Below are 113320 nucleotides of genomic sequence, written 5' to 3'. Positions count from 1 at the left end.
ATCTCTCCTTCCTCCCAAAGTTTGCACTTGTTAACTTCCCCTTCACTGATTTGAAGGAAAACACTGGTAAAATACATTTGGTGTAAATTCACTCTAGCCTACATGCCTCCACCAATCCAATGCTTTTAGATTTGTGGGAAGTAGCCTAGTGAACAAGAGTAGACCTACACTTCAGGAGAAAGGAGGTGTTATTGGGAAGGGTATTAGGAGCGGCCAGGGGTAGCCTGCCTAATTGGATCCTAGTCAGCAGCAGTTTAAGGGAAGTTCCACAGGTTTTCGGTTGGACCTTTTTAGCTTCAGCCTATCCACACCTTATGTAGCCTATCATTGTTTGGACTTTTAAATATATGATATTTCTGTTTTGCACAAATCGGAAAATTAAGTATGTATATTATATTCTACTCTCTTGTTCTATTCTAAAGCCGATTGCCTCTTTAAAATCCAATACACTGTAAAACTCCATCATAACCTCAGAGGCTGCTCATCCACTGGACCACTGCTTTAGAATAGAACACAGTAAAATATAATAGATATTTCTTCTACCTATCTCAATCCCCTTTATCTACCTATCTCAATCCCCTTTCTTAACATATCTCAAGGCCATGATCAGTTATGCAGATCCTTATTGGAAATGTGTTAGCGCTGGGATAGAACAAAAGCCTGCTCACCCAGTAGTTCCCCATCACCGGACTTGGAGAGCCCTGCCCTAGGAGGAACAGAAGCCAAAGACAAACACAGAACAGTAAATCACCTGTTCAAAAGTATACTTTATTTGGTATATACAGTACAATCCTCTCATTTGACAACAACACATACATACTTGAGGTAAGACATCTTTCAAAACAACTCATATATATATATATATATTCTGACAGACAGACAGACACACAGAAACACACGCTCAGTTTTACACTGACATTGATTCAGTCAGAGGCATACATACATACATAATCACAGTTCCTAGGGAGCTAACAAGGCCAAGGTGGTGTCCATGCAAACCCATCCTCAACATGGATCAAGCTAAGCTGAAATTGCAGCATAATAGCACAAGCTTCTTCACAATATACAGTAAAACACTGCATGCAAACCTCTTTGGCGTTGGTAAGATTGTGCTGTAATAAACTCACACACAAAAACAAACACAAAGCTGCCTTGATTGTCTGGGGTGTGGAGTCTATGCCAATGGGGCCTCTCACTGTCTCAACAGGGTAGTGTTTACTATGCAGCAAACAGAAGGAAACTGACTGAAACAGGGACGGATACCAGAACAATAACAAACAATTGTTTTTAGTTACAAAACGTTTTGCTACGCTGTGCCCTAATGACTACAACCCAGTCTTCCTGCAGTTCAACTATCTCAGGGTGTGTCCTTGACCCTCAGGCCTTAGTGAACCCTGGACTGTGTATCTGTCTTTCAGTCTCCCTCACTTTTTATCATCCATTCCCATAGAGCAGGGATGGGCAACTCCATTCCCCTGGAGCAGGGATGGGCAACTCCATTCCCCTGGAGCAGGGATGGGCAACTCCATTCCCCTGGAGCAGGGATGGGCAACTCCATTCCCCTGGAGCAGGGATGGGCAACTCCATTCCCCTGGAGCAGGGATGGGCAACTCCATTCCCCTGGAGCAGGGATGGGCAACTCCATTCCCCTGGAGCAGGGATGGGCAACTCCATTCCCCTGGAGCAGGGATGGGCAACTCTATCCCCTGGAGCAGGGATGGGCAACTCCATTCCCCTGGAGCAGGGATGGGTAACTCCATTCCCCTGGAGCATGAATGGGCAACTCCATTCCCCTGGAGCAGGGATGGGCAACTCTATTCCCCTGGAGCAGGGATGGGCAACTCTATTCCCCTGGAGCAGGGATGGGCAACTCCATTCACCTGGAGCAGTTATGGGCAACTCTATTCCCCTGGAGCAGGGATGGGCAACTCCATTCCCCTGGAGTAGGGATGGGAAACTCCAATCAATCAGGCCCTCGAGGACTGGAGTTGCCCATCCCTGACCTGGAGTGTGTTTGACTGCGGGACTGCAAGTGTACCAATCCTTCTAGTACAGTAATGTTTCCGGCCACACTTGACACCATAGGCGTCGCCTTGTTATACCATATTAACTACCAATGAAATAAGCTTTGTAATTACCATGTAATAACAGGATCGTAAACAAGTTTTGGAATTGTCACTACTTTTGGATGCCCTTTTTCAAATGAATTAGAATTTGTATTTTTTTCAAATACTAATTTCAAACACTATTTAAATGGAAAAGCAGTGGAAGAGGACTGTAATTGGGTACATGTCTGGTATTAAATCATTACATTTGTTAATTCATTACAGTTACCAATAAGGCCTAAGTCACGTTCTGTTGCCATGATGATGTTTGTACAATCATTGAGAAGTCTACGTCCCAGTTGTAACTGTGGAGGGTTCTGTTCTCTCTGCAGTCTCCATTGCAGCTACTAGCTTTGCTTTGATGGGCATAGCTGTGCAGAGCACTCAGAAATCCCAGTTTATATCTAATGACATGAATGGGCAGAGCTGGGTGGTAAACTCACCAGGCAGGATCAATGAGTTAGCCAGTTGACCTGGGTAAACTCAACACTGAGAAATACAGTAACAGTTGACCTGGGTAAACTCAACACTGAGAAATACAGTAACAGTTGACCTGGGTAAACTCAACACTGAGAAATACAGTAACAGTTGATTGTCTTGATCAAGGGTGCATAAATTCAGGCCCTCGACATCCACAGTCCTGCTAGGTTAGTGTTTCTCCCTGGTACTTATGATCAACTAATGATTGGCTGACGTGTGCACACACCTAGTTTCCCAGCGACAAATCAATCTCTGGTTACAAGGCAAGGATGAAAAAAGAGTCATTTTCACACTACGGAGTCGATCCGAGCAGAGCTGAATTGGCCTGGAAAGGACAACGTGATAAGAAAAGTCCAGAACAGTATGGTTAGGATCAGAACGACAGCGTGACTAGGTTAAAGGAGTAGAACCAGAACAGTATGGTTAGGATCAGAACGACAGCGTGACTAGGTTAAAGGAGTAGAACCAGAACAGTATGGTTAGGATCAGAACGACGGTGTGACTAGGTTAAAGGAGTAGAACCAGAACAGTATGGTTTGGATCAGAACGACAGTGTGACTAGGTTAAAGGAGTAGAACCAGAACAGTATGGTTAGGATCAGAACGACAGCGTGACTAGGTTAAAGGAGTAGAACCAGAACAGTATGGTTAGGATCAGAACGACGGCGTGACTAGGTTAAAGGAGTAGAACCAGAACAGTATGGTTAGGATCAGAACGACAGCGTGACTAGGTTAAAGGAGTAGAACCAGAACAGTATGGTTAGGATCAGAACGGCGGTGTGACTAGGTTAAAGGAGTAGAACCAGAACAGTATGGTTAGGATCAGAACGACGGCGTGACTAGGTTAAAGGAGTAGAACCAGAACAGTATGGTTAGGATCAGAACGACGGCGTGACTAGGTTAAAGGAGTAGAACCAGAACAGTATGGTTAGGATCAGAACGACAGCGTGACTAGGTTAAAGGAGTAGAACCAGAACAGTATGGTTAGGATCAGAACGACAGCGTGACTAGGTTAAAGGAGTAGAACCAGAACAGTATGGTTAGGATCAGAACGACGGCGTGACTAGGTTAAAGGAGTAGAACCAGAACAGTATGGTTAGGATCAGAACGACGGCGTGACTAGGTTAAAGGAGTAGAACCAGAACAGTATGGTTAGGATCAGAACGACGGCGTGACTAGGTTAAAGGAGTAGAACCAGAACAGTATGGTTAGGATCAGAACGACAGTGTGACTAGGTTAAAGGAGTAGAACCAGAACAGTATGGTTAGGATCAGAACGACGGCGTGACTAGGTTAAAGGAGTAGAACCAGAACAGTATGGTTAGGATCAGAACGACAGCGTGACTAGGTTAAAGGAGTAGAACCAGAACAGTATGGTTAGGATCAGAACGACAGTGTGACTAGGTTAAAGGAGTAGAACCAGAACAGTATGGTTAGGATCAGAACGACAGCGTGACTAGGTTAAAGGAGTAGAACCAGAACAGTATGGTTAGGATCAGAACGACGGTGTGACTAGGTTAAAGGAGTAGTCTGCTTTGAGGACTGAGACTTTGCACCATGATCTCTAGAGCATAAGGGAGGTAGTTGCAGCTCATTGAAAGTAAGAGTCAAAAATGCAATTCCTGTTTCAAGTAAGTGTTTCTTATGAACTGGATATACACTATGTCCAAAATATATTATTAGACACTTAGCTCACTGGTTCTGCCCGGTGACCTGCCCCCTGATGGAGCCTCCCTAGCTCACTGGTTCTGCCTGGTGACCTGCCCCCTGATGGAGCCTCCCTAGCTCACTGGTTCTGCCTGGTGACCTGCCCCCTGATGGAGCCTCCCTAGCTCACTGGTTCTGCCTGGTGACCTGCCCCCTGATGGAGCCTCCCTAGCTCACTGGTTCTGCCTGGTGACCTGCCCCCTGATGGAGCCTCCCTAGCTCACTGGTTCTGCCTGGTGACCTGCCCCCTGATGGAGCCTCCCTAGCTCACTGGTTCTGCCCGGTGACCTGCCCCCTGATGGAGCCTCCCTAGCTCACTGGTTCTGCCTGGTGACCTGCCCCCTGATGGAGCCTCCCTAGCTCACTGGTTCTGCCCGGTGACCTGCCCCCTGATGGGGCCTCTCTAGCTCACTGGTTCTGCCTGGTGACCTGCCCCCTGATGGAGCCTCCCTAGCTCACTGGTTCTGCCCGGTGACCTGCCCCCTGATGGGGCCTCTCTAGCTCACTGGTTCTGCCTGGTGACCTGCTCACTGATGGGGCCTCTGACAGACAGACAGACACGTTGGGTCAGAGGCAACAATCAGCATCAGGAGATGATGTGAATGTTAAGTTCCCTTTCAGCCAGTTCACTACTATTAACACTACTAACACACAGCTATGGGGATTGTGCTGTTTCTCACTACCATCACATACTACTTAGTAAAACCTCAGACACAAGGCATGTTATTTTCTAAACATCCTTTAGAAGTTACTTTGGCAGGATCTTTGTTTATGGGCGGTCACTGGTCATACCGAGTACCACTGCACAACTTCCCCAATCTTTGCCCCAAATTCAGCTCCTTACTTTCCTGAACTAAGTTTAGCACCCTAATAAAAAAACTGCATATCAGAATATATCAAATATATATTTTGTGGCTCTCTGGATCAGAGCCTCTACTTGTCTTACAAGAGTATTACTATGCAATATACAAGCTGGACTTTAAAGTCCTTCGCTTCCCTCAATACTCCTCACCTTCATAAGTGTCTTTGGAGCAGAATCAAGTCAAACTACAAGAAACCCAAGAATACAAGTCATACATATCATTTACCTGTGAGCAGCTAGTTGAAACTCTCATCACAGTTCAAGGAATAGGATCCTGGGTGTGTTAATACAGCACTTGAACCATAAGGCACTTCTTACAGTACTTAGCAGTACAATGATAGGTTACTTATAATTGGCCACTTACGATAGATTTTTTAAATAGTCAATTTAACTAGGCAAGTCAGTTAAGAACACATTCTTATTTACAATGACGGCCTAGGAACAGTGGGTTAACTGCCTTGTTCAGGGGCAGAACGACAGATTTTTACCTTGTCAGCTCGGGGATTCAATCCAGCAACCTTTCAGTTACTGGCCCAACACTCTAACCACTATGATAGGTCAATTATGATGTCACTTATGATAGGTGACTTACGATAGGTGACTTATGATAGGTCCCTTATGATAGGTCAATTATGATAAGTCACTTATGATAGGTCACTTATGATAGGTCAATTTTGATAAGTCACTTACGACAGGTCACTTATGATAGGTGACTTATGATAGGTGACTGATAGGTGTGCGTTGGCACTAAGGATACAGGTTATTCCATTGTGCTAAGGGTAGGTTTCTTTGGTAATATGGATGAACGGTCATATACATAGTAATACATTATTAATATTCATTATCAATTAAAAGTCTGGGGACTTTTTCAGTCAAGAGATGCTCTCTCTCTCACTCTCTCCAATGTGAGGCACTTTCCCACTGCCACTCTCCTCTCTTCGTCCCTCGATTCTCAAACCCCTCTCTCACATCGTATCCTCTTCCTCCTCCTCCACGTCTTCCTGTTGTGGGAGGAGTCTGTAGTGGTCGAGGCCCAGTGGTAGGAAGCTAGCCCTGGGTCGGCCATCATCCTCCACCGAAGGGGTATGCTGGGAGTTGGAGTCCAGGGCGTCGCTGGAGTTGCACTTGGTGTACCTCTCTCGGTCTATCTCCTGGCCCGCAAGCTCCCCCTCGGGGCCCATGCCACGGTTCTTCAGCCAGGAGTGGAAGTAGCCAACAGGGACAGGCAGGGTGGCAGCCAGGATCAGCATGGCCAACATAGCAAGGGCCCAGCCTGGGTACTCCAGAGTTGTCTCCGATGCCTGGAGAGGAAGACATACATTCTAAGGGTTCCAAAAGGGTTCTTCGGCTGTCCCCATAGGAGAACCCTTTCTGGTTCCAGATAGAACCCTTTTTGGTTCTAGGTAGAACTCTTTAAGGTTCCATGTAGAACCCTCTGTGTTAAGGGTTCTACATGGAACTCAAAAGGGTTCTTCTAGAGGCAAAAGAAACGCACACCTATTTTGGTGCTGGCCAAACAATTTATTTGAACAATTTTTAATAATATAAATTTGAACAATTTATAATAATTAATAACCTAATAACCAACATTTCGACAGACAAGCTGTCTTCATCAGGGTATAATGACAAACACTGCAGGGTGACATGATCTTTTTCAAGGACAGTCTCGCAAAAAGAAGCATTCTTGTGTTCTAACTACCCGCTATTCAAAGTGCTCTGAACAAATGAAGGGAATCGTTCACAAACATTGGCACATTCTAAGATCCGATGACAGTATCGGTAATGTGTTTTCGGACCTTCCCTTGGTCATATTCTCGCGGGGCAGAAACCTCAGAGATCAATTGGTAAACTCTGATTTACCACCCCAAGATATCCCTGCACAACGTCTATTTGCGCCCCTACTGGATGGAAAGTACAAATGTAATGGCACTTATAAATGTAGATCAAACAGGGAAACAGATCCCAACTTAAGGTGTTATCACGCGCTCCACTAAGGCAGTTATTTATCTTAGAACTTGTCCTTGTGGTAAAAATGTGGGTAAAACAAAGCGTGAATTAAAAGTATGAATCTCGGAGCATCGCAGCACCATTAGGTTCAAAAACTCGACTTACCCAGTTACAGACCATTTTTTGGAAGCAAGCCACTCGATTTCGTCCCTACGTTATATTGGCATCGAAAATGTCACCCTCCCTAGGAGAGGGGGTGACCTCGACAATTTATTGTTAAAACGATAGGCTTTAATTTAAAGACCCTTGCTCCTTTCGGTCTCAATGTAGACTTTGATCTGAAGCCATTCTTGTGATTATTGTGATTTTGCTGTTGTAAATGTTTGTATGCTTATGTAGCCAGATTGCATCTATGATCATATGCTATCCATTCATGTTTTTGGTATGTTATTTTTATATCTGAGAATTAACCAATGATATCAGGCCACACCCGGCTATGATTACAGACACCTGTGTGTGTCCTTTAACACTATATAAACTAGTCACCCTGCAGTGCTTGTCATTATACCCTGATGAAGACAGCTTGTCTGTCAAAACGTTGGTTATTAGGTTATTCAATTATTGCTTCTGAGCTCCTACAGTGTGCGGCACTCAAAAGGGTTCTACCTGGAACCAAAAAGGGTTTTTCAAAGGGTTCTCCAATGGGACAGTCAAATAACCCTTTTAGGCTCTAGATAGCACCTTGTATAGGGGGATGAGAGCAAAAGAGAGAGAGAAAAGAAAGAGAGAATAGAAAGAAAGAAAGAAAGAAAGAAAGAAAGAAAGAAAGAAAGAAAGAAAGAAAGAAAGAAAGAAAGAAAGAAAGAAAGAAAGAAAGAAAGAAAGAAAGAAAGAAAGAAAGAAAGAAAGAAAGAAAGAAAGGAGGTATAAGAAGAGAGTGAAAAAAGAAGAGTGTAATCAAGCAATTGAGAGAATAATGTACTTCAAGGAAGTTAGGAAGGTCAAAAGGAAGGAAGGAAAGGAAGCCCTTTCCCTTTAGCCAGCCAGGAACAGGGACCAGGGCCATTGTATGGGGTATCTCACCGTGGTGTGGTTCCAGGCTGTGTAGGTCGGTCGTTTGAAGACCATTCGCAGTAGACTTGCCGCCAGCAGGCCCACCATAGCAAACAGACACACGTACTTCCACAGGTACTTATACAGCACCGGGGGGCGCCATTTCAGCATGATCTCAATGTCATCCAAGAAGCTAGGGAGGAGAGGAGATGCTAGATGTGTCCTCATCACAGATGCTGAATCTCAAACCAACCCCTATAGCCTCTAGCCCGCTAGACTCTTGTGGAGATGTTAGAGGATTAGATAGCTGTCCACAATATGGCAACAATTCCACCCAGCCTATCAGAGGCTTGATTGTATTTCAGATATCTCTGAACCTGATTTAGCTTTGAGACATTTTGCAGATGTCTTCAATACTATTGTGGATATTCATGTTCCCTTCGGAAAATGAAGGGTTAAAGGTAAATCGAATGCCTGGTACACTCCGGAAGTTGCAGAAGTCATTCATAAAACAGTTGATGCTTGGGTCGAGGCCAGGAACACATGATTAGGCCTGGACTGGGAAGTTTTTAAGCAACTGAGGAATCATTGTCTAAGACAAATCAAAAAGGCTAAATCTGATCACTATGTAAGTTGTCCTCGATAGGGCTGAGCTCTGATGCCTGTTCATGGTTTCGTGATTATCTTAGTGACAGAACTCAGGCCATCATAATTGCTGGGGTTAAGTCTGAATATCTTGAAGTACTTAAAGGTGTACCACAGGGGTTGATTTTGGGACATGTTCTCTTCACTAGTTATATAAACACCATTGGTCAATCTGTAAAAATAAAATGTAAACTTCATCTATATGTGGATGATAAGAATTTGTTCTTAACGGACTTGCCTAGTTAAATAAAGGTTAACAAAAATGTTTTATTCTTTTTAATTATGTATGCTAATGCCCCAACTGTTAATCTATCAGTGTTAAAACTACAGTCAGATTTTATAGCTATGCAGGAATACCTTGCTAATTTAAAACTTGTGCTTAATATGGGCAAAACTAAATACATCTTGTTTCCAAACTCTCGTATGAATGTTTCAGATGAACTACATGTTCACTCATTAGATCGAACGTGCTGCCCAATATGAAGGAAAAGCAGCCAACAAGTGCTCAGCATATGTGGGAACTCCTTTCAGACTGTTGGAAAAGCATTCCTCATGAAGCTGGTTGAGAGAATGCCAAGAGTGTGCAAAGCTGTCATCAAGGCAAAGGGTGGCTACTTTGAAGAATCTCAAATATGAAATATATTTTGATTTGTTTAACCTGTTAGGGCTAGGGGGCAGTATTTGCACGGCTGGATAAAAAAATGTACCCGATTTAATCTGGTTACTAATCCTACCCAGTAACTAGAATATGCATATACTTATTATATATGGATAGAAAACACCCTAAAGTTTCTAAAACTGTTTGAATGGTGTCTGTGAGTATAACAGAACTCATTTGGCAGGCAAAACCCTGAGACAGATTCTGACAGGAAGTGGATACCTGATGTGTTGTATTACCTTTAAACCTATGCCATTGAAAAACACAGGGGCTGAGGAATATTTTGGCACTTCCTATTGCTTCCACTAGATGTCACCAGCCTTTACAAAGTGTTTTGAGTCTTCTGGAGGGAGATCTGACCGAACAAGAGCCATGGAACGATGATGGCCCATTAGACACCTGGCGCGCGAGTTCATGTTGGGTACCCTCGTTCCAATACGTTATAAAAGAGAATGCACTCGTCCACCTTGAATATTATTCATGTTCTGGTTAAAAAAGGCCCTAATGATTTATGCTATACAACGTTTGACATGTTTGAACGAACGTAAATATATTTTTTCCCCTCGTTCATGAAGTGAAGTCCGGCGGGCTTAGATCATGTGCTAACAAGACGGAGATTTTTGGACATAAATGATGAGCTTTTTTGAACAAAACTACATTCGTTATGGACCTGTGATACCTGGAAGTGACATCTGATGAAGAGAATCAAAGGTAATGGATTATTTACATAGTATTTTCGATTTTAGATCTCCCCAACATGGCGGCTAGTCTGTATCGCAACGCGTATTTTTCTGGGCGCAGTGCTCAGATTATTGCAAAGTGTGATTTCCCAGTAAGGTTATTTTTAAATCTGGCAAGTTGATTGCGTTCAAGAGATGTAAATCTATAATTCTTTAAATGACAATATAATATTTTACGAATGTTTTCTAATTTTAATTATTTAATTTGTGGTGCTGACTTGAATGCCGGTTATTGGAGGGAAACGATTTCCTGAACATCAACGCCACAGTAAAACGCTGTTTTTGGATATAAATATGAACTTGATAGAACTAAAAATGCATGCATTGTCTAACATAATGTCCTAGGAGTGTCATCTGTTGGAGATTGTAAAAGGTTAGTGCATCATTTTAGCTGATTTTATGGTTTTGGTGACGCCTGTCTTTGAATTGGCACAACATTACACACAACTCTTGTAAATGTACTGTCCTAACATACTCTAAATTTATGCTTTCGCCGTAAAACCTTTTTGAAATCGTAAAACGTGGTTAGATTAAGGAGATGTTTATCTTTCAAAGGGTGTAAAATAGTTGTATGTTTGAAAAATTTGAATTTTGACATTTATTTGGATTCAAATTTGCCGCTCTTGAAATGCACCTGCTGTTGATGGAGTGCACCACGGGTGGGACGCTTGCGTCCCACCTAGCCCATAGAGGTTAACTCTTTTTTGGTTACTACATGATTCCATATGTGTTATTTCATAATTTTGATGTCGTCACTATTATTCTACAATGTAGAAAATAGTAAAATAAAGAAAAAACCTTGAATGAGTAGGTATGTCCCAACTTTGACTGGTACTGTATATATATATATATATACACTGCTCAAAAAAATAAAGGGAACACTTAAACAACACAATGTAACTCCAAGTCAATCACACTTCTGTGAAATCAAACTGTCCACTTAGGAAGCAACACTGATTGACAATACATTTCACATGCTGTTGTGCAAATGGAATAGACAACAGGTGGAAATTATAGGCAATTAGCAAGACACCCCCAATAAAGGAGTGGTTCTGCAGGTGGGGAACACAGACCACTTCTCAGTTCCTATGCTTCCTGGCTGATGTTTTGGTCACTTTTGAATGCTGGCGGTGCTTTCACTCTAGTGGTAGCATGAGACGGAGTCTACAACCCACACAAGTGGCATAGGTAGTGCAGCTCATCCAGGATGGCACATCAATGCGAGCTGTGGCAAGAAGGTTTGCTGTGTCTGTCAGCGTAGTGTCTAGAGCATGGAGGCGCTACCAGGAGACAGGCCAGTACATCAGGAGACGTGGAGGAGGCCGTAGGAGGGCAACAACCCAGCAGCAGGACCGCTACCTCCGCCTTTGTGCAAGGAGGAGCAGGAGAAGCACTGCCAGAGCCCTGCAAAATGACCTCCAGCAGGCCACAAATGTGCATGTGTCTGCTCAATTGGTCAGAAACAGACTCCATGAAGGTGGTATGAGGGCCCAACGTCCACAGGTGGGGGTTGTGCTTACAGCCCAACACCGTGCAGGACGTTTGGCATTTGCCAGAGAACACCAAGATTGGCAAATTCGCCACTGGTGCCCTGTGCTCTTCACAGATGAAAACAGGTTCACACTGAGCACATGTGACAGACGTGACAGAGTCTGGAGACGCCGTGGAGAACGTTCTGCTGCCTGCAACATCCTCCAGCATGACCGGTTTGGCGGTGGGTCAGTCATGGTGTGGGGTGGCATTTCTTTGGGGGGCCGCACAGCCCTCCATGTGCTCGCCAGAGGTAGCCTGACTGCCATTAGGTACCGAGATGAGATCCTCAGACCCCTTGTGAGACCATATGCTGGTGCGGTTGGCCCTGGGTTACTCCTAATGCAAGACAATGCTAGACCTCATGTGGCTGGAGTGTGTCAGCAGTACTTGCAAGAGGAAGGCATTGATGCTATGGACTGGCCCGCCCGTTCCCCAGACCTGAATCCAATTGAGCACATCTGGGACATCATGTCTCGCTCCATCCACCAACGCCACGTTGCACCACAGACTGTCCAGGAGTTGGCGGATGCTTTAGTCCAGGTCTGGGAGGAGATCCCTCAGGAGACCATCCGCCACCTCATCAGGAGCATGCCCAGGCATTGTAGGGAGGTCATACAGGCACGTGGAGGCCATACACACTACTGAGCCTCATTTTGACTTGTTTTAAGGACATTACATCAAAGTTGGATCAGCCTGTAGTGTGGTTTTCCACTTTAATTTTGAGTGTTATTCCCAATCCAGACCTCCATGGGTTGATAAATTGGATTTACATTGATTATTTTTGTGTGATTTTGTTGTCAGCACATTCAACTATGTAAAGAAAAATGTATTTAATAAGATTATTTCTTTCATTCAGATCTAGGATGTGTTGTTTAAGTGTTCCCTTTATTATTTTGAGCAGTATATATTACGATGTTGTATTATGTTGGGCACATTTGTAAAAGAGACATAGGTCTCAATATGTCTTCCCTACTAAAAGAAAGTTTCAATAGAAAAATAAATACAAAAGGTTGAAAATCTACAGGTTAGGACAAGAGAATTCTAACATCCCATAAGTCGTTGCATAAAAGCAGAAATATCTAAACAATGGGACTAGCAATGCGAGAGAAAATGAAAGGAAGTGGATGTTAGCATTGCAGAAAGTTTCAGCTAACTACTCAGCAAGTACATAACCGTTTTTCTCTCATTCTATTCATTTAAATGTGTTTAAAATGGCAGCCACTACAGCCACTTTATTACTTAATGTCTTGACCGCTGGTCACATTTACAATACTAATCCTGTAGAATCAGCAATGGAATTATTACATTGTCCTAACCTGTGTATTTTTGACCTACATCAGAGGTCAGGCTAAAGCTACCACCTATCCAATCCTCTCAGATCTACACAAGTGCCTAGGGCCCAGGGCTATGGGGTTGATATGGGATTGGAAAGGTAGAGTGGAAGTAAAGTTAAGACAGTCCCCCTTTCGACAACAAAGTCGTTATAACATAGTGTGTTAAACTTTATACCATAATCACATTGGAAAACATGACAATTCAATGTGTAATTGCACAAACTACCACTAGGGGTCAGAGTTGTAAGTACTATGTAACAATCTGTTCCTACACTGTACAACACCATACATACACAGAAATCATTTCCATCTTATGGTATGAAAGTCCCGCCTACTTTCTGGATCATGTCCCAATCCGTTTTTGAATGGCCTTCAAGATTATATTATCAAATTCATCAAAACGCAGTCATTTAAAATGTATGTAATCTAATATTTGTATGATGGGTTAATTTACATCTACCCAGTGCCATCCATGAAGGTTTTCAATTACAAAAAAGAAAACGCAATCAAAAACCTTCATGAAAGGCAACAGTTAGAAGTAAATTAAACCATGAATAGAAATATCATTTTACATACACTAAGTATACCAAACATTAGGAACACTTTCCTATTGAGTTTACACCCCCTTTTGCCCTCAGAACAGCCTCATTTCATTGGGGCATGGAGTCTACAAGGTGTCAAAAACATTCCACAGGAATGCTGGCCAATGTTGACTCCAATGCTTCCTACAGTTGTGTCAAGTTGGCTGGATGTCCTTTGGGTGGTAGACCATTCTTTATACATCTGGGAAACTGTTGAGCTTGAAAAAACCCAGCAGCGTTTCAGTTCTTGACACACTCAAACCGGTGTCTATTACATCTATTGCCATACCCCGTTCAAAGGCACTTACAGTAAATATTTTATCTTGCCCAGTCACCCTCTGAATGGAACACATACACAATTCAGGTCTCAATTGTATCAAGGCTTAAACAGCCTTTTGTAACCTGTCTCCTCCTCTACACTGATTGAAGTGGATTTAACAACATTTTAGTCATTTAGCAGACACTCTTATCCAGAGCGCCTTACAGTAGTGAATGCATACATTTCCTACATTTTTTTATTTTTCCCCCCCGTACTGGTCCCCCATGGGAATCAAACCCACAACCCTGGCGTTGCAAACACCATGCTCTACCAACTGACATGTAGTCAGAGACGTGTAGTCGAGACGTGTAGTCCACTTGTCATTCCAATCTCCTTTGCATTAGCGTAGCCTCTTCTGTAGCCTGTCAACTATGTGTCTGTCTATCCCTGTTCTCTCCCCTCTGCACAGGCCATATAAACGCTTCACACCGCGTGGCCGCTGCCACTCTAACCTGGTGGTCCCAGCGCGCACGACCCACGTGGAGTTCCAGGTCTCCGGCAGCCTCTGGAACTGCCGGTCTGCGGCCAACAAGGCAGAGTTCATCTCAGCCTATGCTACCCTCCAGTCGCTCGACTTCTTGGCGCTGACGGAAACATGGATTACCACAGATAACACTGCTACTCCTACTGCTCTCTCCTCGTCTGCCCACGTTTCTCGCACACCCCGAGAGCTTTTGGTCAGCGGGGTGGTGGCACTGGGATCCTCATCTCTCCCAAGTGGACATTCTCTCTTTCTCCCCTGACCCATCTGTCTATCGCCTCCTTTGAATTCCATGCTGTCACAGTTACCAGCCCTTTCAAGCTTAACATCCTTATCATTTATCGCCCTCCAGGTTCCCTTGGAGAGTTCATCAATGAGCTTGACGCCTTGATAAGTTCCTTTCCTGAGAATGGCTCACCTCTCACAGTTCTGGGTGACTTTAACCTCCCCACGTCTACCTTTGACTCATTCCTCTCTGCCTCCTTCTTTCCACTCCTCTCCTCTTTTGACCTCACCCTCTCACCTTCCCCCCCTACTCACAAGGCAGGCAATACGCTTGACCTCATCTTTACTAGATGCTGTTCTTCCACTAATCTCATTGCAACTCCCCTCCAAGTCTCCGACCACTACCTTGTATCCTTTTCCCTCTCGCTCTCATCCAACACTTCTCACTCTGCCCCTACTCGGATGGTATTGCGCCGTCCCAACCTTCGCTCTCTCTTTCCCGCTACTCTCTCCTCTTCCATCCTATCATCTCTTCCCTCTGCTCAAACCTTCTCCAACCTATCTCCTGATTCTGCCTCCTCAACCCTCCTCTCCTCCCTTTCTGCATCCTTTGACTCTCTATGTCCCCTATCCTCCAGGCCGGCTCGGTCCTCCCCTCCTGCTCCGTGGCTCGACGACTCATTGCGAGCTCACAGAACAGGGCTCCGGGCAGCCGAGCGGAAATGGAGGAAAACTCGCCTCCCTGCGGACCTGGCATCCTTTCACTCCCTCCTCTCTACATTTTCCTCTTCTGTCTCTGCTGCTAAAGCCACTTTCTACCACTCTAAATTCCAAGCATCTGCCTCTTACCCTAGGAAGCTCTTTGCCACCTTCTCCTCCCTCCTGAATCCTCCTCCCCCCCCCCTCTCTGCGGATGACTTCGTCAACCATTTTGAAAAGAAGGTTGACGACATCCGATCCTCGTTGGCTAAGTCAAACGACACCGCTGGTCCTGCTCACACTGCCCTACCCTGTGCTTTGACCTCTTTCTCCCCTCTCTCTCCAGATGAAATCTCGCGTCTTGTGACGGCCGGCCGCCCAACAACCTGCCCGCTTGACCCTATCCCCTCCTCTCTTCTCCAGACCATTTCCGGAGACCTTCTCCCTTACCTCACTTCGCTCATCAACTCATCCTTGACCGCTGGCTACGTCCCTTCCGTCTTCAAGAGAGCAAGAGTTGCACCCCTTCTGAAAAAACCTACACTCGATCCCTCCGATGTCAACAACTACAGACTAGTATCCCTTCTTTCTTTTCTCTCCAAAACTCTTGAACGTGCCGTCCTTGGCCAGCTCTCCTGCTATCTCTCTCAGAATGACCTTCTTGATCCAAATCAGTCAGGTTTCAAGACTGGTCATTCAACTGAGACTGCTCTTCTCTGTATCACGGAGGCTCTCCGCACTGCTAAAGCTAACTCTCGCTCCTCTGCTCTCATCCTTCTAGACCTATCTGCTGCCTTTGATACTGTGAACCATCAGATCCTCCTCTCCACCCTCTCCGAGTTGGGCATCTCCGGCGTGGCCCACGCTTGGATTGCGTCCTACCTGACAGGTCGCTCCTACCAGGTGGCGTGGCGAGAATCTGTCTCCGCACCACGTGCTCTCACCACTGGTGTCCCCCAGGGCTCTGTTCTAGGCCCTCTCCTATTCTCGCTATACACCAAGTCACTTGGCTCTGTCATATCCTCACATGGTCTCTCCTATCATTGCTATGCAGACGACACACAATTAATCTTCTCCTTTCCCCCTTCTGATAACCAGGTGGCGAATCGCATCTCTGCATGTCTGGCAGACATATCAGTGTGGATAACGGATCACCACCTCAAGCTGAACTTCGGCAAGACGGAGCTGCTCTTCCTCCCGGGGAAGGACTGCCCGTTCCATGATCTCGACATCACGGTTGACAACTCCCTTGTGTCCTCCTCCCAGAGTGCTAAGAACCTTGGCGTGACCCTGGACAACACCCTGTCGTTCTCCACTAACATCAAGGCGGTGACCCGATCCTGTAGGTTCATGCTCTACAACATTCGCAGAGTACGACCCTGCCTCACACAGGAAGCGCCGCAGGTCCTAATCCAGGCACTTGTCATCTCCCGTCTGGATTACTGCAACTCGCTGTTGGCTGGGCTCCCTGCCTGTGCCATTAAACCCCTACAACTCATCCAGAATGCCGCAGCCCGTCTGGTGTTCAACCTTCCCAAGTTCTCTCACGTCACCCCGCTCCTCCGCTCTCTCCACTGGCTTCCAGTTGAAGCTCGCATCCGCTACAAGACCATGGTGCTTGCCTACGGAGCTGTGAGGGGAACGGCACCTCCGTACCTTCAGGCTCTGATCAGGCCCTACACCCAAACAAGGGCACTGCGTTCATCCACCTCTGGCCTGCTCGCCTCCCTACCTCTGAGGAAGCACAGTTCCCGCTCAGCCCAGTCAAAACTGTTCGCTGCTCTGGCACCCCAATGGTGGAACAAGCTCCCTCACGACGCCAGGACAGCGGAGTCAATCACCACCTTCCGGAGACACCTGAAACCCCACCTCTTTAAGGAATACCTAGGATAGGATAAAGTAATCCTTCTAACCCCCCCCTAAAAGATTTAGATGCACTATTGTAAAGTGGTTGTTCCACTGGATATCATAAGGTGAATGCACCAATTTGTAAGTCGCTCTGGATAAGAGCGTCTGCTAAATAACTTAAATGTAATTGTAACTGAGCCACACGGGAACAAGTGACATCAATAAGGGATTATAGCTTTCACCTGGATTCACCTGGTCAGTCTGTCATGTAAAGAGCAGGTATTGTTGTTTTGCACACTCAGTGTATATCTTAAATGGCTGCATTTTGATGAATTTGATTTTATAATCTTGAAGCCCAATTCAAAAACAGTGTGGGACATGATCCAGGAAGTAGGCAGGATCATACAGTATTACGGAGGGACATCGCAAATATTTGTTGTAATTATTGTTGTTGTTGTAATTAATTCAATGTGACATAGAAAAGAAAACATGAATAAATTATTCATAGAAAGGAGTACTGTACATCACTGGTATTATACTAATACATTGGTATTATACGAATACATTGGTATTATACGAATACATTGGTATTATACATTGGTATTATACTAATACACTGGTATTATACTAATACATTGGTATTATACGAATACATTGGTATTATACTAATACATTGGTATTATAGGAATACATTGGTATTGTACTAATACATTGGTATTATACTAATACATTGGTATTATACTAATACACTGGTATTATACTAATACATTGGTATTGGTAAACACATTTGGAGGTCTTACCGGTCAGCTCCGTACACCCAGGCCACAGCGAATGTCTCAAAGACCACCACGATGATCAGGGGCAAGGTGGCAGAGTAGTCATCGAACATCGTCACAAAGTAGTTCCCCGAGCGCTGGGTAAACAAAAGTCCGATCACAAAGCCCAGAGCACAGCTGCACACTGAACCATAATGACAAAGAACACAGCTATTTAGTGACTCACTGAACCATAATGACAAAGAACACAGCTATTTAGTGACACACTGAATCATAATGACAAAGAACACGGCTATTTAGTGACACACTGAATCATAATGACAAAGAACACAGCTATTTAGTGACTCACTGAACCATAATGACAAAGAACACAGCTATTTAGTGACTCACTGAACCATAATGACAAAGAACACAGCTATTTAGTGACTCACTGAACCATAATGACAAAGAATACAGCTATTTAGTGACTCACTGAATCATAATGACAAAGAACACAGCTATTTAGTGACACAATGAACCATAATGACAAAGAACACAGCTATTTAGTGACACACTGAACCATAATGACAAAGAACACAGCTATTTAGTGACACACTGAATCATAATGACAAAGAACACAGCTATTTAGTGACACACTGAACCATAATGACAAAGAACACAGCTATTTAGTGACTCACTGAACCATAATGACAAAGAACACAGCTATTTAGTGACTCACTGAATCATAATGACAAAGAACACAGCTATTTAGTGACTCACTGAACCATAATGACAAAGAACACAGCTATTTAGTGACGCACTGAACCATAATGACAGAAAACACAGCTATTTAGTGTCGCACAGACTAAATGTTTCAAAGACAGACAAAGAGCACAACTACAAACTAAAACACCAAAAATTCTAACAAGTACATTGAGTGTGTGTGCGCACGTGTGTGTACGCGGGTGCATTTGTGTATTGGTGCATTGGTGTGTGAGAATATGTGTGTATTACCAGTGAGCATGGTCCGGTGGCGTCCCAGCAGGCTGAAGTTGTCCATGAGGGGGGTGAGGATCCCCTGCATGGTGCCGAACATGGTGCTCATGCCCAGGTTGAGCAGCATGAGGAAGAAGAGCGTGGACCAGAAGGGGCTGGCAGGGAACTGGGCCATGGCCTCTGTGAAGGCAATGAACGCCAGGCCCGTCCCTTCCACACCCTGGGGGTTAGAGAGAGAGGGACAAGAGGGACAAACACTTTATTTTATGTGGAGTATGTTGATATTTGTAACCTGTATTCTATGTGGAGTATGTTGATATTTGTAACCTGTATTCTATGTGGAGCATGTTGATATTTGTAACCTGTATTCTATGTGGAATATGATGATATTTGTAACCTGTATTCTATGTGGAATATGTTGATATTTGTAACCTGTATTCTATGAGGAATATGTTGATATTTGTAACCTGTATTCTATGTGGAATATGATGATATTTGTAACCTGTATTCTATGTGGAATATGTTGATATTTGTAACCTGTATTCCATGTGGAATATGTTGATATTTGTAAACTGTATTCTATGTGGAATATGTTGATATTTGTAACCTGTATTCTATGTGGAATATGATGATATTTGTAACCTGTATTCTATGTGGAATATGATGATATTTGTAACCTGTATTCCATGTGGAATATGTTGATATTTGTAACCTGTATTCCATGTGGAATATGTTGATATTTGTAAACTGTATTCTATGTGGAATATGTTGATATTTGTAACCTGTATTCTATGTGGAATATGTTGATATTTGTAACCTGTATTCTATGTGGAATATGTTGATATTTGTAAACTGTATTCTATATGGAGTATGTTGATATTTGCAACCTGCCTTTCTCAATAAAGTATTGAAATTAAGAGGGTTTGAGCGAGATATGGGTTAGAGAGGGGTTAGATATGGGTTAGAGAATTTGCTAGAGATGGGTTAGAGAGGGGTTAGAGATGGGTTAGATATGGGTTAGAGAATTTGTTAGAGATGGGTTTGAAAATGGGTTATAGAGGGGTTAGATATGGGTTAGAGAGGGGTTTGATATGGGTTAGAGAGGGGTTAGAGACGGGTTAGAGAGGGGTTAGAGAGGGGGTTAAAAATGGAATAGAGAAAGGGAGGGAGGGACGGAGGGAGGGAGGGGAGAACATGGGAGGGAGGGAGAATGGGGGAACGAGGGAACAAACAAAGGAGAGAACGAGGGAGGGAGAGAACGTGGGAGAGAGAACGCGGGAGGGAGGGAGGGAGAGAACGAGGGAGGGAACACGGGATGGGGGATAGCGAACAAGGGAGGGGGGGACGAGGGAGGGAGGGAGAGAAATTGGGAGAGCTGGAGGGAGGGGGGATGAGGGAGAGAACGAGGGAGGGAGAGAACAAGGGAGGGAGGGAGGGAGGGAGAGAATGAGGGAAGGGGCAAGGTGTTAACAGGAGGTTGTAAGGGGTGAAGAAAGAGAGGGAATACAAGGCAGGGGAAACAGTTAGAGGGAGGTAAAGACAGCTCCTTATAAATAACTTTGTGCCTACATTACAAAGGACTCCTTTCTCCATTATTTATGAAGATAGGATTTGAACCACAAACCCCCTAAAACCTAATCTAACCCTCACCTTGCTCATCTCCTCATCCAGGTCACAGTCTGTGACCACAAACCCCCTAAAACCTAATCTAACCCTCACCTTGCTCATCTCCTCATCCAGGTCACAGTCGGTGATGTTTGTTCCCACCTGGGAGCCGTAGTGATGGTACCACTCTCTGTAGTCAGGTATGGTGACGGAGGCAGGATCAGACATGTTGAACCACGGCCACCAGTGATGGTTGCTTCCATGTGTGGCCATGTCGTTTAACAGGCCCACATTTCTGAAGGGTGGGAGGTGACGTAGCCTGAGCTTAGAATTATAAGGTTCCTTCTGTAAAAAGTTGATTCTGAGATAATTGGCTTTAAAGTTACCAACCCTTATTGTTTTGAATTGTGTGAGCAATTTCTATCTCATATCCTTATTTACTTAACAACATGAATTGGGGTATTTAGAGTACTATATAGGTAGAGAACATTGAACAGAACAAGAAAATGTCCAGAACTCAATTTGGGCAAAATTGCAGATAGAACATGATAATTCCAAGCTCTCCATATCGCAATTCCCTTCAGGTACACCGCTAATACTTTATTTGAAGGTATGCTTACACTCTTAGAAAAAAAAGGTTCCAAAAAGGTTATTCAGATGGACCCATAGGAGAACCTTTTTGGTTCCAGGTAGAACCCCTTTTTTGGTCCCAGGTAGAACCCTTTTTGGTTCCATGTAGAACCTTCTGTAAAAACTGGAACCAAAAGGGTTCTACCTGCAACCAAAAATACTTCTTCAAAGGGTTCTCCTATGTGGACAGTTGAAGAAGAACCCTTTAAGGTTCTAAATAGCACCTTTCTTTCTAAGAGTGTACATATAGACATGTCTTGGATATGTTTCCATAATATTGACATGCTTTATAAAGGGATAGTTCATCCGAAATAACAAAATTACATTTTGCTTTCATTAACCTGTAAGCAGTCTATGGACAACGCAAGACAGCAATCCATGCTTTGGTTTAGTTTAACTGGCCAATGGTCTCCAAATGGCATTTTTATTAGCATTTTTCACACTTTATATCCAAATCCTGTTAAAGTAACTTCATTGAGCTACACCAGCGTTTCCCAACATCGTTCCTCCAACAGTACACATTTTTTGAAGTTTAATTATATATTTTTTTTGTCCGGGGCTAAAACAAAAATGTGTGTTGTTTGGGGTACTGGAGGACTGGAGTTGGGAAACACAATCAATTGTCGACAGTTTAGATGATCTGGACACGAAGCGTGAAAAATGTTAATACAGGAGACATAGACTTGCATTGGTTTTGTGGCACAAATGCTAAAAAGTTAGCATTTGGAGACAGTGACCAGGCAAACAAAACCAAAGCATGAATAGCTGTCTTACCCCATCCATAGACTGCTTACAGATGAACCTTCTACTGCAGTGGGCTAAATCAGGGTCATACAAAATGTTTGTATGTAGTCTTAAACAAATTTACTTTGAAACCAAAGTATACACGTCACACACATGGTTATGGGCTTTAACAAGAAGACACCTGTACCATGTCAGATATAGAGTTGAAATGTATTCAGTTTTGAGTTTGCGTCCCAATATTACACTTTATATACATTACAGAAGACAGAAATATAACAAAACCGTTGACATAGAAACACCAGATTTTCTGCAGGTTTAAAAAAATCATGTTTATAAATTATGAAATTATGAAAAATATAAATAACAGTCCACCCATGAGGCCACTTGGTCATTTGACTGCAGGAAAGTCTATGGAAAGCGATGGGATTTTGTAAATTGGGTGAACTATCCCTTTAAAGGAAAGGAGATTCAACACTATTGAGACACAAGCAAACACATTTTAAAAAAGAGGGCCTTATTTCACTGAAGGGAGTTATCCCTTTAAACTGGGCTGAAACCTTCCCCAGCACGAGTCAAGGAGTGTAACATCAACAGAACCATGAGATGTGCAGCAGACATTACACATACCTTCTCAGTTCCATGGTCTACAAACAGTCTCTCTCTCTCTCTTTCTTTCACTGTCTCTATCTCTCAATTCAATTCAATTCAATTTGCTTTATTGGCATGACGTAACAATATACATATTGCCAAAGCTTATTTTGGATATTTACAATATAAAAAATAAAAATGAGAATCAAAATTGTCAACGGACAACAGTAACAACAATCTCTCTAACGCTTTCTCTCTCTCTCTCTCTTTCACTGTCTCTCTCTCTCTCTCTCTCACTCACTCACAAACACACACCCACAATCCCCCCTTGACTCCATACTTACTGGGTGATGCAGTTCAGGACAATGTTCTTGGCCCTGAAGCCCAGCACTACGAACACCACCAGTGATGCGAGCACTGAGGTCATGAAGTTGATGCAGGAGACCATGAGAGCATCACGGTGACAGTTGTTGTGGATGGGGTTGTAGGAAGAGTAGGCAATCACAGAGCCGTAGCCCAGGCCCAGGGCAAAGAACACCTGTGTGGCTGCCTGCCGCCACACCTGCACCTCAGCCCAAATGTCTATCTGAGACAGAGAGAGAGAGACAGAGAGACACAGAGAGAGAGAGAGAGAGAGAGAGAGAGAGACAAAAGAGAGAGAGAGAGAGATAGAGCGTGACAGCATAAGACTAAATTCTATTCTATTTATATTCTGTCAATTCAGGAAGTGAATAGAAATTCCGGTCCTCTCTGGTCCTCTTCTCCAGAGTGCTTAATTCTTGTTTTTAAGCATCTTTGTACATCTTTGAGATTCTACTTGTAATTAAAAGCGCAAAATCAATTAAATATATTATTATTATTGTTATTATTGTACTTACTTTAGGGTAGAACATGTAGGCGATTCCCTCCATGGCTCCATCCAGCATCAAGCCTCTGATGAGGAAAATGAACAGCACAGCATAGGGGAAGACTGAGGAGAAATACATCACCTATGGAGAAGAGAATTACAATTCGAATTAGGAATCATCAGTCCTTTTAATGTAGATTGTAAAATATGTCTATGGATTTGGGAGAGGTTGTATTTCTCCAGCCCCATTCCTAAGCTGTATACCAGGACAGGTGGTGGGGTTGCCGTTTTGTTGTTTTTCCCAATTCCAGAATGTATCTTTAACTTTACCTATAGGTAGATATAGGGCTGGGTTCATGGACACTGTCACGGCTGTTGTCGGTGAATGAGGACCAAAACGCAGCAGGTACGTGAATGCTCATCTTGATTTTTAATTAATCTCAAAAATGAACATACAAAATAACAAAACACGAAAAACGAACACTCGACAAATAAACAGTCTGGTAAGGCACAAGGCTATACACAGAATAATCACCCACAAATAACACATACAAACACACCCTAATATATGGGACTCTCAATCAAAGGCAGATAGACAACACCTGCCTTCAACTGAGAGTCCCAACCCCAATCAACCAAACATAGAAACACACACACTAGACTAACCATAGAATTAACTAAACATAAACCAAAACCCGGAAATACTAAATCAAACACCCTTTACACAAACACAACACCCCGAACCACATAAAACAAATACCCTCTGCCACGTCCTGACCAAACTACAAAAACAATTAACCTTATACTGGCCAGGACGTGACAGTACCCCCCCCTTAAAGGTGCTACCCCAGAAGCACCTTAAAAAATAACCCCAAGCAACACCAAAAAAAAAAATCCCCTTTTCTAAAGGGAGGGAAGGGAGGGTGGCTGCCGTCAACGACGGCACTGTGCTACACCCCCCCCCCTCCCCAACCCACCTATTTCTGGAGGTGGCTCTGGTTCCGGCCGTTCCAGGCTGTCGGGCCACTCTGGCATCGCCGAGGGGCAGTCGGGCCAGTCTGGCATCGCCGGGGGGCAGTCGGGGCAGTCTGGCATCGCCGGGGGGCAGTCGGGGCAGTCTGGCAATTCGGGACAGTCTGGGCAGTCTGGCAATTCGGGACAGTCTGGGCAGTCTGGCAATTCGGGACAGTCTGGGCAGTCTGGCAATTCGGGACAGTCTGGGCAGTCTGGCAATTCGGGACAGTCTGGGCAGTCTGGCAATTCGGGACAGTCTGGGCAGTCTGGCAATTCGGGACAGTCTGGGCAGTCTGGCCACTCCGGCAGTTCAGGGCAGTCTGGCCACTCCGGCAGTTCAGGGCAGTCTGGCCACTCCGGCAGTTCAGGGCAGTCTGGCCACTCCGGCAGTTCAGGGCAGTCTGGCCACTCCGGCCACTCCGGCAGTTCAGGGCAGTCTGGCCACTCCGGCAGTTCAGGGCAGTCTGGCCACTCCGGCAGTTCAGGGCAGTCTGGCCACTCCGGCAGTTCAGGGCAGTCTGGCCACTCCGGCAGTTCAGGGCAGTCTGGCCACTCCGGCAGTTCAGGGCAGTCTGGCCACTCCGGCAGTTCAGCGCAGTCTGGCCACTCCGGCAGTTCAGCGCAGTCTGGCCACTCCGGCAGTTCAGCGCAGTCTGGCCACTCCGGCAGTTCAGCGCAGTCTGGCCACTCCGGCAGTTCAGCGCAGTCTGGCCACTCCGGCAGTTCAGCGCAGTCTGACCTCTGACGACTGTTGACTGGCGGGCAGCTCTGACGATGACTGTTGACTGGCGGGCAGCTCTGACGATGACTGTTGACTGGCGGGCAGCTCTGACGATGACTGTTGACTGGCGGGCAGCTCTGACGATGACTGTTGACTGGCGGGCAGCTCTGACGATGACTGTTGACTGGCGGGCAGCTCTGACGATGACTGTTGACTGGCGGGCAGCTCTGACGATGACTGTTGACTGGCGGGCAGCTCTGATGATGACTGTTGACTGGCGGGCAGCTCTGACGATGACTGTTGACTGGCGGGCAGCTCTGATGATGACTGTTGACTGGCGGGCAGCTCTGATGAAGACTGTTGACTGGCGAGGCTGGGTTGACGCACTTGTAGCCTGGTGCGTGGTGCTGGTACTGGGCTTACCAGATTATGTACACACACCTCCAGGCTAGTGCGGGGAACGGGAACAGGACGAGTCGGAAAGGGTTGACGCACTTCCGGGTCCGCACGAGAGACAGGAGCTGGAAACCCAGGGCTATGGAGGCGCACAGTCGGTCTCGATCTTACCTCCTGCACAACCCGTCTTGGCTGGATGGAACTAGTAGCCCTGTACGAGCGGGGTGCCCGTACAGGGCAGACTGGGCTGTGCAGGGGCCTGATGGTAGCCGTGCGTAGAGCGGGAGTTGGGTAGCCTGGTCCTCGGAGGCGTACCGGCGACCAGATGCGCTGCGCAGGCATCCTCCTACCAGGCTGGATGCCCGCTCTAGCACGGCACCTGCGAGGGGCTGGAATAACGCGCACCGGACTGTGCGTGCGTATGGGTGAGATAGTGCGCTCCTCAGCGAAACATAGCGCTCTCCACCCCATACGCTCCTCCATATAACCACGGGTAGCTGGCTTCCGGCTCTTCTTACGCCTAGCCAAACTACCCGTGTGCCCCCCCAAAAAATTCTCTTGGGGGTGCCTCTCGTGCTTCTCCTTCAGCGCGTACTTGGCCTCGTACCACCGCCTCTCCGCCTTGGCTGCCTCAATTTCCCACTGCGGGCGTCGATAATCCCCAGCCTGGTGCCAAGGTCCGGCCCCGTCCAGAACTTCCTCCCAGGTCCATTTCTCCCTCCAGTCCAACTCGAATTCCCTCTGCTCCTTCTTCTGCTGCTTGGTCCTTGAGTGGTGGGTGATTCTGTCACGGCTGTTGTCGGTGAATGAGGACCAAAACGCAGCAGGTACGTGAATGCTCATCTTGATTTTTAATTAATCTCAAAAATGAACATACAAAATAACAAAACACGAAAAACGAACACTCGACAAATAAACAGTCTGGTAAGGCACAAGGCTATACACAGAATAATCACCCACAAATAACACATACAAACACACCCTAATATATGGGACTCTCAATCAAAGGCAGATAGACAACACCTGCCTTCAACTGAGAGTCCCAATCCCAATCAACCAAACATAGAAACACACACACTAGACTAACCATAGAATTAACTAAACATAAACCAAAACCCGGAAATACTAAATCAAACACCCTTTACACAAACACAACACCCCGAACCACATAAAACAAATACCCTCTGCCACGTCCTGACCAAACTACAAAAACAATTAACCTTATACTGGCCAGGACGTGACAGACACAGACTAAGTACCATAATATATTGGATTAAATCAATATTTATCAAAAGACATTCTACATTCTCTTTTAAAAACTATACATGAAAAAAAACATTTAACAAGACAAGGTCAACGAAGGAGGACATTAACATTGAACAATTTAAAAGTAACATTTGCCAAAAACAGAATTCAGACGCTTTCTTTCACAGCTAGCGTGTTAACTACTAGCCTACCATAATCATGGTTAGTGGTTGCCGGGGGCGACACTACTGAGGGTCAAGGCAGGTGGTGACCAGTTATACTGTTTGTAACATGCTATATGTTGTAAAAAAGATGAACTGAGAGTGTCCTTACCTTGGCAGAGGACTTGATGCCATTGATCATGGCTAGACAGACGATGGCCCAGGCAGCCAGCAGACAGCCCGTCATGATGGGGTTAAACTCACCAGACTCATCGATGGAGTCTGTGATGTCTAGAGCCTTCCGGAACCAGAAGTATGAGGTTGGGGAGCTACCTGAGCATTCCTTTACTGACAGACAGAGAGAGAGAGAAAGACAGAGAGGAGGGAGGAAGTGAGAGATAGAGAGAGAGGGGGAGTGAAAGAGAGTGAGTGAGAGGGAGAGCGATTTATAGTTTACATACACAAACCCTGCTCTTGTAGAATACATGTTTAGATGTGTAATGTGTCCATTACACATCTAAACACAAATAAGGAGAAGCATGATATTAACCGCACACGCACACACGACACACCACACACACAGTCTTGTACAACTAACCTTGTGGGGACAAAATACTATACTACACACTAGAGGTCGACCGATTATGATTTTTTTCACCGCCGATACCGATACCGATTATTGGAGGGCCCGAAAGGCCGATACCGATTAATCGGCCGATTTTTTGATTTATTTATTTGTAATAATGACAATTACAACAATACTGAATGAACACTTATTTTAACTTAATAGAATACATCAATAAAATCAATTTAGCCTCAAATAAATAATGAAACATGTTCAATTTGGTTTAAATAATGCAAAAACAAAGTGTTGGAGAAGAAAGTAAAAGTGCAATATGTGCCACGTAAGAAAGCTAACGTTTAAGTGCCTTGCTCAGAACATGAGAACATATGAAAGCTGGTGGTTCCTTTTAACATGAGTCTTCAATATTCCCAGGTAAGAAGTTTTAGGTTGTTGTTATTATAGGAATTATAGGACTATTTCTCTCTATATGATTTGTATTTCATATACCTTTGACTATTGGATGTTCTTATTGGCACTTTGGTATTGCCAGTGTAACAGTATAACTTCCGTCCCTCTCCTCGCTCCTACCTGGGCTCGAACCAGGAACACATTGACAACAGCCACCCTCGAAGCAGCGTTACCTATGCAGACCAAGTCTCAGAGCGAGTGACGTTTGAAACGCTATTAGCGCGCACCCCGCTAACTAGCTAGCCATTTCACATCAGTTACACCAGCCTAATCTTGGGAGTTGATAGGCTTGAAGTCATAAACAGCGCAATGTTTGAATCATTGCGAAGAGCTGCTGGCAAAACGCACAAAAGTGCTGTTTGAATGAATGCTTACGAGCCTGCTGGTGCCTACCACCGCTCATTCAGACTGCTCTATCAAATCATAGACTTAATTATAATATAATAAACACACAGAAATACGAGTCTTAGGTCATTAATATGGTCGAATCTGGAAACTATCATCTCAAAAACAAAAGTTTTTTCTTTCAGTGAAATACGGAACCGTTCCGTATTTTATCTAACGGGCGGCATCCCGAAGTCTAAATATTCCTGTTACATTGCACAACCTTCAATGTTATGTCATAATTACGTAAAATTCTGGCAAATTAGTTCACAACGAGCCAGGCGGTCCAAACTGTTGCATATACCCTGACTCTGCGTGCAATGAACGCAAAATGACACAATTTCACCTAGTTAATATTGCCTGCTAACCTGGATTTCTTTTAGCTAAATATGCAGGTTGAAAAATATATACTTCTGTGTAATGATTTTAAGAAAGGCATTGATGTTTATGGTTAGGTACAGTCGTGCAACGATTGTGCTTTTTTCGCAAATGTGCTTTTGTTAAATCATCCCCCATTTGGCGAAGTTGGCAGTCTTTGTTAGGAATAAATAGTCTTCACACTGCATATACCGTGACTCTGTTGCAAGAGGTGACACATTTTCCCTAGTTAAAAGAAATTCATGTTAGCAGGCAATATTAACTAAATATGCAGGTTTAAAAATATATACTTGTGTATTGATTTTAAGAAAGACATTGATGTTTATGGTTAGGTACACGTTGGAGCAACGACTGTCCTTTTTTCGCGAATGCGCACCGCATCAATTATATGCAACGCAGGACAGGCTAGATAAACTAGTAATATCATCAACCATGTGTAGTTAACTAGTGATTATGATTGATTGATTGATTGTTTTTTATAAGATAAGTTTAATGCTAGATAGCAACCTACCATGGCTTCTTACTGCATTCGCGTAACAGGCAGGCTCCTCGTGCAGTGCAATGTAAAGCAGGTGGTTAGAGCGTTGGACTAGTTAACCGTAAGGTTGCAAGATTGAATCCCCGAGCTGACAAGGTAAAAATCTGTCGTTCTGCCCCTGAACAAGGCAGTTAACCCACCGTTCCTAGGCCGTCATTGAAAATAAGAATGTGTTCTTAACTGACTTGCCTAGTTAAATAAAGGTGTAAAAATAAAAAAATGATTTTTTTTTTTTCTCGTCAAATCGGTGTCCAAAAATACCGATTACCGATTGTTATGAAAACGTGAAATTGGCCCTAATTAATCGGCCATTCCGATTAATCGGTTGACCTCTACTACTACTACACACACACAGCTAGTGAATACCAGTGTTATTGGTGGTCATGTTGATGGGACACTGCTCCCAGGGTAGAGGATACTGGAAGGAGTTTCCCATGTAGAAGAGACTCCATGCGATGATGACATTATAGTAGAGAGCCACAAAGAAACACACCTGAGGAAGGAAGACAAGGGTTAATGCAGTATTTAACATGCTAGCTGCACCTGTAGACTTCCAGTCATTGCAAATCAAATCAAACTTTATTTGTCACATGCGCCAAACACAACAAGTACCGTGAAATGCTTACTTACAAGCCCTTAACCAACAGCGCAGTTCAAGAAGAGTTAAGAAAATATTTACCAAATAAACTAAAGTAAAAAATAATAAAAAGTAACACAATAAAATAACAATAATGAGGCTATATACAGGGGGTACCGGTACCGAGTCAGTGTGCGGGGGTACAGGTTAGTTGAGGTAATTTATACATGTAGGTAGGTGTGAAGTGACTATGCATATAATAAAACTGCAAGTAGTAGCATTTAGCAGCGCTAACACTAGTTAACAATGGCTCGCAAAACTAAATTAAACTTCCTTCAAACTGCATGCAGGGATATCAAATCACAAAGTTCTCTGACTCTGGGTAAGTAATTGCTAAAATATCACACTATCCCTTTAAATATTGTTATAGCAGCTCCCTGACACCAGCACTGACAGAATGAGTATGAATAGGGTGTCAGTGTTAAGCAATAGGGTGACCCTGGGCCAATTGTGCACCGCCCCATGGGTATCCCGGTCGCGGCCGGCTGTGACAGAGCCTGTACTCGAACCCAGAATCTCTAGTGGCACAGCTAGCACTGTGATGCTGTGCCTTAGAGCACTGCGCCACTCAGGAGGCCCTAGGGTGTCAGTGTTAACCAATAGGGTGTCAGTGCATAAGTCATACCAACACAGAGGAGAGAGGAGTGTGCAACTACTTCTCACACATTACAAAGAGATCGTTCCCCTAACCACACACACACACAGACAGACACACACACACACACACACAAACCTCTAGCCTTCTCGAGCCACACAGGTGTACGAGTCAGTTTGTTTTGTACCTCTGTTTACCAGACATGAGGTGACTAAAAAGTTAATTCAGACATACGTTGATAATGGAGTGATCTCTCACTCTAACTATGCTGTTTATATGACCTCCTGCATGGTTAAACCAAGTTGACTGATTCTGACTGCTAGACTACACCAGTCTACTTCTGCAAGCTGTTCTGCTGTTCTTCTTTGCCTCAGGGCTTAAGGTCAGGTTCCAAAGACGTCCATAGTCATTGGTGCAGGACCTGTTAACAACACTAGGAGCCATATTCACACTGTTGACTGATATTATGCATATTTATGCATATTCAAATATGCATTCTACATGCATGGAGCTGTTTTTAAATTACCTGGAACTCTAGTCACCAGGTTTATTGTGTCAGGTCCTGGTCTATTTTTTTTCCTTCACCACAGATCTATAGCCTCAACATTAGGCCTGAACCGTCACCCTAGTGACAATGTTTGGCTCCCAAAACATTTTTGTCAGGCCAGAGTACAGCCTATGCTCCAGTGTTTCTAATTCCTGAGAACGTTCCTTTTGAAAACATTCTAGGAAGAGTCTAGCAACATTGTGACAAATCAAGGGGCATGGAAGGAGGTTCCTTGTATGTTGAATAATGACACGAAGTCAAAATGTTCCTTCAGCCATCGTCCGAATGTTTCTCATGACAAGCAGAAGAAATAAATAACATTTTCTTGCACCGCAACCAAACACCAGAATGGTAACCTGATGAAAGCAGTCCCAACCAAACACCAGAATGGTAACCAGATGAAAGTAGTCCCAACCAAACACCAGAATGGTAACCAGATGAAAGTAGTCCCAACCAAACACCAGAATGGTAACCAGATGAAAGCAGTCCCAACCAAACACCAGAATGGTAACCAGATGAAAGTAGTCCCAACCAAACACCAGAATGGTAACCAGATGAAAGTAGTCCCAACCAAACACCAGAATGGTAACCAGATGAAAGTAGTCCCAACCAAACACAAGGATGGTAACCAGATGAAAGTAGTCCCAACCAAACACCAGAATGGTAACCAGATGAAAGCAGTCCCAACCAAACACCAGAATGGTAACCAGATGAAAGCTGTCCCAACCAAACACCAGAATGGTAACCAGATGAAAGTAGTCCCAACCAAACACCAGAATGGTAACCAGATGAAAGTAGTCCCAACCAAACACCAGAATGGTAACCAGATGAAAGCTGTCCCAACCAAACACCAGAATGTTAACCAGATGAAAGCAGTCCCAACCAAACACCAGAATGGTAACCAGATGAAAGTAGTCCCAACCAAACACCAGAATGGTAACCAGATGAAAGTAGTCCCAACCAAACACCAGAATGGTAACCAGATGAAAGCAGTCCCAACCAAACACCAGAATGGTAACCAGATGAAAGTAGTCCCAACCAAACACCAGAATGGTAACCAGATGAAAGTAGTCCCAACCAAACACCAGAATGGTAACCAGATGAAAGTAGTCCCCACCAAACACCAGAATGGTAACCAGATGAAAGTAGTCCCAACCAAACACCAGAATGGTAACCAGATGAAAGTAGTCCCAACCAAACACCAGAATGGTAACCAGATGAAAGTAGTCCCAACCAAACACCAGAATGGTAACCAGATGAAAGTAGTCCCAACCAAACACCAGAATGGTAACCAGATGAAAGTAGTCCCAACCAAACACCAGAATGGTAACCAGATGAAAGCAGTCCCAACCAAACACAAGGATGGTAACCAGATGAAAGTAGTCCCAACCAAACACCAGAATGGTAACCAGATGAAAGTAGTCCCAACCAAACACCAGAATGGTAACCAGATGAAAGTAGTCCCAACCAAACACCAGAATGGTAATCAGATGAAAGAAGTCTCTGTGTGTGGTGGGAATGTGTATTGTTAGTTAGTTGACAAACTGTGCATCCCAAATGGCACCCTATTTACCTATAAAGTGCAGCACTACTTTTGACCAGGACCTATTGGGGCTCTGCTTCTCTGCTCAAAAGTAGCGCACTATAGATCTGCTATCTTAATTTAATCACTCTGTTGTTGCAGATAATTTTCCTGCACAGCAGGAAATGCTCCTTTTTGTGAATTCAATGTTTAAAAAAGCTTCTAATGTTTGTAATTTCCACTTGAACATTTCAGACCTGATTTTCCCTACATAAATGTCCATGAATTAAAATCCACATAATAATTGACATTTCCTGTTGCAGCAGGATTATTTTCCTGCTGTGAGAAGCAGGCTCAAATTAAGGTACGGCATCTGTACATACAGTATGAAATAGGGTGCCATTTGGGACCAACCCCTGCTGTGCTCACCATGCAGCTGGAGTAGCCGATACCGGCCAGCTTGGGGGAGATGTGCTTCCACACACCGATGCTGCCCTGACGGATACACTGGCCCGCAGCCAGCTCCATGAAGAACAGGGGAACCCCCACCACCACCAACAGCATGACATAGAGCACCATGAACGCACCTGCCAGGAGAGGAGGCAGAGAGTTAAACTGTTAAATCTGCAGTTCACTGTTTCAGTAAACAGCTGAGGGATGGGGTTGGAGAAATGTAACCACTCTCAGATTCAAAGACAGAGCTATGATGCAAGGACTGACAATCCATAAGATAAAAAAGATATAGTTTTAACCATGTGTTAAGGCCATACAGTGTTTGTTTACAATTGCATTTTTTACAAACAAATGAGCAAAACAGGCTTATTTCTTGGGTTTTGGAATTAGACAGTTGAACTAAGCTCATGAGGCATTTATAAGTTATATTATTCAAGATTCAATGGCTATATATCATGAATTGAAAAGTCCCAAAATGTATGTAGCAATCACAGATTGACCCTTTAAGATACAAAGTTATGCCTCACATGGAGAGATTTTGTAAATTGAATGCAGATGGAGCTAGAAAGAGAATAAATGGGTTTAGAGAGAGAGAGATTTTGAAAAGATATTTAATGTTTTTAATTTAACCTTTATTTAACTAGGCAAGTCAGTTACCCCGGTCAAACCCTCCCCTAACCCCTGACGACACTGGGACAATTGTGCGCCGCCCTACGGGACTCTTGATCACTGCCGTTTGTGATACAGCCAGGATCGAACCCGGTCTGTAGTAACGCCTCTAGCACTGTGATGCAGTGCCTTAGCCCGTTGCGCCACTCAAGAGAAAGAGAGTGAATGGGGTTAGAGAGAGAACAGATGGAAAAACAAGAGTGAAGGAGTCAGGGGAGGGAGAGATACAACAATGGAATAAAGTAGAGAGGGAAAAAAAAGAGAGAGCGAGAGAGAGGGGGGGGGGGGGGCGAGTTAGAGAGAAAGAAACCTACCTCTTCAAAAAGTATCTTGACTAGTCCCACAGCATAAAGTCTGAAAGTTATGGTTCTAGTTCCACAGCATAAAGTCTGAAAATGATGGTTCTAGTTCCACAGCATAAAGTGTGAACATGATCGTTCTAATCCCACACGATAATGTCTGAAAGTGATGGTTCTAATCCCACAGCATAATGTCTGAAAGTGATGGTTCTAATCCCCCAGGATAAAGTCTGAAAATGATGGTTCTAGTCCCACAGCATAAAGACTGAAAATGATGGTTCTAGTCCCACAGCATAAAGTCTGAACGTGATGGTTCTAGTCCCACAGCATAAAGTCTGAAAGTGATGGTTCTAATCCTACAACATAAAGTCTGAAAGTGGTGCTTCTAGTCCCACAGCAACAAGTCTGAAAGTTATGGTTCTAGTCCAACAGCATAAAGTCTGAAAGTGATGGTTCTAGTCCCACAGCAACAAGTCTGAAAGTTATGGTTCTAGTCCAACAGCATAAAGTCTGAAAGTGATGGTTCTAGTCCCACAGCATAAAGTCTGAAAGTGATGGTTCTAATTCCACAGCATAAAGTCTGAAAGTGATAGTTCTAATTCCACAGCATAAAGTCTGAAAGTGATAGTTCTAATTCCACAGGATAAAGTCTGAAAGTGATGGTTCTAGTTCCACTGCATAAAGAATGAAAGTGATGGTTCTAGTCCCACAGAATAAAGTCTGAAAGTGATAGTTCTAATTCCACAGGATAAAGTCTGAAAGTGATGGTGTCACATGTGTCGTAGTGGAGAGAAGACCAAGGCGCAGCGGGAATGTGGATGCTCATCTTTTAATTACTTTAGAATAAAGCATACACGGGAAAAAACAAGAAACACGACAGTACAACAGTCTTGCAGGCTATACTAAACGCAGTGCAAAAACAACTACCCACAAAATACAAAGACAAACACACCCTACTATATAGGACTCCCAATCAAAGGCAACTCAACACACCTGCCTTCAATTGGGAGTCCAACCCCAATTAACTATACATAGAACCACAGACATAGACCAGTGACAAACCCCATACACATACATCAACTCCCCTCTGCCACGTCCTGACCAAACTATAATAACCAAATATCCTCTATACTGGTCAGGACGTGACAGATGGTTCTAGTTCCACTGCATAAAGTCTGAAAGTGATAGTTCTAGTCCCACATAATAAGGACTGAAAGTGCTGGTTGTAATAATAATTAGTGATAATAGTTCAGGTAAAACACGTGTTGATTAATTTCTTGTGTATTGTGTATCTAGTGGTTAGAGTGTTGGGCTAGTAACCGAAAGGTTGCTGGATCGAATCCCTGAGCTGAAAAGGTAAAAAGCTGTTGTTCTGCCCCTGAACAAGGCAGTTTTTTTTGTATTTTATTAGGATCCCCATTAGCTGTTGCAAAAACAGTAGCTACTCTTCCTGGGGTCCACATAAAACATGAAACATAATACAGAATGACATAATACAGAACATCAATAGACAAGAACAGCTCAAGGACAGAACTACATACCATTTTTTTAAAGGCACACGTAGCCTACATATCAATGCATAAACACAAACTATCTAGGTCAAATAGGGGAGAGGCGTTGTGCCGCGAGGTGTTGTGCCATGAGGTGTTGTGCCATGAGGAGTTGCTTTATCTGTTTTTCTTAAACAAGGTTTGATGTTTATTTGATAAATATAAGATGGAAGTTCCATGCAATAAGGGCTCTGTATAATACTGTACGTTTTCTTGAATTTGGGAACTGTGAAAAGACCCCTGGTGGCATGTCTGGTGGGATAAGTGTGTGTGTCAGAGCTGTGTGTAAGTTGACTATGCAAACAATTTGGGATTTTCAACACATGAATGTTTCTTATAAAAAGAAGAAGTGATGCATTCAGTCTCTCCTCAACTCTTAACCAAGAGAGACTGGCATGCATAGTATTTATATCAGCCCTCTGATTACAATTAAGAGCAAAATGTCCCGCTCTGTTCTGGGCCAGCTGCAGCTTAACTAGGTATTTCCTTGCAGCACTGGACCACACGAATGGACAATAATCAAGATTAGACAAAACTAGAGCCTGCAGAACTTGCTTTTGGAGTGTGGTGTCAAAAAAGCAAAGCATCTCTTTATTACGGCTAGACCTCTCCCCATCTTTACAACCATTGAATCTATATGTTTTGACCATGACAGTTTACAATCTAAGGTAATGGCAAGTAATTTAGTCTCCTCAACTTGTTCAACAGCCACACCATTCATTACCAGATTCAGCTGAGGTCTAGCACTTAAGGAATGATTTGTACCAAATACAACTCTCTTAGTTTTAGAGATGTTCATGACCAGACCAAACAGACTGCAACTCTTTGTTAAGGATTTCAGTGACTTCATTAGTTGTGGTTGCTGATGCGTATACGGTTGAATAATCAGCATACATGGACACACATGCTTTGTTTAATGCCAATGGCAGGTCATTGGTAAAAATAAAAAAACGGTACACCACACTTTACATGTTTGACATTAGAGAAGCTTCCATTAAAGAAAACCCTTTGAGTTCTATTAGATAGGTAGCTCTGAATCCACGATATGGCTTTGGTTGAAAAGCCATAGCACATAAGTTTTTTCAACAACAGGTTATGGTCAATAATATCAAAGGCTGCACTGAAATCTACAGCTCCCACAATATTCTTATTAACAATTTCTTTCAACCAATCATCAGTCATTTGTGTCAGTGCAGTACATATTGAGTGCCCTTCTCTATAAGCATGCTGAAAGTCTGTTGTTAATTTGTTTACAGAGAAATAGCTTTTATTTGGTCAAACACCATTGTTTCCAACAGTTTGCTGAGAGCCGGCAGCAAGCTTATAGGTATGCTGTTAGAACCAGTAAAGGCCGCTATACCTTCCAGGGAAAGACTTACCTCTAGGCTCAAATTAAAAATATGACAGATAGAAGTGGCTATAGAGTCAGCTACCATCCTCAGTAGCTTTCCATCTAAGTTGTCAATGCCAGGATGTTTGTCATTATTGACCGATAACAATAATTTTTCCACCTCTCCCACACTAACTTGACAAAATTCAAACTAAGTTAACCAACTGTTCCCCGGGCACCGAAGACGTGGATGTCACATTTCAGTTGAATGCATTCAGTTCTACAACTGACTAGGTATCCACCCCTTTCCTCCTTTATTTGTGTATTTTTGTCAAATAATTCAGGAATAGCTGCTAAAAGTGTTCTTTGGCTGTCTACATAGAAGAACCCTATGAAGAATCCTTTTTGGTTCGAGGTAGAACTTTTAGATTTCATGTATAACCTTTTAGGTTTCATGTATAACTTTTAGGTTTCATGTAGAACTTTTAGGTTTCATGTAGAACCTTTTAGGTTTCATGTAGAACATTTTAGGTTTCATGTAGAACCTTTTAGGTTTCATGTAGAACCTTTTAGGTTTCATGTAGAACCCTTTCCACAGAGGCTTCTACATGGAACCTAAAAGGGTTATCCTATGGGGACAGCCAAAGAACCCTTTTTTTCTAAGAGTGCATGTAAAGTTGCCTTATGGAATTTGAAATAAACCATTCTCTCTCTCTCCCTCTCTGCCCATGTCCTATAGGGCCCACAGAGTCAGACTCACCTCCTCCGTTCTGATGGCAGAGGTAGGGGAACCTCCAAACGTTCCCCAAGCCCACGCTGAAGCCCACCTGAGCCAGTACATACTGCAGCTTGCTGTCCCATGCCGGGCGGTCGTCTACATTTTCAGACGACACCACGCCCCCGGAGGTCCCCTGCACTCCCAAGTCCAGGAGCTCCGCCTCCGACCGACTCTCTCCCATCCTAGTGTCCTCCTCATCGCTAGTCAATGGAGGCTTCTCCATCTAGACAAAGGAAACGAAGAACAAGTGTCCCAATAGAGATAGGTGTGTGAGTGTGCGTGTGAATGTCTGAGTGTGTTTGTGTTTGTACCACATTGGTTTATTTTCACATTTTACATTTGAGCCATTTAACAGACACTTATCCAGAGCGACATACATGTATCTTATGTTAGCTGTTAGGGACAACCACATATCACAGTTGTATTAAGTAGATCTTCCCTCAATAAAGAATCTATGAGCAAAGTCAGTGGTAGTAAGACAAGACTAGTGCAGGTGTTAGAGCAGGAAAGGCAAGGGGGCCTCTTCACAGGCCTGCTAGATATGTCTCACATTATATACAATAAACAGTCAATAGACAATAAACATGGGGCTTAATGCACAAGATCTGATAGTGAGTGGGTGTCAATAGACTATAAACATGGGGCTTAATGTACAGGTTCTGATAGTGAGTGGGTGTCAATAGAGTATAAACATGGGGCTTAATGTACAGGTTCTGATAGTGAGTGGGTGTCAATAGACTATAAACATGGGGCTTAATGTACAGGTTCTGATAGTGAGTGGGTGTCAATAGACTATAAACATGGGGCTTAATGTACAGGTTCTGATAGTGAGTGGGTGTCAATAGACAATAAACAGGGGGCTTAATGTACAGGTTCTGATAGTGAGTGGGTGTCAATAGACTATAAACATGGGGCTTAATGTACAGGTTCTGATAGTGAGTGGGTGTCAATAGACTATAAACATGGGGCTTAATGTTACAATATCAAATAGAAACTGTTACAGTATCAAATAGAAGCTGTTACAATATCAAATAGAAGCTGTTAGAGTATCAAATAGAAGCTGTTACAATATCAAATAGAAGCTGTTACAATATCAAATAGAAGCTGTTACAATATCAAATAGAAGCTGTTTCAATATCAAATAGAAGCTGTTACAGTATCAAATAGAAGCTGCTACTGTATCAAATATAAGCTGTTACAGTATCAAATAGAAGCTGTTAGAGTATCAAATAGAAGCTGTTAGAGTATCAAATAGGAGCTGTTACAATATCAAATAGAAGCTGTTAGAGTATCAAATAGAAGCTGTTACAATATCAAATAGAAGCTGTGGTCTCCCTCTGTTACCATGAGCAGCAGATATATCAACCATGATCTCTCTACCACTGCTCTGTGTTCTGGTGATAAAACCAACTGAACCCACCCTGGAGTCTCCACACCGGGGAACCACATTTACACCACTAGTCTCCTGTCCAGCAGATGTACTTGTACATCAAGCTGCCTCATGCTACAGAAACAGGAGATAGGCTCCTATGAGGCGTTGACCGCAGAGGCCAAGGCTCGTGCAAGGCTATTTACTATAGTGACCTCTTTGGCACAGGGGCACGGCTAGTACAGTGAGGGAAAAAAGTATTTGATCCCCCCTGCTGATTTTGTACGTTTGCCCACTGACAAAGAAATGATCAGTCTATAATTTTAATGGTAGGTTTATTTGAACAGTGAGAGACAGAATAACAACAAAAATATCCAGAAAAACGCATGTCAAAAATGTTATAAATTCATTTGCATTTTAATGAGGGAAATAAGTTTTTGACCCCCTCTCAATCAGAAAGATTTCTGGCTCCCAGGTGTCTTTTATACAGGTAACGAGCTGAGATTAGGAGCACACTCTTAAAGGGAGTGCTCCTAATCTCAGCTTGTTACCTGTATAAAAGACACCTGTCCACAGAAGCAATCAATCAATCAGATTCCAAACTCTCCACCATGGCCAAGACCAAAGAGCTCTCCAAGGATGTCAGGGACAAGATTGTAGACCTACACAAGGCTGGAATGGGCTACAAGACCATCGCCAGGGGATCAAATACTTTTTCCCCTCACTGTATCAGCTGTAAGAGTGGAGAAGAACCTAGCTGCAGCCAGATAGAACAGGTAGTTTCTCTCTCTCACGCACGCACGCACGCACGCACGCACGCACGCACGCACGCACGCACGCACGCACGCACACACACACACACACACACACACACACACACACACACACACACAGTACAACCAAACACACACACATCACATACAACAGTGGAGGCCGGTGGGAGGAGCAGTAGGAGGACAGGCTCATTGTAATGGCTGGAATGGAATTAATGGAACAGAGTCAAACATGTGGTTTCCATTGGGTAAATCTTTTCTGACAAGTGTGACTCGAGGGTTACATTGGTTTACACCGGGGGGAGGGGTTCCATTGGTTTACACCGGGGGGAGGGGTTCCATTGGTTTACACCGGGGGGAGGGGTTCCATTGGTTTACACCGGGGGAAGGGGTTCCATTGGTTTACACCGGGGGAGGGGTTCCATTGGTTTACACCGGGGGGAGGGGGTTACATTGGTTTACACTGGGGGAGGGGGTTCCATTGGTTTACAGCAGGGGGAGGGGTATAGTAATGGATCCACACTACTATTGGCAGGAGTTACCACAGAGTCATCCTACTATGGGAATAGGGAAGCTTTTGGAGCACCTTACTAGATCTGCTCTGAGCCGATTGGTTTACAATAGCCAATACACTCTGGTTAAACTATTAGATTGACTATTCGGCACATTTATATTTTAGTAATTTAGATTTACAGTTTGTGCATTAATCTAGGTACATTCAGCTGGGTGCATTCAGCTGGGTACATTCAGCTGGGTACATTCAGCTGGGTACATTCAGCTGGGTGCATTCAGCTGGGTACATTCAGCTGGGTGCATTCAGCTGGGTGCATTCAGCTGGGTGCATTCAGCTGGGTACATTCAGCTGGGTACATTCAGCGGGGTACATTCAGCTAGGTACATTCAGCTGGGTACATTCAGCTGGGTACATTCAGCTGGGTGCATTCAGCTGGGTACATTCAGCTGGGTGCATTCAGCTGGGTGCATTCAGCTGGGTGCATTCAGCTGGGTGCATTCAGCTGGGTACATTCAGCTGGGTGCATTCAGCTAGGTACATTAATCTAGGTACATTCAGCTGGGTACATTCAGCTGGGTACATTCAGCTGGGTACATTCAGCCGGGTACATTCAGCCGGGTACATTCAGCCGGGTACATTCAGCCGGGTACATTCAGCTGGGTACATTCAGCTAGGTACATTAATCTAGGTACATTCAGCTGGGTACATTCAGCTGGGTACATTCAGATGGGTACATTCAGCTGGGTACATTCAGCTGGGTACATTCAGCTAGGTACTGTGGCAGACCAGGGGGTTTGGTCAAGACGTTTACCCATATCAGACACTGACAGAGAAGGATTAGCTCAGGTTTCAAGGGTGTTTATTTAAATAATAGATCAAAAAGAAAAGGATAGGTCTCCCTATGAGACCCTCTCTGGGATGCCGTCTTCTGGGATTCTGGGTCTGGCTGTATCCTGTCGGGCACAAAACTGAACTCCCTCTTGTTACCTCTGCAACCGTCAACAATAACACGGGAGTCCCCCCCCCACGAGTCTGTTTAGTTGTTGTTGTCATCGTTGTTGTTGCTGCTGTTTTTTGAGGGTCCATTTTGTTGTTGAGACTCAAATGTTGATGTTTCTCATTTCACTTTAGGTATTGAAGGAGTAGTCCTAAACAGGTTAGACTTTAGTACTCAAATCCAAACAGCTTTGTCATTCACTCTTTCAACACATCGCCCCTGTTGAATCCTCTAGTTCTCTGTCTTTCTTCTCTCGCTCTCTCCCTCTCTCTAAATTTAGCTCACCTCTAATTCTACCTCTTCACCCCTAACCCTCTGCCCCCCATAGTGGTTAAGTGTCCAGAGTTGTTTTGAGCTACTGGTCAGTGAAACAGTGTCTGTGAAGGGAGAACATGGAGTCCAGGGTCATTTCGGCTATTAAAAAAAAAAAATATATATATATATATATATATATATATATATATATTATTTAACCTTTATTTAACTAGGCTACTGGTCAGTGAAACACTATCAGTGAGAGAGAACATGGTGTCCCAGAGAGCCACACACACCCAAAGTGTTATGTTAAATAAATACACACCCAACACTTGATTTGTAAAAAAAAAAAAACTGTGTGTAAACAACGAGGCTCAGACTGGGTCATAATAACCCCCACACACCCGGTCAACAGCTCTATGCAGTTGTATGAATGTATTTGTAAGTGAGAGAAATCTGAATAAAATAAATAATATTACATATCGTTTTGTTTGGCAATAGACCAGAGCCCTATGGGCCAAACAAACACTACAGGTAAATTGTAATGGAGATGATATGCTAACGAAACTCACCAGTGTATCATAATCCTGTGGATTTATTGGAACTGTATAACGTGTTATAATAAGAACGGAAACTTTTCTAGCACATAGTTGTTTACCTTCTAGTTCAATATGCAAAGTGCATCGCAGCAAGATCAATCCACAGAGTGAATGCCTGTGATCTACAGACAATGGCACTGTGAAAACCCTTCACTGGTTTACATACTATTTATTATGTGGCAGTAAGTAACGTATTGCCAAACACAACAGAACCCTTGTACATGTATAGATTTGGCAAGACACTTGACACAGACACACAGACAGACACCGACCAAGATGTGTGTACGATTTTCTGTTGATTTTCTGTTATTTCCCAGTCCATTTTCTTTTCAGAGCATGGAAATGTCTCTTTTTACTTCCAACCCAAACGAAAAACGAAGGGTTTCTTTCTAGCCTTAATAAACTACTTTCCAAAATGAGTTTGTGTACTGGCTCTTCAAGTCACCTTGGGAACAGCATTGTTTGGAGTAAACTCTGATCTTTGTCGGATTAATAAAAGGTTGCTAGCCTACTTATTTCTCTGAGGTCCTATAGTCCTACACTTTCGCTACACAGAAAACAGTATATAGGTTGAGACAAACTGACAACAATGCAAAAATGTACATTTAAACAATCCTTCATCCATATTATTTGAAATGAAATGGTCCTGAACTCCTCATACAGAATGTCATAACAATGTAATAAACGTTGCATGTCATGATCCCTACATAAATAGCCCATATATATAGCGTGTTTACATATGGGCTTGAAATTGAAACCAACTGAAGTAATAGTACACTTTTTTCAAGTGAGAAAATAACCCACACGCAATCGGCGTAATACATAAAACGAAAAACAATTAGGCTATTTACTGAACATTTAAAATATGTAAACGAGTAGACAAAGATCGCTATGTAGGCATGATGCCATTACGGTTAGAAAGCAAGAAAGAGGGGGGTTCTGTGTAAAAGAAAATACGCTTTTAAAACCTTGTCTCGCATGCAAACAGCGCATGAGTGCAACAACCTAACAAGGGATACAATAACGTACTCAATGGTAATATTGAACATACCACGGTGTGCCCTCTACGTCGCGCTGTGCACTTGGGGGAGTAGTCTCTGACGTCCGACAACTTCTCACAGCCAGCCTTGGTCCGTTACCCCAGCAGAACGAGAACCTTGTCTTGTCTATAAATTACGTCTGGTTTGACGCAAATAATAACGAAGGGTTCTCTGGAGCGCTCAACTTGATCATTGGTATTCGGAATCCTATACAAAACTTCACAGGCGCCACGTTGTTGCAGTGTAAGAAGCATGATCTGTCGATCTTGCCAAGATATCAAGAAGACCAACTCCCTTCGTCTTTTGATTGGCTCTGGTCACCCTTCACAGTCCCACCCTTCACAGTCCCTATAATATTACAAAATACACACAGGGCCGACATCAGTGGTTCGCTTGAGATTGGTTTCTTTAGTTAGCTGCATGTTGACCGAAGTGTTTGAATTACATGCCACAAATTCGCAACAAATTGAATTAGGTATAAAGTAATTTCCATGTCAAGTGTCCTTTTTAGGAACTTTAGGAGATACAACCGTTGTAGCCTAGTGCATGACTGTAAACAATCAATTCAGCTTTAAAAGATAAGCACTCTATTTTTTATTCTTTCGAAAATATCTTATTCATTAGGCAGCGTCAACGTGACAGTGTCGACGTGACAGCGTTAATCTCACATTGTTACTGTGTCTTTAGGTATTTAAGACCCTTCCTACTTTACAAACTTAATATTTGACATATTCTTAGTATTAAATTAAGTCTTCACAAATAGCACTATTGAATGTTGAATGACATTCCAATAGTTTAAATGGACTGGTCAGTTCATATGTAATAACTTTATCCACAGGGGGGAGCTCTAGGTTATCACATGGGATATCATGAGCTCATCCTGAACACACACACACACACACACACACACACACACACACACACACACACACACACACACACACGCACACACACAGGTGTCCGGAGTGTGTTTTGACTTTTTTTTATTAGTCAAGCTAACTACAGAGCGCTTTACACCTGCCCAAAGGGTGTGGACACTGGACACATACACACTCATAACATAGGTACACTGTGATGACCATATTATTAATGACTTGCATCCCATTAGGATGAGATAGGATAGGATATTACCCCCCCAGTGTGAAAAACCCGGCAGCGTTGCAGTTCTTGACACAAACCGGTGCGCCTGGCAGCTACAACCGTACCCTGTTCAAAGGCACTTAAATATTTTGTCCACCCTCTGAATGGCACACATACACAATCCACATCTCAATGGTCTCAAGGCTTAAAAATCATTATTTAACGTGTCTCCTCGCCTTCATCTACACTGATTGAAGTGGATTTAACAAGTGACATCAATAAGGGATCATAGCTTTCACCTGAATTCACCGAGTCAGTTTATGTCATGGAAAGAGCAGGTGTTCATAATCAAATCAAATCAAATTTATTTATATAGCCCTTCTTACATCAGCTGATATCTCAAAGTGCTGTACAGATACCCAGCCTAAAACCCCAAACAGCAAGCAATGCAGGTGTAGAAGCACGGTGGCTAGGAAAAACTCCCTAGAAAGGCCAAAACCTAGGAAGAAACCTAGAGAGGAACCAGGCTATGAGGGGTGGCCAGTCCTTTTCTGGCTGTGCCGGGTGGAGATTATAACAGCACATGGCCTCGATGTTCAAATATTCATAAATGACCAGCATGGTAAAATAATAATAATCATAGTAGTTGTCGAGGGTGCAACAAGTCAGTAACACAAGAGTAAGTGTCAGTTGGCTTTTTCATAGCCGATCTTTGAGAGTATCTCTACCGCTCCTGCTGTCTCTAGAGAGTTGAAAACAGCAGGTCTGTGACAGTTAGCACGTCCGGTGAATAGGTCAGGGTTCCAGCAGGTCCGGGACAGCAGGTCTGGGACAGGTAGCACGTCCGGTGAACAGGTCAGGGTTTCATAGCTGCAGGCAGAACAGTTGGAACTGGAGCAGCAGCACGGCCAGGTGAACTGGGGACAGCAAGGAGTCATCAAGCCAGGTAGTCCTGAGGCATGGTCCTAGGGCTCAGGTCCTCCGAGAGAGAGAAAGAAAGAAAGAGAAAGAGAGAATTAGAGAGAGCATATTTAAATTCACACAGGACACCGGAAAAGACAAGAGAAATACTCCAGATGTGACAGACTGACCCTAGCCCCCCGACACATAAACTACTGCAGCATAAATACTGGAGGCTGAGACAGGAGGGGTCAGGAGACACTGTGGCCCCAACCGATGAAACCCCCGGACAGGGCCAAACAGGTAGGATATAACCCCACCCACTTTGCCAAAGCACAGCCTCCACACCACTGGAGGGATATCTCCAACCACCAACATACCATCCCGGGACAAGGCCGAGTATAGCCCACAAAGATCTCCGCCACAGCACAGACCAAGGGGGGGCGCCAACCCAGACAGGAAGACCACGTCCGTGACTCAACCCACTCAAGTGACACACCCCTCCCAGGGACGGCATGGAAGAACACCAGTAAGCCAGTGACTCAGCCCCCGTAATAGGGGTAGAGGCAGAGAATCCCAGTGGAAAGAGGGGAAACCGGCCAGGCAGAGACAGCAAGGGCGGTTCATTGCTCCAGCCTTTCCGTTCACCTTCACACCCCTGGGCCAGACTACACTTAAGCATAGGACCTACTGAAGAGATGTGTCTTCAGTAAAGACTTAAAGGTTGGGACTGAGTCTACGTCTCTCACATGGGTAGGCAGACTATTCCATAAAAATGGAGCTCTATAGGAGAAAGCCCTGCCTCCAACTGTTTGCTTAGAAATTCTAGGAACAATTAGGAGGCCCGCGTCTTGTGACCGTAGCGTACGTGTAGGTATGAACGGCAGGACCAAATCGGAAAGATAGGTAGGAGCAAGCCCATGTAATGCTTTGTAGGTTAGCAGTAAAACCTTGAAATCAGCCCTTGCCTTAACAGGAAGCCAGTGTAGGGAGGCTAGCACTGGAGTAATATGATCAAATTTTTTGGTTGTAGTCAGGATTCTAGCACTGGTACACTCAGTGCATTTTATTGTCCCGAGGGAGAATTTGTCTTGGACAATTAAAAATGACTGCTACTTCCACATAGAATACATAAATAGATAGAATTAAATCTTACAGCACACAATAACATCATCATCCATCCTCCTCTCTACCCACACAATAACATCATCATCCATCCTCCTCTCTACCCACATAATAACATCATCTTCCACCCTCCTCTCCACCCACACAATAACATCATCATCCATCCTCCTCTCTACCCACACAATAACATCATCATCCATCCTCCTCTCCACCCACACAATAACATCACCATCCATCCTCCTCTCTACCCACACAATAACATCACCATCCATCCTCCTCTCTACCCACACAATAACATCACCATCCATCCTCCTCTCTACCCACATAATAACATCACCATCCATCCTCCTCTCTACCCACATAATAACATCACCATCCATCGTCCTCTCTACCCACACAATAACATCATCATCCATCCTCCTCTCCACCCACACAATAACATCACCATCCATCCTCCTCTCTACCCACACAATAACATCACCATCCATCCTCCTCTCTACCCACACAATAACATCACCATCCATCCTCCTCTCTACCCACACAATAACATCACCATCCATCCTCCTCTCTACCCACATAATAACATCACCATCCATCCTCCTCTCTACCCACACAATAACATCACCATCCATCCTCCTCTCTACCCACACAATAACATCACCATCCATCCTCCTCTCTACCCACACAATAACATCACCATCCATCCTCCTCTCTACCCACATAATAACATCACCATCCATCCTCCTCTCTACCCACATAATAACATCACCATCCATCCTCCTCTCTACCCACACAATAACATCACCATCCATCCTCCTCTCTACCCACACAATAACATCATCATCCATCCTCCTCTCTACCCACACAATAACATCATCATCCATCCTCCTCTCTACCCACACAATAACATAACCATCCATCCTCCTCTCTACCCACACAATAACATCACCATCCATCCTCCTCTCTACCCACACAATAACATCATCTTCCATCCTCCTCTCTACCCACATAATAACATCATCATCCACCCTCCTCTCCACCCACACAATAACATCATCATCCATCCTCCTCTCTACCCACACAATAACATCATCTTCCATCCTCCTCTCTACCCACACAATAAGTGAATTAGTTCATGCCAAGGTAAGACTGTGACTTGGTAGCAACATGACTGGCTAAGCTCCAGTTCCACTGTTGTCATCCTTAAGTACCATTAGGCTCTCTTACCAAAGCCATATGGTATTTTATACAACAAGGCTCCCTTACCAAAACCATATGGTCTGGGCACCACTAGGCTCCCTTACCAAAACCATATGGTCTGGGCACCACTAGGCTCCCTTACCAAAACCATATGGTCTGGTTACCACTAGGCTCCCTTACCAAAACCATATGGTCTAGTTACAACTAGGCTCCCTTACCAAAACCATATGGTCTGGGCACCACTAGGCTCCCTTACCAAAACCATCTCCCCATTAGATCCTGCCAAGGAAGCAGCTACTCTTCCTGGGGTTTATTATGGATCCCCATTACTTCCTGCCAAGGCAGCAGCTATTCTTCCTGGGGTTTATTATGGATCCCCATTAGTTCCTGCCAAGGCAGCAGCTACTCTTCCTGGGGTTTATTATGGATCCCCAGTAGTTCCTGCCAAGGCAGCAGCTACTCTTCCTGGGGTTTATTATGGATCCCCATTAGTTCCTGCCAAGGCAGCAGCTACTCTTCCTGGGGTTTATTATGGATCCCCAGTAGTTCCTGCCAAGGCAGCAGCTACTCTTCCTGGGGTTTATTATGGATCCCCATTAGTTCCTGCCAAGGCAGCAGCTACTCTTCCTGGGGTTTATTATGGATCCCCATTAGTTCCTGCCAAGGCAACAGCATCTCTTCCTTGGGTCCAGCAACAGTAAGGCAGTTTAATACAATTTAAAATATTACATGACATTACATTTCATAAGACTTTTCACAACTTATTGTGTTCCCTCAGGCCACTACTCTACTATCACATATCTACAATACAAAATGAATGTGTACAGTACGTGTGTGTAGAGTGTGTCTTGTCATGTGTCTGTGTAAGCGTGTGTCTGTACCTTTGTGTGTGTCTTTTCACAGTCCCCGCTGTTCCATAAGGTGTATTTGTATCTGTGTTTTAAATCTGATTCTACTACTTGCATCAGTTCCATGTAGTCATGTCTCTATGCCTTACAACTTGAGGACCTTAGCTGCTGTATCATATATTATCACAATACTACTGTATATACACTGTGTGCACAATTATTAGGCAAGTTGTATGTTTGAGGATTAATTTTATTATTGAACAACTACAGCGCTCTCGGTCAATCCAAAATGTTAACAAACCTATTTAAGAAAGTAAAAGTGAGGTTTTGGCTTTCTTTGGAGAATATCTATGTGTGCACAATTATTGGGCAACTATTAGTGTGCAGAATTATTATGCAACTAAATGAAAAATGAAAAGTTCCCCATCTCACTTGTTTATTTTCATCTGTTAAAGTGAGAATAATAAACAAACAACTCAAAATGTATAAATAAACATTTCTGACATTTCAAAAAAAGATCTGTGACCAATATAGCCACCCTTCTTTTCAATAACAGTCATAAGCCTTCCATCCATGGAGTCTGTCAGTTTCTTGATCTGTTGACCATCAACGTTTTTGTGCAGCAGCAACCACAGCCTCCCAGACACTGGTCAGAGAGGTGTACTGTTTTCCTTCACCGTAAATCCTCCGTTTAAGAAGGGACCACAAGTTCTCAATAGGGTTTAGGTCAGGTGAGGAAGGGGGCCATGTCATTATTCTTTCATCTTTAAGGCCTTTACTGGCTAGCCACACAGTGGAGTACTTCGATGCATGCGATGGAGCATTTTCCTGCATAAAAATCATCGTCTTCTTGAAAGATGCAGACTTTTTCCTGTACCACTGCTTGAAGAAAGTGTCTTCTAAAAACTGGCAGTAGGTTTGGGAGTTGAGTTTGAGTCCATCTTCAACCCGAAAAGGTCCAACTAGCTCATCTTTAATAATACCACCCCATACCAGTACCCCACCTCCACCTTGCTGGCGTCTGAGTCGAAGTGGAGCTTCGTGCCCGTTACTGATCCAGCCACGGGCCCATCCATCTGGTCCGTCAAGAGTCACTCTCATCTCATCAGTCCATAAAACCTTTGAAAAATCTGTCTTCAGATATTTCTTGGCCCAGTTGACGTTTCAACTTATGTGTCTTGTTCAGTGGTGGTCGGGTTTCAGCCTTCCTTACCTTGGCCATGTCCCTGAGCACTGAACACCTTGTACTTCTGGGCACTCCAGGTAGGTTGCAGTTCTGGAATATGACAGCACTGGAGGATAATGGGTTCCTGGTAGCTTCACGTTTGATTCTTCTCAAATCTTTGGCAGTTAATTTGCGTGTTTTTTTTCTCATCACGGTTCTTGCGACCCGGTTGACAATTTGCAAACAAAACGTTTGATGGTTCTGTGATCACACCCCAATATCTTAGCAATTTCAAGAGTGCTGCATTCCTCTGAAATACTTTTTACAATTGTTGACTTTGGCCCATTTTGCCTGAGGAAAAGAAGCTGCCTAATAATTATACACACCTTGATATAGGGTGTTGATCTCCTTAGGCCACACCCTCCCTCATTACACAAATACACATCACCTGATATGCTTAAATCCAATAAGCATTCCAGTTTATACAGCTTGGAGTTGGGAAATATGCATAATAATGATGATATGGTCAAAATACTGACTTGCCTAATAATTGTGCACACAGTGTAGTTACTGTACTTGTTGTAACTAATTCATGGAGACACACGTAACACGAATGCCTACACCGCTGAAGTAACACCATTCTTCTGATACTATGCACCGTGTGACGTCTATGTGTGTGTGTGTGTGTGTGTGTGTGTGGGTGTGGGTGTGGGTGTGACGTGTGACGTGTGTGTGTGTCATCCATAACCGGTTAGAGAGAGAGTGTGAGGCATTGTGGCAGACAGGTCAATGAAGAGAGACTGAAGCTATGTGACATTATGACCCTGGACAAACCAGCTCCACCAGAATACAAACACCATGACAGAATGATAGAGAGAGAGAGAGAGAGAGAGAGAGAGAGAGAGAGAGAGAGAGAGAGAGAGAGAGAGAGAGAGAGAGAGAGAGAGAGAGAGAGAGAGAGAGAGAGAGAGAGAGAGAGAGAGAGAGAGAGAGTGCAAGAGAGGGGAGGTGGAGAGAGATGAGAAGAAAAGCAGACTGTGAACCAAACACAGCTACACAGCCACACAGCCACACCACATGGATCCTATAGTATCTCACTGGAAGTTACAAGTCAGTTATGAATGGAGGAATGCCACAAAGCCACCAAACCAAGTCAGCACACAGACACAAGACCTATGACACACAGACAGTGTGGTTTATAGGCAGCATTATGTGGGTCATGTTTTGTAATGTGGAGTCCGAGGTTGACTTGAGGATTCTCCAGGTCCTGTCAGACCTACGAACACACAGGAGCCATATCTGACCTCAACGATATTACAGAGGAGGGACTGGAAATGTTTTAAAACGGACCAGCTTCAAAAGTTGGTGTAGAGGATCAATCAGATAAACCTGGTGAGGTATTGGAGAGTCAACTTGCAGGTCCCAGGACATGAAGGCTACCTGCACCGCTGGCAGCAGGCTCAAATGATCGCAGCCCTGGGGCCTCCATCGACCCATTGCTTCCAGACCTTCAGGATGTGTGTGTCTGGGCTGGGTTGTGAGCATAAAGATGTTTATGTTCTCTGTAAGTTAACGGACAATAAAATACATCTCATCTTATTATCATGTATTAAAGGTGCATACGCACAAGAAAAGACTCCAAACCTTGCGTGCTCCAGTTTTCCTTTTCCTGCATAGGTGGATATTTATTACATTTGAACTAGACAGGAAAGTATCTCCACAGACACCTCAGGCCATGTCCATACGTACACACAACCTCTAGTATTTGAAGAATTGTACTGCAAGGCAATATCATTTTTTGAAAATGTAGGTGTTTGGTGACACGCTTAGGCATTCAATGATAACAACGGTAATAAGAACAAGAAAACATATTAAAACAGATGTATTTGCCATTGGAGATTGCATAGCAGGGTTTATTTACATTTCTGAGATTCAGATCAGATCAGCCCTTAGCACAGGCAACAACTAAGAGAACTGGGTCACAGAGAAAGTGTGTGTGAGTGTGTCTGTGTGTCTGTGTGTGTGTGTGTGTGTGTGTGTGTGTGTGTGTGTGTGTGTGTGTGTGTGTGTGTGTGTGTGTGTGTGTGTGTGTGTGTGTGTGTGTGTGTGTGTGTGTGTGTGTGTGTGTGTGTGTGTGTGAGAGAGAGAGAGAGAGAGAAACCAAGTGAGATTTGTGGAGAGAGGAAGGCTAGACTTGTTTTTCTCGTTCTTGCATATCTCCAAAAGGAGGGACCGACTAGTGTAAACAGAGCAGGATGTGACAGTAGACAGACAAGGCTGTTGGACCGGGCTGGAGGAATACACGCAGACACACACCACAAGGTACTGACAATTTCTATATGGATTATACCCTGTATGTGTGTGTGTGTGTGTGTGTGTGTGTGTGTGTGTGTGTGTGTGTGTGTGTGTGTGTGTGTGTGTGTGCGTGTGTGTGTCTGTGTGCGTGTGTGTGTGTGTGTGTGTGTGTGTGTGTGTGTGTGTGTGTGTGTGTGTGTGTGTGTGTGTGTGTGTGAGAGACATTTATATAAATAGCCAGTATTAGAATGAGGTGATAATCTTTGAACTTCTCTGTTGCATCCTCTTTATCAATGTGAAGACCATCATGAATAGTTTAGTGTCAATGTGAAGACCATCATGAATAGTTTATTATCAATGTGAAGACCATCATGAATAGTTTAGTGTCAATGTGAAGACCATCATGAATAGTTTATTATCAATGTGAAGACCATCATGAATAGTTTAGTATCAATGTGAAGACCATCATGAATAGTTTAGTATCAATGTGAAGACCATCATGAATAGTTTATTATCAATGTGAAGACCATCATGAATAGTTTAGTGTCAATGTGAAGACCATCATGAATAGTTTAGTATCAATGTGAAGACCATCATGAATAGTTTAGTATCAATGTGAAGACCATCATGAATAGTTTAGTATCAATGTGAAGACCATCATGAATAGTTTAGTGTGAGGTTAGACAGGACTTTCAGTCGTGTGTAGTTGTTGTGAATATAGAGAGGGAAAGAGAGAGAAAGAGAGACAGTGAGAGAGAGAGAGCGAGAGAGATGAGCAGAGTAAGGACCAGGGGTGTCAAACCCATTCCATGGAGGGCCTAGTGTCTGCTAGTTTTTGTTTTTTCCTTTCAATTAAGACCTAAACAACCAGGTTAGGGGAGTTCCTTACTCATCAGTTACCTTAATTCATCAACCAATTACAAGGGAGGAGCAAAAACACCTCCGTGGAATGAGTTTGACATGTGAGTTAAGGTCAATACATTGTTAAAAGGAGCAGGGTATCTTGACAGTGCCCTTTAGAGGTAGACTGTCTGATCAGAATTATAGAAACATATTGTGACACATGGTTTGCTTTAAAATACATTGTTTAAATCAACCTTATGGATTTCAATAGAAGAAGTCAATATCAGGAAAATAACTGCTATGTTCATAAAATTCTATGGATTTGGTCTATGATGTCATTGCACTGAATCTGTCAGTGACCGACACACACAGACACAGACACACACACACACACACACACACACACACACACACACACACACACACACACAGGAATGCTAAACAGCATTCTCGTTGTCAGCTGAGGGAATGTGACAATGTGACGCACACCTCTGGCCTCTTCCAGTTTTTTGTTGTTGTATTTTTTTTACAATACAGGTAGTACAGGGATCTCCATCTTCCACCGTTTTCAGTTAATGAAACATGGTCTTCCATATGGACCACAATGAGTTAAATTAAGTGTATTACTGCTGGGCTGGAACGAACACACGTTCCCAGTAGCTCTTCAGGACTGGAGAGACACATATTTCATTTCACACAGCATGTTTGTATCAACTGATAATAGTGGCTCAGCGGTCTAAGGCACTGCATCTCAGTGCTAGCGGCGTCACTACAGACCCTGGTTCAATCCCGGGGAGTATCACAACCGGCCATGATCGGGAGTCCCATAGGGAGGCGCACAATTGGCAAAGCGTCGTCTGGGTCAGGGGAGGGTTTGGCCGTAATTATAAAATAAGAATTGTTTCTTAACTGACTTACCTAGTTAAATAAATAAAATCAAAAATATGAACACCTCACGGTATTTCAAAAGTCAGTTGGGGATTTATGTTGTCAAGGGTGTATGTACTGTATGTGGAAGAGTTTACAAGAGAAGAATGAGAAAAGTTAGATGAAAACCTATTCCCTTATGCCAAGAGAGAACCGCTACAATCTCATGTGCCATCTAATGCCGTTGTTCCCTTGAGCAAGGTACTTCAACCACAAGGCAGTTTTTGTTTTACTTTTGTGCTGATTGATGCACTTTGACCTGACTTTCTGCAATATGTTTGTAATGTCCAATGCGTTATGTCTCTGTTAAGTGTTGTGTTGTCATTAGACGACCGACTGTATCCTCTTAACTTTTCTACCTTTGTATTCTGACAGGGAAGTTACTGCTGCTCTCTGTTGGTGAGATCTGACGGGGCAGGTATAGGCTGAGGTGTCACTACAGTCCCTGGTTCGTATCCAGGCTGTATCACATTCGGCCGTGATTGGGAGTTCCATAGGGCGCGCACAATTGGCCCAGCGTCGTCTGGGTTTGGCCGTCATTGTAAATAAGAATTTATTCTTAACTGACTTGCCTAGTTAAAGGTTAAATAAATACAATAATTTAAAAAATACACTGCTGCCCTCTGTTGGTGAAATCTGACTGGGCAGTTACACTGCTGCCCCCTGTTGGTGAAATCTGACTGGGCAGTTACACTGCTTGTTACGCACGCCTCTAGAAAGAGGGAACGCAACACCCTGCTACAACTCAACTCTCTGTGGTGTGAAAGAGGTATGGGACTGTAGGTGCGAGTAAGGATGACAAAAGGCAGAGAATTACCATTTACAGGGAATTTATTCCGTCGCACGGTAATTTTGGGGAAAAGGGGTTGGACGGAACCAAAGCAAAGAAAGTAAATATCAAAGCCCCCTCTCCTACCTTACCTGCCTACCCACTACTTAACTAACTAGCACCACCTGGTGCACTAACCAAAATACAGGGGATGGTCCGCCCAGGTCTTACCTAGTGTGCATAGACAGAGTATATACTACGGGTATATGTATGCCCGCGGGCCTCTTGCCTAAGCACTCCCTAGGTGCCTTCCCCTTCCCCCCTGGGAACAAATGAAACAGAATAACAAACGTAAGTAAACAATTCCAATAATCAAAACCACTTCATCCTATTGGCACACACATACCTCAGAAGCAGGGGCTACACAATACTTAACAAAAAACTCTGAGCAACAACCAACACAGAATTAACCCTCAGCCATCAGCCTCCTCTCTCAGCAGTCATCTCTCTTCTGAGCAACAGAACACTGGCTTATATAGCTGGAGAAGGAGTCTGTAATGGGATACAGCTGTATCCTGACGATGGGGGCGTGGTCAGTTCTCCAATTAGCAATGGGGGCCGACCAATCAGCTGCTTGGGGAAATTCAGGAAGCCATCCTGAAACACACAAATACAAATACACAAACCACAACACAGAAACTGGGGAACGTAACACTGCTGCCCCCTGTTGGTGAAATCCGACTGGGCAGTTACACTGCTGCCCCCTGTTGGTGAAATCTGACTGGCAGTTACACTGCTGCCCCTGTTGGTGAAATCTGACTGGCAGTTACACTGCTGCCCCCTGTTGGTGAAATCTGACTGGCAGTTACACTGCTGCCCCCTGTTGGTGAAATCTGACTGGGCAGTTACACTGCTGCCCCCTGTTGGTGAAATCTGACTGGCAGTTACACTGCTGCCACCTGTTGGTGAAATCTGAATGGCAGTTACACTGCTGCCCCCTGTTGGTGAAATCTGACTGGCAGTTACACTGCTGCCCCCTGTTGGTGTCTTCTGAACCACATGTTGGTAGTCTATGGTTGTACTGTAACTTCTGAACCACATGGTGGTTGTCTATGGTTCTACTGTACCTTCTGAACCACATGGTGGTAGTCTATGGTTGTACTGTCTTCTGAATCACATGGTGGTAGTCTATGGTTGTACTGTCTTCTGAACCACATGGTGGTAGTCTATGGTTGTACTGTACCTTCTGAATCACATGGTGGTTGTCGATGGTTGTACTGTCTTCTGAATCACATGGTGGTAGTCTATGGTTGTACTGTCTTCTGAACCACATGGTGGTAGTCTATGGTTGTACTGTACCTGCTGAATCACATGGTGGGAGTCTATGGTTGTACTGTACCTGCTGAATCACATGGTGGTAGTCTATGGTTGTACTGTACCTTCTGAATCACATGGTGGTAGTCTATGGTTGTACTGTACCTTTTGAACCACATGGTGGTAGTCTATGGTTGTACTGTCTTCTGAACCACATGGTGGTAGTCTATGGTTGTACTGTACCTTCTGAATCACATGGTGGTATTCTATGGTTGTACTGTACCTTATGAATCACATGGTGGTAGTCTATGGTTGTACTGTACCTTCTGAACCACATGGTGGTAGTCTATGGTTGTACTGTACCTTCTGAACCACATGGTGGTAGTCTATGGTTGTACTGTACCTTCTGAACCACATGGTGGTAGTCTATGGTTGTACTGTACCTTCTGAATCACATGGTGGTAGTCTATGGTTGTACTGTCTTCTGAACCACATGGTGGTAGTCTATGGTTGTACTGTCTTCTGAACCACATGGTGGTAGTCTATGGTTGTACTGTACCTTCTGAATCACATGGTGGTAGTCTATGGTTGTACTGTCTTCTGAATCACATGGTGGTAGTCTATGGTTGTACTGTACCTTCTGAATCACATGGTGGTAGTCTATGGTTGTACTGTCTTCTGAATCACATGGTGGTAGTCTATGGTTGTACTGTCTTCTGAATCACATGGTGGTAGTCTATGGTTGTACTGTACCTTCTGAACCACATGGTGGTAGTCTATGGTTGTACTGTACCTTCTGAATCACATGGTGGTAGTCTATGGTTGTACTGTAACTTCTGAACCACATGGTGGTAGTCTATGGTTGTACTGTACCTTCTGAACCACATGGTGGTAGTCTATGGTTGTACTGTCTTCTGAACCACATGGTGGTAGTCTATGGTTGTACTGTACCTTCTGAATCACATGGTGGTAGTCTATGGTTGTACTGTACCTTCTGAACCACATGGTGGTAGTCTATGGTTGTACTGTCTTCTGAACCACATGGTGGTAGTCTATGGTTGTACTGTCTTCTGAATCACATGGTGGTAGTCTATGGTTGTACTGTCTTCTGAATCACATGGTGGTAGTCTATGGTTGTACTGTCTTCTGAACCACATGGTGGTAGTCTATGGTTGTACTGTACCTTCTGAACCACATGGTGGTAGTCTATGGTTGTACTGTACCTTCTGAACCACATGGTGGTAGTCTATGGTTGTACTGTACCTTCTGAATCACATGGTGGTAGTCTATGGTTGTACTGTACCTTCTGAACCACATGGTGGTAGTCTATGGTTGTACTGTCTTCTGAACCACATGGTGGAAGTCTATGGTTGTACTGTACCTTCTGAATCACATGGTGGTAGTCTATGGTTGTACTGTAACTTCTGAACCACATGGTGGTAGTCTATGGTTGTACTGTACCTTCTGAACCACATGGTGGTAGTCTATGGTTGTACTGTACCTTCTGAATCACATGGTGGTAGTCTATGGTTGTACTGTACCTTCTGAATCACATGGTGGTAGTCTATGGTTGTACTGTACCTTCTGAACCACATGGTGGAAGTCTATGGTTGTACTGTACCTTCTGAATCACATGGTGGTAGTCTATGGTTGTACTGTAACTTCTGAATCACATGGTGGTAGTCTATGGTTGTACTGTCTTCTGAATCACATGGTGGTAGTCTATGGTTGTACTGTCTTCTGAATCACATGGTGGTAGTCTATGGTTGTACTGTACCTTCTGAACCACATGGTGGTAGTCTATGGTTGTACTGTCTTCTGAATCACATGGTGGTAGTCTATGGTTGTACTGTCTTCTGAATCACATGGTGGTAGTCTATGGTTGTACTGTCTTCTGAATCACATGGTGGTAGTCTATGGTTGCACTGTCACTTCTGAATCACATGGTGGTAGTCTATGGTTGCACTGTCACTTCTGAATCACATGGTGGTAGTCTATGGTTGTACTGTCTTCTGAACCACATGGTGGTAGTCTATGGTTGTACTGTACCTTCTGAACCACATGGTGGTAGTCTATGGTTGTACTGTCTTCTGAACCACATGGTGGTAGTCTATGGTTGTACTGTACCTTCTGAACCACATGGTGGTAGTCTATGGTTGTACTGTCTTCTGAATCACATGGTGGTAGTCTATGGTTGTACTGTACCTTCTGAACCACATGGTGGTAGTCTATGGTTGTATTGTACCTTCTGAACCACATGGTGGTAGTCTATGGTTGTACTGTCTTCTGAACCACATGGTGGTAGTCTATGGTTGTACTGTCTTCTGAACCACATGGTGGTAGTCTATGGTTGTACTGTCTTCTGAACCACATGGTGGTAGTCTATGGTTGTACTGTCTTCTGAATCACATGGTGGTAGTCTATGGTTGTACTGTCTTCTGAATCACATGGTGGTAGTCTATGGTTGTACTGTACCTTCTAAACCACATGGTGGTAGTCTATGGTTGTACTGTACCTTCTGAACCACATGGTGGTAGTCTATGGTTGTACTGTCTTCTGAATCACATGGTGGTAGTCTATGGTTGTACTGTACCTTCTGAACCACATGGTGGTAGTCTATGGTTGTACTGTAACTTCTGAATCACATGGTGGTAGTCTATGGTTGTACTGTACCTTCTGAACCACATGGTGGTAGTCTATGGTTGTACTGTACCTTCTGAACCACATGGTGGTAGTCTATGGTTGTACTGTACCTTCTGAATCACATGGTGGTAGTCTATGGTTGTACTGTCTTCTGAATCACATGGTGGTATTCTATGGTTGTACTGTCTTCTGAATCACATGGTGGTAGTCTATGGTTGTACTGTCTTCTGAATCACATGGTGGTAGTCTATGGTTGTACTGTACCTTCTGAACCACATGGTGGTAGTCTATGGTTGTACTGTACCTTCTGAACCACATGGTGGTAGTCTATGGTTGTACTGTCTTCTGAATCACATGGTGGTAGTCTATGGTTGTACTGTCTTCTGAATCACATGGTGGTAGTCTATGGTTGTACTGTACCTTCTGAACCACATGGTGGTAGTCTATGGTTGTACTGTCTTCTGAATCACATGGTGGTAGTCTATGGTTGTACTGTACCTTCTGAACCACATGGTGGTAGTCTATGGTTGTACTGTCTTCTGAACCACATGGTGGTAGTCTATGGTTGTACTGTACCTTCTGAACCACATGGTGGTAGTCTATGGTTGTACTGTACCTTCTGAACCACATGGTGGTAGTCTATGGTTGTACTGTCTTCTGAACCACATGGTGGTAGTCTATGGTTGTACTGTCTTCTGAATCACATGGTGGTAGTCTATGGTTGTACTGTCTTCTGAACCACATGGTGGTAGTCTATGGTTGTACTGTACCTTCTGAACCACATGTTGGTAGTCTATGGTTGTACTGTACCTTCTGAACCACATGGTGGTAGTCTATGGTTGTACTGTCTTCTGAATCACATGGTGGTAGTCTATGGTTGTACTGTCTTCTGAATCACATGGTGGTAGTCTATGGTTGTACTGTACCTTCTGAATCACATGGTGGTAGTCTATGGTTGTACTGTCTTCTGAACCACATGGTGGTAGTCTATGGTTGTACTGTACCTTCTGAACCACATGGTGGTAGTCTATGGTTGTACTGTACCTTCTGAATCACATGGTGGTAGTCTATAGTTGTACTGTACCTGCTGAATCACATGGTGGTAGTCTATGGTTGTACTGTCTTCTGAATCACATGGTGGTAGTCTATGGTTGTACTGTCTTCTGAATCACATGGTGGTAGTCTATGGTTGTACTGTAACTTCTGAACCACATGGTGGTAGTCTATGGTTGTACTGTCTTCTGAATCACATGGTGGTAGTCTATGGTTGTACCACATGGTGGTTGTCTATGTCAAAGCTTGCTAGTGAGAGCTTCCCTCTCCTGTTTGGTTATTGCACGGTCGCAGTGCTGACGTTTGCATAAAGTTGGGAATTTTTGGGAGGTTGCAAGTTCTAGTCACCGAAGGTTAATGTCAAATGTGCTACAACCTGCCTCGGATTGAATCTCTGTCCTAATCTAAGTCCTAGTCCCTACCTCTTGATTCAATCTCTGTCCTAATATAAATCCTAGTCCCTACCTCTTGATTGAATCTCTGTACTAATCTAAATCCTAGTCCTTACCTCTTGATTGAATCTCTGTTCTAATCTAAATCCTAGTCCCTACCTCTTGATTAAATCTCTGTCCTGATCTAAATCCTAGTCCCTACCTCGATTAAATATCTGTCCTGATCTAAATCCTAGTCCCTATCTCTTGATTGAATCTCTGTACTAATCTAAATCCTAGTCCCTACCTCTTGATTGAATCTCTGTTCTAATCTAAATCCTAGTCCCTACCTCTTGATTAAATCTCTGTCCTGATCTAAATCCTAGTCCCTACCTCTTGATTGAATCTCTGTACTAATCTAAATCCTAGTCCCTACCTCTTGATTCAATCTCTGTCCTGATCTAAATCCTAGTCCCTACCTCTTGATTAAATATCTGTCCTGATCTAAATCCTAGTCCCTACCTCTTGATTAAATCTCTGTCCTGATCTAAATCCTAGTCCCTACCTCTTGATTGAATCTCTGTACTAATCTAAATCCTAGTCCCTACCTCTTGATTCAATCTCTGTCATGATCTAAATCCTAGTCCCTACCTCCTGATTTAATCTCTGTCCTAATCTAAGTCCTAGTCCCTACCTCTTGATTAAATCTGTCTTAATCTAAATCCTAGTCCCTACCTCTTGATTAACTATATGTCCTAATCTAAATCCTAGTCCCTATTTCCTGATTTAATCTCTGTCCTAATCTCTGTCCTAGTCCCTACCTCTTGATTAAATCTGTCTTCATCTAAATCCTAGTCCCTACCTCTTGATTTAATCTCTGTCATGATCTAAATCCTAGTCCCTACCTGTTGAGCCATTACAGATCTGAAGGAAGTGGATCAGTGTAGATCAGGGATAGGTAACTGATGGGGGTGGGGCCACAAAAAAACTGAACTAATCATGAGGAACCACAGTTGCTCTTACAGTAGGTCTGCCAACATCGATATATTATATGTTTTTAGTTAATTTCCTGCAATTCTGCATATTTTGCCATGGGGAGTAGATAAAATGTTACAGTTTTAAAGCAAGTTTGCTGCATTTCTACACATTTTGCCATGGGGCAGAGAGAAACATTAACAGCTAATTTCTTGCAATTCTACACATTTTGCCATAGGGTGCAGGCAAATCTTTGCTGTTTTTAATATGATAACTGATGATCAATGGGCCCCACCCCGGTCGCTAATTCGACCATGCTGACTACAAGTTTAGATAGCTGGTCGCTAGACTAATTTAGTTATATGTAAAATTGCGCGACTAAGATCTCCTCGGAAAAAACGTCAAAATTAACAGATGACTATTTTGAGGAAGTGTATTCTGGCTACAGCGTCTCAAAATGGACAAACAGTACTATTGCTGCTTTTTTCTCGTTTTTCAAGTGAAAGTCTTTTAAGGAGGTATGCAAGCACACTCGGGCTAGCCGCCAGACGAACTGAAGCATGCTGACGTCTTAAGGAATATAACAAAAAGACTTCTTGATGGCATCACCATTACTCTCTCTCTCTCTCTCTCTCTCTCTCTCTCTCTCTCTCTCTCTCCCTCTCTCCCTCAGATGTCTGGGACACCACCCCCAGTACGTCCTAGGAAGCCATCAGGTGTTAGAGTCATGCCCCATGATGGTCAACTTCCTTCCCATGGCTACGCAAAGGTGTTCAAAGGTGTGTGTGTGTGTGTGTGTGTGTGTGTGTGTGTGTGTGTGTGCGTGCATGTGTGTGTTGTTTAAACTGACATCTATGTTATATCTCTCGTCAGTGAATGGGGCCAGTAGTGAGCCAAAACACACATCTCGAGGACATGCAGAGAGAGAGGTGGTATGTATCTGTATTTGTGTGTTCATACAGTATGTTTGCAAATGTGTGTGTGCATGTGTGTGAGTGTCTTTGTGTGTGTGTTTGTGTGTGCGTGTCTTTGTGTGTGCATGTGTGTGTGTCTTTGTGTGTGTGTGTGCATGTGTGTGTGTGTCTTTGTGTGTGTGTGCATGTGCGTGTGTCTTTGTGTGTGTGTGTGCATGTATGTGTGCACGCGCCTGTGTGCGTGCGTGTGTGCGTGTGTGTCTTTGTGTGTGTGTGCATTTGCGGGTGTGTGTGCGTGTGTGTGTCTGTGTGTCTTTGTGTGTGTTTGTGTGTGTGTGCATGGCTACTTGGAGAATATTCCTCTCACTAGACCACTGCATTGATGTGTCTGGTTTAGCTGGGATGTGTTCTTCCTTCAGGAGATCCTAAACCACTGTTTTGATGACGTGGAGCGCTTCATGGGCCGCCTGCAGCAGGCTGCTGAGGCTCAGAGCATCCTCAACCAGAGGAAAAGGAAGAGCAGAAAAAGCAAGAAGAAAGAGAAGAAGGATGGTGAGAGGGGGGAGAGAGAGAGAGTTATGAAAGGTGGTAAACAGCTATCGGACAGGGCTGGAGAAATGTAACCACTCTCAACTCTCAAAAATAGATGAGACCAAAAATGAGACCAAAATAATAGTTTTAACCATGTTTTTTTTGGCTATACAGTGTTTGTTTACAAACATTGGAGTAAATAAAACAAGTTTATATTTTGTGTTCTGATGGGGTATGGCTCATGAGGCCATACCCCATCAGGTTATATTCTTCAAGAATCAATGGGCACATATCATTAATTTTAAAGTAAAAAAATGCATGTAGCAATCTCAGGACCCAATCCAGTCACAGCACAAACAGGATGCTCTTCAATACAGTGTAGAGGTATACTTACTGTAGCATTGGCTAGTGGAACTGTAAAGTGGCACCTCAAGAAGCGATGAACCGGAGGAAGGGTCTAGTGAAATGAATAAAGTTGTGCATGTGTTCTGTGTACTATTCTTACATGTTATTTCATTGATGAATCCCCATCATAGTAGTTGATTGTTTTGTGTTTTGTGTGCAGATGATTTGCTGACCCTGAAAGCCTGCCCTCCACCTGAGGAGGAGTTTGTTGACATTTTTCAGAAAATCAAGTACTCCTTCTGTCTGCTGGTGAGCCCATGTAGTGGAATAACAGAGGCATTTGCTTCTATTGTCCCTCTCTGTCCCACAAAATCAATCTTTCGTATGTAAGGCTAATTTCTTTCTAATTTTCTCACCTCAGTATACTCCGGGGTCTGGTGTAGTGCTAACCTTCTCGACTCTGGACAACACATGTCCCCTTGGAGACGGGGTTCCAGCATCCTTACATATTTTCTGCCCTGTCTATCTCCCAATATGTTCCTACATCTGTCTACCATCTGTCTATCACCCAATCTGTTCCTACATCTGTCTGCCCTCTATCTCCCAATATGTTCCTACATCTGTCTACCATCTGTCTATCTCCCAATATGTTCCTACATCTGTCTACCATCTGTCTATCTCCCAATATGTTCCTACATCTGTCTACCATCTGTCTATCTCCCAATATGTTCCTACATCTGTCTGCCCTCTGTCTATCTCCTAATATGTTCCTACATCTGTCTGCCCTCTGCCCATCTCCCAATCTGTTCCTACATCTGTCTACCCTCTGTCTATCACCCAATCTGTTCCTACATCTGTCTGCCCGCTGCCCATCTCCCAATCTCTTCCTACATCTGTCTGCCATCTGTCTATCACCCAATCTGTTCCTACATCTGTCTACCCTCTGCCTATCTCCCAATATTGTCCTACATCTGTCTGCCCTCTGATTATCTGCCAATATTGTCCTACATCTGTCTGCCCTCTGTCTATCTCCCAATATGTTCCTACATCTGTCTGCCCTCTGATTATCTCCCAATATTGTCCTACATCCATCTGCCCTCTGTCTATCTCCCAATATGTTCCTACATCTGTCTGCCCTCTGTCTATCTCCCAATATGTTCCTACATCTGTCTGCCCTCTGTCTATCTCCCAATATGTTCCTACATCTGTCCTATTATATAATAAAAATACAGATTGGATCTCTGTTTTCCCTTTAAAAAAAGAAGCTCAGTACTTTCCTCCATTTTACTATCTGTAGCTCAGTTAGTAGAGCATTAGCAACGGCAGGCTTCCATTCCCGGGACCCCCCATACATCAACTCTATGCAGCGTGAATGTAAGTTGCTTTGGATAAATAGCATATATTATTATTATATTATTTTGCTTTCAGGACCGCCTGAAGTCGTCCATCACAGAGCCGTCTTCTGGGGAGCTGGTGCATCACGTCTTTATTCCCCTGGGCCTGGTATGTATTTACTAGCCTGGTTCCAGATATGGTCACTGGTCCCAGACCTGTCCACTGGGCCTGGTAGGTATTTACTAGACTGATCCAAGACCTGTCCACTGGGCCTGGTAGGTATTTACTAGACTGATCCCAGACCTGTCCACTGGGCCTGGTATGTATTTACTAGCCTGATCACAGACCTGTTCACTGGTCCCAGACCTGTCCACAAGGCCTGGCAGGTATTTACTAGCCTGGTCCCAGACCTGTCCACTGGTCTTGGTAGGTATTTACTGGCCTGATCCCAGATCTGTGTGTTCTGTAGTGGCCAACTCCATTGGTCGCTGACAATGCAGTACCAACAGACCTGGGACCAGGCTAGATGTTCACTCCTTATCAGCATAGCCACAGGATACCTAACCAGCAATGCTATCTGAATTAGGATACTGATACCAAAGATTTTTATAACTAACCCAAGATAGACCACAGCCTGTCATTTCCAATGGGAACCAATGAATCATAGTGGGCAGAACAAGCAAGGAGGTGGGCAGAGTCTAGCACAAGCTAGCAAGATCCTATTGGCTCATTCTAGCATGTATTTGCATATAATCATTATAGAACGCCATGTGCAATAACTCAATCCATTCTTGCACTCCTTCTAAACAACGCACATTTTAGAAACTTTGGCAAACAGTAAAGTCTACAAAACTTAGTCCACTCTGTTCGTAACAAATTATAGTTTTGGGAACAGAAAACTGTATTGAGATCAAATGTTTCAGCGATGAGATGATTAGCAGAATGTCGGCCAAAATCAATCTCGCTCCATCTTCTTCCACTGCCGGTCAATGAGCTTCCTCTCACTACCATATTTGGTAGTGAGTGGAAACGCCAATCGGATGCATCACATTCATCCGTTGAAATATCTGGTTCATTGTTCTATCTGTGGTGATACTGTATGATTATCTATCTGTCTGTCTGTCTATCTGTCTCTGTCTGTCACAGGTGGACATCAGTGTTAAGTCTGATATCGATCCATGTCTCTCTCTCTCTGGTTTCAGATGGTGAAGACTACTGGTGGGCCAGAGATGGGGGCGACTGTGGTCAGTCCAGCCCTGACCAGTGGTGCTGTGTCTCTACTGCAGAAACACCTGGCCGATGAAGAGAAGGAGCTTTGGACCTCCCTAGGGCCTAACTGGACCTTACACTGGTAATATTAATCATATATGCTATTTAGCAGACGCTTTTATCTAAACCGACTTACTGTCATTTATGCATACATCTTACATATGGGTGGTCCCGGGACTCAAACTCACTATACTGGTGTTACAAGCACAATGCGCTACCAACTGAACTATAGGTGAAACTGGTGTGTGTGTGTGTGTGTGCATGATTTTGTGTGTGTGTGTGTGTGTGTGTGTGTGTGTGTGTGTGTGTGTGTGTGTGTGTGTGTGTGTGTGTCAGGGGCGGAAATCGCGGGGGGGACGGGGGGACACGACCCCCCCATCCTGGGAAAAATATGATTTGTCCCCCCCAATATATCACTGAAACATAACTATGTAATTTAAATAATATTAATAATACGCAATGAAAGCAATTGTGCTGATTATAGACACTTAACAGCGCGTTTTTAAGTTTCAAAAGATTGCGACCCCCCCCACCCTTTTCCTCACAATGGTTTGATCCACTGGCAAGGTAACAGAGGGGTCGTAGCCACTGTCTGAAAGGCACTCAATGAACGTAACTGACGTGAGGTTAATCCAGTCAATCGAGCACACACACTAGCTGAATATGCACAGCTAGCGCGCAAATATTAACTATTAAGCTAGCTAGTACCTATTCCATTTATGTGGCCTCGTCAAAGATGGAATCTTTGCTATGGTCAATTTATTCCGAGATCAGCATGCAGATGACGTAAGTTAGTGCTTCAAAGTCCCTGTGATAAGGTTAGCGATAAACTGATTTAACCCAGGTAGCAAAGATTATAGCAAACACCACTGAAACTGAATTGGTGTTCGCAAGCTTTGCAAATTCAGCTATTGTTGGAAGCCAGCCAATATGAAACAAACTATTAAAATTACAAAAGGTTGCAGCATATGTTGTGTAAATGGTGAACTCATACAGCTGTCAACTCTTGTCATTTTAATCCGTTTCACATTTGCTAGCTACCTTTTAGATCGAAGCCCAAATAGAATGATAAAAGATAAGATGATACAAGCCCATCTCCTACTGTAAATAACCAACACACTGTGTGTGTGTGTAGCCAGCCAGCCAGGTAGAAAAATGGCAGAAAAATAAAAGACGGACATCAGAGTATTTTTCAGTACACCAAAACGCAAAGTAAGAACCCTAGTAGCCTAATATCTCAAAGACTAGTTGATAAAATGTTCATAAGAAAGAAATGAAATTCTAATGGAAATGTTTCACAATGATGTCATTAGGCAGAGCAGGCAACATTGCACACAGACAGCAGAGTTGGGGACAGATATGCAGGGACAGACTGGCAGAGACAGGGAGTCTCAGGTAAGTTTGTTGAGTCTTTGTTTGGCAACATTATGAAAGGTTCTCCATTTTTTTAACTTGTAAAATAGGAACATAATTGGAAAATGCCATGGATACCCCCACTCTCAACTTAAACTGGTGACTGAACTAAGATTTGTTAAAGGCAATGGTATTGCTGTTGTGAATAGTTGTGTAGTTTTGGGTACCGGTAGTTAGGAGTACGGCAAACACCTTATTTCTTTGGTTCCTCAATATACATTTACCATATTACAATGTAGGCTATGTGTTACAGCACTACTTTTGGTGTCCCCCTCAGGAATTGCTCTTGAGAAAATGTCATGTAATTGTCCCCCCCAAAGTTGATATCAGATTTTCGCCCCTGGTGTGTGTGTGTGTGTGTGTGTGTGTGTGTGTGTGTGTGTGTGTGTGGTGTGTGTGTGTGTGTGTGTGTGTGTGTGTGTGTGTGTGTGTGTGTGTGTGTGTGTGTGTGTGTGTGCATGACAGGGGCGAAAATCTGATATCAACTTTGGGGGGGACAATTACATGACATTTTCTCAAGAGCAATTCCTGAGGGGGACACCAAAAGTAGTGCTGTAACACATAGCCTACATTGTAAGGGTAAATGTATATTGAGGAACCAAAGAAATAAGGTGTTTGCCATACTCCTAACTACCGGTACCCAAAACTACACAACTAATCACAACAGCAATACCATTGCCTTTAACAAATCTTAGTTCAGTCACCAGTTTAAGTTGAGAGTGGGGGTATCCATGGCATTTTCCAATTATGTTCCTATTTTACAAGTCAAAAAAATGGAGAACCTTTCATAATGTTGCCAAACAAAGACTCAACAAACTTACCTGAGACTCCCTGTCTCTGCCAGTCTGTCCCTGCATATCTGTCCCCAACTCTGCTGTCTGTGTGCTATCTGTTGCCTGCTCTGCCTAATGACATCATTGTGAAACATTTCCATTAGAATTTCATTTCTTTCTTATGAACATTTTATCAACTAGTCTTTGAGATATTAGGCTACTAGGGTTCTTACTATGCGTTTTGGTGTATTGAAAAATACTCTGATGTCCGTCTTTTATTTTTCTGCCATTTTTCTACCTGGCTGGCTGGCTGGCTACACACACATACAGTGTGTAGGTTATTTACAGTAGGAGATGGGCTTCTATCATCTTCTATCATTCTATATGGGCTTCGATCTAAAAGGTAGCTAGCAAATGTGAAACGGATTAAAATGACAAGAGTTGACAGCTGTATGAGTTCACCATTTACACAACATATGCTGCAACCTTTTGTAATTTTAATAGTTTGTTTCATATTGGCTGGCTTCCAACAATAGCTGAATTTGCAAAGCTAGCGAGCACCAATTCAGTTTCAGTGGTGTTTGCTATAATCTTTGCTACCCGGGTTAAATAAAGGTGAAATAAAATAAATAAATAAAAGTTCCCTTGCGACAATTTAGCTTTTGCAACGAGACCATTAAATATATTTAAGACAATGGTAGAAGAGAGTGTAGTTCTGTTCAGTTTGGACTTCAGTTTATCGCTAACCTTATCACAGGGACTTTGAAGCACTAACTTACATCATCTGCATGCTGATCTTGGAATAAATTGACGATAGAAAAGATTCCATCTTTGACGACGCCACATAAATGGAATAGGTACTAGCTAGCTTAATAGTTCATATTTGCGCGCTAGCTCTGCATATTCAGCTAGTGTGTGTGTGCGATTGACTGGATTAACCTCACGTCAGTTACGTGCATTGAGTGCCTTTCAGACAGTAGACACGACCCCTCTGTTACCTTGCCAACTAAGGAACTGGCAGTGGATCAAACCATTGAGGCAAAGGGTGGGGGGGTCGCAATCTTTTGAAACTTAAAAACGCGCTATTAAGTGTCTATAATCAGCACAATTGCTTTCATTGCGTATTATTAATATTATTTAAATTACATAGTTATGTTTCAGTGATATATTGGGGGGGACGAATCATATTTTTCCCAGGATGGGGGGGTCGTGTCCCCCCCGTCCCCCCCGGGATTTCCGCCCCTGGTGCATGAGTGAGTGTGTGTATGTGTGTGTGTGTGTGTGTACTGCATATGATGTCTGTGCTTATTGATGTACAGATGCCGTACCTTAATTTGAGCCTGATTCACAAAGCAGGAAAATAATCCTGCAGCAACAGGAAATGTGTGTTGTTGTGTGGATTATAGTTAATAGACATTTTTTGCAGGGGTTGACACATTTTTCGTCAGTGCAAGTAAGACATTTAAAATGGAAAATACAAACTTTAGAAGCCTTTTTAACCCTTGAATACACTACATGTTTGCATTTCCTGCTGAACAGGAAAATTCCTTCAACAACAGGATTATCAAATTAAGATAGGGCATCTGTATGATTGTGTGTAGTTCATATGCACATTGTCATCCATAGACAAAGCTCAAGACAAGTCCTGACCTTTGGCCTCTTTCTCTCCCAGCTCCCAGCTTGTTGAGTCTGTCCCTCCGTACTCACCTGTCTTTCTGGATGGATGGCAGCCTGAGGCCTTTGACCCAGAAGGTCAACTTTGGGAGGACCCAATCAAGTCACAGCACAAACAGGACGCTCTTCAATACAGTGTAGAGGTATACTTACTTTAGCATTGTCTAGTGAAACTGTATGTCATCCTATTTAGATTGTAATTATTTAGATTTAATTATGTAATTATTGCTTCTTATTCCTTCCCTAATTTAGGACCCTCCTGATCAGGCTGAGGAAGGAGCCAGCTCAGTCCAGCACACTGACGAATCGTACGTTTCTGACATCCCCAATAACGGCTGTAATGTTTTTTGTTTACTGATTCACACAGTTCACGACAAACACAGTTTCACCACTGATTATGGCACCTTTCACCTTTCACCTTTCACTAAGTTTTATGATAGAGTGCTTGGATCCAATAACTTCCTGTGTCCATAAAACAGAGGGGTGTTTTTAAAAATGTTATTACTTTTCTATTATTTATATGTTTCATATATAATACATAACATTATTAATAATACATCATTAATGTAGTAAAACAGTAAGTCATTAAAACTAGTTTCCATTACTACCATGTTATTAACTCTTTATTCCACGCTGTAATGAACAGTCCTACTGTTTTTCAAAACACCATCAATATTACAAAGAAACAACATCTGTGTGTGAGAGATGACAGGTAACACAAACTGATCACACAGTTAGATGACAGGTAACACAAACTGATCACACAGTTAGATGACAGGTAACACAAACTGATCACACAGTTAGATGACAGGTAACACAAACTGATCACACAGTTAGATGACAGGTAACACAAACTGATCACACAGTTAGATGACAGGTAACACAAACTGATCACACAGTTAGATGACAGGTAACACAAACTGATCACACAGTTAGATGACAGGTAACACAAACTGATCACACAGTTAGATGACAGGTAACACAAACTGATCACACAGTTAGATGACAGGTAACACAAACTGATCACACAGTTAGATGACAGGTAACACAAACTGATCACACAGTTAGATGACAGGTAACACAAACTGATCACACAGTTAGATGACAGGTAACACAAACTGATCACACAGTTAGATGACAGGTAACACAAACTGATCACACAGTTAGATGACAGGTAACACAAACTGATCACACAGTTAGATGACAGGTAACACAAACTGATCACACAGTTAGATGACAGGTAACACAAACTGATCACACAGTTAGATGACAGGTAACACAAACTGATCACACAGTTAGATGACAGGTAACACAAACTGATCACACAGTTAGATGACAGGTAACACAAACTGATCACACAGTTAGATGACAGGTAACACAAACTGATCACACAGTTAGATGACAGGTAACACAAACTGATCACACAGTTAGATGACAGGTAACACAAACTGATCACACAGTTAGATGACAGGTAACACAAACTGATCACACAGTTAGATGACAGGTAACACAAACTGATCACACAGTTAGATGACAGGTAACACAAACTGATCACACAGTTAGATGACAGGTAACACAAACTGATCACACAGTTAGATGACAGGTAACACAAACTGATCACACAGTTAGATGACAGGTAACACAAACTGATCACACAGTTAGATGACAGGTAACACAAACTGATCACACAGTTAGATGACAGGTAACACAAACTGATCACACAGTTAGATGACAGGTAACACAAACTGATCACACAGTTAGATGACAGGTAACACAAACTGATCACACAGTTAGATGACAGGTAACACAAACTGATCACACAGTTAGATGACAGGTAACACAAACTGATCACACAGTTAGATGACAGGTAACACAAACTGATCACACAGTTAAATGACAGGTAACACAAACTGATCACACAGTTAAATGACAGGTAACACAAACTGATCACACAGTTTGATGACAGGTAACACAAACTGATCACACAGTTAGATGACAGGTAACACAAACTGATCACACAGTTAGATGACAGGTAACACAAACTGATCACACAGTTAGATGACAGGTAACACAAACTGATCACACAGTTAAATGACAGGTAACACAAACTGATCACACAGTTAAATGACAGGTAACACAAACTGATCACACAGTTAAATGACAGGTAACACAAACTGATCACATAGTTAAATGACAGGTAACACAAACTGATCACACAGTTAAATGGGAGTTTTGTTAATCTACACCCTTCTGTTCATGTGCACATTCCTCATTATGGATTTACCAATGTTGGAAACTCACTCCAGGCAAAGCTTAGACCAAGCCAATGCTTAAATCCATGATAGGGATTGGGCAAGTGCATGCTTTGTCAGAAGGGTGGCAAATTCATCTTTCCTCAATTCTCAATTAGGTCAGAGGGGAGGGACTGTCAACCTTCTAATCCAATACGGCTGAGAAGTTGGCAAGGAGATTGGATTTGAGGAATCAAGGAAATACAATTGAGATCGACCCTAGGACTGTATGATATAACTGAGATTGACCCTAGGACTGTCTGATACAACTGAGATTGACCCTAGGACTGTCTGATACAACAGATTGACCCTAGGACTGTCTGATACAACTGAGATTGACCCTAGGACTGTCTGATACAACTGAGATTGACCCTATGACTGTCTGATACAACTGAGATTGACCCTATGACTGTCTGATACAACTGAGATTGACCCTATGACTGTCTGATACAACTGAGATTGACCCTAGGACTGTCTGTTCTCCTCCAGAGATGGCAGTGAACTTCCACCTGAGGGCGAGAGGATGTTCAGCTGCAGCTACGGCTTTGTTGCCAGGAACAGCAGTGAACTCTCCGTGCTGCAGGGAGAAACTCTGGAGGTTTTTATTCTACGTGTGAACTGCATGCTAAATACTGTCTTAGTCCCAAACAAGACCCTACTCCCTATATAGTGCGCTTCCTTTGACCAGAGCCCATGTGTCACTTAACTATAATTTACAGAAGTTCACATGTATTGAATTATCCTGCTTACTTAAAAAGTTCTCACAAATTAATTCCATTCTGTGAGCTTTATTTTCTTGATTCAGTATATCTGACATGGCCATGAATACATAGAGCTTTATTGTCTTGATTCAGTATATCTGACATGGCCATGAACACATAGAGCTTTATTGTCTTGATTCAGTAAATCTAACATGGCCATGAACACATAGAGCTCTATTGTCTTGATTCAGTATATCTGACATGGCCATGAACACATAGAGCTCTATTGTCTTGATTCAGTATATCTGACATGGCCATGAACACATAGAGCTTTATTGTCTTGATTCAGTATATCTGACATGGCCATGAACACATAGAGCTTTATTGTCTTGATTCAGTATTTCTAACATGGCCATGAACACATAGAGCTTTATTGTCTTGATTCAGTATATCTGACATGGCCATGAACACATAGAGCTTTATTGTCTTGATTCAGTATTTCTAACATGGCCATGAACACATAGAGCTTTATTGTCTTGATTCAGTATATCTGACATGGCCATGAACACATAGAGCTTTATTGTCTTGATTCAGTATATCTGACATGGCCATGAACACATAGAGCTTTATTGTCTTGATTCAGTATATCTCACATGGCCATGAACACATAGAGCTTTATTGTCTTGATTCAGTATATCTGACATGGCCAAGAACACATAGAGATGTATTGTCTTGATTCAGTATATCTCACATGGCCATGAACACATAGAGGGAACACATTATTTATAACAACAAGTGAATGACAATTCCGTATTATAAATAAAAATCCCAATTCAAATCCTCTCTCTTTTAGGTGATTGAGTCGTCAAAGCGTTGGTGGAAGTGTCGCAATGACTTTGACCAGATTGGGTTTGTTCCCTTCAACATTCTGGAGCCTCTGTCAGCCCTCAACAACAACCATAGGGATAGCCCAGTGGCACTCAGACAGTCCAAGGTAATGGACACACACACACACACACACACACACACACACACACACACACACACACACACACCGGTTGACACCGTTTCCACACTAATGGTGCCTCTTTACAATGATGTGATACAACTGTGATACAAAGTCCCCACTTCTTGTAGCAAACAAGTATCATGAAATACACACTTTGTGACTTGTCAGATAAATATCAGCAAGCTAGCTAGTGGTCTGCTTGGTTAGCTAGGTAGTGGTCTGCGTGGTTAGCTAGCTAGTGGTCTGCTTGGTTAGCTAGCTAGTGGTCTGCTTGGTTAGCTAGCTAGTGGTCTGCGTGGTTAGCTAGTGTTAAGTTGCGTCAATTCGAATCTGGTATCAGAACAAAATAGTCAGCACATAGTAACTTCTGTTTTCTTTGTACTTTAATTAATGCAAACACTTGAATGGTAAATATGCGCTCGTATATACGGGATCTCTGTAACACCACGCAGGGCAGACAGAGAACTGAGTTACACATCCTTTGCTTTTCATTAAATACTCTGACAGATAGTTCTCGCTCACTGCTGGCCTGTCAGAGGGAGGATGAGCGTGGTTTAAACTTACTCATCCTATCGTTGGCGTGCAGGTTGGTCCCAACCTCGAGACGCCTCCTGTTGCCGGCCGTAGTTATTATCTTTGGCAGTCGATTTGTCTTGTGACTGCACAATTCTCTAAAACCCCGACACCCCTCTGCATATACATTTCACCCATATCCTGCCCTTATCTTTTAACAAGCTCTTCCATATCCCTGATTTACAGCATCTGCATTCTTTCCATATGACTCACCATCCCATGAGCCCCTTCCTCTCACACAGCAGTATGCTCTTATCATATAGAGTATAAACTTTATATTATAGCATAGCTTCTTTGTTATATTATATAGGTAATGCAAACAAATAGTTGGTCAAACCCTAACACTAGCTAGTGGTCTGCTTGGTTAGTTAGCTATTGGTCTGCTTGGTTAACTAGCTAGTGGTCTGCGTGGTTAGCTAGCTAGTGGTTTGCTTGGTTAGCTAGCTAGTGGCCTGCGTGGTTAGCTAGCTAGTGGTCTGCTTGGTTAGCTAGCTAGTGGTCTGCTTGGTTAGCTAGCTAGTGGTCTGCTTGGTTAGCTAGCTAGTGGTCTGCTTGGTTAGCTAGCTAGTGGTCTGCGTGGTTAACTAGCTAGCTGCTTGGCTAAACACAGAATGTCAGCACACTGTTTTCTGATTGGCTAAACTGTTTCGTCTTTAGCTAAGATTTGAGGTGTTGAATCTTGGAAATTACAGCAGACGACATGAGACGTTCTAAAACTACAACAGATCAAGCTAATTTCGTTTTTAAATGGCATAAAACCGTCTCGTCTCAGCTGTTGTATTTGAACTGGGCTTAATAGACACATACTCACCGACTCATCTGAGTTACCCTGTGTGTTCCTGTCTCTGTTTGACAGAAGGTGCCCTTCGCCCAGCCAAGGCACTTCTCCTACACCCCCTCCAGCAGAGAAGGGGCCAACCTCCCCGCCATACCCCGCCGTCCTCAAAGCATGTCCCCCTCCACCATGACAGGGGGCGACAGAGACAAAGGTAAGCCTGTGGATTGGTGGTCTATAGTGGTCAGTGTCACCACCCACCTCCAGGTACACATTCCTCCCTCTGACCGTTGACACACTTTCCTCCATGTATTTAAATAGTTTAGCCAATGAGGTTTCTGCATTATGATGCATTTAAATGAATCTACTACATTCTATGACAGCCATGTTAACTCTTCATTTACATGACACTACAACATTCTATACAGCCATGTTAACTCTTCATTTACATGACACTACAACATTCTATACAGCCATGTTAGATCTTCATTTACATGACACTACAACATTCTATACAGCCATGTTAGCTCTTCATTTACATGACTCTACAACATTCTATACAGCCATGTTAACTCTTCATTTACATGACACTACAACATTCTATACAGCCATGTTAACTCTTCATTTACATGACACTACAACATTCTATACAGCCATGTTAGCCTTCATTTACATGACACTACAACATTATATACAGCCATGTTAGATCTTCATTTACATGACACTACAACATTCTATACAGCCATGTTAGATCTTCATTTACATGACACTACAACATTCTATACAGCCATGTTAACTCTTCATTTACATGACACTACAACATTCTATACAGCCATGTTAACTCTTCATTTACATGACACTACAACATTCTATGACAGCCATGTTAACTCTTCATTTACATGACTCTACAACATTCTATACAGCCATGTTAACTCTTCATTTACATGACACTACAACATTCTATGACAGCCATGTTAACTCTTCATTTACATGACTCTACAACATTCTATACAGCCATGTTAACTCTTCATTTACATGACACTACAACATTCTATACAGCCATGTTAACTCTTCATTTACATGACACTACAACATTCTATACAGCCATGTTAGCCTTCATTTACATGACTCTACAACATTCTATACAGCCATGTTAGATCTTCATTTACATGACACTACAACATTCTATACAGCCATGTTAACTCTTCATTTACATGACTCTACAACATTCTATACAGCCATGTTAGCCTTCATTTACATGACACTACAACATTATATACAGCCATGTTAGATCTTCATCTACATGACACTACAACATTCTATACAGCCATGTTAGCCTTCATTTACATGACACTACAACATTATATACAGCCATGTTAGATCTTCATCTACATGACACTACAACATTCTATACAGCCATGTTAGCCTTCATTTACATGACACTACAACATTATATACAGCCATGTTAGATCTTCATCTACATGACACTACAACATTATATACAGCCATGTTAACTCTTCATTTACATGACACTACAACATTCTATACAGCCATGTTAGCTCTTCATTTACATGACACTACAACATTCTATACAGCCATGTTAACTCTTCATTTACATGACACTACAACATTCTATACAGCCATGTTAACTCTTCATTTACATGACACTACAACATTCTATACAGCCATGTTAACTCTTCATTTACATGACACTACAACATTCTATACAGCCATGTTAGCTCTTCATTTACATGACACTACAACATTCTATGACAGCCATGTTAGATCTTCATTTACATGACTCTACAACATTCTATACAGCCATGTTAACTCTTCATTTACATGACACTACAACATTCTATACAGCCATGTTAGCTCTTCATTTACATGACACTACAACATTCTATACAGCCATGTTAGATCTTCATTTACATGACTCTACAACATTCTATACAGCCATGTTAACTCTTCATTTACATGACACTACAACATTCTATACAGCCATGTTAGCTCTTCATTTACATGACACTACAACATTCTATACAGCCATGTTAACTCTTCATTTACATGACACTACAACATTCTATACAGCCATGTTAGATCTTCATTTACATGACACTACAACATTCTATACAGCCATGTTAACTCTTCATTTACAGGACACTACAACATTCTATGACAGCCATGTTAACTCTTCATTTACATGACACTACAACATTCTATACAGCCATGTTAGATCTTCATTTACATGACACTACAACATTCTATACAGCCATGTTAGATCTTCATTTACATGACACTACAACATTCTATACAGCCATGTTAGATCTTCATTTACATGACACTGCAACATTCTATACAGCCATGTTAACTCTTCATTTACATGACACTACAACATTCTATACAGCCATGTTAGATCTTCATTTACATGACACTACAACATTCTATACAGCCATGTTAACTCTTCATTTACATGACACTACAACATTCTATACAGCCATGTTAGCTCTTCATTTACATGACACTACAACATTCTATGACAGCCATGTTAGATCTTCATTTACATGACTCTACAACATTCTATGACAGCCATGTTAACTCTGCATTTACATGACACTACAACATTCTATACAGCCATGTTAACTCTTCATAGCTCACCAACCCAACTCAACATGCTATACATGACTAATAAGCTGCTGCGGTAGTGAGGAGGCTGTACAGTTTAACACTAACTCTGCATAGAATGTAACTGCTGTTACAAAGATATGACTGTCTTATACTTATAGACATAATGTAACTGCTATAACAAATATATGACTGTCTTATAGACATAATGTAACTGCTGTAACAAATATGACTGTCTTATAGACAATGTAACTACTATAATACAGATATGTCTGTCTTATAGACATAATGTAACTGCTGTAACAAAGATATGACTGTCTTATAGACATAATGTAACTGCTGTAACAAATATATGACTGTCTCATACTTATAGACATAATGTAACTGCTATAACAAATATATGACTGTCTCATACTTATAGACATAATGTAACTGCTATAACAAATATATGACTGTCTCATACTTATAGACGTAATGTAACTGCTGTAACAAAGATATGACTGTCTTATAGACATAATATAACTGCTATAACAAATATATGACGGTCTTATACTTATAGACATAATGTAACTGCTTTAACAAAGATGTGACTGTCTTATAGACATAATGTAACTGCTATAACAAATATATGACTGTCTCCTACTTATAGACATAATGTAACTGCTATAACAAAGATGTGACTGTCCTATAGACATAATGTAACTGAAATACTCAGAGTTCATGACACATAAAAGGGTATCTAGTTAGCCTGGCTAACTGTAGTCTATACTAACTGGCTACTTAGCTAGCAATGACGATTATCTCATAAACACTATAAAGGCACCACATGACTTTATCCCCTGACAGACAGCATGTCATAGACACCATGTACTGGTAATCCTCACTTGTTATATGCAGCACAAATACAGCTAAACATGGTGCAACCTGGAACTTGTCTTGATACTTCTAAGGAGAACTCACAAACTATCTGTTCTCTGTCTTCACCACAACTCACTATTGATGTGCAGTTGAATAACAAATAGTTATTTTTGAATGACCACTTTTACTGACTCGAGAGTCATGAGAATTTTTGTTGTGACTCGTTTATTTTAGTTGTTTGTTTGACCTGCTAGTACTGGTCACAATGAGTCCTACAGCAGGATTAATACCCGCTCCTCCGGGTCAGCAGCTCCAGAGATGTCCTCTGACCACCAACTGTCTGTCATCATGTCCTCAGGGAAATAAATCATGAGCATAGAGAAGAAAAATACATGTTTAGAACTGATCATTGATCGCATGGTGCAAAAATGAAGGCAAATAATGGTATGATGGGCCTACCTTAGTAGAACCAAAACATACACAGCCTCTGCTCAACAAACCCGAACTGGAGAATTTAGGGGCTGCAGTTCACAAACCACATTGTGCTTATCACCCTCACGGCAGTCAAGCAATGCATTCCGCCATGAGTCATTCTCAATCTAGTCCAAGAGTCGTTCACTATCTAGTCCAAGAGTCGTTCACAATCTAGTCTGGTTGCGGCCACAACTAAACCTTGTTTGAAATATATCAAGAATGTTTTTATTTGTATGTTTAGCAATCAATAAACGTAGATGTTTTAAACATTTGACATGTCTCAGTCACACAGCTCCAAAAAGCCCCTTGTGGTGAACAACATGTGAATGAGAGGCTTGTAGAATCATGACTCTTTTGAGTTTTCAGTTCATCGTTCCCCGGTAGGGGGTCATGCATGCTCTGGGCATTACTGACTCAAATGAACAAAATGAGTTGAAACATTTGTTCTTTTGACTGAACGAGTAAAAAAAAAGCCAAACTTTCCATCACTGCAACTCACTGGCTGGAGGCGGGACTTACAATTAACAGGTGGAGGAGAATGTCTCTGATTGGGTAGAAAGTTAGGGGTGATGAGCTGATGAGCTGTCAGACATTCTAAATAAAGGGACAAACTAGGGGTGTATAGAGAAATACTAAATCTGAATGTGTGGCTGTTTTAACAATCCTATTCCCTACATAGTGCACTACTCTTTTTTTACAATTCAATACCAGAATAGTGCACTATATAGGGAATAGGGTGCCATTTGGGATTCAGAATAGCACTACTCTTATCAGGCACTCTGTGTTTTCTGTTCATAGCACTGCAGACTGGCTGGCTAAGGTTTAGTGGTTGTGTTATACCTGCATGTTCTGTATGATGTTGCTAAGCCTCCTGATAATATCCAACCACTCTAGATCCCTCTGGATAAAATGGGTTAAATGACTACAATATAGTTAATGTAATGTCTAACCCCAAAGCTGTGGAGTCCAAGTCAATGTAGTCAATGTAATGTCTAACCCTAAAGCTGTGTAGTCCAAGTCAATGTAATGTCTAACCCTAAAGCTGTGTAGTCCAAGTCAATGTAGTCAATGTAATGTCTAACCCTAAAGCTGTGTAGTCCAAGTCAATGTAATGTCTAACCCTAAAGCTGTGTAGTCCAAGTCAATGTAATGTCTAACCCTAAAGCTGTGGAGTCCAAGTCAATGTAGTCAATGTAATATCTAACCCTAAAGCTGTGTAGTCCAAGTCAATGTAATGTCTAACCCTAAAGCTGTGTAGTCCAAGTCAATGTAATATCTAACCCTAAAGCTGTGTAGTCCAAGTCAATGTAGTCAATGTAATATCTAACCCTAAAGCTGTGTAGTCCAAGTCAATGTAGTCAATGTAATATCTAACCCTAAAGCTGTGTTGTCCCAGGCAATGTAGTCAATGTAATATATAACCCTAAAGCTGTGTAGTCCCAGTCAATTTGTCAATGTAATGTCTAACCCTAAAGCTGTGTAGTCCAAGTCAATGTAGTCTGTGTGTGTGTGGTGTGTGTGTGTGATAGAGTACATGCTTATAAGTGAGAACATGCTTGTAACACACATTAAATGTGTTTGTGACCCCTGTACACAGGCTTTATGGTGAACGATGAGCTCCTCCAGCGGCTGGCCAACGGCAGGGCGGGCTCCATCCGTCCCCTAGTGATCCCCCGCACCACAGACACCTCGGCCCCCCTGGACTACCACTCCCCTCCTGCTGAGGTAGAGGGCTGGCTGAGAGGGAAGGGCTTCACTGAGCCGTGAGTGGGTGTAGTGGAGCTAGTTCAGTCAACTACAGTATACTTGATATACACCATACTTCTGTCACACGTTTATCCTTTCTAGCATTGCCATAATGAAGACCACCTAACCTTACTCTGCCCTATCTCTCTCTCTGTTCAGGACAGTAACACTTCGGACCACCTTACTGTCCCATATCTCTCTCTCCATTCAGGACAGTAACACTTCTGACCACCTTACTCTGCCCTATCTCTCTCTCCATTCAGGACAGTAACACTTCTGACCACCTTACTGTCCCATATCCCTCTCTCCATTCAGGACAGTAACACTTCTGACCACCTTACTGTCCCATATCTCTCTCTCCATTCAGGACAGTAACACTTCTGACCATCTTACTGTCCCATATCTCTCTCCATTCAGGACAGTAACATTTCTGACCACCTTACTGTCCCTTATCTCTCTCTCCATTCAGGACAGTAACACTTCTGACCACCTTACTGTCCCATATCTCTCTCTCTCCATTCAGGACAGTAACACTTCTGACCACCTTTCTGTCCCATATCTCTCTCTCCATTCAGGACAGCAACACTGTTGGGGAGACTCACTGGTGCTGAGCTCTTTGCCCTGAGTAAAGAGGACCTGCGTATGTTTTCACCAGAGGAGGGTGCCAGAGTGTACAGCCAGATGATGGTGCAGAAGGCTTTACTGGAGGTACAAGCAACCCTATTGACTGGCAACACCATTGACTGACAACCCCCTTGACTGGCAGCCCCATTGACTGGCAGCCTCATACACTGGCAGCCCCATTGACTGCCAACCCCATTCTCATCACAACTCTTATAGTGTTGTATCAAAACACATCACTTCCTCAGTAATCCTCTTATTTCTCCTTTCCCTCTGTCTTCCTTCTCTTCTGGTTGACACAACTCTCACATTATAGATCATTGGTTCCCATCCTTCTCTTCTGGTTGACACAACTCACATTATAGATAGATCCTTGGTTCCCATCCTTCTCTTCTGGTTGACACAACTCACATTATAGATAGATCCTTGGTTCCCATCCTTCTCTTCTGGTTGACACAACTCTCACATTATAGATAGATCCTTGGTTCCCATGCTTTTTTCTCTCTCCTCTCCTCTCCTCTTCCCTCCCTCCTTCTCTCCCATTCTCTCTCCTCTTCCCTCCTTCACTCCCTCTCTCCTCTTTCCTATTCAGCGTGACTGGGAGTCTCTGGGTGTAGATGAATTAATACTTCTAATGATGGACTGGTGTTAGATATGTAATACATGAATCTCATACAATATATTGTTGGATGGACAAGGTTGTTTAAAATGTCAAGTTATGTTAAAAGGACTGTACTTCCTGTTTTATTTAATGAAGGGAGTGAAGTGAGTCATTTTCCATTTTGGAATCTAACCAATATATTGTAGAACCTTAATCCAACACCTAGAGACTTCCTCAAGAGACATAAATCCAAGATGGCATAGCAGTGCAGACGTGGTTTGTTGTCCTCTCGTTTACTTTTTGTATTTTTCGTCCTTTTTGCATTTATTCCAATTTATTTTTCAACTCTTTTTCCATTTTTAAATTAAATATACCTTCCGGTAACCCGCCTCACTCAATGTGACATGGATCCGCTATTGTTTTTAGACCCTATAGCCAAAACTTTCATCAGAAGGTAGCCAGCTAATTAGCTAAGTTACTTAGTATTTAGTCATTGTTAGCCACTGCTAGCGGCCTTTACCATCTGCTCAGGCACTAGCTGTTTTTTTAGCCTGGATAATACTGTCCTGTCTTTGGCTATGCCGGATTAAGTGATATGACATGCTAACCTATAAAATCCTTTCTCTGTAATTAATATTACCTGATTAAGCTAATCATGTAAATGTAATTAACTAGAAAGTCGGGGCACCACGGAAGAACGTTTATAGAGCCGTTATCTTCCGAATAAACTCTTAAAATACTTAGTCATATTTTACATCGATAGCAGTCAATATTAACCCTTATCTTATTTTCAGTCTCATAATGAAAGTTGTAAATTCTTGGCTATCTTCACGAACCCTGGCTAACAAGTTGAATCAGCAATACAAAATTGGGTTTAATTATTTATTTACTAAATACCTAAACTAATCACACAGAATTACAAATACACCGAATACAAATGATGTCATACATGATGGCTGGTTACACAAAGGAAAGGGGGTTGGGCTTGAATGAAAGAGCGGAAAGATTTAGGAACAAAGAAACAGCAGCTATGCTATCGTCTCTGGTGGTAAATTGGATACGTGGTGGTATCTTCGTCCGTCTGTTAGACTGGATCCGTCGTCCGTCCTTTCCTAGCCCCCGTCTACAGCGGCCGCTGCTAACTCAACGGCTAGGAAGTATCACTTCTGTAGTGAATAAGCTCAAAGTTCATACCATTCGCCACCAAAGCTCACGCCGAGGTTGGCTTAGTTCTGTCTCTTCACAGGGGGGGGGCCACTGATCAAGCAGGGCACTTTCCTTATGAAAACCCAATTCTCTCATTTGGAAGCTAAAATTACATTTAATCTCCTAACAAACAATTTCAATATCAAACATTTCAATTGCATAACAATTCCATGTGACTCTGATAACTAGAGGGTGTATACTTTCTCAGGTACAGTTTATGTCGTCCTGTCATCAGTCATAATGTCTCAGATGACAACCGAACTGACATCCATACTCATTACGTTCCCAAGCATATTTCCAACTGGTTTTATTACCAAAATATGGTTCCTTTTCCCCATTTGTTTGATGTTCCCAGACTCTCTATATTTAACACAGGCTATTCAAGTCCTTCAGTAGGGTCAGAAAGAGAGGGGAAGGGAGAAAGGTATTTATGGGGGGGTCATAAACCTTACCCACAGGCCAACGTCATGACAGTCCCCCCATGTTGGGTTCAATCTTGCGATTAACCTGCATGTTGTAAACCAACATAAAAATGAACGTGGGTTGTCCTGGTTGTGGATCATCGTTGTGGTCCCCATCTGGCGGTCGACCCGGGTAGGGTGACTGCAAATGAAGAAGTCCGCTCCAAGGCTGGGCAGCAGATGTCCAGTTGGTGGTTGCTATTGCAGTCCCCCCTCTGGTGGTCGACCCGGGTAGGGTCTCTGCAAATGAAGAAGTCCGTTCCATGGCTCGGCAGCGGATGTCCGGATAGGGATCGCCGTTCCGGACCCGTCGTCTGGTCGTCCAGACTGGAATATCTGGGCAGTAACTTAGGCAGATGTTAACAACGCACACACACTCATGAAATATATCATTACATTTCCTCCCAAATGAGCGGCGTTGTGGCACTAACTGATGGTTGTATGGGGGAGTTGTTTATGGCTTTATCACTTTCTATGTGCCGAAGAAAATGAAACAAAATGAATGAAAGCATAAACAAAACAAAATATAGTTATGCCACCTTAATCATCTAATTGGACTGTATTCTATCTACGTCCATGGTCTTGGCAAAATGACCCTATCATGGCATTGTCTAATGTCATATTTAGGGCTTTCCTAATTTGCGGGGCGGCGCTTAGGGTACTATCCTAAGTTGACAACTATATGATAAGTCTACAGCTGTAAGGCACTAGTTTTGGGCAGTCTACAGGGATGACCTATGGACTTCTGGTTAGAAAACTGGTGAGTGCTGTAGAGACAAAGGCCTAGAAGTAAATGTTCAACTTTACTAAGGCTGGTATTTTGCTTGGACCCTTAAGTGATCCTAGCATAAATCCTAATTGGATGTTCCGTTGTGCATGTGCGTTTATGCTTACACAATCGCGCATGTCAAGGGAAGAAAACCAAGTATCCTGGCAGATTACAACTTGTTCAGAATGAGTCTGACGTAGTCAGGTAATTTTCAGGTCAATGCCTGGAGGTCAGTCAGAATTGGTGTCAAGGGAGTCTGTAGTAGTTTTCTACAAGTCACGGTGTCTTCCACTATTGTAGTGGCGGTAGGTATGAAGTCTATTTCATAGCTATGTTATCCACGGAGGAGCTAACCTCACGACGGAAGTACTCTAAGTATTAGACCAGTCGTACGTGGTGTGATCATGGTTCATGACTTCTAATACCTTTTCTCCTGAACGGAGGGTTCTATTTATTAGCGGCATGTTAACCATTGGAAGAGTGCAATGGAGATTCCCTGACCCGTGTTGCACTCTGAGTGACTCCTATGTCGCTATTATCAATAGCAATTTAACTTGTGAGGTTACTAATCCTCTTACTGAGTGTTGCTGGACTGACTGTGGTATTGGTACTGGTATTCAAGGGGTCCAGTTGTCCTACCAATTTATTCTGAAATATTATCAACCGGAACACATGATTGAAGCATATTACTAGTTGTATTGTAGTTGAACCTACACATGGCAAGGAATGATTATTGTTGCCATTTGTTTTGGAGGTGGACAAGTCCACTGGACTTCCTTTACGACCAGTGTGGTACACCTCAGAACTATCTTAGATGTGTTCTAAGATAATCCCCGTCTAGGGGCCTGTCTGCTCCTCACTGTTCTCATAGGGGAGTTTACAACTAGATTTGATTTATGCTCTGGCGGCCTCGTACAGTGTTGTCCGTAGTCTCGACCCCCCCACCGGCCTCGATGAGGCTCATCATGGATCTGGGCTACTATTCCCACCCTTTGCATCTCGGGACCCCCCCACCAGTGGGTGGTGTTGGTGTCCGAGGAGCAAACGAAAAGTTCAGACCCTATGTACGAGTTGTCAGTGACCGCATTATTATGAGAATGGCTGTAACCTTTCAACCAAATCTCCTGGTGTTTGTGCTTCAAAGCACTCAGTGGCTGTCGAGGAATGTCAGTCACCACCGCGTCCGCGTGTGGCAACCTCTTCAGTACCTGCAAACTGAGACGAGGATATCGGTCTGTGATATCGCAAAGTGTTTCACCAGTGGGAGTCATCGGGTCAGTTGCTGGACTGACGCCATTAGTGTCATTGTAAGGGGTGACAGTCCCCAACAAAGCAGAAGGTGTATCATCGGAAGCAGAGTGTACTCTGCGCATCAATGTTTTTCTTGCTGAGACGGCCGCAGTGCTTGCGGAAGTGTCTGAAGGGCAAGAGAAGTTCATCTCAACTACCGTATTGCACGACTGCAAGGAGGAGGGAAGTTGCTCATTCACAGAGACAGCTGGCTCGAAATCATGAAAAGAATGGTCAATCAGATTGGCTGATGGAATGTGTCGAGATATCGTAATATCTCCTTGGATCGGATTCTGTACCAAGAGGTTTCTAAACGTCTTTTTCCCAAGGGGTGCTTTCGACAGATACCCCTCGTGAATGACTGCGTTGCAGTTAGCGTTAGGGGAAGACAGTGTGGTCAGTGGAGAAGGCACTGTGGCCTGTGACCATACCTGGTTGGTTTTCCAATCCATCAATGGGAGTAACCGATCCATCAAGTCTGCTCCAAGTAGCAGGGGTACAGTTTCGAGGCTGGTAACACACACAGGCTGAACGAGCGATACGTCCTTGAAGTGTAGTTTCAGCATGACTCTCAACGTGAGAGGCGAGGTAGTCTGAGTGACCCCTCGAAGTGTAGTTTCGCATCGCTCCACTTTTAACCAACGTTTAGTTGGCTTCAAAGCCCTTTTGAGATCATCAAACAATGTTTGAGAGATGAGTGATATTGTCGCACCCGAATCAATTAGCGCATGACAAGTTAAGCAGTCCTCCAGGACTGTTTCCAGGTATGGCCGTTTAGATTCGTGGTTAGTGGACATATTCCCCACAAAGTGGAGTGGTCGTTCGCAACGACGTGATGTGCCATTTCTGTTCAAGGTGGAAGCAGATTGACTTTTCCGATTTTGAGTGGGCTTGGCTTTAACGAAGCGTTTGACCTTTTTCTTCTTAACTTCTGTATCAGAGTCTACAGACAAAGCCCGGGGGCTTGTTTCTTGATTAGGCGGGCCCTGGATAGGGTCTTGAAAGAGAGCGCGAGAAATTTGAACTTTAACGTCCTTGCTATGGGTGTTAATTTCTGCGGACCTGGTGTCCGGTAATTCCCCGTCTAGTCCTTGTGACTTATCTTTTACCCTTTTCTCAAATTGTTCTCGCTTTAGTTCTTCACGTAGTGGAACTTCTGGAGAACATTGGTCTACGTTTTGATCGTCCTTCAACCCTTTGTTACCCTTGTGTTCTGACACTTTGTGTGGGTTGGGTGCAGGAACGTAGCGAACAGGTCGATTGTTGCGGTAGTCGCTTTGAAGGTGACGTACTTTACAGTTATTTCGACCGCGGCGGTTATTGGAATCATGGTTTCGTGGTAGAAACTGTTGTTGTGCGTCAGCTCTCGACGCTCCAATACCTGATAATGCACCCTCTAACTGGAGTGAGTGCTCCTGGTCAAACTTCAAAACCGAGTTGTCAGGGCTCTTAGCGTTGCGAGCTTTTGATGCCTCAAAAGCTGTGCTTGCAATCTCTCTGAGTTGTAAGATAGGCAAGCCAACGTGGGCTGCAGGGCCCAAGTAGGTAATGAAGGTGGAATACATGTTCGACAGAAACATTTGTTTGAATGGTAACAGCTCTTCCATTCCTGTTTCCGTGAGTAGGCCAAAGTAAGCTGAACGAAGCCTATGATAGAAAGCTTGTGGGTGTTCGTTCCGAGCTTGTTTGACCGTGTTAGCCAGTGAGCTATCGTGTTTGCGAGTCGCAGAACCACTGAATTCTAATTTCAAAGCTGTGGCAAGTTTAGCGTAGTCATTTAGCACGTGTTGCTGTTGTAGGCGAATGAACCTCGTCACGTGTCTATTCGACGTTCGCTTCAACAGGTAAACCCTGTCAGAACCCGTAGTATTCGGGTAGCCACCCAACGCGTCCTCTGTGTCAGCTAGGAACGTCTCAGTATCGTTTGGCTGACCTGGAACGGGGTCAAAGGTGGGGAAATTCTTGACGAGTTTGTCAAGGTATTCCGCGCCAAGCGGGCGGAGAGGGTTGGCTTCATCCTGTGGAGAAATTGGGGCCGACAGGCCAAGAGGAGAAGCCAAGATTTGGCTTTGTTGGCCAAGAGGCTCCATATTACTCAGTGCCGAATGGCCAAGAGGAGAAGACTGAGGGACACATGATGGAGGCAATGTCTGAAACCTATCGTCTTCACTCCTTTGAGTACCGGACTCCGGTTGCTTGGATGGGTAGTCATGCTGTAGAGCGTGACCATTCTGGACTTCCTCCAGATGGTACCTAAGGGTGGTCTTCTGCTGCATTGCAGAGTCCACTTGAGCGCTTAGAGTACCAATTTTGGACACGTGAGTGTCACACCTGCTCCTTTCGGTCTCAAACTTATCTGTCATGGTTTGCAGATAGAGGTCTCGAATACGGAGCGAGAGATTCAGTGATGAGATTTCCTCTGCTTGCTTAGAAATCATTATTTCCATCCTCATCACCTGAGTTCTCATCATTCATTTGGTCAGCAACTTCAATAAGTTCTGCTGATTTGTCATCCAACTTTGTCATTGTGTTCATCAACTGATCGTCTTTGGTCTGCAGAATTTGGAGTAGAACATTGTTACCTTGAGTAACGTTCAACAAAACTGCCTGCATGTTTTCAAATTGCACGTTCCTGTTTGTAGATACCTCGACAGATTTATCTAGTTTGGCGTGGACTACATCGCATTTAGTTTTGGCTAAATCGAGTTGTTCCTGCAGACGATGATTTTGTTGGAGAGTTTGTGCTCGTTCATCGTCATAAGTATTTGCAATTACTTTTAATTGTTCCGATTTCAAACGCAGTTCCTCGACTAGCAGAATGTTTTCATTTCCTGCTTTTGTCAATAGTTGCTCAGTTCTCTCCACCTGTGCCCTCATGTTAGCCATGTCTTGCACGTGCTTCAGCTGTGCACTGTGGTATTGGATCGATGCCAACCTTTGATGGCAATACATAAGTGCTAAAGTGGAGAGAACCGTCACAAAGCCTGTGTTTGATGGTTGATTTTGGAGAGCGTTCGCAATTTCGGCTGTGTTTTCGCTAATGTCATAATTAGGGTTGGTATCCCTGCTGAGGTCAGAGATCAATCCTTTTATGGGTGGAGGTTCACTAATTAGCGGAGGAGTGGTGACCACCTCCTTTGGTAGCTTGCACATTATTAGAAAAATTTTGAGGAAAAATGTTCCTATTTTTTTTTCAATGTTTGGGTTTGGAATTCATTGGAAGCTGCAAAGACAAGTTTAATCTATTCATAGATGTTGACGAACCATCAGTAGTGTACCAGTAATGTGGAAGTTTAACGTGAATGAATTTGCAAAAGCAAATTTAATTAATTAATCAATGCCAATGATTAATCCTACCTGGGTAGGCTATCTGGGTATTAAACTTGAATTAACCTGAGAGGTTGCTTCATCCAGGTTAATATGGGAAGTTTAAAAGTGTCTCATTTGATTGCAAGAACATTAAGGTATGTTCAACAATTTAACTTATTCAATTGAATGAGATGATAATCCATACAATCTCCATTGATTGGATATCATAAGTGTAAACAGTAGTTCAAATGTTGGGAACACTCCCCACTATGGTACACTTCTTCCTTGGGCCGAAGCCACATGCGATTCCCGCGGGGGCGGGACTTCTGTCAGTACTGGATTACTGAATGGGTTTTGCAAAAACCACATTTTACTGATTGATCAATTTTAATGATAAATCAAACCTGTATAGGCTATTTGGGATTTAAACTTTAACCTCTCTGGGCTAGGCGGGACGAAATCGTCCCACCTACGCAACAGCCAGTGTAACCCCCTGGCGCGATTTTGAAATACCTTAGAAATGCTATTACTTCAATTTCTCAAACATATGACTATTTTTACACCATTTTAAAGACAAGACTCTCGTTAATCTAACCACACTGTCCGATTTCAAAAAGGCTTTACAACGAAAGCAAAACATTAGATTATGTCAGCAGAGTACCCAGCCAGAAATAATCAGACACCCATTTTTCAAGCTAGCATATAATGTCACAAAAACCCAGAAGACAGCTAAATGCAGCACTAACCTTTGATGATCTTCATCAGATGACACACCTAGGACATTATGTTATACAATACATGCATGTTTTGTTCAATCAAGTTCATATTTATATCAAAAACCAGCTTTTTACATTAGCATGTGACGTTCAGAACTAGCATACCCCGCAAACCCCCGGTGAATTTACTAAATTACTCACGATAAACGTTCACAAAAAAACATAACAATTATTTTAAGAATTATAGATACAGAACTCCTTTGTGCAATCGAGGTGTCCGATTTTAAAATAGCTTTTCGGTGAAAGCACATTTTGCAATATTCTGAGTACATAGCCCAGCCATCACGGCTAGCTATTTAGACACCCACCAAGTTTAGCTCTGACCAAACTCCGATTTACTATTACAAAAGTTTGATTACCTTTGGTGTTCTTCGTCAGAATGCACTCCCAGGACTGCTACTTCAATAACAAATGTTGGTTTGGTCCAAAATAATCCATCGTTATATCCAAATAGCGGCGTTTTGTTCGTGCGTTCAAGACACTATCCGAAGTGTAAATAAGGGTCACGAGCATGGCACAATTCGTGACAAAAAAATTCTAAATATTCCATTACCGTACTTCGAAGCATGTCAACCGCTGTTTAAAATACATTTTTATGCCATTTTTCTCGTAAAAAAGCGATAATATTCCGACCGGGAATCTGCGTTTAGGTAAACGGGCACGCGCCTGAGTCTCACAGTACTGTAACCAGCCACTACCCAAACGCGCTACTTTTTTTCAACCAGAGCCTGCAAAGCCACGATTCAGCTTTTTGCCGCCTTCTGAGAGCCCATGGGAGCCGTAGGAAGTGTCACGTAACAGCAGAGATCCTCTGTAATGGATAGAGATAATCAAGAAGGGCAAGAAATTGTCAGACAGGCCACTTCCTGCATGGAATCTTCTCAGGTTTTGGCCTGCCATATGAGTTCTGTTATACTCACAGACACCATTCAAACAGTTTTAGAAACTTTAGGGTGTTTTCTATCCAAAGCCAATAATTATATGCATATTCTAGTTACTGGGCAGGAGTAGTAACCAGATTAAATCGGGTACGTTTTTTATCCAGCCGTGTCAATACTGCCCCCTAGCCCTAACAGGTTATTAATTAACCTGAGAGGTTTATTCATCTAGGTTAATGTGGAAAAAAGATTACTATGTCTCATTTAGAAAACTCATCAATTAGGATATTATTTAAAAGATCCACTTGAGAATGTAAATCTGGCAATTTCATTTATTAGTTCAATTGGATAAGACATCGATATCCGTCTGGATATCATGAGTAACGACTTGAGTGTCACCTGACTAATTCTTCTTGAAGGAAAGTACTGGTGACTCTTCAGAGGTCCCTGCTGGCACACGCTGAAATCAAGCGGAAGTACCCAGGGCGGGACTTCCGTTCAGCGAGGCGGAGGATTTACAATGTGGCACAAAACAAAATGGCTGTTTTCCCTTTTGTTAGCTTAGCATCGAGCAAGCTAATGCTACTTTATGCCTGAAAAATGCACAACATAGGATTCCCTTGGCAAGGGAAAGGTTTTACTTATAACGTATTATGTTCAAACCCTTTTCGGCGATATTTGACGATGTTTTAACCGGAACTCGCGGCAAACAACGAAATGCACCGTGGTCTACTCGCATCGAAACGCGAGAGAGACAGAGAGATACTTATCGCTGGTCAAGCTAATCTCTCCTAAATTTCAATCGGCTGGCTCTTTGTCCCCGCTCGAGAAATTAATAATGACCTAGCAAACACGCGTCTGAAACGCGCGAGGCAGAAATAGCCCAGCGTTTGGCCAAACGCGCTATTTCTCAGATAGCTTTATCAGCCCTCATACAGAACTGTATAGTTTAAGCTCCCCACTGACTACGTCAGAGCACAACACGGAGGCGATTCTCCAGAGCACACACGCACCAATAATTCCGGTCTACAATTCCCATAATGTATATAATAAACTTGGTATATTATGTAATCTGCTTATCAATTTTATATAGGCTGAATCAAAATGAAAGCGTCATCCTATTTTAGATTCCTCGCACGGGGCGTCATATGTCGAAATTACCCAAACGTGCGGCCTAGTTTTAGAGTCCACACAGGGTGCGCCAAATATGTCTGTTCAGACCCTTTTCGGATCATTGAACAATGTTAAATTCTTAGGAAGCAGAGTATACTCTTGCTAACAAGTGGAGAAGGCACAGTAAAATTGGGTTTAATTTTTTAATTTACTAAATACCTAAACTAATCACACAGAATTACAAATACACCGAATACAAATGATGTCATACATGATGGCTGGTTACACAAAGGAAAGGGGGTTGGGCTTGAATGAAAGAGCGGAAAGATTTAGGAACAAAGAAACAGCAGCTATGCTATCGTAAATACATTATCTTATGCATTCTAAATTACCGCCCATTTGGAAAAGGAAAATGCAATAAATATTTACTCTGAGCTGCGCTTCGGTAGATTGGTCATAGATGCTGGCCGGGTTGGCCAACAGATCTTCCTGTCCTCGGAAGAATGTCTCTGGTGGTAAATTGGATACGTGGTGGTATCTTCGTCCGTCTGTTAGACTGGATCCGTCGTCCGTCCTTTCCTAGCCCCCGTCTACAGCGGCCGCTGCTAACTCAACGGCTAGGATGTATCACTTCTGTAGTGAATAAGCTCAAAGTTCATACCATTCGCCACCAAAGCTCACGCCGAGGTTGGCTTAGTTCTGTACTTGACGTGTGTCCTTCTAACGTAGAGGCTGCAGACCTCACGTACTGGAACATGTGGTTATCTTTTCGTCAAAGGCTTATACAGTGGGGCAAAAAAGTATTTAGTCAGCCACCAATTGTGCAAGTTCTCCCACTTAAAAAGATGAGAGAGGCCTGTAATTTTCATCATAGGTACACGTCAACTATGACAGACAAAATTTGAAAAAAAATTACAGAAAATCACATTGTAGGATTTTTATGGAATTTATTTGCAAATTATGGTGGAAAATAAGTATTTGGTCACCTACAAACAAGCAAGATTTCTGGCTCTCACAGACCTGTAACTTCTTCTTTAAGAGGCTCCTCTGTCCTCCACTCGTTACCTGTATTAATGGCACCTGTTTGAACTTGTTATCAGTATAAAAGACACCTGTCCACAACCTCAAACAGTCACACTCCAAACTCCACTATGGCCAAGACCAAAGAGCTGTCAAAGGACACCAGAAACAAAATTGTAGACCTGCACCAGGCTGGGAAGACTGAATCTGCAATAGGTAAGCAGCTTGGTTTGAAGAAATCAACTGTGGGAGCAATTATCAGGAAATGGAAGACATACAAGACCACTGATAATCTCCCTCGATCTGGGGCTCCACGCAAGATCTCACCCCGTGGGGTCAAAATGATCACAAGAACGGTGAGCAAAAATCCCAGAAGCACACAGGGGGACCTAGTGAATGACCTGCAGAAAGCTGGGACCAAAGTAACAAAGCCTACCATCAGTAACACACTACGCCGCCAGGGGCTCAAATCCTGCAGTGCCAGACGTGTCCCCCTGCTTAAGCCAGTACATGTCCAGGCCCGTCTGAAGTTTGCTAGAGAGCATTTGGGAGAATGTCATATGGTCAGATGAAACCAAAATATAACTTTTTGGTAAAAACTCAACTCGTCGTGTTTGGAAGACAAAGAATGCTGAGTTCCATCCAAAGAACACCATACCTACTGTGAAGCATGGGGGTGGAAACATCATGCTTTGGGGCTGTTTTTCTGCAAAGGGACCAGGACGACTGATCCGTGTAAAGGAAAGAATGAATGGGGCCATGTCTCGTGAGATTTTGAGTGAAAACCTCCTTCCATCAGCAAGGGCATTGAAGATGAAACGTGGCTGGGTCTTTCAGCATGACAATGATCCCAAACACACCGCCCGGGCAACGAAAGAGTGGCTTCGTAAGAAGCATTTCAAGGTCCTGGAGTGGCCTAGCCAGTCTCCAGATCTCAACCCCATAGAAAATCTTTGGAGGGAGTTGAAAGTCAGTGTTGCCCAGCGACAGCCCCAAAACATCACTGCTCTAGAGGAGATCTGCATGGAGGAATGGGACAAAATACCAGCAACAGTGTGTGAAAACCTTGTGAAGACTTACAGAAAATGTTTGACCTGTGTCATTGCCAACAAAGGGTATGTAACAAAGTATTGAGATAAACTTTTGTTATTCACCAAATACTTATTTTCCACCATATTTTGCAAATAAATTCATAAAAAAATCCTACAATGTGATTTTTCTGGAATTTTTTTTTCTCATTTTGTCTGTCATAGTTGAAGTGTATCTATGATGAAAATTACAGGCCTCTCTCATCTTTTTAAGTGGGAGAACTTGCACAATTGGTGGCTGACTAAATACTTTTTTGCCCCACTGTATAGTGGAGAGGGGGAAGGATGTGTTTCATCGTTTATAACCCCTGTCTCTTCACAGGGGTGGGCCACTGATCAAGCAGGGCACTTTCCTTATGAAAACCCAATTCTCTCATTTGGAAGCTAAAATTACATTTAATGATCCTAACAAACAATTTCAATATCAAACATTTCAATTGCATAACAATTCCATGTGACTCTGATAACTAGAGAGTGTATACTTTCTCAGGTACAGTTTATGTCGTCCTGTCATCAGGCATAATGTCTCAGATGACAACCGAACTGACATCCATACTCATTACGTTCCCAAGCATATTTCCAACTGATTTTATTACCAAAATATGGTTCCTTTTCCCCATTTGTTTGACGTTCCCAGACTCTCTACATTTAACACAGGCTATTCAAGTCCTTCAGTAGGGTCAGAAAGAGAGGGGAAGGGAGAAAGGTATTTATGGGGGGGTCATAAACCTTACCCACAGGCCAACGTCATGACAATACCTACCAGCCTCGTACTGTTTTTCTCCACTACAATGCCAGATTCCTGCCGTAAACCCTGGACCATTGATCATCACAGCTAGCTAGCTGCCACTGAGTGACCCAGCCCCGAAGCTAGCCCTGAGCCAGGCGCATCTCCTGGCTAGCAAACGAAATTACCACAACTACAATACCTCTTTCGCCATCTGGCCCGGTCCTTTCATCGAAACGGCGCCCCGCCGTACCACCACGACTGGTCCTCAGACGTAATTCCATTAGCTGTGCCTTCAACCGGCCTTTGCTGGAAGATGGAGCAGACGCTTCTACTTACCCCGGACTGCTAACTTTAAACGCCGTGTCTCCCGCGTGCTAGCGTAGCAACGACTACCCCGCTGCTTCCCTGTTCCATCTAATGCTGTACACTGGACCCTATGATCACTTGACTACATAGCTGATGCCTGCTGGACTGTTCATTTATCACGGTACTCCACTTTGTTTACCTTTGTTTATCTGTCGGCCCTAGCCCCGAACTCAGGCCCTGTGTGTAGTTAACCGACCATCTCTGCCCAATCATCACCATTTTACCTGTTGTTGTTGTCTTTGCTGATTAGCTGTTATTGCCTTACCCGTTGTTGACTTAGCTAGCTCTCCCAATCAACACCTGTGATTGCTTTATGCCTCGCTTTATGTCTCGCTGAAATGTAAATATGCCTTGTATACTGTTGTTTAGGATAATTATCATTGTTTTAGTTTACTGCAGAGCCCCTAGTCCCACTGTACATGCCTTAGATACCTCCTTTGTCCCACTTCCCACACATGCGGTGACCTCACCCAGTATAACCAGCGTGACCAGAGATGCAACCTCTCTTATCATCACTCAGTGCCTAAGCTTACCTCCACTGTACCCACACCCCACCATACCCCTGTCTGCACATTATGCCCTGAATCTATTCTACCACACCCAGAAATCGGCTCCTTTTATTCTCTGTCCCCAATGCACTAGACGACCAGTTTTGCTAGCCTTTAGCCGTACCCTCATCCTACACACCTCCTCTGTTCCTCGGGTGATATGGAGGCTAACCCAGGCCCTGCGTGTCCCCAGGCACTCTCATTTGTTGACTTCTGTAATCAAAAAAGCCTTGGTTTCATGCATGTTAACATCAGAAGCCTCCTCCCTGAGTTTGTTTCACTCACTGCTTTAGCACAATCCGCCAACCCTGATGTCCTTGCCGTGTCTGAATCCTGGCTTAGGAAGGCCACCAAAAATTTGGAGATTTCCATACCCAACTACAACATTTTCAAGATAGAACTGCCACAGGGGCAGGAGTTGCAATCTACTGCAGAGATAGCTTGCAACGTTCTGTCATACTTACCAGGTCTATGTCCAAACAGTTCGAGCTTCTAATTAAAAAAATTAAGTCTCTCACTGTTGTCACCTGTTATAGACTCCCCTCAGCTCACAGCTGTGCCCTGGACACCATATGTGAATTGATTGCCCCCCATCTATCTTCAGAGTTTGTTCTGTTAGGTGACCTAGACTGGGATATGCTTAATACCCCAGCAGTTCTACAAACTAAGCTAGATGCCCTCAACCTCACACAAATTATCAAGGAAACCACCAGGTACAACCCTAAATCTGTAAACATGGGCATCCTCATAGACATTATCCTGACCAACTTGCCCTCCAAATACACCTCTGCTGTTTTCAATCAGGATCTCAGCGATCACTGCCTCATTCCCTGCATCCGCTATGGGTCCGCGGTCAAACGACCACCCCTCATCACTGTCAAACGCTCCCTAAAACACTTCTGCAAGCAGGCCTTTCTAATCGACCTGGCCCAGGTATCCTGGAAGGATATTGACCTCATCCCGTCAGTCGAGGATGCCTGGTCGTTCTTTAAAAGTAATTTCCTCACCATCTTAAATAAGCATGCCCCTTTCAAAAAATGTACAACTAAGAACAGATATAGCCCTTGGTTCACTCCAGACCTGACTGCCCTTGACAAGCATAAAAACATCCTGTGGCGGACTGCAATTGCATTGAATAGTCCCCGTGATATGCAACCTTTCAGGGAAGTCAGGAACCAATACACACAGTCAGTCAGGAAAGCAAAGGCTAGCTTTTTCAAACAGAAATGTGCATCCTGTAGCTCTAACTCCAAAAAGTTTTGGGACACTGTAAAGTCCATGGAGAACAAGAGCACCTCCTCCCAGCTGCCCACCGTACTGAGGCTAGGCAACACGGTCACCACCGATAAATCCATGACAATCAAAAATGTCAATAAGCATTTCTCTACGGCTGGCCATGCTTTCCTCCTGTCTACCCCAACCCCGGCCAACAGCTCCGCACCCCTCGCAGTTACTTGCCCGAGCCTCCCCAGCTTCTCCTTCACCCAAATCCAGATGTTCTAGATGTTCTAAAAGAGCTGCAAAACCTGGACCTGTACAAATCAGCTGGGCTAGACAATCTGGACCCTCTATTTCTAAAATTATCCGCCACCATTGTTGCAACCCCTATTACCAGTCTGTTCAACCTCTCTTTTGTTTCGTCCGAGATCCCTAAAGATTGGAAAGCTGCCGCGGTCATCCCCACCTTCAAAGGGGGGGACACTCTAGACCCGAACTGTTACAGACCTATATCCATCCTGCCCTGCCTTTCTAAAGTCTTTGAAAGTCAAGTTTATAAACAGATCACTGACCATTTCAAATCCTACGGTACCTTCTCCGCTGTGCAATCCAGATTCCGAGCTGGTCACGGGTGCACCTCAGCCACGCTCAAGGTACTAAATTATATCATAACCGCCATCGATAAATGACAGTACTGTGCAGCTGTCTTCATCGACCTGGCCAAGGCTTTAGACTCTGTCAATCACCGTATTCTTTTCGGCAGACTCAATAGCCTTGGTTTTTCAAATGACTGCCTCGCCTGGTTCACCAACTACTTCGCAGACAGAGTTCAGTGTGTAAAATCGGAGGGCCTGTTGTCCGGACCTCTGGCAGTCTCTATGGGGGAGCCACAGGGTTCAATTCTCGGGCCGACTCTTTTCTCTGTATATATCAACGATGTCACTCTTGCTGTGGGTGATTTCCTGATCCACCTCTACGCAGACAACACCATTCTGCATACATCTGGCCCTTCTTTGGACACTGTGTTAACTAACCTCCAAACGAGCTTCAATGCCATACAACACTCCTTCTGTGGCCTCCAACTGCTCTTAAACGCTAGCAAAACCAAATGCATGCTTTTCAACCGTTCACTGCCCGCACCCGCCCGCCCGACTAGCATGACTACTCTGGACGGTTCTGACCTAGAATACGTGGACAACTACAAATACCTAGCTGTCTGGCTAGACTGTAAACTCTCCTTCCAGACTCATATCAAACATCTCCAATCCAAAATCAAATCTAGAATCGGCTTTCTATTTCGCAACAAAGCCTCCTTCACTCACGCCGCCAAACTTACCCTAGTAAAACTGACTATCCTACCGATCCTCGACTTTGGTGATGTCATCTACAAAATAGCTTCCAATACTCTACTCATCAAATTAGATTCAGTCTATCACAGTGCCATCCGTTTTGTTACCAAAGCGCCTTATACCACCCACCACTGCGACCTGTATGCTCTAGTCGGCTGGCCCTCGCTACATATTCGTCGCCAGACCCACTGGCTCCAGGTCATCTATAAGTCTATGCTAGGTAAAGCTCCGCCTTATCTCAGCTCACTGGTCACAATAACAACACCCACCCGTAGCACACGCTCCAGCAGGTATATATCACTGGTCATCCCCAAAGCCAACACCTCCTTTGGCCGCCTTTCCTTCCAGTTCTCTGCTGCCAGTGACTAGAACGAATTGCAAAAATCGCTGAAGCTGGAGACTTACATTTTCCTTACTAACTTTAAACATCAGCTATCTGAGCAGCTAACCGATCGCTGCAACTGTACATGGTCCATCTGTAAATAGCCCACCCAATCTACCTCGTCCTCATATTGTTTTTATTTACTTTGCTGCTCTTTTGCACACCAGTATCAGTACTTACACACCATCATCTGATCATCATCATCTGCTCATCTATCACTCCAGTGTTAGTCTGCTAAATTGTAATTACTTTGCTACTATGGCCTATTTATTGCCTTACCTCCTCATGACATTTGCACACACTGTATATAGACTTTCTTTTTTTCTATTGTGTTATTGTCTGTAAGCTTGTTTATTCCATGTGTAACTCTGTGTTGTTGTTTCTGTCTCACTGCTTTGCTTTATCTTGGCCAGGTCGCAGTTGTAAATGAGAACTTGTTCTCAACTAGCTTACCTGGTTAAATAAAGGTGAAATAAAAAAATATTTTAAAAAAGAGGTTCAGACCTCTTGGTGTAATGGTTAGGGTGTTAGCTTGACAGTCACTGGACCAGGGTTTGAGTAACTACTAGCTCCCCAACGTTAGCAAAGTAACTACTACCTCCCTAACGTTGGCAAAGTAACTACTACCTCCCGAATGTTAGCAAAGTAACTACTACCTCCCTAACGTTGGCAAAGTAACTACTACCTCCCTAATGTTAGCAAAGTAACTACTAGCTCCCTAACGTTAGCAAAGTAACTACTAGCTCCTTAACATTAGCAAAGTAACTCTACTAGCAAAGTAACTCTACTAGCTCCCTAATGTTGGCAAAGTAACTACTAGCTCCCTAACGTTGGCAAAGTAACTACTAGCTCCTTAACGTTAGCAAAGTAACTACTAGCTCCTTAACGTTAGCAAAGTAACTCTACTTGCTCCTTAACCGACTGTATTTCTTCCATTCTTTCTCGGACTCTCTCTCTCTCTCTCTCCATTTCTATTAGGATGTCCGTAAATCCACAGAGCTGGAGACAATGATGGAGAAACAGAAGCAGAAAGCGGACTTCCAGCTGGAGAGCAGGAGGCTGTGACCAAGAACAAGCTATGCACATGTATAACACTGATACACAGATATCACTGGTTGATGGATGCCAACACAATAACATCACTGTCACTGATTAAGAGGACACACACACTCACTAACATTGTCTGTATGGATACTCTGATACAGAGATTTCACTTTCAAAGGGTAGTTCACCCAAACTATAAAATTACTTGGTTTTCATAAGGTGTCCGCATGCTTCCCAGCCCAAACAGTTCGGAAGAGTTTGTGCATATATTATGATGACATTTTGTGACGTTGTTGTTTGTTTTGGACTTTGGTGAGGGTTGTTTTGGCTGTTCATGCACAAATATTTTTTCTGGATGCAAGCCGATGTTTCGAGCCGAAGTCTACACCCCTTTGTCGGTGATTGGTCAACAGTAGGGATTTTTCAATAAAGTCTTTGTTGTCATTCAACGAGCGATGACTCACTTCATGCAAGAGTTTTCATTGAGAAATACAGCACCAAAAATCTTAGTTAGATGTAAAATTGCACGACTAAGGTCTATGAAAAAATGGCAAAATGAATGACAGATTTCTTGAGTTCCAGTATCTTAGAATAATTCTGACTATTTTGAGGAAATGTATACTGATTACGGCATCTCAAAATGGACAAACAGTACTGTTGCCAATTTTTTGGTTCAGTTCGGCTAGCCGAGTTCAGCCGAACTGAAGCCTGCTGACGCCTTTACCCTGTAAGCAGTTTTAGGAGAAGACCCAGAAGAAGGCAGTGTAGAAGTAACACAAGTTTATTACTATAACAGGGGGCAGGAAAAACGACAGGTCAAGGGCAGGCAGGGGTCAGTAATCCAGATCAGAGTCCCTAAGGTACAGAACAGCAGGCAGTCTCGGGGTCAGGGCAGGCAGAGGTCAATAATCCAGTGTGGTGTGACAAGGTACAGAACGGCAGGCTCAAGGTCAGGGCAGGCAGAAAGGTCGAAAAACCAGGAAAACTAGAAAACAGGAACTAGAACAAGACAGGAGCAAGGGGAAAACGCTGGTAAGTTTGACGAACAAAATGAACTGGCAACAGACAAACAGAGAACACAGGTATGAATACACTGGGGATAATGGGGAAGATGGGCGACACCTGGAGGGGGGTGGAGACAAGCACAAAGACAGGTGGAACAGATCAGGGTGTGACACTTCTAGGATATATGTTAATGTTGCACATTTCCCCTGCTGCTGTTTGACCTGGTTAGGGTTAGACAGTATGACTTCTAGGTTATATGATAATGTTGCACATTTCCCCTGCTGTTGTTTGACCTGGTTACGGTTAGACAGGATGACTTCAAGGTTATATGTAAATGTTGCACATTTCCCCTGCTGCTGTTTGACCCTGTTAGGCTTAGACAAGATGACTTCTAGGTTATATGTTAATGTTGCACATTTCCCTTGCTGCTGTTTGACCTGGTTAGTGTTAGACAGTATGACTTCTAGGTTATATGTTAATGTTGCACATTTCCCCAAATTAGGAGGGAATAAGTAGGACACCCGGGAATCCTCCAAGTAGGATTTCTGGAAAACCTGGGAATTTGGGTAAAATTACCAGAATTCTGCAACCCTATTCGGCAGCAGGTAGCCTAGCGGTTAAGTGCATTGGGGCAGTAACTGAAAGATCGCTGGTTCAAATCCTGAGCTGGCAAGGTGGAAAAATATGACATTCTGCCCTTGAGTAAGGCAGTTAATCCCCCCAACAACTGCTCCCAGGGTACCGATGACAAGGACGTCGAATAAGGCAGCCCCCCGCACCTCTCCAATTCAAAGGGGATGGGTTACATGTGGAAGGCATGCTTCGGATCAACATGTTCAGTGGTACAATTGACTAGGTAGCCCCCTTTCCCGCATATAGTAACTTCCATCAGGATATCCTTCCTCCTCACACAGAGACAGAACAACATGGTGGTGTTCATTAGGGTTAGACAGGATGAGTCCTAGGTTATATAGTAACTACCACCAGGACCTTCTTCCTCCTCACACAGAGTCATAACAACATGGTGGTGTCGTGTCTTTGGCTATGCCGGATTAAGTGATATGACACGCGATTCTATAAAATAATTTCTCTGTAATTAATATCACCTGATTAAGCTAATCAGGCAAATAATTAACTAGAAAGTCAGGGCACCACGAAATAATGTATTTATAGAGCTGTTATCTTCCGAATAAACTCTTAAAGACCAAGTAACCTTTTACGTCAGCAGCAGTCAATATTTAATCCTGACTTTATTTAGTCTCATCTGAAAGTTATAAATTCTTGGTTATCTTCACGAACCCTGGCTAACAAGTTGAATCAGCAAAATTTGGTTTAATTATTTATTTACTAAATACATAACTAATCACACAGAATTACATATACACAGAATTAATCAAACATTGATGGACCTGGTGAATGGAGCCGATATAGCGGCTGGTTACACAAAGAAAAGGGGGGGGGGGGGGGGGGGGGTTTGAGTGAAAGAGCGGGAAGACTGAGGAACAAAGGGAGAAGCTATGCTATCGTAAATACAGTATCTTATGCATTCTAAATTACCGGCCATTTGAAAAAGGAGAATGCAATAAATACTTACTCTGAGCTGTGCTTCGGTCGGTTAGTCGTAGATGGGAGGCCGTGTTGTCCTTTGAAAAGTGTCTGGTGGTAGAATGGATACTTGGTAGTATCATCGTCGTGTGGAAGATAGGTACTCTGTCCGTCCACTCCCAGCCCAGGTCAACAGTTGCTGCGCTAACGCGACGGCTAGGAGGTATCTTTAATGAATAAGAGTTCAAAGTTCATACCAAGTTGCTATACTGGTATAGTCAAAATTCATCCTTTCGGCATGTTAACCGTCATCTGTTGTTTAGGATAATTATCATTGTTTTAGTTTACTGCGGAGCCCCTAGTCCCACTGTACATGCCTTAGATACCTCCTTTGTCCCACCTCCCACACATGCGGTGACCTCACCCAGTATAACCAGCGTGACCAGAGATGCAACCTCTCTTATCATCACTCAGTGCCTAAGCTTACCTCCACTGTACCCACACCCCACCATACCCCTGTCTGCACATTATGCCCTGAATCAATTCTACCACACCCAGAAATCGGCTCCTTTTATTCTCTGTCCCCAACGCACTAGACGACCAGTTTTGCTAGTCTTTAGCCGTACCCTCATCCTACACACCTCCCCTGTTCCTCGGGTGATATGGAGGCTAACCCAGGCCCTGCGTGTCCCCAGGCACTCTCATTTGTTGACTTCTGTAATCGAAAAAGCCTTGGTTTCATGCATGTTAACATCAGAAGCCTCCTCCCTGAGTTTGTTTCACTCACTGCTTTAGCACAATCCGCCAACCCTGATGTCCTTGCCGTGTCTGAATCCTGGCTTAGGAAGGCCACCAAAAATTTGGAGATTTCCATACCCAACTACAACATTTTCCGTCAAGATAGAACTGCCAAGGGGGGAGTAGTTGCAATCTACTGCAGAGATAGCTTGCAAAGTTCTGTCATACTTACCAGGTCTATGTCCAAACAGTTCGAGCTTCTAATTTTAAAAATTAAGTCTCTCACTGTTGCCGCATGTTATAGACTCCCCCCCCCCCCCCCCCCCCCTCAGCTCCCAGCTGTGCCCTGGACACCATATGTGAATTGATTGCCCCCCATCTATCTTCAGAGTTCGGTCTGTTAGGTGACCTAAACTGGGATATGCTTAACACACCAGCAGTCCTACAATCTAAGCTAGATGCCCTCAATCTCACACAAATTATCAAGGAAACCACCAGGTACAACCCTAAATCCGTAAACATGGGCACCCTCATAGACATTATCCTGACCAACTTGCCTTCCAAATACACCTCTGCTGTTTTCAATCAGGATCTCAGCAATCACTGCCTCATTGCCTGCATCCGCTATGGGTCCGCGGTCAAACGACCACCCCTCATCACTGTCAAACGCTCCCTAAAACACTTCTGCAAGCAGGCCTTTCTAATCGACCTGGCCCAGGTATCCTGGAAGGATATTGACCTCATCCCGTCAGTCGAGGATGCCTGGTCGTTCTTTAAAAGTAATTTCCTCACCATCTTAAATAAGCATGCCCCTTTCAAAAAATATACAACTAAGAACAGATATAGCCCTTGGTTCACTCCAGACCTGACTGCCCTTGACCAGCACAAAAACATCCTGTGGCGGACTGCAACTGCATTGAATAGTAAGTCGCTCTGGATAAGAGCGTCTGCTAAATGACTTAAATGTAAATGTAAATGAATAGTCCCCGCGATATGCAACTGTTCAGGGAAGTCAGGAACCAATACACACAGTCAGGAAATCAAAGGCTAGCTTTTTCAAACAGAAATTTGCATCCTGTAGCTCTAACTCTAAAAAGTTTTGGGACACTGTAAAGTCCATGGAGAACAAGAGCACCTCCTCCCAGCTGCCCACTGCACTGAGGCTAGGCGACACGGTCACCACCGTTAAATCCATGACAATCAAAAATTTCAATAAGAATTTCTCTATGGCTGGCCATGCTTTCCTCCTGTCTACCCCAACCCCGGCCAACAGCTCCGCACCCCTCGCAGCTACTTGCCTGAGCCTCCCCAGCTTCTCCTTCACCCAAATCCAGATCGCAGATGTTCTGAAAGAGCTGCAAAACCTGTACCGGTACAAATCAGCTGGGCTAGACAATCTGGACCCTCTATTTCTAAAATTATCCGCCGCCATTGTTGCAACCCCTATTACCTGTTTAACCTCTCTTTCCTTTCGTCTGAGATCCCTAAAGATTGGAAAGCTGCCGTGGTCATCCCCCTCTTCAAAGGGGGTGACACTCTAGACCCGAACTGTTACAGACCTATATCCATCCTGCCCTGCCTTTCTAAAGTCTTTGAAAGCCAAGTTAATAAACAGATCACTGACCATTTCAAATCCTACCGTACCTTCTCCGCTGTGCAATCCGGTTTCCGAACTGGTCACGGGTGCACCTCAGCCACGCTCAAGGTACTAAACGATATCATAACCGCCATTGATTAAAGACATTACTGTGCAGCCGTCTTCACCTGGCCAAGGCTTTCGACTCTGTCAATCACCGTACTCTTATCGGCAGACTCAATAGCCTTGGATTTTCAAATGACTGCCTCGCCTGGTTCACCAACTACTTCGCAGACAGAGTTCAGTGTGTAAAATCGGAGGGCCTGTTGTCTGGACCTCTGGCAGTCTCTATGAGGGTACCACAGGGTTCAATTCTCGGGCCGACTATTTTCTCTGTATATATCAACGATGTCGCTCTTGCTGCGGGTGATTCCCTGATCCACCTCTACGCAGATGACACCATTCTGTATACATCTGGCCCTTCTTTGGACACTGTGTTAACTAACCTCCAAAACGAGCTTCAATGCCATACAACACTCCTTCTGTGGCCTCCAACTGCTCTTAAATGCTAGGAAAACCAAATGCATGCTTTTCAACCGTTCACTGCCCGCACCCGCCCGCCCGACTAGCATCGCTACTCTGGACGGTTCTGACCTAGAATACGTGGACAACTACAAATACCTAGGTGTCTGGTTAGACTGTAAACTCTCCTTCCAGACTCATAATAAGCATCTCCAATCCAAAATTAAATCTAGAATCGACTTCCTATTTCGCAACAAAGCATCCTTCACTCATGCTGCCAAACATACCCTCGTAAAACTGACTATCCTATCGATCCTTGACTTTGGCGATGTCATTTACAAAATAGCCTCCAACACTATACTCAGCAGATTGGATGCAGTCTATCACAGTGCCATCCGTTTTGTTACCAAAGCCCCATATACTAGCCAACACTGCGACCTGTATGCTCTCGTTGGCTGGCCCTCGCTTCATATTCGTTGCCAAACCCACTGGCTCCAGGTCATCTATAAGTCTTTGCTAGCTTAAGCCCCGCCTTATCTCAGTTCACTGGTCACCATAGCAGCACCCACCCGTAGCAAACGCTCCAGCAGGTATATTTCACTGATCACCCCCAAAGCCAATCCCTCCTTTGGTCGCCTTTTCTTCCAATTCTCTGCTGCCAATGACTGGAACGAATTGCAAAAATCACTGAAGCTGGAGACTGATATCTCCCTCACTAACTTTAAGCATCAGCTATCAGAGCAGCTTACAGATCATTGCACCTGTACATAGCCCATCTGTAAATAGCCCATCCAACTACCTCATCCCCATATTGTTATTTATTTTATTCATATATTTTTTTTGCTACTTTGCACCCCATTATCTCTACTTGCACATTCATCTTCTGCACATCTATCACTCCACTGTTTATTTGCTAAATTGTAATTATTTTGCCACTATGGCCTATTAATTGCCTTACCTCCCTAATCTTACTTCATTTGCACACACTGTATACAGACTTTTCTATTGTGTTATTGACTGTACAGTTGTGGCCAAAAGTGTCGAGAATGACACAAATATTAATTTTCACAAAGTCTGCTGCCTCAGTTTGTATGATGGCAATTTGCATATACTCCAGAATGTTATGAAGAGTGATCAGATGAATTTAAATTAATTGCAACGTCCCTCTTTGCCATGCAAAAGAACTGAATCCACCAAAAACATTTCCACTGCATTTCAGCCCTGCCACAAAAGCACCAGCTGACATCATGTCAGTGTTTCTCTCATTAACACAGGTGTGAGTGTTGACGAGGACAAGGCTGGAGATCACTCTGTCATGCTGATTGAGTTCGAATAACAGACTGGAAGCTTCAAAAGGAGGGTGGTGCTTGGAATCATTGTTATTCCTCTGTCAACCATGGTTTCTGCAAGAAAACACGCGTCGTCATCATTGCCTTGCACAAAAGGGCTTCACAGGCAAGGATATTGCAGCCAGTAAGTAATCAACCATTTATCGGATCATCAAGAACTTCAAGGAGAGCGGTTCAATTGTTGTGAAGAAGGCTTCAGTGTGCCCAAGAAAGTCCAGCAAGCGCCAGGACCGTCTCCTAAAGTTGATTCAGTTGCGGGATTGGGGCACCACCAGTACAAAGCTTGCTCAGGAATGGCAGCAGGCAGGTGTGAGTGCATCTGCACACACAGTGAGGCGAAGACTTTTGGAGGATGACCTGGTGTCAAGAAGGGCAGCAAATAAGCCACTTCTCTCCAGGAAAACCATCAGGGACAGACTGATATTCTGCAAAAGGTACCAGGATTGAGCTGCTGAGGACTGGGGTAAAGTCATTTTCTCTGAATCCTCTTTCCGATTGTTTGGGGCATCCGGAAAAAAGCTTGTCTGGAGAAGACAAGGTGAGCGCTACCATCAGTCCTGTGTCATGCCAACAGTAAAGCATCCTGAGACCATTCATGTGTGGGGTTGCTTCTCAGCCAAGGGAGTGGGCTCACTCACAATTTTGCCTAAGAACACAGCCATGAATAAAGAATGGCACCAACACATCCTCAGAGAGCAACTTCTCCCAGCCATCCAGGAACAGTTTGGTGATGAACAATGCCTTTTCCCGCATGATGGAGCACCTTGCCATAATTGACAGCATGCCAGGGCGGATTTGCAGAGGTCTTGAAAAAGAGGGGTCAACACTGCAAATATTGACTCTTTGCATCAACTTCATGTAATTGTCAATAAAAACCTTTGACACTTATGAAATGCTTGTAATTATACTTCAGTATTCCATAGTAGCATCTGACAAAAATATCTAAAGACACTGAAGCAGCAAACTTTGTGGAAATTAATATTTGTGTCATTCTGAAAACTTTTGGCCACAACTGAACGTTTGGTTATTCCATGTGTAACTCTGTGTTGTTGCTTGTGTCGCATTGCTTTGCTTTGTCTTTGCCAGGTCACAGTTGTAAATTAGAACTTGTTCTCAACTGGCTTACCTGGTTAAATAAAGGTTAAATAAAAATAAGAAATATAAACAAGGCACACCTTTAATGAAATGCATTCCAGGGCCCAGATTCTCAAAACACTTCATAAGCAAAAAAATAAGAATTTCATAAGATAGTTCCTAAGTGCAACATAGTTCCTCAACAATATCTTAAGATTTAATGATTTTCTTGCAAACTTCTCAAATATCTTCTTACAAATCTTCTTAAGATGTTCGTTGCTAGGGAACAGCTTAGGCAATGGCAATCATTTTAGCATATTTCCTACTGAGGTTACTGTTCTAAAACATGTTCTTGGGTTTATAATAATTAATACTGAAACTTCAGATGAAGTTTGTGAGTGAATTAAACATGTTCAATTCCTTTCATGAACTTTTCCTCTCACTGCCCTGAGTTTAAGAGAAGGTTTTAGCTATCTTGGAATTAAGAACATATCCAAAACTTTATTTTCAAATATCAAATTTCTTCCTAACATTTTTCTTAAAGAGAAACATCAGAAATAGCGCAAGAACATTTCCCCAAACCTTTTTGAGTAATAGCAACTTTGCTTAACTTTCTTCTTAAATCTATAGTTAAGGAAAAAATGGCATTTCTTCTTAAGAAGGTTTGTGAATCCGGGCCCAGGTGACTACCTCATGAACCTGGTTGAGAGAATGCCAAAAGTGTGCAAAGCTGTCATCAAGGCAACGCCCTAACACAGCCTGGAGGTGTGTTTGGTGATTGTCCTTTTGAAAAACAAATGATAGTCCCACTAAGCGCAAACCAGATAGGATGGTGGATCGCTGCAGAATGCTGTGGTAGCCATGCTGGTTAAGTTTGCCTTAAATTCTACATAAATCACCGACAGTGTTAGCAGCAAAGCACCCCCACACCATCACACCTCCTCCTCCATGCTTCCCAGTGGGAACCACACATGCAGAGATCATCAGTTCACCTACTCTGCATCTCACAAAGACACAGTGGTTGGAACCAATAATCTCAAATTTGGACTCATTAGACCAAAGGACAGATTTCCACCATCTAATGTCCATTGCTCATGTTTCTTGGCCCAAGCAAGTCTCTTCTTCCTATTGGTGTCCTTCAGTAGTGGTTTCTTTGCAGCAAATCGACCATAAAAGCCTGATTCACGCAGTCTCCTCTGAACAGTTGATGTTGAGATGTGTCTGTTACTTGAACTCTGTGAAGCATTTATATGGGCTGCAATTTCTGAGGCTGGTAACTCTAATGAACTTATCCTCTGCAGCAGAGGTAACTCTGGGTCTTCCTTTCCTGTGGTGGTCCTCATGAGAGCCAGTTTCACCATAGCGGTTTTTGCAACTGCACATAAAGTTACTTTCAAAGTTCATGACATTTTCCGAATTGACTGACCTTCATGTCTTAAACCTGTTAGGGCTAGGGGGCAGTATTGACACGGCTGGATAAAAAACATACCCGATTTAATCTGGTTACCACTCCTACCCAGTAACTAGAATATGCATATACTTATTACATATGGATAGAAAACACCCTAAAGTTTCTAAAACTGTTTGAATGGTGTCTGTGAGTATAACAGAACTCAAATGGCAGGTCAAAACCTGAGAGATTCCTTTACAGGAAGTGGCCTGTCTGACCATTTCTTGAACTTCTTTTCCATCTCTATCTTTTACTAAGGATCTCTGCTCTAACGTGACACTTCCTACGTCGTCCATAGGCGCTCAGAGCCCGGGAAAAAACAGAATGTCGTCATCCCAGCCCCAGGCTGAAACACATTATCGCCTTTCTCAAGCGGCCGATCAAGGGACTCTGGGCTTAGGCGCGTGACCCGACCGCCCCCGCCTTTGTGATTTTTTCCTCTGTTTGCCGAAAAGGAGATTCCCTGTCGGAATATTATCGCTTTTCTACGAGAAAAATGGCATAAAAATTGATTTTAAACAGCGGTTGACATGCTTCGAAGTACGGTAATGGAATATTTAGATTTTTTTTGTCACGAATTGCGCCATGCGCACGACCCTTCTTTACCATTTCGGAGAGTGTCTGGAACGCACGAACAAAACGCCGCTATTCGGATATAACGATGGATTATTTTGGACCAAACCAACATTTGTTATTGAAGTAGCAGTCCTGGGAGTGCATTCTGACGAAGACAACAAAAGGTAATCAAACTTTTATAATAGTAAATATGATTATGGTGAGTGCTAAACTTGCCGGGTGTCTAAATAGCTAGCCCGTGATGCCTGGGCTATGTACTTAGAATATTGCAAAATGTGCTTTCACCAAAAAGCTATTTTAAAATCGGACATATCGAGTGCATAGAGGAGGTCTGTATCTATAATTCTTAAAATAATTGTTATGCTTTTTGTGAACGTTTATCGTGAGTAATTTAGTAAAATGTTAGCTAATTCCCCGGAAGTTTGCGGGGGGTATGCTAGTTCTGAACGTCACATGCTAATGTAAAAAGCTGGTTTTTGATATAAATATGAACTTGATTGAACAAAACATGCATGTATTGTATAACATAATGTCCTAGGGTTGTCATCTGATGAAGATCATCAAAGGTTAGTGCTGCATTTAGCTGTCTTCTGGGTTTTGGTGACATTATATGCTAGCTTGAAAAATGGGTGTCTGATTATTTCTGGCTTGGTACTCTGCTGACATAATCTAATGTTTTGCTTTCGTTGTAAAGCCTTTTTGAAATCGGACAGTGTGGTTAGATTAACGAGAGTCTTGTCTTTAAATAGCTGTAAAATAGTCATATGTTTGAGAAATTGAAGTAATAGGATTTTTAAGGTTTTGAAAATCGCGCCACAGGCTTCAAGTGGCTGTTACGTAGGTGGGACGAATTCGTCCCGCCTAGCCCATAGAGGTTAAAGTAATGGTGGACTGTCATTTGTCTTTGCTTATTTGAGCTGTTCTTGCCATAATATGGACTTGGTCTTTTACAAAATAGGGCAATCTTCTGTATACCACCCCTTCCTTGTCACAACACCACTGATTGGCTCAAACGCATTAAGAAGGAAAGAAATTCCACAAATTAACTTTTAACAAGGCACACCTGTTAAATGAAATGCATTCCAGGTGACTACTTCATGAAGCTGGTTGAGAGAATGTCAAGAGTATGCAAAGCTGTCTTCAAGGCAAAGGGTGGCTACTTTAAAGAAACTCAAATATAAAATATACTTTGATTTGTTTAAAACTTTTTGGGTTACAACATGATTCCATATGTATTATGTCATTGTTTTGATGTCGTCACTGTTATTCTACAATGTAGAAAATAGTAAAAAGTAAAGAAAAACCCTGGAATGAGTAGGTGTGTCCAAACTTTTGACTGGTACTCTATGTATGTATATATACAGTTGAAGTCGGAAGTTTACATACACTTAGGTTGGAGTCATTAAAACTAGTTTTCAAAAACTCCACCAATTTCTTGTTAACAAATTATAGTTTTTGCAAGTTGGTTAGGACATCTACTTTGTGCATGACACAAGTCATTTTTCCAATAATTGTTTACAGACAGATTATTTCAATGTTTCACAATTCCAGTGGGTCAGAAGTTAACATACACTAAGTTGACTGTGCCTTTAAACAGCTTGGAAAATTCCAGAAAATTATGTCATGGCTTTAGAAGCTTCTGATAGGCTAATTGACATCATTTGAGTCAATTGGAGGTGTACCTGTGGATGTATTTCAAGTCCTACCTACAAACTCAGTGCCTTTTTTGCTTGACATCATGGGAAAATCAAAAGTAATCAGCCAAGACCTCAACATTTTTTTTTAGACCTCCACAAGTCTGGTTCATCCTTGGGAGCAATTTCCAAACACCTGAAAGTACCACGTTCATCTGTACAAACAATAGTACGCAAGTATAAACACCATGGGAGCACGCAGCCATCATAACGCTCAGGAAGGAGACACGTTCTGTCTCCTAGAGATGAACGTACTTGGTGCAAAAAGTGCAAATCCTAGAACAACAGCAAACGACCTTGTGAAGATGCTGGAGGAAACAGGTACAAAATTATCTATATCCACAGTAAAACGAGTCCTATATCGACATAACCTGAAAGGCAGCTCAGCAAGGAAGAAGCCACTGCTTCAAAATCACCATAAAAAAAGCCAGATTACGGTTTACAACTGCACATGGGGACAAAGATCGTACTTTTTGGAGAAATGTCCTCTGGTCTGATGAAACAAAATTTGAACTGTTTGGCCGTAATGACCATTGTTATGTTTGGAGGAAAAAGGCGGAAGCTTGGAAGCCGAAGAACACCATCCCAACCATGAAGCACGGGGGTGGCAGCATCATGTTGTGGGGGTGCTTTGCTGCAGGAGGGACTGGTGCACTTCACAAAATAGATGGCATCATGAGGATGGAAAATTATGTGGATATATTGAAGCAACATCTCAAGACATCAGTCAGGAAGTTAAAGCTTGGTCGCAAATGGGTCTTCCAAATATACAACGACCCCAAGCATACTTCCAAAGTTGTGGCAAATAGCTTAAGGACAAAAAAGTCAAGGTATTGGAGTGGCCAACACAAAGCTCTGACCTCAATCCCATAGAAAATTTGTGGGCAGAACTGAAAACGCGTGTATGAGCAAGGAGGCCTACAAACCTGATTCAGTTACACCAGCTCTGTCAGGAGGAATGGGCCAAAATTCACCCAACTTATTGTGGGAAGGTTGTGGAAGGCTACCCGAAATGTTTGACCCAAGTTTAACAATTTAAAGGCAATGCTACCAAATACTAATTGAGTGTATGTAAACTTCTAACCCACTGGGAATGTGATGAAAGAAATAAAAGCTGAAATAAATAATTCTCTCTACTATTATTCTGACATTTCACATTCTTCAAATAACGTGATCCTAACTGACCTTAGACAGGGAATATTTACTAGGATTAAATGTCAGGAATTGTGAAAAACTGAGTTTAAATGTATTTGGCTAAGATGTATGTAAACTTCCGACTTAACTGTATGTGTAAATATATATATATATATATTTAACATTAACCTGTTGGGTCTAGGGGGCAGCATTTGCACGTCTGGATAAAAAAAATGTACCCGATTTAATCTGGTTACTAATCCTACCCAGTAACTAGAATATGCATATACTTATTATATATGGATAGAAAACACTCTAAAGTTTCCAAAACTGTTTGAATGGTGTCTGTGAGTATAACAGAACTCATTTGGCAGGCAAAACCCTGAGACATTTTCTGACAGGAAGTGGATACCTGATGTGTTGTATTGACTTTAAACCTATCCCATTGAAAAACACAGGGGTTTAGGAATATTTTGGCACTTCCTATTGCTTCCACTAGATGTCACCAGCCTTTACAAAGTGTTTTGAGTCTTCTGGAGGGAGATCTGACCGAACAAGAGCCATGGAACGGTGATGTCCCATTAGACACCTGGCGCGCTAGTTCATGTTGGGTACCCTCGTTCCAATACGTTATAAAAGAGTATGCATTCGTCCACCTTGAATATTATTCATGTTCTGGTTAAAAAAGGCCCTAATGATTAATGCTATACAACGTTTGACATGTTTGAACGAACGGAAATATATTTTTTCCCCTCGTTCATGACGAGAAGTCCGGCTGGCTTACATCATGTGCTAACGAGACGGAGATTTTTGGACATAAATGATGAGCTTTTTTGAACAAAACTACATTCGTTATGGACCTGTGATACCTGGAAGTGACATCTGATGAAGAGAATCAAAGGTAATGGATTATTTACATAGTATTTTCGATTTTAGATCTCCCCAACATGACGTCTAGTCTGTATCGCAACGCGTATTTTTCTGGGCGCAGTGCTCAGATTATTGCAAAGTGTGATTTCCCAGTAAGGTTATTTTTAAATCTGGCAAGTTGATTGCGTTCAAGAGATGTAAATCTATAATTCTTTAAATGACAATATAATATTTTACCAATGTTTTCTAATTTAAATTATTTAATTTCTGACGCTGACTTGACTGCCGGTTATTGGAGGGAAACGATTTCCTCAACATCAATGCCATAGTAAAACGCTGTTTTTGGATATAAATATGAACTTGATAGAACTAAAAATGCATGCATTGTCTAACATAATGTCCTAGGAGTGTCATCTGATGGAGATTGTAAAAGGTTAGTGCATCATTTTAGCTGGTTTTATGGTTTTGGTGACCCTGTCTTTGACTTGACAAAACATTACACACAACTCTTGTAAATGTACTGTCCTAACATACTCTAAATTTATGCTTTCGCCGTAAAACCTTTTTGAAATCGTAAAACGTGGTTAGATTAAGGAGATGTTTATCTTTCAAATGGTGTAACATAGTTGTATTTTTGAAAAATTTGAATTTTGACATTTATTTGGATTCAAATTTGCCGCTCTTGAAATGCACCTGCTGTTGATGGAGTGCACCACGGGTGGCACGCTAGCGTCCCACCTAGCCCCAAGAGGTTAACCATTAACCATGTGTGTTCTCTTGTTTTGTACTGTTCTGTAGTTTTGACCAAATGATTCGTATGACAAACAAAGTCATTTGCGTCTTGCAGGCCCAGGCATGGATCAAAGCTGGCGAGAGTATTTGTATCATTATTTCATCAACGAAAGCATAAAGATGTTGAAGAAGCTACATTTGCAATGGGATCCATCCCAGTTGGTGTTTTGTGGAACCATGCATTTTTTTCTGTGCGGCCCGTTGTCCAGCCCTTTGTCCACTGATCTCCACGTAT

The 113320-nt window shown here is 43.1% G+C and overlaps 2 protein-coding genes across 2 annotated transcripts; one reads left to right on the top strand and one right to left on the bottom strand.

Moving 5' to 3' along the window:
* Positions 1-747: 747 nt before the first annotated feature.
* Positions 748-43473, bottom strand: LOC106593064 (sodium-dependent neutral amino acid transporter B(0)AT2). The gene is made up of 12 exons (XM_045719786.2): positions 43189-43473; positions 37613-37853; positions 32981-33138; positions 29617-29743; positions 27090-27265; positions 23412-23522; positions 22878-23119; positions 20686-20866; positions 18985-19186; positions 18016-18175; positions 8183-8345; positions 748-6453 (listed from the first exon to the last, which is right to left on the bottom strand). The coding sequence occupies exons 2-12, from the start codon at positions 37851-37853 to the stop codon at positions 6118-6120; spliced, it is 2097 nt and encodes a 698-aa protein (XP_045575742.1). The 5' UTR covers positions 43189-43473; the 3' UTR covers positions 748-6117.
* Positions 43474-51629: 8156 nt separating this feature from the next.
* Positions 51630-99228, top strand: LOC106606273 (epidermal growth factor receptor kinase substrate 8-like protein 1). The gene is made up of 15 exons (XM_082976079.1): positions 51630-51817; positions 61359-61464; positions 61559-61617; positions 62019-62151; positions 62696-62784; positions 63904-63978; positions 65013-65161; positions 68938-69082; positions 69192-69247; positions 71720-71828; positions 72785-72925; positions 74370-74502; positions 79843-80008; positions 80567-80699; positions 98695-99228. Exons 2-15 carry the CDS (start codon positions 61359-61361, stop codon positions 98779-98781), a joined length of 1581 nt encoding a protein of 526 aa, XP_082832205.1. The 5' UTR covers positions 51630-51817; the 3' UTR covers positions 98782-99228.
* The last annotated feature ends 14092 nt before the right edge of the window (positions 99229-113320 follow it).

Source organism: Salmo salar, chromosome 06 (genome assembly GCF_965601325.2).
Source record: "Salmo salar chromosome 06, fSalSal1, whole genome shotgun sequence".
Classification (NCBI taxonomy): Eukaryota; Metazoa; Chordata; class Actinopteri; order Salmoniformes; family Salmonidae; genus Salmo; species Salmo salar.
The sequence above is the reverse complement of the archived record's forward strand: the minus strand, read 5'-3'. Positions and strand labels throughout refer to the sequence as shown.

Excerpts from the sequence above, each read along its gene's own strand:
- LOC106593064 (XM_045719786.2), bottom strand. The coding sequence starts at position 37,853 with ATGGAGAAGCCTCCATTGACTAGCGATGAGGAGGACACTAGGATGGGA. Across the intron at positions 33,139-37,612 it reads CTGCCATCAGAACGGAGGAG|GTGCGTTCATGGTGCTCTAT; the intron begins GTGAGTCTGACT and ends CTCTCCTGGCAG. Across the intron at positions 23,120-23,411 it reads CCTACATGTTCTACCCTAAA|ATAGACATTTGGGCTGAGGT; the intron begins GTAAGTACAATA and ends TCTCTGTCTCAG.
- LOC106606273 (XM_082976079.1), top strand. The coding sequence starts at position 61,359 with ATGTCTGGGACACCACCCCCAGTACGTCCTAGGAAGCCATCAGGTGTT. Across the intron at positions 62,152-62,695 it reads GAAGAAAGAGAAGAAGGATG|ATGATTTGCTGACCCTGAAA; the intron begins GTGAGAGGGGGG and ends TTTTGTGTGCAG. Across the intron at positions 69,248-71,719 it reads GTCCAGCACACTGACGAATC|AGATGGCAGTGAACTTCCAC; the intron begins GTACGTTTCTGA and ends GTTCTCCTCCAG.